This window comes from Sinohyriopsis cumingii, chromosome 1, assembly GCF_028554795.1.
Source record: "Sinohyriopsis cumingii isolate HCF-2022 chromosome 1, ASM2855479v2, whole genome shotgun sequence".
NCBI classification, from domain to species: Eukaryota; Metazoa; Mollusca; class Bivalvia; order Unionida; family Unionidae; genus Sinohyriopsis; species Sinohyriopsis cumingii.
This window is the reverse complement of record NC_142961.1, coordinates 123,776,888-123,893,631: the sequence shown is the minus strand read 5'-3', so window position 1 is coordinate 123,893,631 and position 116,744 is coordinate 123,776,888. Positions and strand designations below refer to the sequence as shown.

Genomic DNA, 116,744 nt, shown 5'->3' with positions numbered 1-116,744 from the left:
TAAAGCATTTTTTTACACCTCTCACAGTCCGAGTTTTAAGTGTTAAAATGTAACACATCTAGTTACTGATGAACCAAACTAAACGAAAATCTCTGAAGACATCCAACAAGCTTTTTGCTCAAATTCGCTTAGTTCTCTTTTCATTATGAAATTTAAATAACATTAACGAAAGAATACTAAGATTAGTAATAATTATTAATAATTACAAAAATGATAATAGTAATTACGAGAATGTAGCGCCCAAGCACTGCTCAGCTTGATCATGGACTATGTTCTCTTCAGGGTATTGACCCTCGTCTCTTTCAGGCTGAAACTGATACGGCCTCACTTCATAGCAAGCAGAATCTTCTTCAGATTCATTAAGTTGACCATCTTCAAGGGATTGACCTTCCTCAAACGACGAAGGTGAGCGTGATACATTTGCCATAAATTCTCTGGTGTCGTCACTATCAGCCATTATCATCACATACACTAAACTTGAGGGACTTCCCGACTGTGCGTCACTTCCGGAAATCCGATTTTTCCCCTGAAATGTTAAACTATTTCCGGAGAGTTTTTAGTAAAACATCGGTATATGCTCAGATAATATTAATTTCTCCTCTGTGAGCTAAACCCTATACAAAAAATGCACATTTCTGAGTTATTTAGCAACAAAATGAATATTATGATATATAATGTGTATTTGACTCTATCCCCCCAAAAAAGGCAGCCAAACTTTAACAAGTGTGCACTTAGCTTAGCCGAGGTGGCAGTTACGCATATTAATTATAATGGGTGTTTGTTTTAGTGCAACACGTGTTATGAACACTTTACTCATCTTTCCTTGATGATTTTGTTTCCTTCTCGTTTGAAACATCTGAAATATAACGGATTACATATTTTATTTTCTGCAATTAAATATATTCCTGTGGAATATTCAAAGGGAAGGACGTCAAAATCTCTCAGATAGAATATCATTCCATCTAAATACATTATGTGTATAATAGATTAATTTTCATTTATTTATTTTGTAAAGTATATTTGATTTAATTATACCTGATCTAATATATATTTATTTCAATGTAATTGTTTGTTTGTCAGTTTTAAATTTGTCGTATTTTTCATTACTTGATATTGTAATGTAAATGTATTCACTAGAGATAATACTTTTTCCAGAAAACAGGTTGAATGTGACTGCGTGATTTCGTAAACACCAGGTCTTGACCTAAATCCTGATCTTGATTCAAAATTAGCAGCAGCATCGTAAATAAGTTCTATTTTTATTTTTAAATGATAGGTTGTTGTCGAGGTCATGACGGGACTACGTGTTTAAGATGTAAGCATTTTTTAAAAAGAATTTATTTCTTAGAGTAAACAAGTAAATAATTTCGACGAGGTTCTGGAAAATGATCACGAGACCCCCTTTTTGCGTTTTAGAATACGACATAACCTTTGGTTTGGAGAGATTTTCTCAGTAGTAGTTGGCTTTTTCTTTGTTGTGCTGTTTGGAGTCATTTGATATTACTTGGATTCAAAAGGATCAATTCTTTTCTTCTTTTCCTGTGAAATACGTGTGCTCATGTGAAATTGTTGAACAGGGACAGCTTTTATTAAAATGTATTCAGGTTTCCAAAATCGGAGTGATATTTCTTGTTTCTACAAGGAACTGTAGACTTCAACACTACATGTTACAGCATACGGCATCGTCTCCCATTTTGGATTCTTCGTCAGGAATCGAACTTGAAATCATTAGAACATTTTGTTATTAGGACTTCTAAAATTTTATTTTTCGATTATTCTTGGATTATTTTTGGATTTGATTTTATAAAATTGTAACCTCTGTCTGTGCCGGTTCGAATCTCGGATTCAGCCAATGTGGGTATGTGAGAAAGCTTGCCAGTAGCTTCTCGTGGGTCGGTGGTTCTTTCGGGTTTTTTTCAGAGTTATTCCTCCAACATTATTACTGGCCGCCATGTATAGCCTATCGTGTGCTGAAAAATGGCGTTAAACCCCACAACAACAACAACAACAACTATAAACCGTAAGTTCATATAGTTTTATTTACATAATTTTTCCAGTGAAATAAAAAAAATCTTCAAAGATTTTTGTTTTCACTCTTTCTTGTGTTACTGATTATTCCAGCCTAAACACGTAACATAATAATTTGTTTATTTGTTTAGCTCTAAAATAAATCCATAAATAAAAAAAATAACGCTTTCTGTGTATGTAATTATTTTCTTATATATGTATTTACGTATTCCGGTATGATTAGGTGCATGTAGTAAGAAAGTTGTTATTAATTAATTGATACGGTACCACACCTACCGTGATCGCATTAATTGTATAAGCGGCATCACCATTATTGCACACCTACAGGAAAATAGTTTCATACTTTTGCATGATTAGGATAAACTTGGAACCATTCGTCTTCGTTAAGGTATGCAAGGCTTTGTCTTTAACATGTAGCAGATATTACACATTTCAGAACATCAATAAGACATGATCTAAAACTGGAAAAGTAATACGTTTTTGAGGCGTGTAAACTCTATTGTTAAATATCCGGCAAAACAAATGGAGGCTCTAGTTCGATGACACCTCTTTTATGAAATCTTATAAACCAGACTGTTGGACTTTTCGTTTAATTTTAGCAGACTTTTAAAATACAATTAGTCTCGGTTTCTTGAAATTTGCCAGAAATTGCTTGGTTTAAAGTCTTGACACTAATACTAGTACTACTACTACTAGTACTGCTACTAATAATAATAATGATGATAATAATAATAATAATCATAATCATACTAGGAAGAAGAAAAAGAAAAAGTAGACGAATCGAAAGAAGAAGACGAATGACATTAAGATAATTACATCACTCTGTTGATCATACAGAGAATTAAATTGTAAGTGGAAGTTTTCGCAGCTTCACGTGGTATATATATATATATATATATATATATATATATATATATATATATATATATATATATATATATATATATATATATATATATATATATTAAGGGTAAAACTGATATAAGCAGAGTTGCATTATCATATAATTGTATGGACAATTTACTCCGCACGCCTTTACATTTAACATCTCGTGTGTTGATGTGCTATTTAATACAAATAAAAGATGAATCATTTCCAATAAAATAATTATACACAATTGCTGATATTTTCCACCGAGTACTTTCGTAATGTCTGCGCAATCTCGAGAAAGATCCATTCAAGAGACATCCAGTTGTCACATATTTATTTATATGTTAATGCATAACAAATGAACTGAATGACAGCCTTATCCGTAATAAAAATAGCAATTGTCTTTAAGGTGATGAATTTATTCTCAGTTAATCACAAGACATGAACATGTATGTGGCAAAATATGTGCTCGTGCCTCTCCTCACCCATAACAAGATGATTTGTCAATCGATTGGTGTCTAATGCCATGGGTGGACGTGAAATATTATTTTAAGATATCATCTACATTTTAGAGATATTGTTTTGATTTATATCTTTACGTATGCGCGTTATTATACATTGTCTTAATACATTGGAACACGTTTCATTAACATAAAAAAAAAACATTTACACCACTGAGTATAAGCTATCTCAAATATGTGAAACTAATGGATGGTTTCTGCTAATAATTCCCACTGAATAAATTATACGTGGATAATAATCCCTTATTGTCGTTTGAATCGTTGTGTTTACAACCTAATTTTGCCTTTCTTATAAACATAGGAAGGTTTGTTACTCGTTATATATTTGTTTTCTCTAACCCATTTTACTTTAACCCTAAGGATTCTTCCCGTTAGGTATAATATTCTATCCTTGTCTAAATAACTTAGACATATTATAATCTCCTTTCGCTATAGCGGTTTTCAAAGTAAGCCAGTTTTACCGTTTTAATGATTAAATTTACGTTGAATATAGTATACTTTTACCACGTATTTCCATCAGTATTTTATTGCCCCCACAAATGAAATATATTTGCCAATAATAGTAGGATGTAATTCCAAATTGGAGATATCATTTTAATTTCTCGGATCTATAATATCGGGCGTGTGCTATATTGAAGATGATCCTCATTGTTATTTACATAAGCTGCATAACACAAATAGTAATGATCTTTCAGAACCTCTTGTCTCTATTAAAGGTGTGTGAACTGAAATCCAGAATCTACTGAAAGATTAGAACTATATGTTGGTGCACTCAAAACGTTCCTGCTGCAGTTTTATTTCTACCTCTGTAAGTTCTAACTTTCAAATATTGACCATTGAGTTAGTAAAGCAAGCATAGTAAGCACTCTACAGCAAAATCTAATTCAACTGTTACCAACCCAGTGCTCAATATTTCAAAGTTAGAACTTAAAGAGACAGAAATAAAACTTTTATGAAAGGGTTTGAATTTATGTGCCCGTCCAAGGAAATGTGACAGAGGGAAGCTGAAAAAGGACACCAAAGAGTTTAACACTCAAGGTCCGGTTCGCCTTGAAGCCAACAAATAAATCAGAGGGAAATATAAGCTGCGACCAACTCATATTCAGAAAAAGAACTAAGTAGACCCCACCAAAACATTCAATTCCAAATCTGGAAGCCTTTATCAACTCAGCTGAATACGATACTTCCAGACACACCCATCATACTAACATATACTCCAATTTGACAAACGAAGAAACAGGTGTCCTACACTCACTGAAAAGCAGAACAGAGTTCATAAGTAAGTCTGCAGATGAGGGTTCCGCTGTGGTCGTTATGAATAAGGATGACTACATCAGTGAAGAAAGTAGACAACTAAGTGACGGTTGGTTCTACCAAAAACTAGACCATGATCCAAAACTGGAATAACCATCACCAATAATTTTGAGGAGGCGTGCTAAATCGGGCATATACAGCAGCAAGCACGGGCAGACCAATAATATCGGGTATACCACGGAAAGGATATCAGAATATTTAGATCATTTTATGAAACCACATGTCCAAATATTACCATCATATCTTCAGGACACGACAGATTTCCTCATAAAAAGCAAGGCAAGCACACCATTACTGCCAGATACGTTGCTTGTTTCCTTAGACGTCACATCTTTGTATATAAACATACCACACAACGAAGGAATAAAGACGCGTAAGGAAGCATGGGAAACTAGAACTGTACAAAATCCATCCACACACTTCCATGTGCAACTCCTGGAGCTTGTCCTACAACTCAGTAACTTCTAATGTAATGAATAAAACTACATCCAAGTCAATGGAACCATAATGAGATCAAAAATGACCCCTTCGTACGCTAATCTTTTAATGGGAAAACTGGAGGGTTAACGTTTAGCATCGGTTGAACTTACACTATACCAGTGGGTACGCTTTATAGATGATAAAGAAATGTAGTGGCAACATGGAAGAGCTAGTATGGATAATTTCATATCAAAGGCAAACAACTTCCATACTTCAATAAATTTCGCGGCAGAAGTCTCCAACTCAATCCACGCTTTCCTGGACAGAACAACCAGCCGGTAGAAAACATACTCCATACAGACTTCTACTCGAAACCGACCGAAAAACACCAGTATCTCTTCCCAAGCAGGTGTCATCCAAAACACTGCATTAGGAATATCCCCATATAGCCAGGCACTGAATATACCGAGGCTACGCCAAAAAACTTAATTACGGAGGAAGCCCAAACCGATAAACAAACAAATCACGATGACCTACTAAAATATGGAAAGTAGGAAGTAGGTAAAATCATTGGGAAACACTATCCATCGTAGAATCGTCGGACGGACTAAAGTTAATCCTCTGAGACAAACATGTAGTAGCCTACCGGAGACCAAAATAAACCCAAGGACTTCCTAGTCAGGTCGAAGTTAACGCCAAACACTAGTTAGTCTGGTTCCTGTGGCGATAAACGGTGCAAAACCTGTCAACATATGATATAGACCAGGACATTTTCTAGCACAGCGACTAGAGAAAAACTAAACATACATGGTCCAATGTTCTGTATATCTGATTTAATTTATATCTGATTCAATTGTTTGTAAGTTTTAAAATCATTTTAAGTTTTTCATTTCATTATATGTCAAAATAATGTAGTTCTGTTTACTAGGAACTCATACTTTTTCCAGAAAATAGTTTGACCTTGACTGTTTATTTCTGTAAACATAAGACTGACCTGGTTCCAGACCTTAATTCAAATTTAGTAACAGTCACGTCAACAAGTTCGTTTTTTTAAAAAATGTATCATTATTGTGGGAGTAATAACGATGAGATCGACGCTGTATACGTGATCCTTGGCTTGCAAATAATTTTAGTGAAGTAAACAACTTTTTTTATACATTTTATTCTTAGTGTAACATGATTGATTTTTATCAAGGTCATACTGGGGCTACGTGATTTTATATATGTAAACATGATCTCGTGATCCTCTATTTCGTAATGCAGGCATTTCCGAAATTGCACATTAGTTAGTGTTAACAAGCGATGCTTAGAAAGAATTTAGTCAGTCTGGGCTTAAAAACGCTTGATGTCTGTTAAAGCCAGTTTTCCAGTTATATGTTGATTTTTCTTCAGATTAATTGGATTCAAAATATTTAATTCTTTTTTCCTGGAAATAAACTTGTGCTCATATAAAATTCTTGAACAAAGACATTTCTTAAAAATTTTCTTTGGATTTACAAAACCGGAGGATTTTTTATTGTGTTTTACGAGGAACTGTAGACAACCACACTGTACAGGATACAGCATATACGGCATCGCCTTCCATCTTGGATTCCTCGTCGGGACTAAAACTTGAATTCATCAGAACATTTCAGTATTAGAGCTTCTACAATATTCATTCGTAGATTATACTTGGATTTTTTTTTATTTGACTCTTACAACCGTAAGTTCTAATTTTTTCGTTTTTACTGTATTTCTCCAGGGGAAATTAATTAGTTGTTAAATTGTTGAACGCTTGTTGTTTTACCTCTTTCTTATGTCACTGTTTATTTGCGCCTAAACACGTAACATAAGACTAAACAAAACGTGCGAAACAGAGAATATAATTTATCCCATCAGATGTGAGATCTGTAGCCTTCAGTATGTCGGAAAAACTGAAAAGCTACACAAAAGGATCAACCTTCATAGATCTGACTGGATGACAAAGAAGCTGTACAGAAACCCAGACACAGAACACTTTTCCTCCCCTGGCCACACTTTCAGTGATATAACACTTTTTGCAATTGCTCACAACCCCAAATGGAGTTCCCAAACCAGGAAAGAAAAGGAATCTTTCTGGATACCAGCCTTAGAATATTGACGCCAACCGGCTTAAACCAAGATGATCAGAAAAAGACAGCCTTGCACAAATATAATTATTGTTTGCAGCCGACACATTTTCTTTTAAATAATTCTCTTAATTTGCTTAATAGTCTACAATGACTACTATAACAATGAAATATCCGGTGATAGTATTTGCGCTTACAGAAATTTACATACAATAACAGCTGTCGTCATGGATCATCGATTTCGAGGTAAAGAAAAATATTTTCCAGTATCAATAACAAGCTGAAATAAACTAGTTGAAACACAATGAAGTTAAAGGATTAATTCCTGTAGAAACAGCCATCTAAAGTCATCTAAAGTATTGCAAACATAACCATGTTTCTGTTTTACTTGTTTGTTTTGTCTATATTTTGAATTTGCCTTTGAAAAAAATCATTAAAGTTATATACTAATTTCGCCATGTTCGTTGTCAGCTTATCATTCATATATGTATACCTGCCTGGCTGAAGACTTTTGCAGATATTTCTTCGGGGAAGCAAAACACATGGAAAAGAAAATGTACAGCAGTATATATCAGCTTATCATTCATTAGACAACCCATACATACTTACATACATATATACATACATACATACATACATACATACATACCTACATGCATGCATGCATACATACATACATACATACATACATGTAAAAAATCTACATACAAACATACATACGTGTGTGTGTGTGTGTGTGTGTGTGTAAGTTCATTGGCATGATATTAATCATTTTCCTGGCTGATTTTTATTCTTCCTGAATGGTGAAATGTCTGTACTTAGATTTTCAAAGGCGTCAGTTGTGCAGATTAATACTAGTTAGATTTTTGTCTCTCAATTAATCCCAATTATAACCTCCCCATACTGATGCTTGCAATATTGTTTTTACATATTCTTGCCTTTCAAAGAATCATGGGAACGTAGTTTTCTGTTGTTTTTTTTTTGTCTGCTCCAACCGACTTTTCTTTAGCCCTAGAATACGTCTAATTAGATAATATTTTCTGCCATTGTCTAAACAACCTAGAAATAGCATAGTCTCCTTTTGATAAATATTTTCCCATTAATAATTTGTTAATTTTGTACTGAATCGTTTTATGTGGCATGAGGTATATATAATCTAAATTGGGGTTTGGAACCAGACAAGGAAATTCCAGTCAATGAGTTACATTACTTGTTTCCCCAAGAGGCTTGCCGAGGGGGTGGGTGGGACATATAATGTAACCCCGCGACTGGTATTTCCTTGTCTCGATCCAAACCCCAACGTAGATTCTTTTTCTCACCCAATCATTTTCTTTGAAGGAAAATAGAACTTCTCTCTTCTGCAATATAGTTCAAGCGCTAATGTTTACATGCGGTGCATTAATACAAATAAATTAATTAAGACTGTGGCGTGACCGTACCACCTGAAGTACACATTTGTATACGTGAGCCAAACGAAATAGCAACATTAAACGTTACATATTTTTTTAGGTATTATCACATTTAATATATGGATATTATATTAAATTAGCAATAAATAGTCAATATTTATTATAAGAAAATGTTTCATTTTCAACAGTTTCAATTTAGAAAATTAAATTGTAAATAATGAAACGATACTGGGCCAACACCTATTTTGTAGTGTATAGGCTATTATTATAACGAAACTTTACATGTAGCATGAGTGTCCGTGCTTGTGTTATTCACGGGTAATTAGTCATTTGTGTCACTATCGTATATAACTCCTTTTGTTTTTAGGGGGTGAAACTGTTTGTGACATACCTTTGTTGTCCTTATTATTGATTGTAAAATTACCCTCGTGTATAAAAGACCCTCCAAATACGAACCCTGGCGGATAGCCATATGCTAAACTTTCAAGTTCACAGATTCTGTGAAGAAAAAAAATCTGTCTTTGAAATATGGCAAGCGCTACCATGAAATTTGTTTATGGATTAATGTATTGAAGGATAAATAATTCTTTCTGTCTGGTAAGTGCATTATTTGTCATTAAGTATTATAGGTATATACATATTTTATTCAACTGGTCAAAATGGAGATACTTAACAATATTAGATTAAAACATGTTTGACATAACACATTTTCTGGCTGTTACTAAGTTTGAGTTTGAGCGAGTTGTTAAGAGAGTTGAGAGGCTATGAAATGTATAGGTATTTAACTTATTTACTTGGATCAGTGTTTTCTGCCATATAGTATTGAGAATATCTGTAGCATGTTTGAGGCCAGCGTCATTAAATATAGCTAACAGTAAATCATTTTTTCACACGAAGTATTTAAAACTAGTTATGTAGTTTTAGCTACATTTAATGACGCTGACCTGAAAATGTATTGAGTTAGGCCTGCATATTGGATAAAATTGACCATGCTGTGTGCAACGAACTAGCATACTACCAAAAAGCTCGACATTGTATGCGTGTGTGTCTTTGCCTCTCTCGAAATGTTTTGTATGGTGTGTTCTAAAGGATAGATTTACCTTAAGTTGCTTTGTTTTCGTTATATATTTGTCGTTGTTTTTGTTTGATTTTAGAACAACTACGTCAGGCACAGCAGAAAACAACAAGGACTTCTTTTTTTAAAAGTAGTTTTGAGCGCGTGGAAACCTTGACTGAGACGACTAGTCAAAAATTATTAGACTGAGATAAGAAAAATAAGAATAGCAAAACAGTTATATTTCTCTGTCGCATGGGTGAGAAAAAAGGAATATACAAGGCAAAGTAATATAGTAAAAACAATGCATTATTTATGTACAGTTAGTATATAGATGATCCATTCTATTGGTGTGTACTAATTACTTAGCAAAGGAGACATTTACTCAGATTAATTTAAACGCTTATTTGTTTCAAGGAAGCACGAAAAAAGTTTGCAGATTTTACTGCACTGTTCTAAAGGAAAGTTATTGCCCTTGTCATAGAGATCATTGATAACATTTTGAAGTGCTCTCAAGAAATAAGATCCTTAGGAAACGTTTTGCTAACACTGTTCTTGCGGAAGCACGTAAGACTTGATATTTCTGCTTTTAATCGAAAATCATTTAATTTATTAATAAATCATAGAGCACGCAAGAATATGAGGATGTTGTGCACTTAAATCATAGTACATACATAAATACTATTCAACACTTTTTAAGGGCAATTTCTTAACTTTTTCCTGTAATCGATGACGTATCTCTGCACATAATGACATATTTATAAACTCATAATTTGCTTAACATCAATTCAACATACCTGTCATGTTCTTTAGACAACTCCGGTTCTAATATATGATATACAGGTGAAATTTTGATAATTGTTAAAACTTGTGCAATGTAATTGGATATAGTTTGATTTCATACGAAATATATGCTTATTAACGCTAACTGGAAATATCTCGATACAGTTTTGAAATTTACAGATACGGAATCATGTATAGCTGCTATTACACTGTAGTGATATACAAAATAATCTTGGAATAAGTCGCACAAAACCGGCTTTCCAAAAACTGATACTATATGAATATAGTTTAATATCAGTGTTCTGTGAGTTTCTTAACTTTTCAAAAATAAACAGAATATAGGTATGTGATTTGTGTGTATGCGTGTGTGTGATAATTATTTTACGTAGCTTTAACAATTTTCTAGTCATATCGCTACGATGTCTGCAATATGGCAATTTATAGATCTGTCTAGCTGTGCTACATTTGGATGTATCCATCGATCGTCACTGTTGGCAGAGTACCCTAGAAACTCGTAGGTACGAAACTAATTTAGATTTATTGTATCTCTCCATACTGCCGCTGACCAGCCTTATCGATTTATTGGTAAATAATACCTCTTTCCTACTACCAGCAAGAGTATGTCACAGTGATCAAGTTTTCAACATTATCCTCGCATTTCTACATAGTCACGGAATTTCAGAGATTCAAATATGCAATCACAACAACAACAACAAAAAAATGTAGGTAGAGATAATGTACATACACCTTCTTGTATTCCATTGACTATAATCACTCTTTTTGTTTTCACGTAGCCCATTTTGCGAAACAGTATTATATGTGAATCCAAATTTGTGACATATTAAGACACATAACAAGTTAGCTGTGGATTTATAATTGTTTGATTTATTGCATTAAAGGAATACATCAAAATCTATTAACCAATGTTCCATGCTGAATGCAATATTTTGCACGCATCCTATATGAATAATGTTTTTAAGTTCTTCTTGTCTTCGAAAAAATGTTCCTCAAAGTCTTGATACAGTAAAACCATATAGGGAAATCACTAAATTTTCTCAGCCATTCAGGAACTCAGCCACATAATTTGTATCCAGATCATAATCTAGTTTAGGCTCATTCTTTAATGTCGGCTATAGGGTGGATTTAAAACTACTAGCATTAATCCTACTAAATTTGCTACTACTACTACCACTATCTCTACTACTACTATCAATACTAAGCATTAGCTCTTCCGATTCTTATCATGATAAAAAAACATCTAATTAATTCTTTCAGCAGTTTAAATCATGCGCGGATGTTACTTTTTACATTATTAGTTGAATCTTGTTTTATTGTTTTCTGACATTTATAATAAAGAATATTTCTGCAGCAATTATGATCTTCGCTAATGTCTAACATTCAAACAATACCTTACAGTATATGTACGCATTTTCAGAAAATTAAAGCAGGTTTCAAATATTGCATCACTTTTATTATTTGTCTGTTTCTGTCTAGCCAAAGAAAGGTTTATTTGTCACAGGTTATACAATACAGGAACAAGTCACATCGACATAAGTTTAATCCGATCTCTCATTCAAAGTTCATCCATTTCATCCCTTGATATGATCTAAGTATTGACATGCATCGTTTGGTGAATCACCACTGAATGCATTAGATGTTGAAGACTGCATATTTCATTAGCGAAATAGTAAGTTTTAATTATACAGCACTGCCAAGTGCCAGTGTACATTTTAAATTCTGCGCTCACTATATCCTCGTGAATGAACTATAATATGTTGCAATTTCATGACCATTGCTTTCAACAATCCACTGTCTTAGAACGAAAAAAGAATGGGAATTGATACGTTCATTGACTTATAATTCAGGTTCATATTAAGGTCACCTCTGTCAGTCTGTCTGTCTGTGTGACTGTCTCTGTCTGTCTATCTCTCTCTGCATAAACCCTCTACACAGAAAAAATTTCTCCAGGATATAGCATAGCTCCCCTTTCTGATGGGAAAAATGTGGAACTTTGCTTTTGACCGGGCAAGGAACATAAGTATTGAGAGGGTGTCATTTCTTAAATGAAAAAAAAAGAGATACTGGAAAATCAAACCTTGTCGGGATTCCACTATTGTCTATATTACATTGTGCTAAGTACCGTATATTTACCATTAGTGCATAATGGAGACGACTAAAAATCATACGGCAACACGAACTGGTCCTTATAAATCCATTATTTAAGGACCGCATCTAGGAAACATTGCCCTAATTACCTTTATAATAAAAAAACAACAGATTCGTTGCTAAACTAAATTGCGAGACCGCCTCTTTGTAACACATTTGTTGTTTTTATTTAGCATAGATGAAGATTAAATATAAATGATCGATGAATGCACAATCAAATTCTCTTGGTCTTCATCTCTCCATTAAAGTGTGCCCCTGTTACCTTATATGTTATGCATATTTGATTTAATTTATATCTGATTTAATTGTTTGTAAATTTTAAAATCTTTTTATTTTTTAAATTTCCTTATATGTCAAAATAATGTAGTTAATTTACTAGGAACTCAATGCTTTTTCCATAAAATAGTTTGACCTATACTGTTCATTGTTGTAAACACATAATGCTGACCTGGTTCCCGACCTTAATTCAAAATTAGTAACAGTCACGCGAACAAGTTTTTTAAATGTATTATTATTGTGGAAATAATAAGAGCGAGGTCGAGGCTGTATTGAATACGTGACCCTATGCTTGCAAATAGCTTTACTGAAGTAAACAACTTTTAATTATTTGAGTAAAATGATTGGTTCTCGTCAGGCTCATGCTGAGAGTACCTATGTAAACATGACCACGTGACCTTTATCCGGGCATCTGTATTGCGCGATATTCAATTTTCAAACCATTGTTTAGAGAAATAATCTCAGTCGGGCTTCTAAATACTGAGACGTAAAGGTGTTTCCTTTGTTGTGTCATCTTGGGAATTACATTTTAATGTTTATTCGAATGATTTTGATTCTAAAGGATTCGTTCTTTTTTTCTCTGGAAATATTTTGAGTGCTCATACATAATTCTTGAACAAAGGCATTTCTTTAAACTTTTATTCGGATTTCCGAAAGCGTAGTGATATTTCTTGTGTTTTTACAAGAAACTGTAGACAACCACTCTACACAGGATACAACATACGGGATTGCCTTCCATCTTGGATTCAATGTATGACTTGAACATAAAGAACTTAGAATATTTAAATATTAGGACTTCCAAAGTTTGATTCAAGGAATAGTCTTCGATTATTTTTGGATTTGATTCTTAAAATTGTAAGTTCTTAGTTTCACATTTACAGTATTTTTCCAGGGAAATAAATAATTTGTTAAGTTTCCAAAGTTTGTTGTTTTCACTCTTTCTAGGGTTACTGTGTTTTCGAGCCTAAACACCTAACATAAGATATAGAACAATGAGATATAATTATAATCTGACATGAAAGTACAGCTGTTCGTAATCCATTCATCGCGACAGTCTGAAGTCCCCAGTTTGGATTGAGTTTAGCAGCTCAGCAGAATTGACACTTTCCAAAGTCATCGACACGATTCAACACGTTTCAACGATGGAAAAGCGACACAGTTCATGACCGGATAACGCAGAAAAGTGTTAATGGTGCACGACATTCGTAGCACCAAGCGTAACCTCGTCCAGATTGACAAGCCTCAAGACCAGATGTGTTTAGCCCGTGCCATCGTGGTGTGACAAACGTTTGCCGACAAGAACGACACGGCAAAATGGAAAAGAGCCTGAGAGAACATTCAAATGTCGAACCAAACCAAACAAGAATGAGAAGGAGAACTGTTACAGAAAGCAGGGCTATCCTAAGACACACCCTGTTGCATTCCTAATATGAAAAATGTACAAGAAGTCCCACCTCCACGCTACACCTTGAAAGTACACCCTCAAGAAGTGCGCAAACCTTTATTGTTTCCAGGCGAAGATTTCAAAGACGCAAAATACATTCACGTCTATTACCACGATGAACATTTCGATGCCATCACCAGTATCTCTGAATTCCTGGGATACAGCTATTACTGTGAGAAATGTGACTATGGCTATAATAATCGAGAGCAACAAAAGTTTTGTGGATCGAAATGTTAAAGATGTTTGGTCTCTCAACCCTGTCAGGACAACAGGCAAGAATGTGTGCATTGCCATGCTTGTCAGCACACTTTTGTCAGACCTGCTTTTTGCCAGCAACATTTGAAGACGCAAAAAAATGTTTATAAACTCCTGAGTTTGTACCCTACTTGTGGATAAGGCATACATACCAAAAGTGCCATTTACACGTATGTCGAAGAAAGAAACGATGTAAAATTGGTCACCAAATCGTAGACTTGGAACATGAATCCTACATTACGAATACCATTCCAAACACGAGGAGAAGGAAGATGATCAGATGTAAGGCAATTTCATCTTTTTCGATTTCAAATGCATGCAAAAGATTGGCATTCACATTCCTAATTTCTGATCGAGCGTGCAAGAAGTGCATCCAAGAGCATTAGTCATTGCCCTCACTGCAGCAACATTCCTGGAGGACGTGAAGAAATCTTTCAGGGACCGAACGCGCTAACCGATTTCGCCCAATGAATATTACACCCCATCGACGAGACATGGAATCAAGAGGACATCAAAAGTTACGGAGAGATTGTCATCGCCATGCCACGGTGATGGCTCACAGTTTCTCGGGATACGATTGACAGTTTCTTTTGAGATACTATACGGAAAAATGTTCCGAACTTCCCAACATGACTTTGAACGGAGCCAGAACCATTTCCATGCAAGTTGGACAAGTGCAGTTAAAATATTCGATGAGTTACTTGACCATGCCTGTGGGTCAAACAACTAATTGCTAAAGGTTATTTTCCGCACTTTTTCAATACCGAAGCCAATTAAAACGCCGTTCTACCCCATTTGCCTGAGGATCACGACAACGACCCCGATAACATGCGCAGCGAACAATGAGAAGCTTTCTGCGCTTGGTACCAGGCTCACGAGTCGACCCCTTCTACTTTCAGGAAGAAATGTTAAAGTACTGTCGTTCCGACGTGGACATTGTATGGTGTTGCTGTGGACCATTTCGAGAACTGTTCATGTAACACGGTGATCCTTTCAAAGAATCCTGCGCTATTGCCAAAGTGTGTTCCTTAGTGTACCGCCAACGATTTATGATTGAAAACGCCATAGCTGTCACCAGCCCTCAAACGACGAACTTTGTCAAACGTCAATACTCAGTCAAAGCCCTACGCTAGGTACATTACTTGTGCAAAAAGGAAGAAAAATGGATCCAACAGGCGCACAACGAAGGAGGCAAAAACACAATCGGAACGTATCCACTGGATGGTTGGGACTTAGAAAATCCCAAGATCGTGTACAAGTTTAACCGTTGCTTATTTGACCGATGTCCCCTTTGCTACCCTGAACGTGACACTAAAAATCAGGTTTTGCAACGGACCATGGAAGACTTGTCCACTTATCAGCGGTGCTTGAAGTTAGAACAGCAAGGATACCAAGTGGTGGAAATATGTTACCACGAGTACAATCACTGTTTGAAAACCGATCCCGAATTTAAACGCATCGTGGAAAATTACAAGTTGGTGGACCTACTAAAATCGTGAGACAGTTTGTAAGGAGGACGGACGAATGCCAGATGTTTGTTGGACCAAAAATAGAGGAGAAATGAGAAAAAATCAAATACTTAGACCTGTGTTCGCTGTATCCTACGTGTGCAAATATTGCCGCATTCCTGCAGGACATTTGCAATTGATGACGGAACACATCGACCTGGACAGCATTTGACAATACAAAGGAATCAAATGCAAAGTCTTGCCTCCCACCGACTTGTACCATCCCGTTTTACATCACCATTGCAAAGGAAAACAGATGTTTCCCTTGTGCCGTATTTGTGCCGAAACGTGCAAACAAGTCCTACCTTGACGCCACACCCAGGAAAAACGCGCCTTGACTGGAACGTGGGTCAGCGTGGAATTGTTTAAAGCTCTGACCCTGTGATACCAACTGTTAGAAGTATACGAAATTTACCACTTTCCCAAGACAGAACTGTACCACAAGGGCGACGAGACTAAAAAGGAATTTTCGCAGACTACGTGGAAGCCATTTTGAAACTGAAACAAGAAGCCAGTGGCTATCATTCCTGGTGACAGACTCACAAAGACCGAAAGCAATTCAGTGAGAAATAATGGGATCAGGACGGCATCACTTTAGACCACATCGAAAACAAAGAAAACATTCGATCGTTTGCCAAAGTGATGTTAAATTGCTTGTGGCGAAATGGCATAACGAAAATGTTTACCTAAGACGCAGTATTTGACAGAACTTTCTGGTTACTTCTAGATGATTCACGACAAAACCAAATACATGAAATATGTGGACGTCGTTCGTGAGGATTCGATCTTAGTTAATTATGAAGAAGAACTGGACTTTGTAGAAGCCGACGAATTTGGAAAATTCATCGTTGTGGCTTACCTGACATCCCATGCTCGTTTAAAATTGTACGACGCTTTAGAACTGTTAGGTGATCGCATCCTGTATTTTGACACCGACAGTTGCATTTACATCGTCACCCTGACATTGAAGGATACCGTTGAGCAGCCTGGACAGACGAGCACCCGACGACAAGATTCTATGTTTTGCTAGTGGCGGTCCTAGACTTACGGCTACGAATATTGGGACCTACAAGGAGAAGTGGACATCGAGTGTAAAGTGAAACGATTGACTCTCAATTATATCAGTAGTCGAGTGGTGAACTTTGTGATATTGAAAGAAGCCTTACAGTCTGAACAAGACGGAAATTTTTTAGTTGCAACCTACCAACCGCACAAGAATTTACGTTTACTCACACACCAATTTGTCAGTCGGCCTTTTGAATGTCTATCAAATCGTGTACCGGAAGCGAGTGCGGCTTTCAAATCACTTTACCGTTCGGTCACGTCGATATTGGTCAGCATATAAAACGGTACTCTGTCCAAGACCGATAATTCATTGTAATTACCAAGACCTAGCGAGAAAGATGAATCCTTTTAAACAGATATCATTCAAGTTTGGGAATTCTCAAGTGGAGTGCGATTCTGTGCAATGCGATAAGAGCGATGCCGTACGCTGTGACCTCAGTGATGCAGTAAAGCATCAAGAGAACTTTGCTATAACTACTATTACCACGACACCTGCCATGGAAATGGATGCTGTGCGTGTGAAACCTGACAGAGGCGAAAGCGATGCCACTCGTTATCGTAGACTCTTAGTGGGACCGAGTTAATGAAGTGGCATACCATGTCGTTTAAGAAACCAGCTTGGCTAGGAGTCAAACCTTGGACAACACCTAGACTAGTATACCTTGGACAACACCTAGACTAGTATTTAAGCCCAATTTATAAAATAATATTTGAACGTTTGGCATGGACTTGCAAGAGCAACTCTCAATTGGTGAAATTCACAAGAGGAAAGTGATAAAGCTCAACAAGTTCATCGGATTGCTCTGGATGCAGTGTGCGTTCTTCTGATTATTCCGGTTAGACCGTTTACATCAGAAGATTTTATTGACATTCTTGACCGTTACCCTGAATGGCAGTGGTCAGAACCTACTAATTATGTCCATTACTTTAGCTCTAGGAGACGATTTGAATAAAATAATACTGACTGACGTGATCATGGATACTTTACAAGAGAGCATTCGTCGATTTCCTGTGGAGTTGAGAGAACGCATTTACCGACAACTGGTCAAAATAAAAGTGAAACGAAAAGAACAATTGCATCTGTTACATCATCGGTGTTTAAACCACTGGTATCTGAATGCTATAAGAGGACTGAATCAGTTGAAAGTGTTTCAGCGGTCAGACATTGATCAACTACGCATTGGCACTAAGGATTGCTTTGTAACTGCTGATTATATTTGCTACAAGGTAGACTTACTGCAAGGAATTTCAGAAGAAGAGTTAGAGGGTTACCAAAATCTTTCACACAACATATATTTAGTTCAAGGGAAAACTTCTGAACGAAGTGTGACGTGTAAGTTAGTGACTGAATCATTTATATTCGTCACTGGATCATCTCTGAGCAAACGATCATCTCTATGCAGAAAGTACACGTATTACCTCCGACAAAAGAGGGTATAAAAACGGGCTACCATGCCACAACATTTATCACAAGAGATACAACAGATTCCATGGTAGGAAATCAATGAGAGTATTAAAACAGTGGACGATTACCAACACTTATTACGAGAACTGTCTCCATTGATATAGATTCAACGTGTGGTGTGTGTCGTAGTGACTTGTTTTCTGGGATTTCGTTTATCAGCCGAATCCTTGTGGACTCTTTACGAACAGTACTTGCCACCAAAAAAAGGTGGTCCCTTTAATAGTCTACTAGAAACTTGCGTTTTTATTTTGATACTTCTCGAAATCTACAGGAGAACAAAATTCGTCATCTTTAAGGTACTGAAGATGTGTACGACGATGTGTGTGTAGCTTGTGACATACACCCTCATTGGACAGATGAACTTGACTGGACATATTGGGGTTTTTAGACTTTGACCAAAGAAGTGGACAATTGTGCCCAAGAGTTGTGATCCTGAATTAGAACGTCCAAGGAAAAAGTTACTTTTAAACCTGTGTTAGTGACAGTTCTAGAAGAACCCTTCACAGAGGACAACCAATCCCTTCAGGAAAGGACTGTCATGGACATTCCCCAAAGACCATTTTGGGAGGACAACTGTGTGACTGTAGTCAATGTAGATACTGTAAGACCATTACACACTGTCCCAAGGACACCTTGGTTACCAAAAAACGTATTGTACAGAGACTTGTTTATATTCCACTATGTATTTATATATTCATGGCTTTAAACCTATAGTTAATGTATCAATACAGCACCAATTCTATTCATTTATTTATTTTATTAAGATCCAATCCGATATCGTGTCAGGTATCTAATTTCTTTTTAATTAGGCCTCCTCTATTCCCATCGAAGTAATTATATAAGCCGCATCGCATCCTTTGCATGTTTGGAAAATGAGATGCTGATAAAGTCATGAAAATTTGTCTCCACTAAGGTATGTAAGGCTTTAACTTAACAAAAGTAGCCTCATATATTAGACATTTCAGCACATTATTTGTGTATCATCAAAATATGGAATAAAAATTAACTTTCTGAGGTGCATTAACACACCGTATCCTGCATGTCTGTCAAATAAATGGATGTTCTAGTTAATGACACATTTTCTGTGACCCAGATAAAGCAGATAGATGACCTTTTTGGTAAGTTTTGTCTTTACCTTTAAATTGTTGCAAAATTCAATTCATTTACTTAAATAATAATAATAATAATAATAACAATAATAATAATAATAACAACAACAACAACAATAGTTATTATTATTAGTAAAGTATTGGTACTAGTAGTATTATAAATATTGTCGTATTTATAATGGTCATTTCACAATGAATGTTATTTTATTCCTGATTGTTCGCGATATTGATAATAATAATAATAATAATCATTAATAATAATAATACTAAAAATAATAATTAGCATTAATAATAATAATAATAATAATAATAATAATATTATTATTATTATTATTATTATTATTATTATTACAATCTTTGTCTGTATGATAGTCAGATTTAAAATGAATTCCTAAACTAAGCCCATTATAGCTTCTGCGACATTTAAGGAACTTATTAGGAGTAACACTTGTATATTTGCACCGTATGAATCATGTAGTATTATTTTTATTATTTTGATGATTATGTTATTCTTATTCTTGTAATGACACAATAAAGTATTTTGTTATGATTTCCTGTTCGTGTTCCTTTTCCTCTTCTTTATCTTTCGCACGATTTTGTTCTTTGTCATAGTATTTGTTCAACAATCGAAACATAACATCAATTATTTTGTTAGGATCTAAAAAAATGGATAAATATATCAATATATCAATTGCAGATAGGACTATTTATACCTAAATTTGCGAATGGTTCACTTTAGCTAGTGAATCAGGTATATCAGGTATATATATATATATATATATATATATATATATATATATATATATATATATATATATATATATATATATATATATATATATATATATATATATATATATATATAATATATATATATATATATATATATATATATATATATATATATATATATATATATATATATATATATATATATATATATACAAGAAATACTATAATACGTTGACTCTAATGCGTACACTTCTAACATATATTTCATTCCCTAATTACGCCGCACATGCTGTTTGGTTAGAATTCATTTAACTTAGACTGAGCGCATCCGGTACGCATTCTACAATTCAGGACGTAAATGATGAAAACACGTCTAAACACGTGTTTAAGACTATTTAGTCAGAGATATTAAGATATTTGAACGTATCCACTAGAAGGCGAGATTACACGGATAGAAAGACGACGTTTCTATATGTATTGGGAAGATAATTGACTTGTCAAAGATATATATATATATATATATATATATATATATATATATATATATATATATATATATATATATATATATATATATATATATATATATATATATATATATATATACATACATATATATATATATATATATATATATATATATATATATATATATATATATATATATATATATATATATATATATATATATATATATATATATATATATATATATATATATATATATATATATATATATAATTGATAGGAGACATGAAAAGTGGTACATGCACTGCAGTGCGAAAACCACTTTAATTCAACATTAGTAAGGATACATAATCAGTATGCTTACAGCGGATGACTTGCAAATCAGGGATAAGAGACGAGGATATGACAATATTTGCAATGAAGAAATATTGCCATACATCTAATGGTCATATCAACAATGAATTTTATTTTATTCCTGATTGCTCGCGAGAATAATAATAATAATAATAATAATAATAGGTTTATTATTATTATTATTTCAAAATTTTTAAATTGATTAAAATTACCGATAACTACAACAACAAAAAATCTGTTCATGTAAAGCTGGTCAAAATTCATTCTAAACTACAACTCTTTGTTTTATTGGAATTCTCAGAGAATACGCCATTGCACTAAAACTATCTTTTTTCCGGACACTTACACATCGCACAGTGTTCTTCCTTGAAGAGTTGCAGCAAAGCGAGTTGGATAAAATATAATATCTGAGGTTAATTTGTAAAGGACAATGTCATACGTACAGACGAATAATCTTTCTTTTGTCAAGGTAGCGTTTTCAAATCATGCAAAACGAACTACAAATGTCCGGTAATGGAGAGAAATCTTCATAAAAGGTGCGTCTTCTCAAGTGTGTTAAAATGATGTAGTTAAATGTATTTATGTAGCGTGACTGGTTTTGTTATGCCGTCACTGTGATAGGATGGTAGCTGTGGGGTGGGGTGCTTCCAATATTTTATTTAAATTATTAAAGAAGTTCCACCCAGGCTCGATTTTGGTTGAAAGTTAAATTAGTGAAAAATAGATGTAAAGATCCGAGCCCCCAGTCAGCAATGTCGACGTTTAAATGATTGAATAAACAAAAAAGTGAAATTCAACGAATAACAATTTAATGACAATTCAACAGTCTAATGATTAAAATTTCCCAAGTACTCTCCTTTCACTCAACCCTGTTATAGCCTATTGCATCATTTGATTAGTAGTATGATATATATTTCCGCCTGTCCCTGTATTATACTCATCTGTGTATTCTTCTTTCCTATTCCGCCAATTCCTTATCCTCATCCTCCTGACTGTCTCCAGATTCCTTCTCCTCTTCGACTCTTTTTCATCCTTCTCCTCCTCGACTCTCTTACCCGACTAGACTTTTCAATTAACTGAACCGGAAGTTCTGTCCACCAAAAAACATCCTTTCCGAAGCTTTGTCTCTTCTTAGAATCTCCTCTCTAAGTTTTATCGCCAAATTACTAGTAGCTTCCTCGGAGAAACCCTATATTGCTCAGCAACCTTCCTAGACCAGACTAAATTTTCGCTTGCTGTTAGAAGTTTTAATTCGGGTCGAAATTGTTATCACAATTACGATTGAATGTCGCTTTGATTCAATCGAATCAAACTTAGCAGACAATGTCCTTCTCGTTGTAAGACATAGGTGGGAAGTGGCTGGATGTAACGCCTGTGCCGATCTAAGATGTCAGTTCTTCTCCCTGGTGACGGTAACCTTGCGTAAGAGATTAACTCTAGTCTGCGGCAATGTTCAGACATCAAATCATGGCTTGTAATAATACATTAGTTTAATCACGACTTACGAACTAGGGTTGAGCAAATTTGACACACACACACACACACACACACACACACACACACACACATATATACATATACTAATTTAATAGATCATTTTTTTCATAATCCTTGTCTTTCACGATTTTTCATTGATATGGCAAACTGTTAGCTGAGACAGCGTACCTTATGAAAATTAATTAGGATATAAATTATCTGACTATATGAACGATTTGATCGCTGTTGTCAAGGTGAAGTACCACTCAATAATAAAAGATGAGTTGTTCGTAAGGTACACTGTTAGATCTAAATTAATAAATTCAAAATTAAAAACAATTCACTTGCAGGATATAAAGATTTATGATTGCTTTTAATCAGAAAATAAATAAAGAAAAGCTTCAGACGTATTAATTCATTTTTGTGTCTAAGCAGCACATCTGATTTTCTTGTGGCACTATTCGAAAACCTTTCAGAAAGGCTTTGGCTGACAAGCTCAATTAAACAATGCTTTATAAGAGGACCATTTGATCGGTGCACGGCCTGAAACTAAGGAGACGTCTTCGCAGAATGTAAACCATCAAAATACTCCTCGGCGATGCCTTTTTTCATAGCAACAAAACATTTCGGATGTTCAGCCCCCTCCTCCGAAAGGATAATGATCTTTGCCTGAGAGGCGGATTAGTTTGATTTTCTCCACTTATAAATGAGTAAAAGATGGGTTTAACATTTCAAGATGGGTCAATATGTCAAACGGTTCCTTTATTTCCGAAAAAGGATATCATGCCATAACAGTTAATGTAATATACATAATTACATGGTTCCACATATATCCCATGATCAATATTACAACCGGTACAAATTGGAAACTCTTAGACCTATTAATTGGAAGAAGAATATAAAAATTGGCAACAAGCGCAAGAACAATTACAACAACAAATACTACTATCACAACTACTAACAACCACAGCAATAATAATAATAATAATAATAATAATAATAACAATAATGAACCTATTATTATTATTATTATTATTATAATCACGAGTAATCGGGAATAAAATAAAATTCATTGTTGGTATGCCCTGATCAATATTACAACCTGTACAAATTAGAAACTCTTAGACCAATTAATGGGAAGAAGAATATAAAAATTACAATTATTATTGCAATGAGATTGAGACAAATATCATTGTCTGCAAAAAATGTATTCAAATTTAAATATACAAGATGTTAATATTTATAAATTAGGTTTAAAAGAGTTGATTCGACGCCTTATTGATATTAACTTAAAAGAACAGATACATTTCATTATTTATTCTCCCAAAATATACAATTTTAATATTTATTAAGTAATTTTTGTATATGATAACATAATCTTTAAACCACATGAAGAAATTTATTGTGATAACCACTCTTACTGATATAAATTAAAATAAGTAGGTAAATATAATAATACTAACTTGCACATATGAATACTCATATCACTTAATGTTGTGAGACATATGATAATAATAATATACGTTTACTACAAAGCATGAACATTGCTTGTTCAATATGGAACATACCGTTTTTAAAGAAATATAGACGCAGAAAGGTTGGTGGAGTACGTACATTTTTTTATCGGGGTCAATTAACACATCGTTAAAATATGTGCCGACATGGATTGGCCGCTGTGGGAAACTAAATGGCAGACTCCTAGAATGTAAGGAGTAGGTGTGTGAGGCAATCGCTTTCCTCATTTCTTTTACATATGCATTACTAACACAATAGCAAGAAGACAATTAAACACACTCTGACATGTCATAAGAAGTGTATTATAGATTGTTAAATTCCGTTTTCTAGAACAGAAACGTCGATTGACTGATTTAAAGAGCGTGAATGGACACGATGGATCAACTTTCCGAGAATACTTTACCCAGCTTAGAAAAAGTGCATAAGCAAGTTAATACGTATTAATTTGCAAGAAGGAAATTGTATCATTGTCAGCCGCGCATGTTGTGATCATAGCTATTCCATCACATTTGAAGACTTTGATTCATTGATTTTAACGAATATATTTTACTTATAAAATATGGCTCAAGTGAAAACAGAGACATGGTTGAAGTTGTTTAATGCAAGTATTGAAATAAATTACCATTTGCATTAAATCGGCCGATTTATTGACGCGTATTGTTACCTCTGATATTGTCTTATTTTTCTAAATAAGAGAAGGATGATCTGCGTAACTGTTTAAATATGTTTATTGGATAATCATTAAGGTGTATATCTTTTCTACTGTTATCATCATTAATATTAACCTTCCATAAACGTATGTATAGGTTGTTGATAAATCCGACGGGATAATTTTTCATGTATACAATTTACTTGTCGAAACGACCTTATAAATAATTACATCTGTAGCTTTTAATTTTTAAAAACGTAATGAGATACGGGATAATATTTCATGTATAAAATTTATTTGTCGACACGACCTTACAAACAACGGTTATTCATATGTAGCCTTTACTTTGTAAAAACGCAATGATATATTTTCGTCCATGATTCTTTTCATCATGACCTTTCGTTTGCGTAATATTTCGCTACCTTGTTTATATATAATGTATCATATCATGTTCCATGTACGGTAGGAGCGAAGTAGCTTGGGATACCACATATGCTCTACTAGGCAAACTACACCTGATTTATTCAAATTTTAAAATGTATTTTACTTTCATGATTTAACTATATGTTTCATTTGCATGACACTTGGTACGAGTTATAAGATATTGGACAACACTGTGAACACATGTTTAGCTTTTTATTTAATGTTATTTCGTTTTAACAAGGGTTCTTTGCCGATTTTGAAGTGTATATTTCCAGATTCATAAGAAGTTATGAAACATATACTACATTTTAGGGGCTTAAGTTATGTGACAGGACAAAGCAATCTAAATAAACATACACTATTCATAAATATAAATTTATTCCATAAAATATACATCAAAGGGAAATAATTCAAACTTACAGCAAAATATGAATTACTAGAATTTATGCATGTGCTATCAATTCCTCTACCTCCAAATCGGTATTCTTTCGATAGCAGCCTTATCTGATATATTTTGGGACACATTGACCAAGGTCTATGGCCTTGACCAAGATTACTTTCATAGTTCACCAGGAATGTGTCTGGACACAACTTGAAGAAGAATGGCCTTACGCTCTAACTGTTAAACACGTTGACACATACCTGTTTGGCGAGAAAGGCGTTCGTGTTGGTATTTCAATTGTCAACCAACTTCAGACAATAACGAATAACCCATCGTGTCGAAATTAAAGCACACTCGATTATATTGTAGCGGATGCACCAATTGGCTGCATTACTCATAGAGATCTTGATCAATTTAAGTAGATTAATGACTTTGAGCCCCAGAGATCTAGAAAATTAAACTTCTAAAAGGAGTAGTTTAGTAAGTTCATTGAAAGTACTCTTCTGGTCAAGCCTGTAAACACAGAAGATTCGTGGCCCATTACCAACCCTTCAGTTGCATTACATTGGGATCAGAGTAAAGAAAGTTCACAGGAGCAAATAGTCAGTGGCAACCCTGTTGCTATTTATTTAACAAGGTTCAACTGTAAGCAATACCGCCCGATATATATTGGAATGTCATTCGCAGACCTGCGAATACGCGAGATATATGAATTTTATTACAATCATGATACAGACAGTTCTGGACCTCGGTCTGAAGTTGTGCAGTATCAAAGTGACACATTAAAAGGATATCCGTACTGTCCAATATATTTCAAAAGGATGTTGGACAGAGTAGCCTGCCTCATAGACTATACCTGAATGAATTCACCAACCGGAAGGGAATTCAATGTCAGATGGTTGCCATCTGCATTCACTGCCACGTAATAAAGGCATACCGCATAGCCATGTCTATCCTCCACAAATGGAGAAGAAACAAGAAACAGTGGATCGCACATGACAGACTTCCAATACCATCATACGGTCAATAAAGAGACGAGGCTCAGGAGAAGACCAATGCTTTGGACCAGCAAGCTCAAAGCCGTCGCTTGCCTCAGGGAGAACTTTGGCCTGTGATTAAATTCACTTGACCTTTGCAGATGTACTCCAGAAGGTCAATATAGTTTTAGACAATAACTTACTAATAATGCGGTAATATATGAAACTGATATTTATCAAGGTCGCAACGAACGCAATTATACAATTTCTCAAATGTTTGTGATTTTTCAGTCACCTCTCATGGTACGTAATAGCTATGCAGCCAATTTTTCTCAGCAGTAATTTCACCTTTATGGTAATGACATCAAATGAAATCTCGGTGCGCATTCCACACATTCGAATCCGATTCCCATGGCTTGCTGATCTATCTACATCAGATATGTTTTGCATTTAAATGTTTTGCTATCAATATTTATATGGTGTCACTGATATTGTTGGCATACCAATTTCCGCCACGAATCAGCCCTCAGCAGCTGTCGTGACTTGCCGATTTAAAAAAGGAGTGCCTCAATGGGCTATACCGACTCATCTGGGGTCAAGTATGTCTTAAGTGGTAGCCGAATACATTCAGAAACATGCGGGAAAACACTGTACGAAAGATCTCATATATATATATATATATATATATATATATATATATATATATATATATATATATATATATGACGGCACTGCTTTGTTCACCTTCCCCAGATAAATATATATATCCCGCACCATGGAATATGAGGGCAGGTGTTGCAGTGTCAGGTCAACTTACCGCGTTGAGTACGCTACAGATATATATGACGGCATATAAGTTATACAAATGCAATAAATAAACTTCGTATGTCTTAGTCATATTACTTCGCCAGTCTAAAGTTACATCAATGTCAGTAACTGCCAAAACCACTCAATGTTACATGCTGCAGTCTGATTCTCAATACATACCATATCCTAAGTGTGCCGATGCCCAACAGCCGCTCGGTTAGGTTACAAATAACGTTATCTTGACCTGCATGTTGTGCTTGTGCAATAGGTGAGACACGGCAGCCATAAACTCCCGGCCTGGGTCAGTCTGCTACAGGTTTCGCTGCTATATAGACCCAATTTGTACAAACGCGCCAATGCAACTGCGACGTTGGAAGCATCCGTTGTGGTAAGATGGTGTGCCTCCTGGTAGTTACTGGCAACACGATGCACGGTCGTTGCCTTACTTGTACTTGTATCAGCCAAACATTTTCGTGCGGCAGCGACAAGTGTTCGGCTTGGTAGACTTCCGTAGGGGATGAATAACAAACCGCGGCTACGAGAATAGGCAAAGTTTCTACATGTCATACTTCTGGAACCATTTATTAGCATCTCTTTTTAAACTTTGGCTGCTTGTACCAGCTATTATATCGCTGTGAATCCCGTTTAGTAACCGGCGGGCAGTTGTATATGTCGGCGAGGCTATTATATATCAGTATTCAACCTGGTCACTTTAGCGGAATAGGTCAGAATATCATATCACTATGATCACTTTCTTTTCACTTAGTCCTCACTAACGTTAGTTTGAAGTATATACTACTACTACTAATAATAATCTTAATAATAATGAGGACTTTGTATAGCGCTTAAACTTTAGAAGCTCTAAGCGCGTTACAATATTAAACAAACATCATGAAATTAGAAAACATAAATAACACGCTGAAAATATTTAAGGTAGGAACATTATTAGGTCTTTATGTTTGTTCTTGCAGTCGAAATAGGTGAGTTTTAAGAACACTCTTGAATGCGATCACTGAGTCTTTGTGTCTAAGTTCAGTGGGCAATTCATTGCACGTTGCTGGGCCCTGGTATGCAAGAGAACGTTGCTTATATGACTTCATTTGCATAGTGGGAATAATGAGTATTCGGTTGTCAGAAGAGGAGCGTAAGTATCTTGCTGGTGTGTACACATGGGTGAGTTCGGATAGGTATGTTGGACTGGAGTCCGTCAGTGAAAAGTAGTACAGAGAAGAAATTTTTGTTTGATTCTGAATCGAGTGGATAGCCAGTGTAGGGTACATAGTTGCGGGGAGGTGTGCTCTGATCGTGGTAGTCTAATGATGATCCGAGCAGCTGTGTTTTGAACGTTTTGAAATTTCTGGAGTAGATATCGAGATGAATCAGACATAATTGGACTACAGTAGTCCAGTCTTGAAAGTACTAATGAACACACAAGTGTTTTAGTGGCATCAACTGAAAGATATTTGCGAATGGAGCTTATGTGTCTCAGAACTGACTGGGTGAATTTAATGCTGGTGATGCTGATATTTACTGTTTGAGGTAAAGGATGTGAATGAGAAAGTGTTTTTTTTTATCAGAATAGCTTCAGTTTTTATCAACATTCATATGTAGCTTGTTACATGTCATCCATGATTTTATATCAGAAATGCACCTCTCTACGCATCAACTTCAGTTGGGTGGCTAGATTTGTATATTTGGGTGTCACCAGCGTACAATTGGTGAGACACTGGATGATGATCTACGGCACTTGAGATCGGCTGAGTGTATAGAATGAAAATAACAAGGCCAAGAATATACCCCTGTGGAACACCAAATCATAGATCAACTGGGCTGGAGTGTATTCCATTTGCGGATACAATTTGTGTCCTCTTGACCAAGTAGGACTTGAACCACAGTAAGGCTATATCATGAATGCCAAATACATACTGGAGTCGCTGAAATAATATATCATGGTCTGTTGCGTCAAATGATGCAGACAAATCAAGGAGAGTGAGGACTGTAACCTTTCCACTATCCAAAGCAGAGAGAATGTCCTTAACTACTTTTAGAAGAGTAGTTTCAGTACTGTGGCAGGGTCGACATGCAGATTGTACATTGCTAAAAAGACTGTTTGAATTCAGATGAGATACAAGTTTGGATAGAAAAAGTTTTTCTAAGATTTTGTTTTTATATGAATGGGATATTAGAAAATGGGAGGTAGTTCATTAAATCGTTATGGTCGAGTGCTGGTTTCTTCAGCAGAGGCTTTACAATGTCAGTTTTGAAACATGATGGTAATTCCCCAGACGAGAGAGGTATTAATAACATGAGTTAGTGAAGGCAATACTGAATCTAAGCACTCAAGCAGCAGTGATGTTCGAATTAGATCAAGTTCACATGACTTTGGTGCACTCTTCATCACGATTGTAAGTACTAAATCCATAGAGACAGGTTCAAATGCTGCTAATGGCTGCCGCGGAAATTCTGTATCCGAACTGTATGGTGACGACGAGTCAGTTGAAATTGTGTTGTATATCTTATCAGTAGTTAAGGGGGATACTATACGTACAATGGGAATTAGCATTACAGACCCCCCTTGGGAACACATACGTACAAGGGAAATTTAACATGGCGAAAAATCGTGGGTCAATATACGTACAAGGGAATTTAACATGGGAATAAATCGTGGGTTAATATACGTACAAAGGGAATTTAACATGGGAATAAATCGTGGGTCAATATACGTACAAGGGGAATTTAACATGGGATTTTTTTTTTTTTTAAATTTAAAAAAAAAGGGGTAGGCAATTGAAAGGCTATCTCTTTTCGAGAAATATGGCTGGCCCTGAAAAGGGCCTTTGGGTTTTCTTCTTCTTCTGCTTCTAATTTCTTCTTTTTCTCCACCAAGTTCTTATTTTATCTCCTACACTCTTTCTCTTCTTCTCTTTCTTTTTTTTCTCCTGCTCTTCTTTCTTCTTCTCTTCCTCCTCTTCTTTCTTCCTCTTCTCATTTTCTTCTTCTTTTTCAATTTTTTCGTTCCATTTGCTTATTCTTATTCTTTCCACTTCATCCTCCTTCTCCTCCTTTATCTCTTTCATGACACCACTAATCTTGTCCTTTACCTTTTTTAAGTTATTAATTTCCATCTTTACACGATGGGGACTATAGGAATAATGGTCTTCAACGAGTCTTATTAACATCTGTTCCATCATTCCTAAGTTGTCTAAAACGTCTTGCAATGTTTGTATTTTGTCCATTTGGTTAGAAGCCATCTTCTTTGTAGAATGGTTTGAACGACGAATACTGTGGGTTCTTATAGTGAAAGCGCGGACGTGATGGAAAACATCCCCCTAAAACATAAAATTGATCTTACCTAGATCATGACCAAAGAAACAGTTACGCGCGCACGTGAGTTTCTAAGAATGCGATGTCCTTTGAGGATAGACTTTCTGGCGATAGGTCTGCTTTTTCGGAAAGAGAAGAAGAACTCTTTGGTGTCGATACGACAATCGACAAAGCCTCTGTTAGCTTCAGGTTGCTGCTGCTGTTGTTGTTGTTGCTGCTGTTGCTGCTGTCTCTAAAGTCTGTACTTCTCTGTCCATTCTTCTTTTTCCCTGTTCATTTCTTCTCTGAAGAGCACTTCTATCAGGTCTTCAGTGATTTTTAACATTCTCACATTCTCTATTTCTTCTGGCTTCGGTATTAGACTGTGTCTGACCCTATGCAAATTCACGTAGGCTTCGTTGAGCTTAGCTAGTTTGGAGCACATCTTCGTAGGAGGAAGAGTCGACAATGGATGGTTAGACTGGAAACAAACCCGGTTCTTAAAGTCAAAGCGCGGACGTGAAGGAAAACATCCCCCACTAGGTTTTCGAGCCGCAACGTTCAGTGAGTGTCATGAGTGGGATAGTAAGAAATGAAAGAGCATCAATCCAACATTCTTATAGCTAAACAAACCACAAAGGCATTTTTTTCAAAACACAACATTTTTTATTCAAAAATCACTTAACACTTAACAACAAATCTAACATTTTTAACAATAATCCAACAGTATAACATCAAACAATTTTTTTCAAATCACAAACATTTTTTCTCAATTGACAATCTACTTTAAACAGGGCTGACAACGTTGTGAATGAAATTGTGATTTCCACTGTTGGAAATCATTAGGCCATTGATGGACACTACGTTTCCTAGCTTGAGACAAAAGATAAGCATAATGGTCACAAAACCATCGATCTACTTTCACATCGTTTCTTGAAGAAGAACGAGGATCAAAATGAGTCACTAAATGTTCTAAGGAATAGCCCAGGCTGCGATGATGCAGAAAGTACACACAGTATTGTCCACACACCAAGGAATCTGTGCCTTGTAATTTCACATTATTGAATCGGGTGGTCTGAGCATTTCTTCTCATAAAGTCAATGATATCGTCTTCCAAAGGGGGCAATCCGTATGAATCGAAATATTCCACACATCCTTCCTGAGGAAAGTAGACGGCTACCCAGTGGGTTCCTGGGAGATGACTGTCGTCCGTGTTGATCACGTAAGCTTGATGGTCTTTAGGTTTGCGATGAGGGAGTTCATCTTTAGCACAGACGACAGGATTCCAAGAAGCCTTATACGAACTGTGGTTCAAAAGGTAATAAAGTTCCCAGGTATCCATTGTTTTGCGTGTGTTTTTTTTTCTTCTTCTTCACAGGTAATAGTAAGTCGCCAATTCGATCCTGACTTTCTGCTTGAAAATGTCTGACGAATAAACGGTTATTCGTTCTGTTTCCTCACTCTGATTCAGGAGAGCTTCGATACGATGGATCTCTTGAGTGGTTAATGGTGGACAAGAATGTTCACGCAAGTCTTTATACCACTGATGCAACACGTCTTTGTCCGAGATGAGACTCCAAGCTTCGTCCAGATACTCGTCCAATTTTTCTTCTTGGCTCAACATTAGGCATTTATCGTGTTGAATTTGACTGGGATGATCGTTTTGACATCCATAACAATTTTTCTTTATCAATTCCGTCATTTTTTCCACCAAGTGTTTGGCAAAACATGAGACTAAATGGGCTTCTTGTTCTGGCCATCTCGACTTCATCATGATCACTTCTTCTTCTTCTTTTTCCACGGTCTCCTCACATTCCATGTCCAAAGTTTATCCACTAGGTAAAGAGGGAGAACAGTCTTCCATGGCTTCTAGTAATCTAGAATGACTTCTCTCAAACTGTTGATTTCTATGGTATTATTGAATTCGGCATACAGGATGACGTTCACTGTTGCTGGTAGTTCTTTTGCAAACTGAAGTTCCACACGAATCTGGCCGGATTTTATAGGGTGGAAATGTCCCTCGTCGCTGCCTTGGTCTGGAGTAAAATCGAAAGCACACAAAGCGTAGCCTCCTGCGTAATCGTCGTACGTAATGCCGTGACTGGTGTTGGTTCCTAACTGTCCGGTAGCTTCGTACAGGGACAAGTACGATCTCAAGTAATTCATCTTCTCGTCAGTAAAATCAGGTTCGAAAGGTCGGGTACACAAGGTCTTGCCATCGCGACTGACTTCGATTTTCTTCACGTTGAAGTGTTGAAAGTTGAAAGGATTTTTCTCGATACCTCCGTTGAAGGCTTCATTCGAGACCATACCAAGGATCAAACGTATGGGTAACTGTCCTTGAAACAGATGATCTTCGATCATGGAATGCTGTCCCTTGGGAATGGTGAACGTTTTCACTTCCACACGTCGTATGGGATACTTGGCGGTCGTTCTGCTCAACGTTTGACTGATGTCGTTACTTACTTTAGGTAACACTTCTACGCGTCGTACGTAGAGTTTGGCCTCCTCGATTTTGCTTTTAGGATTGCCAGCAGTTTTATTAGCCATCAAATGGAAAACGGTACTGCTGCGATTCAGTCTCAAGCGGACATTGATTCCGTTCAGCAAATATTTCTCTTGCAACCACATGTCCAAATGCAAACGATCCATCAGTTCTAAACTCTTTTCACCTACGATTTTGCTTTCTCTTTGCTCAAAGCCGCTATTGCTTTCATCTATTTTGTCGAACTTGCCCGCTTCGTCAGGTTTCCACAGCACGCAGGCATTGAGATGAGTATCCTTGGCATCTATTCCGTACGTCAAGAGATTTTCCAGGTAGGCACGGTAAGGGTATGTATCCATGCTGCTGCTGACTAGTTTGTTATTCAAGTACAAGTCCACTGAGCTGAACAAGGAATGCATGAAATTGTTGACGGGAGCTATATTGTCAGCGTCATCTACTGCTTTATTATCATTATCTAGAACTTTGACTTTCAAGTACAAGTAACTGCTATTCAGATCGATGTAATCTTCGGGCTGTCCCTTGATTTCAAACTCGATGGGAGCGGAATCGGTCAGTGAGGAGACGGGATGAAATTCCACCCACTGAGATTCTTGCATCGTCATCATTGTGGGGGGCATGGCAAACAGATCCAGTTCCGTCTTGGAACAAGCGCAAGACTCTCGGTGCATCATTTTTTTTGTTCTTTCTCAATAATCGAAAACGTCTAAGCCTCGAACGGTTCATCTTTTCTTGGCCTTTCTCGCTTGAAGTCTGGTGAAAGAGTGTTTTCTTCGTCGTCTCTTTCTGCCTTGTCCTTGCTGAATGCCTGACTCGGTAGCGTGCAGGGCATTTATAGGTGTGTCTCGTCGGCCCAAAAGGTCTTTGCCCGTTTGCAGCAAGACATTTTTGCCAGCCCTCATGAAGGCTTCTTAAGGGTTTTGTTTGTCGATGATGACATTTTGGAGAAATTCTTTGCCTTGCGTCAGTGCCGCATCTTTCAAGGCGTGCAATCCGCGTGTCACCATCGGTTTCAACACCGGGGCCACCGAACGAAAGGCCGATTTTAACATGTCTCCTAAACCGTGTCCTCGCTGTCGAGCAACCCCTCGGTACACTGGATACATGACTTACTTACGAATCGTGAGAGAACCGTTTTCGAAAATGGAGTTTCACCGTGACTTTTCCTTTGGTGAATGGAATATTTTGTCCCAAATCTCCTTTTATAGTAATGTTGACCGTGTCCAAATACGACTTGCTGACCGGCAAATAGTGAGGATGGACAAATTCGCGGTGGACGTGGTAAGTGTTTCCACCTTCCTCGTCAGCGTTCGTGGCAGAATCCACTTTGAAAGGAATGACACGCAGTAACGGCACGGAGGTGTGTCCCACCACGTTGTACTCCACCACATCGGAGTACACAAACATCAAATTCAGTCTTTGGTTCAGTTCTACCGGGGAACGAAAAAACTTGGCAAAAGAATCGTTGTCAGAAATGACTGATAATTCTGGTTTTGTTTTTTGTTCTAATTTCTTCTTCAGCTCCATGTCACCGCCCAACATGTCAAACAATTCAGGACAAAATAAGAAAGACATGATTTTATTCCCCTCAGGAAATTTCATCAATAAGCGACGAGCTGCTTTGTGGTACTCTATGGTGACTTTTTTTGAGGTAAGCTCCATAACTTTCCCAAACACGCCATTGAACTTGGAGCTAATGGTGCTGACCAAATGATGACCACTAAAATAATAGCCTGGGGGAATGAACAAGTCGTAGGTCCACTTTTTAGTGCTTTCATTATAGGTTTTCTTGTCAGATATGGTTCTCTTATCCAACTCCAGTTGCAATGGCGCGTTATGAACTTCCACATCAAAAAATTTTGATTGGGAAGGACATTGAGGACTTGGGTCGGGTGAATCATTTCTACTAAAGCCACTTCCCAATGGGCTTCGTGATCTAAGGGGATGGCTTGAGATATTTTGGCCGTGTAACAGCACAAGGTGTTGTTGGGAAACACTTCCATGGAACTGTCACTGGGTAAGGTTAAGTAAAATTGGTTTTGGTGACTCATAATTCCAGAGTTCTGTGGCTGTCCGAGGGGTTAGTGGATGTCAGAGGCGTGTCTCCGCCCAAAATGGGGTTGTGATTGTTGTTGGAGTGGTGACTGACACTGGCACTGGACACAAGGTTCCCGTTCGAGGAGAATTTCAGGGAGGGATTAGGAAGCAGGTAACCGATGCAACTGCTCAATAAAATGGTCCACAATTGTTTGTCTCCTTGTTGCATACTCAAATTGGCAATGGCTGCCCCGATGACACAATACACCACGAAGATTTGGCAGAAAAAGACGATTTGTGTTTTAGGCACACGTTCTCCACACCACACCCACAAGGGTTGTTTTTGTAAATCTTGCACAGAAGAACTAGGTGAAGAAGGAGTGGTCGACGTAGCTGCGTCTGATGTGTGAAAGGGCATGATGGTCACTTCTTTTTATAGTCGATGACTTGCGAAGCGTCGATCCAAGAATCGAAACTGGGCGGATATCCTTTCCAACGTACTTTGACTTCTTTGACACGTCGTTTGCCCACTTTACGGGTTCTGCATTCGAGAATGCTTTCGATGTCGTTGACGTCGTCTTCTTTTTTGGTGACACGTTGTAACTCGGGCAAATAAAACGTTCCTTTGAGCACTTCTCCGTTCATGTCTTCCAATTTATAGACGGCAGGATGACGGCCATGCACTCGTCCAGTGACGCGAAACAATTCGGTCGTCCAGTTAGGTAAGTAACCTTTGTCGAAAGTGCGTTTGGTTTTGCCAATGCACACCCAATCTCCTACGGCCAACTCTCCACTTTTCTTGAGGACAGCCCTCGTCGGGGACGTACCAAACAGACGCTCAAACACCAGCACTTCGTTGTCGGGAGTCACGTCTTGCGGGGCACGTCCGATGCTTCGATGGTAAGATTGGTTGTACGCTTGCACCAGGTGCGGTAAGATGTCGATGTACTTTAGAGTGTGGTGATGCGTAAAATATTTCCACATGCGTTCTTTCAAAGTGCGTTGAAAACGTTCCACGATGCTGGCTTTGGTTTCGGGATTCTCGGTGGTAAAAAAATGAACGTCACGTTTCTTTAATTCTTTTTGGAAAGCTTGGTTCAGAAATTCGGTGCCTTTGTCCGTTTGCCATCGAAGAGGGTGACGACCGCTTTGTTTCAACACTCGTTGCAGGGCTCGCACTAACTCGCTGCTGGATTTGGAAGTCAAGGGCACGACCCAGGCAAATTTGGAAAAGACGTCGATGACACAAAACAAATATTTGTAGCCACGATTGTAGCTGGCCAAATGAGAGACATCGCCTAAATCGGCTTGCCATTGATGATCGATGCATTCCACTCGGGTGCGACTTCTGGCAAACTTGCGTCGAATGGGTTTGTGTAAAGTGTAGGTAGCTTGTTCTTGTAACCATCGTTGCACTTGAGGTAAACGGAGACTTTTCAGTCGCCTTTTGGCAGCACGATACAATTTTTGAACTCCTGCGTAACCTGCAGGGTGCGAGGGATCGTAGTAAATGCTGGCTAAGACTTTTTCCATTTTTTATTTTTTTGTGTTTGTTTGTGTGTTAATAAGGCACCCACTCTTGGATGATGCTACTCTTTTTCTCTTGGGGTATTTTCTTGGATTGCAATGCTTTGCGTGTGCGACCGGCAATAGGTGTTGAAGAGGAGGATGTCTGAGCGGGGGATATCGGTTCTTGTTTCACTTCTGTCTTCACTTCTGTCTTCACTTTCTTTTTCTCTTGTGATGAAGAAGGGGTGGCCATCATCTTTTTAATCCATCCAATTCTGGAGGTAGGTGGTGTTGTTAACTTGCGTACTTTTTCTGGTGGAGTTTGAAACCCTTCGTCTTCTTCTCCTTTTTCTGTCTTGGTCACTGGTAGTGGTGGTACTGGTACTGGTGATGGTTTTGGACTTTTCATCAAGGTCTTAAAATCTTTCAGAGTGGGTAGAGCTGTTTCGTCTAAAGCTTTCTGGTGAAAGAGTTGCAATCGTTGCAAGAGTTGACCGTACTTTTGCGATTTTTCTGTTTCGGACAAATCTTGGCGATCCATCAAGGACTGCAGTTCGTGTTGTAACTGGGACATCTCGCTCAAATTGGGATTGGGAGGTAAATGTGGGGTGCGTGGTTCTTGCCACCTATGGTATTCCATCCATCGTTTGTAAGGCACTAAAGCTAGTTTTCGTCCTTCCATGGGGTTGTCAGGGGTTAATTCTGAGATCTTGTGACTTCCGAAGGCCTTTTTATCTTGCTCCCACCAGTCCTCCCAACATGGTTCCCAAGACTCCTTTCAGTATGGGGCCTAACAACAGAGGCAAAATGCCTCCACGTTGGACCAACATCTTCTTTTTTTGACGAATGGGAATTTTCTTTTGAACCATTTTCCGAAGAACGTGACGATGTTTGCCTAAGCATTGTTTCTGGTGTTTGGACAAAGGGATCGTGCCTTTCAAAACGTTCAAACAACATTCGCACACGGTATCGATGACCTCTTTGGAGGCTGATTGAATGAGTTTTTTTCGTGGAGGTGGAGAAGCTTTGGACAGGACAGATAACATGTCCCCATGTTTGGCTAAACGTGGTGGCAGTCCTTTCCTTTTCTTTCCTTGGGGTTTTCTGGAGGGTGACATCTTTGAGTCTTCAGGAACACCAGAAAACACTGATACCCTACTTGGTCACAGGCCTTTTTTATACTGGAACGCGTCGCCACTGATTATCTTTACGTCGTATCAGTTTGAGGACAGGCATGACACGTCGTGCAGGGGTACGTAACGGACTAATTCGAGCCAGTTCTTGCTTGGACAAATCCAGTAAACTTTGTAACATGCCCGATCTTTCATGGACTTTGATTTTGGGAGAAGGTACTTTGTGAGCAGCAGCCACTGCCGCTAAATTGGAGGGTCCTGCTACAGGGGAAGTTCTTTTGGGGGTCATCAACGGAGAAGTTCTTGGTGTGATCAACGTCTCCAAGTACTCTTCAGTTCCTGGTGACATCAACGGAGAAGTGGATAAACGTGAGGCTGCCGGAGACTCAGTCACCGCTGTGGCAGGTCGTGGTTTGCGAGTGTAAGGTTGCGTCCTGGCCGAAGTGCCTCTCTTGCGACTAGTTTTCTTCTGTGGACTTTTCTTTTTCTGGGGACTTTTTTCTGTTTCTTTTTCTGGGGGCTTCTTTTCTTTTTCCGGGGCGTTGTCTGGTAAGAGGAGGGTCCTGCCACTGGAGAAGTTCTCCTTGGGGACCTGGTCTTTTTCTTTTTCTTCTTGGGGCTTCGTTGGACTTTTGTCTTGGGGATAACTTTGGGGGCATTAGGATCCCATCTTAAGAGAGAGCGAATGATGACCCCTCCTAGAGTTCCGCTCCCTCCAGGTTTCAAAATGATTTGTTTTTTGGTTTGAGTGTCCATGCGGGGATCGGCCAGTTGGACGAAAGCGACTTTGTTTCGATCGAAAAAGCGTTTGGTTTGATGAGGAATCTGAATGATTCCTTGGAGTATTTGACGTGCCGTCACCGTGAACCATCGTAAGACTTCTTTGAGACTAGCTTCTAAGACACAAGCTCGTGTTTGTGGATCTTTTTCTCGACTGATGCCATACAAGGCACGAATTAATTTGACGGGAAGATGCGACTGAAGGGACGTCATGTTCACACTGTGTGAGACAGACGAAAAAGGGTCTGAGGTTTTTATAGATTTTTTTTTATGTGGAGTGAAATGAAGTCGAGGACGGAGACGTGTACAGGACAGGCCCTCCGTCTTGGCACCAGTGGTGAAACAAGTGGGTACGAAATCGCAAATCCTCCGGGGTTGTTGATTTCAAATCGACGAGTAAATAGGCGTGTGGAGTCTGAGTGGCATCGTCGTACGCCTGAGTCAGCCAAGGCGTTCCTAACTGTTTGGCTAAGACTTGCACTTGCGATTTATCTCGAGGGCTTTTAAACAAGACCACGTAATGCGCATTGAGACTGATGGTACGATGGGCTTTACTTTGTTGAAACAAATTTTGGGTGATGTAAACGACACTGGCATTACGGTGATGCCCTTTGCGCGTGAACCACAATTTAATTTCTTCTTCGTCTTCTCCTAACATGTCGTCAAAAATGACCAAATGGGTTTGACGGGAACGAGAGACGATGCCGTCGTCTTCTTTAGGAATGCCTTCCACAAACACGATGGAATCGCCTTGACTTTCTCGCAAGAGGTTGTACGCCGATTGCCACTCTTTGTAACACCACACGATCCGTTGAGGTGGCCGATCGATCAAATGATGTTTATGTTCGATCAAACGTTTGACGAATTCGGTTTTGCCTGAACCGCTAGGTCCAGCAATGAGCATGTTAAAGGGATGGCGAAGATACAAAGCCTCCCAACTGGCACGATCTAAGTGTTCGTCGATGACTTTGACAGTAGAGGAAGAGGGAGCAGAGACAGCAGAGGTAGCCATTGTGTGAGAAATGTCACTTGTGACACGAAAAAACAAACAAGACAAGAGTTTATATACTTTTTCAGAACACGTTTATTGAATGTTTTTTATCAAACATGAATACGAAAGACAAAAATACATAAAAGCCAAAGGCTTAAGTACAAGGATAAAAGGCACATGATAACTATGAACGTGGAATAAAAACAAGTGTCTGTACAACATGTTTTGGGTAATGTTCTAACCAGTTCTATAGTAGGGGGTAAGGTCACACAAGTGTCCTCCCGAAAGGGTCTTTCAGGTCTGTCCACGACAGTCCTGTCACTAACACGGGTTGAAAAGTAACTTTTTTCCTTGAACAACTCTCGTGCATACTGGGCCACTTCTTGGGTCCAAGCCTCAAAACCCCATTCTTTCCAGGCACGGACATCTGTCCAATGGGGATGTAAGTCACAAGCTACACACACATCGTCATACACGTCTTGGGTAGCTAAAAGTTGACGAATCTTTTTTTCCTGTTGAGGTCGAGATGTATCCAGATGAAAACGCAAGGCTTTGAGCAAAAGGAGTTTTTCGTGACCATTTAAGGCCATTGGGGTGGTAAGTACTGATCGTAAAGAGTCCACAAAGAATCGGCTGGTAAACGAAATCCCAGAAAACAAGTCACTAAGACACACACCATTTGTCGTCCCAAATTGAATGGATAAAATTCTTGTAATAATTGATGGTAATGATCCACGGTTTGAATATGGTCATTGAGTACCTTCCACGGAATCTGTTGAATGATATGTGACATAATCCGTGGCATGGCAACTTGATTTTATAGTCTCTTTGTTTCGGAAGCAATAAAGGTAATTTCTAACCAAACACGTTCGTTCTCTAGTAGGGAATTTAAATGTTACATACTGTAACTGAAACGTCAGAGTTTGTCTAGATGTTTCGTCTTTTTCTAAGCAGATTCCATATAACAAATGTTGGTAATCCTTTAACTCGTCTTCCTCAATACGTTGCAGTAAGTGAATCTCGAAGTAACCAAAATTACGAACGTCTAGTCCATCATCATCATCATCATTCATACACTGAAAGTGTTCAAGAAGGTCTGACCACTGAAAAAATTTCTGACGAATCAGTCCTCTTATACCATTCAGGTACCAGTGGTTAAAGATCCGGTGACGTAACGGATGCAATTGTTCTTTACGTTTCACTTGTATTTTCACCAGCTCTCGGTAAATCCTTTCTCTCAACTCCTCAGGCAAGCCCAAAATGTTCTCTGTAAAGTATCCATAAGTATATACACTGTTTTTGGAATCGTTGGGTGGTGGCCAATAGCCTCGTTTAACTTTGTGCCTAATGTAATATCCACTCATAATCAGTCTTCTTGTACTTTGTAACATAGCATAATTTAAAAACGGACGAATCACTTTGAGTTTGCGTTTCACTTGTATTTTCATCAGTTCTCGGTAAATGCGTTCTCTCAACTCCACAGGCAAAGCACGAATGTTCTCTAGCAAAGTATCCATGAATAGGTCATACTAAATCCTCTTTGGTCTGACACAAGAAATGTACTGTTTGCACAGACATGGTTTTACTTCAGTGTCGAATTTAAATCGTTCAGTCACTAATTTGCACATTACAATTCGTTCAGAAGTTTCCTCTTTCACCAAGTTGACATTGTGTTCAAGATGTTGGTAATTCGTTAACTCTTCCTCTGGAATTCGATGCAGTACGTTTACAATGATGTAGGTAGAATCGCCCATACCAAACCAATCCTTTTTAAAACTAGAGGATCGTTGATCAATGTCTGTCCGATGGAACACTTTCAATTGAATCAATCCTTGTATAGCCTTCAGGTACCAGTGGTTCAAACACCGGTGACGTAACGGATGCAATTGTTCTTTACGTTTCACTTGTATTTTAACTAGTTCTCGATAAACGCGTTCTCTCAACTCCACAGGCAAAGCACGAATGTTCTCTTGTAAAGTATCCATGAACAGATGATGGTAAGAAGTTACTTCAATGTCTCGGTCCCACTAAGGGTAAGTAATGACAATTCGGTGACCATCGAGCATGTTCTACGTAGGCCGAATCTTGCGGTTCCCAGTGGTGAAGTGACACACCGCAACTGAAGCACTTGACTTTATGTCCTTCGCCCAAGTAGAAAAATCCGGCTCTGGCTAATTCTTCGGGGGTCGGTCCTCCCAGATACTTAGGCCATTTTCCTTTGAACGATTGAAGCCGATTTTCAAAGTCGCAGTATTCCGACAAACGCACAGGGAACGAATATTCGTCTTTCACAGGTTCGTTTCGATGAGGGTTGAGTGACATGGGTAGGAGTTTGCTCAGGGCTGGATGACATCCGTAGGGGGGTAGACGTGAAGGTGAACATTCCCCTTTAAAACGAAACCCAGTAAAATGTCCAAGAGGACGAGCGGCATCACTTTCGCATCCCTCAGGTTTGACACGCACAGCATCACTTTCCATGATAGGGGTAGGGACACTAAAGTTCCCATGATGCTTTACGGCATCGCTAAGGTCACAACGTACAGCATCGTACCCATCGCAAGGCTCACAATCGCATTCCACTTCCGAAGCCTCACACTTGAATTGTGCCTTTCTAAACAACTTGTTCTGTGTTTCTCTGAAAGTATTCATCTTGTTCGCTCGGTCTTGGTAGTCACAATGAACTATCGATCTTGACCATAGCCCCCTTTTTATACTAGTCGCAATGCAGTCTCCAGCTTGTACATCTTTCCTTTTTTACATTTTTTATGTCCTGTTCTGGAAGGTACCGTCTCTAAGGTACCGTCAACATTGTACCGTAGTGTGATGGGTGGAAAGGCCATAGAAAGGTAAGGGCAGTGCGGAGACCATCGAGTATGTTCCAGAATAGCTGAATCTTTATAGATACATAGATCCATTCGTAACTTCGGTCCGCAAGCGAAACACTGTACCTCGTATCCCAATCCTGACTCAGGTCCCAAGTAGACAAATCCTGTTCTAGCTAAAACATGCGAAGAAGATAATCCTTCCCTATCCGTAGGCCATTTCTGAAACGTGTCCAATCGACGGGCACAATCACAATAGTCAGGTAAGAAGACTGGAAAATGGTAGGGTTTGAACTTGGAGTTCTCATCGGGTTTCTCACTCGATTCTTGCTGTGGCGAAGTCATCTTTCTGGTAGGGTAACTATCCTCTTACAACCAGTGTTTTATACCAACGTGTCCATACGGTAAGGTGAAATGATTGGGAAGTCTCACTTGCTTCTGGTACACGATTTGATAGACTTTTTCTAGGGGTCGACTGACGATGTGGTGAGTGGGTAAACGTACAATCTTGTTAGGTTGATAGGTGGTCACTTTAAAGTTTCCATCCTCTCCCGGTTGCAAGGCTTCTTTCAATACCCCAATGTTGACCACTCGACTGGTACGATGATTCAGAGTCAGTCCTTTCACTTTGCACGTCGTGTGCACTTCTCCTTGTTTGTCCCGGTATTCGTAGCCGTAATTTTTGGGACCGCCACTGACGAAACTTAGAATCTTGTCGTCGGGATGCTCGTCTGTCCAGGCTCCTAAACGGTCTCCTTCGATGTCAGGGTGATGTTGAATCGGGTGATGGATGTAAATGCAACTGTCCGTGTCAAAGTACAGGACGCGTTCCCCTAACAGTTCTAAAGCTTCGTACAATTTTAAGCGAGCATGGGCTGTCACGTAAGCCGCAATGATGACATTTCCAAAGGGGTCGTCTTGTACAAAGTCCAGATCTTCTTCGTAATTGACCAAGATCAAATCCTCGCGAACGACGTCCACGTGTTTCATGTATTTGGTTTTGTCGTGAATCATCTGAAAGTAGCGGGAAGGTTCTGTCAAATATTCCGTCTTGGGAAACACGGTCGTTGTGCCATTTTACCCCACAAGCAATTTAACATCACTTTGGCAAACGATCGCCTGCCTTCGTTTTTCTCGATATGGTCTAAAGAGATGCCTTCTTGTTCATAGTATTTCTCTTTGAATTGTATTTGGTCTTCGGGAGTGTGACACCAGGAAGGATAGCCGCTGGCTTCTTGTTTCAGTTTCAAAAAGGCATCCACGTAGTCGGCGAAAATGCCTTTCTGACTGGGATCACCCTTGTGGTTTTGTTGTGTCTTGGGAAAGTGGCAAATTTCGTACACTTCTAACAGTTGGTATCCCATGTCCAAAGCTTTGAACAATTCTACGCTGACCCAGGTTCCCGTCAAGGCACGTTCTTCCTGGGTGTGCTGACAAGGCTGATCTTGGTTGCACGTTTCGGCACAAGTACGGCACAATAGAAACATCAGTTTGCCTTGACAATGGTGAGGTAAGACGGGATGGTATAGGTTCGTGGGAGGCAAAACTTTACACTTAATCAAGCCTTCGTATTGTCGAATGTTTTTCAGGTCGATGTGTTCCGTCAGCAATTGCGGGTGCCCTACAGGAAAGCGACAATATTTGCACACGTAGGGATACAGCGAACACACGTCCAAGTATTTGATTTCTTCTCCTTTCTCTTCGTCGGCTTGGTACAGCAAACAGGTGGCATTGGTCCTTCCTCCGTACAAACTATCCCTCGGGTTCAGCGGGTCCATGAACTGGTAACTTTCCACGAGGCGTTTAAACTCGGGATCGGTTTTCATACGGTGATCGTACTCGTGTTCCCACATTTCCACCACTTGGTATCCTTCCTGTTCTAACTTTAGGCGCCGCTGACAAGTGGCCTGGTACAAGTCTTCCATGGTTCGTTGTAAAAACTGATTTTTAGTGCTACGATCAGGGTAACAGACGGGACATCCGTGAAATAAGCAGCCGTTAAACTCGTACACGATCTTGGGGTTTTCTAAGTCCCAGCCATCGACCGAATGCGTTCCGATGGTCTTTTCGCCCCCTCCGTTGCGGGCATGCTGAATCCACTTGTCTTCCTTGTCGCACAAGTAATGTAACCAGCGTAGGGTTTTGACCGAGTATTGACGGTTGACATAGTGGGTCGTTTGAGGACTGATGACAGCTACGGTGTTTTCAGGCATGAATCATTGCCGGTACACTAAGGAACACGCTTTGGCAATGGTGCAAGCTTCTTTCAAAGGATCGACCCCTCCGTGTTCCATGAACAGTTCTCGAATTTTCCACAGCAACGTCGTAAAATGTCCACGTCGGAACGACAATACTTTAACATTTCTTCCTGAAAGTCGAAAGGGTCCGAGGCGTGAGCCTGGTACCAAGTGTAGAAAGCTTCTCGTTGTTCGGTACGCATGTTGTCGGCGTCGTAATAGTGAGCCTCAGGCAAATGGGGTAGAACGGCATGTTGATTGGCTTCCGTATTGAAAAAGTGTGGAAAGTACCCTTTAGCCATTTCTGTCATTCCAAACGTTTTAGGCATTCGACTCAAAGGCATGGCCAAATAGCTCATCGAATCTTTAAACTGTACTTGTCCCACTTGCATGAAAATGATTTTGGCTCCGTTCAAAGTCACTTTAGGACGTTCGGTGCCTTGTTCCGTATAGTACCTCAAAAGAAACTGTCCATCGTATCCGGAAAAATTGTGAGCCATCACCGTAGCATGACGATGACAATCTCCGTAAAGTTCGATGTCCTCTTGGCTCCACGTCTTGTCGATGGGGTCTAAGACCCATTGGGCAAAATCGGCTAACGTGTTCGGTCCCCGAAAGATTTTTTCACGTCCTCCAGGAATCTTGCTGCAGTGAGGGCAATGACTGAAAATAGGTTCTTGAATGCACTTCTCGCACGCTCGATGAGCCACGCAGAAATTAGGAATGTGAATGCCAGTCTCTTGCATGCATTCGAAATCGAAAAAGATGAAATTGCCTTTCTTCTTGTGACCATCCTCTTTCTCTGGTGGGGGTTGGTATTTTTGCACGTAGCATTGGTGTTCCAAGTCCACGATGTGGTGACAAATGTGACATTTTTTCTTTCCTCGACATACGTGTGCCTTGGCATTGTTGGTACGTATGACTTGTTCACACGTAGAGCACAATCTCAGGAGTTGACAAGCGCATTTCTTCTGTGAACCTTGCGTTTTCAGATGTTGTTGGTAACAGGTAGGGCTGACAAACGTGCGCAGACAAGTTGAACAAGGCACTGGTTCTTCGCTCAGACAGGGTGAAGAGGCCAAAAATCCTGAGCATTTCAATCCACAATGCTTGTGTTGCTCTCGATTATTATAACCATGGTCACATTTCTCACAGTAATAACCGTATCCCAGGAATCCGGTGATACTGGTAATGGTATCGAAATGGTCATCGTGATAATAAACGTGAATGTATTTTCCGTCCTTAAAATCTTGCCCTCGAAACAACAGAGGCCCGCGCATTTCTTGAGGGTGCACTTTCAAGGTGTATCGTGGAGCTAGGGCATCTTGCAATTTTTGCATCTCAGGAATGCCACAGGGTGTGTCCTTGGACAGGCCAGCTTGTTGCAACAGGAGTTCTGCTTCGTTTCGTTGTTTGGCTCGATAGGAACGTTGAATAGTGTTCCAGGTTCTTTTCCATTCTACCGTGTCGTTCTTGTTGGCATAGGTTCGTCCCACCACGATGGCACGGGCTAAACAGATCTGGTCATGAGGATTGTGAATTTGGACAAGGCTACGCTTAATGCTGCGAAGCTCGTTCACCAATAACATCTTTTGCGTCCGGTCCCTTGAGGAGGAGAGACGTGGGTCATGTCCAATGTGGCTTTTCCATCGGTGATGTCAAACTGGTCATTAGATTGTTGGACGTGTTGAATCTTGTCCATGACTTTGGAAGCGGTCAATTCTGCAGGGGTGCTAAACTCGATCCAAACAGGGGATTTCAAACCGTCGTGTTGTATGGAAAGTCTCAAGCGATCGTCTTCTTTGGGTTGATATTGTCGTTTGAGTGCGGTGAGCAAAGAATCCCACACCCCAGTGATAAACACTTCTGCTTTCTCTAACGGCACTTCAGCCTTGAAATCTTTAAACTTCACTGTGTATTTGTAAGCCGTGGTTCTAAGTTTTCTAGAGGAGCGCTTTTCCGTCTCTCGAATGGAATAGTATTTTTCAGGGTTGACTAAGGGTGGTGAACTTAGTTTAGAGGGTTTGGATTCAGGTTCACTCATGTCCTCTTCAAAATCACTGGCATGAATTTGTGCCAAGATTTCAGCCCTGGTACGAGGCGATAGATCACGTTTCTGCCTCTTACTTTCTTCTTCTTTCTTCTCGAATGAATGGGATCGTTTCATCTTGAGTGAAAAAGGTCAAATGACTCAAGTTTAAACACCATAGACTAATTTATAGTCATAGCAGACCAGCGTATATAAAAGGGTGTGTGTCTTGTCGTTTCACTATTCATTTCACTCTCAAGCCGAACACAACGATGGAAGAGACTAACCAAATCGAACGTTTCGTCAGAGCTTTGCGAGGGGTCATTAGAAAATTCTCTTCAGACCAGCCCACGGACTACTCTCCTTCCTTTCGAGATAAAAGTCAAGATACTTGCTATATCTGTCAGAAGAAAGGGCATTGGTCTTCAGAGTGTCCAGACCGTCAAAAAAGAACAAAAACAGGGGCTAAAAAAGACAAAAGTCAAGATACCTGTTATTATTGTAAAGAAAAAGGACATTGGTCTCCAGATTGCCCAAAAAAGAAACAAGAGGAATCAGAAGAAAAGAGGAATTCTTCAGAAGAAGAGAGGGATTCTTCAGAGGAAGAGAGGGATTCTTCTGAGGAAGAAAGAAGACAGGTGAAGAAAAAGAAACAGGAGAAAAAAAGAAGAAGGGAAGAAAGCGAGGAGGAAGAAGAAGAAGAGGAAAAGAGTGTGACGGTGAAGAAATTTAAAAAACAGAGAGACTAAACAAGGAGACAGAAGAAATCAATGAACTTTTTTTAAAGTGTTGTGTTATGAATTGTGAATTGGATTGAAAAAAATGGAAAAAAGAATAAATTAATGATATAAGGTAAGTGTCTTTGAGTTATGATTTTAAAATAAGAAGCTACACTCACGCACTCATATACATACACGTACTATAAGGGTAAAATGGATTGGTTAATTATTTTTTTGAGTTATTGGCAAATTGAAATTGTATTTCTTTTCGAGAAATGTGAGTGGCCCTGAAAAGGGCCTTTTTTATTTAGGTGTAGGGGTGAGTTTAAGCAATCAACTTTAACTGCCTTAAGCCTTTGCCACGGCCAAGGCCTACTTCTGGACTGCGTAATGTTGATGATGATGATGATGATTGGGTTGAAATCACTAAGGGTGGTACGGTAGGCTTAGTCACAGGGCTGACGTGTTTAGCTCGGGAAGGTCGTATTCTCTTCGGTCGTGATAAAGAAGTCTGATACATTTGTTTCAGACTTTTTAACTCCGCTAAAATGTCCAACAGTACCGTGACCGTTTGATTTTCACCCTCTTGTTTCTTTGCTGCTACTTCTTCTTGCTGTTGTTGCTGTTGTTTTTTTCTTACCTCTTCTTCTTGCTGCTGTTGCTGTAGGAGAAAAGCTTGTTCCGCTTCCTTTTGTCGTTGTATAAATTTCTCCAATTCTTCTTTCTGTCTCTGTCTAAAATTCTCCACTTGCGGTAATGAAGAAGGTAACGCAGGTTCCGGAACAAATTCTTGCGAGGAGAGAAATTCGACAAAATCCCAATTCACCTCTTCTGAAAGTAAGTCCGGGTTCCCTTGGGCAGTCTCCCCTGTTGGTGCACCCCAATGGATCGTTTTCTGAATTTCCGTCATGTTGAATCACTGTCGTATAGATTGACTGCACACAAGCGCTAGCGAATCTATATAGACCAACTGACGTCACAGACTGCTCTCTTCGGATTGGATGCGAGCTGACTGAATTTTGTAACGCGTGTTCGGATTGGTGAATGAACTCAATCCGTTTCAATCCTTCCTCTACCTATAAATAAGCGCAGTTCACTGCATTGATTCACCTGTTCTCGGCGCCTCAACATGTGGACCGATGAGCAGTCTTCAACGCTTGTGTCAACGATGATGTTCAGGACGGACATGCTCATGTATGTCCGATCGAAGTGGACCATTGTCCACAGGACAAACACCAGCCTGTGGATACGTAGGATCTACGTTGAAAGACAAGGATGCCTGAAAAGAGTGCTAATTTATGGACCAACAGTGAGACGCAGCCTAAGGACAAGAAGAAGACCAATGCGGTGCCATTTATGTTAATGAATACATTAACATAAACCCAAAGGCCCTTTTCAGGGCCAGCCATATTTCTCGAAAAGAGATAGCCTTTCAATTGCCTACCCCTTTTTTTAAAAATTTTTATAAAAAAAAAAAAACCCATGTTAAATTCCCCTTGTACGTATATTGACCCACGATTTATTCCCATGTTAAATTCCCCTTGTACGTATATTAACCCACGATTTATTCCCATGTTAAATTCCCTTGTACGTATATTGACCCACGATTTTTCGCCATGTTAAATTTCCCTTGTACGTATATGTTCCCAAGGGGGGTCTGTAATGCTAATTCCCATTGTACGTATAGTATCCCCCTTAACTACTCTTATCTCCAATAGTTTGTACTTTGTCACAGACGAAATTTGCAAACAAGTCCGGAAGGTCGACTGGAGAGAAATTAGTTGGAAGTGGTTTATATTTGTTCCTTCACATTAGCTTGTTAGTAATCTCGAAGAGCTCTTTGCAGCTGGAAAATACCTTGATCTTAGTACTGTAGTGGGCTGATTTCGCTGCATGGACTTTGTTTGTGACGTTCTTCTTAATGGTCTTCAAAAATGTTTTTGGTCTGTAGAGCTAACGTTTCTCTGCGGAAAACGTGTTTTCTTTACTTTTCTCCTTGTAGAGAAAAAGTAAAAGAAAAAGAAAATATGCTTCATGTCGTTGCTTACAAGTAGTGCATAATTAATAACTGTGCATTATAATATCTCAAATAAAACAATAAACATCTTGCTATTTTGAATTTTAAATTTGTTCAATTTATCATTAAGTTCGTATTTTGGTGATGTTTGTCAGAGTTGAAGATTATTAATTCAATGAGAGATAAAACATAATCTACATAACAAACTGATCGTTATATGCTGCTTAAAATGATTAAGTTAAGGGTAAGATACAAGTAATAGTTATGCCTATACATTTGTATTCACGTTGTGTTTCTACTTATTTCCGCTTTTTAATTGTCTTGAAAGAGTGTCTTCGGCCAAAAAGCAAAATAGGTGCTAGTGTTGTAGAACTTTGACATTGACCATGCACAGATATTGCAAAATATTCGGTTGTTGACAATCAGAAATACATGAAATGTTTAGTTCACAATGTTTTACTATGTGATATGTATAACTGTTCCAGCAGATATATAGTCATTGCTATATAACAGTACAAGAGTTCCTACATTCACTATCATTTGACATTAATGTGGGGCCGACATCGGCTCTTATACAATATTTTCTTTTATACGTTGATATCATAATCTCATATAATGTAGCTACTGTTCTATAAAGTAATCAATAAACGTATCGTTGCAAATACTCGCCCGTCACTAATTATTGATCTAAATCGCTGCATATTTCAAAGTAATTTACATCTTATTTCAGAATCATATGTGCTCATTGGATCAGAAATATCAAGTTAAATGTAAATCACACCTGATGCTTACATAGTTAAATATTTTCCCTTTTATGAATTGTCCACATGCGACAACCAAAAAGATATTATAGTAATATATTTTATATACGTAACATTTAAAAAATATGAAATTGCATGTTACATGTGGACCATGTCAATTGCTTGAAACATAACTTCAAAGATAATCGATATTGAATAGCCAAATGTCATTTCATCAACGCGTGCGCATTACGCCATGTTAAAATAGTTTAAATTAGCAATTCCAATTTTAAGATTTTAAAATATGATGCATTTGTAACGAAGATTTCCTCAGAAGATAACTATTTGAAAATTGTACAACGCTTGTGACAACAAGAGACCTCATAAGGCAGGGGTGGTCAAACTACGGTCCTTGGGCTGCATGCGGCCCGCCAAGGGTTTTCATGCTTTCTAGGAACAAAGTCATCATTCGTACTGACTCTGTTTATGTTACTCTGTTTATCAAATACATGTGCTTCTTTTGAAGTTTAAGTTTAAGTTTTCAAATATTAGCAACGTATTAACAACTGAAAATAAATCATGATGCTATTTGGAAAAAAACTTTTGTTTTTGCCTTTTCAAATATTAATCATTTTGCTTAATGCACTATGCGGTCCGCGACAAGGTGTAAATTTGTGTATGCGGCACTTGCACTGGAAAGTTTGCCCACCTCTGGTATAAGGCTTACCCTTCTTGTCCGGATATAATTATTTGACCCAGAAATGTGTAGGTGTTTTCTCCTTACCACAGGTGCAAGCCATCAACAATGATTAATAACTGTAGATGATGGAGAGCTTGTGGTCTTTGTAGGTAATCGATATAGGCAACAGACGATTGGTCGGAAGGGTATCATAACATAATAATACTTGATGACGCACATTTAAGAAATATCTTGCTTTATAAATACACTAAATTAAGAGCTGTGTATCAGTTTGATAGAACGTCATGTTGTTCACAAGTAATAATTAGATTTGAAGACTCTATGATACTCAGTGCCATATTGTGTAATAACGGACGCAGCGTTTTAATTGACGGATTTTATTTTATCCTTAGGAGAGCTGGATAAATATGATGTCACATATCAAAGGTAAGGATGATAGAAACTATGATATTACTTTCAGGATATTTTGCAGGATTTAAGGAAGTGCATACTAACAATAATATGACATGATTTATTTATTATTCGTTTTTAAAGAAAGTAGTTTACGCATGGATAACTGAGTAAGTATATCTCTGTGCTCAAATTATCTATGCAAGTCGCCACCCTCTCTTACGAAGTGACAAAAGCCATAATATTATTACAATGTCACTGTATGCTTAATTCTTGGTTATCGTCCGAGCATTTTATTCTATTTAACTAAATAATTTATGTAACACTAATTGTTACTATTTTCAAGACGTTCGTCTCTGCATACGCTAACACTACCACTGCAGCTGTTGCTTTATATTGCACCTAACAAATAAGGGAATAATTGAAGACATTAAAATATAATTATATCTGATCATGTTAGTACCAATGTAAAATCAAATGTTTTGGATCTTCACTTCATGAAATAAGATATAATTTTGTAATGTTTTTCTTCCTCGCTTGCAGTTGTATTTCTTTTTCAATGTTGTTTTATTGTGGTTTCATTGTGACTTCATAATTTGGCATTACAACACTAGATTTGAGAGAGAGATGAGAAATCTTCAAATGTTCTGTCCTATTTAGCAGTAAAGTCGAATGTCTCTCCGGCTGCATAAGAAAAGACATGAAGTTCAGTATATTTTCCAGCCTCTGCTACTTTACTTTTTATTTTGAAACAGCCTTGGCTACATTAAACATATATCATGAAAAAGGTACCTCCTACATATGTGCTGCTTTTGCTTCTTTCCTTAGGATTTCATTTCCTTCAATACGGATAAGATGATCTACTGCCTAAGATGTGATGTAACCTTTTATGCAAAGTTTGGTAAACTTTCAATGATTTAGCAAGAGAGAGAGAGAGGTGTTTGTATGTAGAACCTCCTTAATAACAATATTGCAGTAGGGCTAATATACAGCTTTAAGTATCCTGATCATAGATATGTTGTTGTTAAACTTCATGTACGAGCCAATCCCTTCTCCAAAATGTGTCGCACTATATACACACTATAAATATTATGCAATTATTAGTAAAACTAAACAATCTTTGGTGTAATTTTTATTTCAGACAATAAAACACTCTTCTAAGACTGGTTGTGAAAACAATAACAGTATTCCTTCATTCGTAGTGCTACAGTTTCTAAACATATCACCCTGCATAAGAAAAATCAAATTAAATTACACCTCAGACTGCACTGGAAATAATTTTCAAGACATAGGTTGTTCCTGCCTTGATCGTATCAGCATCATAATGGAAAACAACACCTCATCCGCAGGTCTTATACAGGTAACACTTATCAAACAGCCGCTTGATGAACTGGGCTTTTATTTACGCAGCGACAAGAGCAGCTCGAGTCTCGTAATTTCTGGTCTTGTTAGGGGTGGCAGTGCGGATCAAAGTGGTTTGGTGCAGACTGGGGATGTACTGGTCAAGGTTAATGATATCAACCTTCAGGGCAAGTCATTTAAAGAAGCAGTTAAAATTCTCAGATCAATCCCAGTCTTGTCCCAGGTCGTTTTGCTGCTTCGATGTCAAGATGGTTACACTTTTCATCTGGAAACTCATGTTGGTGAAGATGGCAAACAGAAAACTGTGCGAATTACAAAGCCGATCAATCCGCCTGAAACGTTAATGCCAAGAATTAAGAGAACATTTTGTTCGTCAAATAATGTATCAGGCGCAGGGGATGATAATGACGATACGATGGAAGCTAAATATGTCATTGGTCATAGTTCGAGGATCGAGGCACAGAAGAGAAATTTGCATCGCCATAGCAATGATAATCACGGGTACGTTGACGACAATGATGATGGCAAAACCAAACTATTAGAATTATATGGTGGCCATTTCCCAGATTTGCCAAAGGACAGAAGAGGATTATACACCTCTGCGAATGCTCCCCAGAAGGCGGTGAAGTTGATAAATATGGCAAATGAAAGACCTGTGTATATGGATACCCTGCATATGAAGGCATTAGAGGTATCATTTCTCTCTTATTCTCCCTTTTTGTTCTCCTCCATCTCTTTAACTCTTTTTTGTTTCAATGTCACACACTTCGCTTGTGAATTATAATCAAACTAAATAATGGCATACGAAGTTCTACTCGGTGCAGATGCAGAATATGATGGAACGTGATGTGAGCATATAGCAATTTTACGCTTCCGAGCAGACTAACACCATGGTTTCAACATTGGTGTTCTCAATAAATATTTAGACAAATATATACCCGTATCTACATTATATTATAATTATTTTGCAAATTAATCATCTATTGGTTTATCCAAGAACAGGATATTCCAGATGAAGTTCTTATTGTTTATGACATAGAGCGGATGAAGTATTTTAAACAACAGTTTATACTAAACGACAACCGTTAATTTGTAACAGCTCTTTCCAAAGACTGGTAAAATCTTTGAGATGCTTTGTACGAGCATGAATTGTAGCTAAAATCAGGCGTTCAATGATACAACTTGAGCTAAAATCTAAGGCAGCAATGTGAGTTTTATACTATTAAAATATGAACAGATTAAATATCTTTTATCGTAAAAGAATATGTTATGTTTCAACCTTTAGATACAGATTTTGGTGAAGTAGAGTAATGTTTATTTGATGGTGGTTTGATATTCATAAGCTTGAGTCACCCATTTGTGTAACAGAGCCCAACTGAGATGAATTTGGAGCTGTAATATAAACGAGTGGAACTATGACCGAATCACAAATATAACAGTTTGTAACGAGTTAACTCCCATTCAGGAGTCATAAATATTGCGTGTGTTTGATTGACAAATGACGAATGTTGTGAACAGCTTAAGATACACCACCCCTGGCTGGGTATTCCACTATGCGGAATAACAATCGTTAGTTGGCAAAGGGAGTAATCTAATTATAATTATTGTATGTCGTTAGAGAAAACTACAGATTAAGGATTGATTCACTATAAATATTTCGTCTGGTTATTGTAGTGTTCGCTGCGGAGCGTGGAAAAATACGCCAGCAGAAGAAGCTGGCTAACACTGGTTAATACTGATAGTAATGTTCAGATTGTCATGACTTCTATTCCATGTGCGATATTTTTGACACAAAATGACATCCATTCGATGCCAGGTCTAAAGATTCGAGATTTGAGATGTAGAGATTTGTAACAGTGATGATCGGACCACTTCTGAAATTCTCGCTTTTTAAGAGCAAATTCACTCGAGAGTTCCTTCAAAGTCAAGGATAAGAACGAAATACAATTCTTACGATCGATTCCTGAAGGTGGGAGTATGAACATTTAGTTATGTCTTCTCAAGTTCGAATTAAGGAGATTATCGACGCAAATACTTATGTTGCTTTATAACCGTTTCTTGACTAAATGACATATTTTAAATATTCTGCAATGTTCAGCCACTGAAATTAAAAATTGATAGTTGATCCGAATCAATCATACGTAGAATAGATACAAGGAAATAAAAACACGAGCAAAATAAAACAGGTTGGATACTGGAACTCCGTTCAGTAGAAACTCTTTAAGTATAGGATACACAATGTTTTCGCCAATTCTAAAGGGTAAACTTTGAGGCATCAATTAGCCACTTTCAGAACCAATACATAGAAATTTGTATTAAAATCGATATATGGATATGAGTTCGCTGATGCGCCGTTAAGCCCTGTCCATATACATATATATACATATTAATCTGGCTTTCAGGATATATGCTGCACGGCAGAACGGTGTATAGGGTCCATGATGATGGCTCCTTTAAACAGACCCCCAGGAACATCTCGACCCAAAAAGGAACTCATCTACCACGCAAAAGATTTTATAGATCAGTACTATGCCAGCTTTAAAAGGTAAGATGAAGTCCGACATTCCAAGCATATATTTTATAGATCAGTACTATGCCAACTTTAAAAGGTAAAATGACGTCCGACATTCCAAACATAGATCAGTACTATACCAAATTTAAAAGGTAAGATGAAGTCCGACATTCCAAGCATACATCAGTACTATGTCAACTTTAAAGGGTAAGATGAAGTCCGACATTCCAAGCATAGATTTTATAGATCAGTACTATGCCAACTTTAAAAGGTAAAATGACGTCCGACATTCCAAACATAGATCAGTACTATACCAAATTTAAAAGGTAAGATGAAGTCCGACATTCCAAGCATACATCAGTACTATGCCAACTTTAAAAGGTAAGATGAAGTCCGACATTCCAAGCAAAGAAAACTGATTAGTTTTAGTCAGAATCTGGCAGTTTCTCCAGTACGTTTTCTTTTCTACTGATCGCTACTCATCAATTATGAAAAAAGTTATATCAGCGTTGACTATCGAGGATGTGGTAGATATAGAGAAGTCATTAATTTATATAACTAACTGACGTTTTATTTCTAAGTCTGATAAAGACTTTTCCATTAGTTCTTGAGCATATAAATTTGTTAATAATAACAATACAATTAAATTGGTATCATTACATCCATGCAAAGATATGTATGTATGTATGTATGTATGTATGTATGTGTGTGTGTGTGTGTGTGTGCGTGCGTGCGTGCGTGAGTGCGTGCGAGCGTGCGTGCGTGAATGCATGCATGTATGTATGTATACGTGCGTGCGTGCGTGCGTGCGTATGTATGTATGTATGTATGTATGTATGTATGTGTGATTTAGATTTTTAACGTAGCTTTAAACAAAATTCAGGCATATCGCTACGATGCCTGCAGTGTGGCAGTTTATAATCATGTCTAGCACTGGGGGCATCATGCCACAGACATGTAGCTTGATGTCCCTCCCAGTGAATGTATGTATGTATGTACGTACGTGTGTATGTATTTATGGATTGATGGATCGATTTTAATATGTTTATATGTATAATTGTCCTTGTCTATTTTGATGAATTTATATAATTAACTGCTTGTATGTGCATAAGTTTGCTTATTCAAGCTACTTGTTATTTAAATGTAAGCAGCCGGTTTTACAGCTGTAATGAGCTTTGTTTCTCATTATGAAATTGCAAACCCTCTTTAAATAAGTAATTGTGCATAGTTTGCGCATGTCGAAAACGAATAAAATACTTCGTTACAATTTTCTAAATCCGGAACTTCGTTTTGAACCAGAGGAGGGTCAAGACACTATTCAGAAAAAGCTTTCAGACTAAGGCTAAGAGTTGATGTAGTGGTTGGTTTAAAAACAAGTTTAACATATTTAGTGGGTATTGTATGCCTAGGAAATTGCAGCTATAATGCTTTTCGCAGGTATACAACGAAAAGTCCATCCAGACTGCATACGCCTAGTGTCAAGTCCGCGACCATCGGTTAAGAGTCTTTCGTCACAAAATCAACTATTAACAACCATAAAGTTTTAATTACTTACATTTTAGACAGACGACCAACTGGATCGAAAACAAAACAAAACAAAACAGACAAACAAGAACACAAGTAAAGGAAATAAAAATCAGAATAATCTAATCCATTCATGCACGGTTTGACGTTTGTTGCAGTGACTATAAAATCCTAACCATGTAAGTTTCTGTGGAATAGTAGTTAGCCCGTGATAGTGGAAAGTTCCAAGGTTTGAACAATGTTTCATTTCTCATTATTTCATAAACTCAAATTAAACATTTATAAATATCAATAGTGCGACAAATTTGTGAAGCGGTCTTGTTTAAATATTCTCCGCTTATTCATTCGACTGGTCGCTCATATGTTTAGTCTTCGAGTCATGCTGATATGGGCATGACAAGTAACTTTAAGAACATATTTTACTCTTTCTTTGTTTCTATTGATTATATTTTTAAAACCTCATGGTTGACTATCTTAATACTTTGGAAGTATAGTTTTGAAGCTAAATGAATTAATTCTGCAACATGCTGGTTCAACATTTTGACCTACAATTTAGAGAAATATTTTAGTATCCAGATTGTATATTGAACAATTCTGGGATTTACTTGTCGAAGTTTTCTCTGCTGAGGATAGACTTTAGTATAGGCATTTGTTTTTAAAAGGGAGATAACAATTTTCCTAACAGGCAAGATAAAATTGCCCACGAAAAGCGCTGGGCCGATGTCCTCAATTCCATTGAAAACACGGGCACATACGATCTGACAGTAGATGAGCTAACTTTTGGAGCGAAGACTGCGTGGAGAAACGCACCCAGGTGTATCGGCCGGATTCAGTGGTCGAAACTTCAGGTATGTTGAAATTACATATGCCTAGCTACCATACATACCTGCATACATACACAGATGCATGCAGACTTTCGCTATTACTGACAGAAAGACAATAGAGAAGAGACTTATAACTATACTTTTTCAGCTAAGTGTTTCTGAAGCTGTGACCTCCTAATATTCCGGTAGCATGCCCAACAAGTAGACAAATGCATGTATATTACACTATTTCTAATCAACTTTCATACTCAAGGGACAAAGTACACATTAATACGTCAGCTGTATATCCATGTTTGTTTGTTCGCATATGCTGACGCTTGCATAAGCCATTTATGTCTAAGGAAGGGCTTAATTCTTAACATGTCATAACGCTACAATTTTATTATCAAATGACGAAGAAATTATGCTACTCTGATTCAGCTGTCCTTTTGTATATGTTTAAAACTAATAAAATTCAATGTACATGGAAAGAAGAAGATTTCCTCTATATAGAATGGATAACCTACTGTGCTTGGATGTTGAAGGTTAACACGGCAACGAGAGGCAAACAAAATATGTTAAACGTGATTGGAACAAAAGACGTTCGGAATTCGCATGTGCGATCATTTTTGTTACTCAGTATAAAGCCGTTCTAACAAAGCAGATCACTGTTACATAATTTTCTGAACTCATGTTCTTGGTTAAGTTCCAAGTCATATACTTCCGCACCATTTCTGAAATCGCTAAAATCTGCCGACAGTGTTAAAGCCAGTTAATTAGTTAAATATACAACTCAGATTATTTTATTGTTTTACTTTTATTTGCTTGTTTGCTGGAACAAACATCTGCTGAAATGGCAATGTTTAAATGATGTGTATAATGGAGCACAGTTTATAGATAAGAGTAAAACGATAGCAAATATTGCACGAATAATCCATATAAAGGCTACTGCTTTTGTAGATTCCCATTTTATATATCTATTCTGCATTCACTTTTATGTTTCGCTTTTATGTGTATGACGCATGTCCATTAGGATTAAAACTGTTGTGGTGCTTGTAGCGTCCTCGGTAACATCTTTTCCTTGTCCTTCGAGTGTCTTCCATAGATACATTTCAGCATGTAAACATATCTCATCAAGAAACATATTTTCGACTTTTTTAGTTGTTCGATGCTCGTCATGTAACCACTGCGAGAGGAATGTTCGAGGCTATATGCAATCACATCAAATATGGAACAAACGATGGAAATATTAGGTATGATAATATACACTCCTGTTATTGACCAGCTGTCCTTCATCTGACAGTGTGACTTCAATGCACAGTGCTACGATAAACGATACACAATTGTGTTAATATTACACGATATTGATATGGCATGCATCATGATATGCAAGGTAACTGTATTCAGAGATTTACGTCATCATAACGCTTTCAAATTACACACATGATTGTACACACCATATCACAATTAGCTGACAACATTATGAAAACTGATACATAGAGTTTGCATTTTAAATTCATATGGATCCTGCTATTGAATTTACAGTAAGAGATTTCGAAACTAGTAACAGCAATACTCCCCGGTGTATCTGCATTGTTCGGCGTATGTACTAATGTCGTTTCCTCTGTATCTTTTCACTGACACAGTCATGATTAGACAGCTCCTGACACAAATATGTCACATTCAAAAGCTATGCCCTTATGGTCTGCTGGGTTTCAAGGGTTGTTATCGCCGGGGGCGGATGGGGGAGATAAGCACCCACTTCCCTTGGAAATCTCCCAATGGCTTGTGTCCGATAGAGGCTCTGACAACCAAATCCAGCTCCAGGCCTTCACGAGTGGCGGAACCTGTTTAAACTGACTGGAGAAGGGGTGACAGGCGAGCTTATGGCGCCTCAAAACCAGATGCTTCGGGCAGATGGGGCTCGTTAACTGTGACGGTTGCACACATTGGGGTGGGATTCTTCCAATATATATCAATTAAATTATGATCAAAGTTCCAACCAGGCTCGTGGGGTTAGAAAGTTAAATTAGTGACGAGGTAGATTTACAGCTCGAAGCCCCCAGTCAGCAATGCCGACGGCTAAATTACAGAGAACACGAAGATGAAATTCAATTGATAACAACTTAATAAATTCGATAATTTTAAAACGATAAACTCTCAATCACCCGTCTTTCCCTCGACCAAGTGACAGCCTAATTCATCCCGTGATTTACAGTGTGAGTTCGATTTTCCCCCTGTCCTTGCGTCTACTCATCTCTTTCTTTCCGCTAATTCCTTCCTTCCTTCCGTTCCTCCAACACCTCCTTCGACCCCGTTTCCCTCTCGACTATCTCCTCCTCCGATTTCGCTCCCAATTTCCTCTTCCTCCCTTCTCTCCCCTTTTCCTCCTAGACTTCAACTTCTCTTGACTTCTCTCCTTTCTTCTCCTTTCCTCCGTCTCTCTATCTGAGACTACGGGACCAAACTGTAGCTGGTCTGCCCTCAAAGCTTCCTGTGAAAAACCATAAGGCGTTAACATATGCTTTATCGAGTCTCACCTCACACTAGATCAACAATTAATCATCAGATAAGGCTATTACGGTTTCTGTCACGCATGCGTACACATCGAAATTCTCACACACTTCTTGCAGGGTAAACAATGGCGCAATAACACGGTATCAGCGAATTGTCATACAGACATCAATACATTGCGTCACATCAGTATATACACATATATATTTAATCTCATTGTACTACAATCTGACAACAATCAGACCCATGTCTGTACATTACACTCCCACAAGCGTCCACAAATATTCAACAATTGCAAAATCTATAATCACATGAACAGATGTGCTAGTCTACTATGAAATACGCACATAGCGAATTACAAAATTAACTTTTATGACGGCTAGCAAGCTATATAATTCTTTACAAATATCAACTCATTTCTTCAAAATATGCAAACATATTAACACCACACAGTAATTCTTCGTACTTCGATTCTAGTAATAATAAAGTATACATACGACCTACAATTAAAAATGCAGTCGCATTCCGCAAAGACCAAACAACTAGCTCACTAACCTGATTTGAAGCTGTCTGTACTTAGAATTTCCTGTTCTAAGATATTCTCGCCAATAACGAATGGCTGTTCGGAGTTACTCTATCCTCCTCTGGGTAATCTCTCTAGCGAACTAATTCTTGCCGGAAGACACGTAGATATCATTCTAGCCAAATCAGGGTCTCTCCCCTATCTCGATTTTGACTGGGTGGCGCTGTGACCCTGTTCAATCATCTTAGCGGCCAGTTCAACCTGGCTGTCTGTCTGCAGGAAAAATAAGTCTTCGGGCAACTTCTTTTGATCTGGACAAACGTTTCAATATCTAGGTGATAACTAACTCTCTGGCGGCCTCGCAGCTCCTAGGTCTGGCTCTCCACTTCTAGCCACGGCAATCTTACTTAAGGGATTAGTGCTAGCCTGCGGCAATGTTTAACATAAAAAAATGGCTGTCAGAAATACCTTGATTATACATGTTTCAAACTGGGGCTACTCTGGGTCGGAGTAAACGTGACATTAACCTTAGGTGGTCGCTCATCTAGGAGAAGGTAAACTCCAATTTCAAACCTTCGCTGCCTTGTAACAATACCCTCTCATTGGAAAGGATAAGGGAGTAAACCCAGCAGAAAATCCGAAGACGGATTCCCTAAGGCGACTTGGCATTGATTTCAGTGTCATCTTAGCAACTCCTGCGACGCAGCTGGTGCCATGATGCATCGGTTTGTCCTTTCCCTTGGATCCATCAGCTGCGTGGAGAGAGGGGATCAGCTGCATGGGCAACAGTTGATTCTTTATATCACCCTGCCCAGGCTTGCGCCCTGGAGAGGACACTCCAGCTTCGCTCCATAGCGTCGACACAACACGGGAAGCAGCAGTTTACCAGTTATAAGTCACCGCTCGATTGGCGTAGAGCCAGACGCCAGGGGCTGCTTCTGACGGTGAGAGAGACCAACATGTTTCAATGGTCAGCTACCGCCATCCTCAAACTGGGCAGCCCCTAGTCAATAAGGTACCGTCCAGCCACAATTCGCCTGCCTTGCTGGGTGCGTAAGGTTTAAGGTACGTGAGTACCTGATAAGCGGACTGCAACTACTGCACCAAGAAATAACAAAATAAAAATAAAAAAGAAGACTTCAATCATCAAGCTAGGCACCTGGAATGTCCGGACCATGCTGACTGGGCTTTCAGATGATCTCCAGACAATCAGTGATGTTCGTAAGACTTCAGTCATCAACGACGAACTTGCAAGGCTCCAGGTCGACATCGCCTCACTACAGGAGACACGACTACCAGATTATGGGTCCCTCAGAGAAAGGAACTACACATTCTTCTGGTAAGGAAAGAGCACAGATGAAGCCAGAGAGTTTGGTGTTGGATTCGCTGTCAGGAACACTGCTGGGGATGATAGAACCCTGCCAACGAGGAAATGGAAGACTGATATCCATCCTCCTCCACACCACAAACGGGCCTGTCAACCTGATCAGCGTTTACGCTTCCACACTAAGATCTTCCACAGATACCAAGGATGAGTTTTATGATGAGTTAAACTCGCTCATCGACAAAATTTTCAAGGAAGAGAACTTGATTTTGCTGGGCGACTTCAATGCTAGGGTGGGTGCCGATCATGACTCTTGGCCCTCCTGTCTTGGAAAGTTTGGCGTCGGGAAGATGAATGAGAATGGGCAGCGCCGTCTAGAGATATGCTCGTACCACGAACTCAGCATCATTCTTTCACACAAAGCCACAGCACAAAGTGTCTTGGAGGCATCCCCGGTCTAAACACTATCAACACCTGGACTTGATCATTACAAGACGGTCAGCCATGAACGGTGTGCTTCTTACCCGTACCTTCCACAGCGCTAACTGTGACACCGACCACTCGCTGGAGTGCTGCAAAATGAAGCTTCAGCCAACGAAGATCCACCTCTCTAGGCAAGAGGGTAAACCACGCATTGATGTGAGTAAGATATCATATCCAGACAAGGCTGAGGAATCCACCTATGCTTTTTCCAAGACGTTTGACTCAGAACCCCCCCCCCCAACGGCAGTGCCAAATAAAGATGGGATCACATCAGAGAGACTGCATACAGCACAGCCACATGGATCTTTGGTAAGAAGCAATAAAAGAACAATGACTGGTTTTGAGGCTAACTCTGCCACACTCATGCCAGCCATAGAAGAGCGTCGCAGTGCTCACCTGCAATACAAGCGGTCCCCCTGCCAGAAGACACTACAGGCATACAGGTCTACTAGAAGCAAAGTACAGAGATTAGCACGGCAGTGTGCCAATGAATACTGGCTTCAGCTCTGTCAGAGTATCCAGTCAGCAGCAGATATTGGAAACATCAGAGACATGTACGATGGCATAAAGAAAGCAACGGGTGCCACGAAGAAACGGAAAGCACCACTGAAGTCTGCCACAGGCGATACCATCCACAACAATGGCAAGCAGATGGAGCGTTGGGTGGAATACTACTCCGAACTGTACTCCAAAGAGAACTACGTGATCAATGATGCCCTCAACGCCATTGAAAACCTCCCTCTCATGGCCGAACTGGACGAGAAACCTACTGTAGATGAACTAAAGAAGGCCTTAGAGAAACTGTCCTTAGGTAAAGCCCCAGGGAAGGATGGCATAACAGCAGAACTCATCAAGTGCGGATGTTGCGTGCTGCTCACACACCTGCACGACCTCCTCTGCCAGTGCTGGGGCGAAGGTGCAGTGCCTCAGGACATGAGAGACGCTAACATCATAATCCTGTACAAGAACAAGGGCGACAGAAGCGACTGCGACAACTACAGGGGCATATCACTTCTCAGCATCGTGGGTAAAGTTTTCGCACGCGTCATCCTGAACAGACTGCAGACGCTTGCTGACCGCGTTCACCCAGAGTCGCAGTGCGGGTTTCGCGCAGAGAGGTCCACAATCGACATGATCTTCTGTCAGGCAACTGCAGGGAAAATGCAGTGAATAACACAGACCCCTCTTCCTGACCTTTATAGACCTCACCAAGGCATTCGATCTGGTCAGCAGAGACGGACTCTTTAGTATCCTCATCATAACCATTTTATGTTCCCCAGGCTTTACGAAAATCGTTGCAAAACGAATCACATATCTGATCAGACCCTATAAAGGCATGATAAACTGGTGATGTCATGCATTTTTCATAGACATGAATAAATCTCGTCTACATGCTAATTGCAATATGCTTACAGTGTGCTTTTCGAAGATGCCTTTGGCTGCAATACTGAAATCTTATAAATCCATTTTTTGAACACACCATACTACTGCACATATGTTACGAAATGCCCGATATGGCTCATTTAGTCTTCCATACTTTTCATTTAATCAGGTTGTCTTGTTTCACGCGCCGTAATATTTCTGTAAATGTAATTTTTCGTCGTATCGCGTGACGCTTTTATTGCTCGCGCGGCACGTGCGAAATAATGTATTATTGCGCACTACTCTATATATCGGGTAGAGATATTGAAGGGCACAGCCAATATAGAGGGAAGCTCTTAAACATATTCAGCTGTCGGGCAGGTGCCATTGTAATTTCGTTAGCGCCAAACAGTTGGCTCGCCGGTTATGAGCAGCCGGATGGGCTTGTGAATACCATGACGTCTGGTGTACCATTTCTAGTATAACCCACCAATTCAGTGCCAGCGTACGGGTACAAGTGCGGAGGGAAAAGTGACCGTGCCAGAGAGAAGGCCGTGTCAACGTGTATTTTCCAATCAAGTAGTGTTTTGACTACAAGTAAAGCACAATAACAAGTAGTGTTTTGACTACAAGTAAAGGACAATAACAAGTAGTGTATTGACTACAAGTAAAGTACAATAACAAGTAGTGTATTGACTACAAGTAAAAGAACAATAACAAGTAGTGGTTTGACTACATGTGAATTATGATAGTAGTGTCTGACTACATAAATGTTTGCAACCAGTAGTTGATTATATGGGTTTGCAACAAGCATTTGTGTATATGAAAGTTTGCTAGAGATATTTGTATACATGAAGTTTACATGGAGTTTCTAGAACTTTTTGACTACTTGAATGTGACATAGTAGTCAAAGTATATTTTATATGTGTTTTATATTCATTTTATATGCTTTTCTGTGTTATTTTCATATCATTAGTACCAGTGTTTAATATATTGTCATTTGTCATCCACGAACGTGTTTATTGTTTCTTTAAAACCCTGCCCGGTCTCAAAGGGTCAGCTCGACTACGTTACAATTTTGGTGGCAGCGATGGGATTCAACTTTTTAAACGAGAAAACTTTTGGATTGTTAATTTGAGTTTGCACATCCAACAGTGTCAGGGAAAGCCTTTGAGACAGGAGTGTTTTGAGAAATAATATTGTATATTTGATTGTAAATGAAACTGAACTTTATCTTTAATAGAGAAGCATTTAATTTATTGACGCTCGTTTTAGAACGTACTAGTATTTAAAATCATGTCGTCCACTAGCCAGTTAGCAGAACTTGGTAAGCAATTGGGATATGAAGGGGAAACCTTACGACAGTTTATTAAGGATGAACAAAACAGAGAACGAGAGCGACGCGTCGAAGAAAGCTGTCCTTAATCTATTTTTCCGTGTACATGAAGGAACATACCAAGGATGTGAATGTTAGCCAAGCAACCGACTAGCCTGTTTTGTTTTCGAATTCTCTGAGGAATGCATCACATATGCACTGTATATTAATATTGCGGTGGACGTCATTCTCTCGCTGGCTTTGGTATGTAACGGGTAAGATATCTGGAAAACAACCATCGCCAGTAATGTCAATTATATTTATAGTTTTTGGCTGTGATTTGCAATATTACAAAAACTGCATCTCTCTGTTTCAACTAGAGATGAAAATTTCAATGATAGATCCAATAATGTTTATGTTTCAAGGCAATGGGGTAGTTGACTTTTAGGATTTAACAAACACCGCCTGACTTAATATCATATGATCTAACGATTATAATCTTTACTTTGTGCACATCTTTTTTAAAACTGTCTTTTCTTACTAAGTTAGATGATTTAGCAACTCGTTCAACAAGAGTTTAAACTGTGGTTGAAAAACCAGATATATTCCAGGAAAAATTGTTCAATGTACAATAAAACACAAATGACCCTTCGTGTATCATGCGCGGATACATATATTAATCAATCTGAGATTCTGATTATCATTATTTTAAACAAAAAGAACACTAGAAATGACCGCAACATCAATCCATGAACCATTCTAAGAATATTTACCAAACGTATTAGTAATGGTCTTTAAACCGTATGCCATTAATACTGTCATAATACATTATATTTGTGTATGCGTAATCTATTTATATATCTTATAAACAACAATACGAATACACTTCGAAAATATCTGATTATTAAATAGTTTATCAGGAATGGATTTTCAGTCGCTTACTTTCTCCAGGCTTTTTTATTTTCTTTAAGCAACCCATGCTGAACATCGTATGAGAGTACATTTGTAAAATATCAGGACCTATCTGCGCAATGTACCAACACGTTAAAACCTTAGTGTTCAGAGTTACAGTGTAGCATCATGAACTATTCTAAGAATATTTACCAGACATATCAGTAATGGTAAGGACAGATTATGACATTTTACAAAATTTATTCTCATTCGATGTTCAGCATGGGTTGTTTAAAGAAAAGAAATAAAAAAGAATGGAGAAAGTAAGCGACTCTACTTTTCTAAGATATATGAATCTCACCTCAAACGAGGTGAAATGACGAAAAGGTTTAGTAGGATTCTGATAAATCAGAATTAGTGTCGTAAAATAAATTTGTTTAGGAGTAAATTCAGCTTAAATTTGATTGCACGTAGAATTGCATTTGTACAGATCCGCCATAACCATATTTCCACATCGGGTCAGTGGAAGGATCAACTTTCGAGTATGGAACTCACAGCTCTTCTCGTATGCCGGCTACAAACAATCGAATGGAACGGTGATCGGAGACCCATTCCACGTGGAATTTACTGAGGTAAAATGACGTCATGTTGTGTCAAAGACTTTATGCATCTTTTTATGTGCCACGTCTACACAAACGCTCATATTTTATTGGCTTATATTAAATAGCTGCATTTTGCTCAGGATTACGAAGATAGTTTTTCATGGCAGGGATATATTACACAATCAATAACTATGTATCTTGGCGAGAAACTATGTCTTGATGGGATGTCACCTTAAACTATTGACCACGTGAGTTTTAGACTAAATTAATGCATATTATTCCTCATATAATCATAGAAACTGGCGTGGAGGGTGGTTGGGGTTCAGTCGTATATCGTGAGCAGTAAAACATCTATTAAAGAAAGGTATATGTGATCTTGCTTCATTTGTGACTTTGTTGAAATATTGAGCTTAAAAATCAAATTTCGACCGATGTTCATCCTTTAATAACGACACTTTATTGAATGCACTTTCGTTAGTAGAAGATCATAGTGACCTACATTTGATGATTCACTATGTTCTGTCAAGTAATTTTAGTAGGCTCCTAACCAAATAGTTTTGTCCATCCTATATAAATTCTAGCCAACACAGTGATCCCGTTATGGGCAGTGCGGTTTCATATAGAAATAACTGTGTTTGGTTATTAAAAGATTCCATAGAAATGATTACTCATCAACATGGTAACTTTGTATTGTGCAAGTGGCTCAGTAGGTATAAGAAGAGTTGATTGAGTGTATTTCGTGTTAGGTCTCATGCTTGCAATTGTGGTCATATTGGTTGTCACTCCAAGGTTACCTCAAGCATTTTATTTCCAGCCAATACAAATCATTATAAAATACCTCTTGAAATAGAGTTTATGACCAGCCGTTTTGGAAACGAAATATCTGAGGCTTTTTTCATCTCATCATAGTTCCTTTTCATTGGCATTATAGAACCGAATGCTCTTCGTTGTTGTTTTCAGTCCTTTTTACCTTGTTACACGGGGAACGATTTTTCAGGTCAAAACCACATTTTCATGATTTTGCTTTGCAATGTTTCTACATTTACTTCTTAAAGAATAATTAATGTTTGCTGTGACTGATGAAGTATACTAAAAGCTTCGTAATGCGAGCTCGGCAGTCATTAAATAAACACTGCACGTTGACTCTAAATAACATAATCGAACCTAATTGATGTAAACGAATATACGTAAATTTCTTTTAATTTTGCTATCTACTAATTGAGAAATTTGATTAAAGGAAAGTAATCGTTTTAAGTGTAATTTTTTATTATATCAAAACTATTTTATCAATATACTTGATTAGTTTTAACAGATAATCACAGGTTTTCTCACTATGCCATATGTTGTTTTGCACAGGTCTGCCAGAAACTGGGCTGGAAAGGAAATAATGGACGATTTGATATCCTCCCACTGGTCCTACAAGCCACTGAGCATGATCCAGAAATCTTTGACATCCCGCCTGAATTGGTTCTGGAAGTTGAAATGAAGCATCCCAAGTAACTCTCTCGTAAATCGTATTAATATAGTACACATTTAACCATCGTTTATTATAAAATACGGCACAGAGAGGCTCCTGACCGTGATTGTCCCACTTCTCATCTGTATCTATGGTTAATTTTGAACAGGATTGGCATCTTCATCATTCATCTTCTTCAAACAATTGTTGTTGGGTGTGCAATGAGTTTGAACTCAATGACAACACTGATGAATTACAGTGTTTCATAGGTGCTTGGATACTCTTATATATGTATCAAATTCAGTCCATTTGGATTGTGCAGCATTACTTTATCTGAAAATTGTTTTGTTTTTACTGAAATATTGTGAACTAATGCATTCTATTATTATTGGTCTCCATACAAGCAAACATTCTATTTTCGACCTCATCAAGTCACATTTGGATGCGACATTCGCTAATATAATGCAAAATGAAACGTTGTCAGCCAAGCAGACCGTCAGACGAAAAGTATTTGCTCGCACTAATTAAACTTTTGTTTAACAAAGAACTCAATATTGGAAGGTTTGATTAGAATCAGACAAGGGATATCGCGGGTTGTAAGTTGGAATGCGACCGGTCGTTAGACAATTTAAATAGTGGATGGAGTTATATAAAATTTCAGCATAGATTTTTCATCTTCTAATTTTCTTGTCATTGTTTATGCTCAAATACAATCCGATTTCTTAGCTTGCACCAAAATCAATGGAAACAAAAGGACGTGTTTTGTGTCACAGATTTCCATGGTTTGCCGACCTGGGCCTAAAATGGTATGCGCTGCCAGCAGTATCTAATATGATGTTGGACTGCGGTGGTCTGGAGTTCACAGCCGCCCCCTTTAATGGCTGGTACATGTCCACAGAAGTAGGTACCCGGGACCTATGTGACCCTAATCGCTACAACATCCTGGAGGTAAGTCTAATCTTTGGGCCAGTACAAAATATTGAGCCATTATAAGAATTGTCAGAAACACTACCATGTTATATATAGCTCATACAATATAATTCGTAGTTTTGTCGAAAGTGCTTTCACTAATAATCTGAACTGTAAAGCTCTTGATATTTGGACGACTATTAATAACACCAATCATCCACACAACATATCATGATGAATAGGAAACTGTGATAAAGCTAATAAACATACATTTTATTCCAGACAGTTGCTCAGAAGATGCAGCTAGACACAAGGAAGAATTCCAGCTTGTGGAAAGACATAGCCTTGGTGGAAATAAATGTTGCTGTGCTGTATAGTTATCAGGTCTATATACCTTTTATCTTTTTAAGATGCACGGTGATCACTCTGGTGGATTTATTCCCCAACCTGCAAATTTGAGGCGGAAATTAAATGTATCTGGATATGTCAGAAAATGTGGACACCATTAATAACGTTTTATGTTTCACTGAAATCTTATAGTTTTGCCGCCGTAGTTGTGATTATTTTAATTTTAAGCAAAGCATATGTATCTAGACAAATGTATATACAGGATATTATAAAGGTCCACCACTGCGGAAAATCAATATGCATGGTGTTTTATTCGATAGGAATATATTTGAATAGTCGAATCCTTTTTCTTATATTTACCATACTTAGTATTTTCACTGTGTAAATGATAGTCTTAATCATGATTTGTTTTCAATAGTACCATATATTCTCAGTGATCGCAGATAGATTCCATTAGAAATAATATCATAATTGCACTGGGATAGCCGACGAATTGTACAGGTAGGTCATTGTTGGCACTGTTATAGGTTCGTTCCGTTTCAAACACTACATCTCACCATGTATTAGCAAGAAAGACTGTCATCTTATTAGGATAATCATCTTTAACCTATTAGCATCAAATACAGTACACATACTGTAGTGAATCAATGACAATTTTACTTGATCCGGTTTTAATAAAGACTGCACATTATTTCAAGAAAAATAGACTAAGACCGCTTCAATAACCTTGCAAACATATTTTTCCCCGGCAAAAATGACATATTGTCATTACTTTGTTAAATACAGCAACGTTGATTATTTTTGGTTTGTTTTCCAAGCTTAGAACTCCATTATATGCATTACTCGTATCAGAGGAAAGTCTATTTATTCTGCAGGCGAAAGGTGTAACCATTATGGATCACCATACCGCCGCTGAGTCTTTCATGAGCCACTTAGAGAACGAACAGCGCCTGCGCGGCGGATGTCCATCAGACTGGGTCTGGATAGTTCCTCCCATGAGTGGCAGCCTAACGCCTGTCTTCCGTCAGGAGATGCTAAATTACAAGCTCAAACCATCATATGAGTATCAGGTACAATGATACGATGAATATAGAATGCAAAAAAGAAAGAAAGATTAAGAGTGCATTTCCTCACATTACATTTTATATCGTTGCAACGATAGATTACATACACCTTATGTTTTATTTTTCCAACAGATTTGTCCATTTCACACGTGAACACCATTAGCGTACACTACTTTCTGCATCTTGGTGTAAATATAATCTCAAAAATGTATTTATCAACCAGAAATTTACATTTCTTGCATTAAAACAAATATGAGACGGGCTGTGGACTTTATTAAAACAGTAATATTTATTTAATTAGTTAAATAAAATGTGTTTTTGTATTCTTATTTTTACTTTACCTAGAGACCACAAAATTCTCAAAGTTGAGACTCAGCTTGTGGTTTGCATTCAGCAAATCGTAAGAAGCTTTACTACTGAATCATCCTGTTTAAATAGCATATAAAGAATATCAAACACGAAATTGGACTCAAATTGTTTGATATCCGGTCACGAGTCTTTTACCTACATAGCACATTTTTATATAATGATTTGCGTATAAACATGAAGTGTCTAAGCTTTGCGTTTGCTGTTAACCCTAAGAATACAGGCATATCAAAGATTTTTTGTAGGTATTCACATCGTTTTAGAATATTGCTTTTTACGCTTTAAAGCATTTACCTTGACAGTTTGTCTTACAGTCTAAAACGTACTCTTCACAGTGTTTAGCTGAGCAAGCACGCACAGAGAGAGAGAGAGAGAGAGAGAGAGAGAGAGAGAGAGAGAAGAAATGTCGGTGTTGAAACTTTATATCATCATCCTCGATTGTCCTGTTGAGCTTTACATAATATTGAATACAGAACGAATAATTGACCTCAAGGTTACAATATGATCTTTGCATTCAGCTTTAAGGCGGCTTTCGGTAGTTTTAATAAACATACCTTTCCCATACACCTTTGATTTAAAACGTTTTCTCAAATGATCTGAAATCTGTATTCAAATACTAACATTAAAACATCTAAATGAAATCATGCGATCCTTAGGACAACCACATTTATTATTCTTGTAATTGATTGGTAAAGGCATAAGAGTATATTCATAATGAAAAACCATATGCTTAATATAAATATAAAATGCTAGTTTCTCTTTCCTGATTCTCAGGTAATTTGTCCGACTGTAACCTCCCTCTCTCTCTCTCTCTCTCATCATGACATGACACTGATAATTGCTACATTGATAAAAACTGGAGTGGTATTTACATAGAGCATAGCTAATATAACTTGACTTCAGTTATAAACAACAACATTATATTGCCGACAGGATGAATTGAACAAAAATAAACCACTTAATACTGTGACGCACAATTGTTGCATACATCAGTTAGATGTTATAAATGATTGAAACACGAATCACAATTGCACTTTGCCCATATATGATATCATTATAGAATGTGAGCGACTCGCAAGATGTCATAAGATTCTTTATTCCGTCTAGTCACTGGTTACATGAGCTATTTGAAAATCACTGTGCAATTTGAGATGACTATAATTATAGGATGAGAGCAGTCAAGTTTGCATTTAAAAAATACTATAAACATTGACACACATCCACTAGGGTAAGATAGATATTTAAATTCACCTGCAATAAGTTTACATTATTATTCTTCAGAAGTTCACATAGCAAGTGTTTGCTAGGTGAATGTATATGGGTTTTTCCATACAAATTCAAGCATTTGGAACTGCCCATATACCCACGAATACTTTCTTTGCAGAAAGTACCGTGGAAAACACACATCTGGAAGAAGGACAAGGATGCAACAAATAGTGATGACGAGCCGAGACGTAAGATTGGATTCCGACAATTAGGCCAGTAAGTAAATCCAGAATCAAACACATCTGTTCATTATGCTGCATTTCGTTGACTTGATCCTGTCCAATTAACCTATCTGACATAGTCCATGTGTACATGTCATACCTGACACCTCTATTTTCATTGTTCACACTGTCAGAAAAAAGAAAGTCATATGAACAATGTTCTTCTGCGTACCATGGCCCATCTACTTGGAACGAATCGATTATAGATCGCAAATACAATGAATTTGTGAGTTCATTCATAACTGCTCTTAAATTAACATATTTAGACTACATGAATAAATTTAAAGACTTAATAAACTTTACTTCATTATTTTCAGCATTTTTATATTTTGTAATTTTATAGTGTTTGCTTTTGTAACCTTGTCATATTATAGCTTTTGTGTTATCCGATATTGTAAAGCACTTAGTGCTCTAAAGATTGGGTCCTGATAGTAAGTTCGGATTAATTGGATTACAAAGGAGGTAGATACAAACATCGACAGAGTATCCATTTAATATCTAAAGAACATTTGAAAATATTCATATACATAACTAATATATATTTAATTGCACTTCAAATAAACTGCATGAATTTGAGGTTAGTAGTGACTCTATATGTATCCTGTTATTCTACACTTTACGTTTCTTCTTTAAATACGTAACCGAAGCATAATACCTTAGAAGCACTATAACTACCTCACCATTTCAGCCCTCCAGACACTACCTTTAGCTCAGGAGAGCTAAAGTTTTCTGCTGACTTACCTGGCGGTTGGGAAGAGTGATCTCTTGTTAGGTATACTACTTGGAGGCATAGGCTAAAATCCTTTGAGTTACTACTTCCGCATGTGCAAAGAAGCACGCTTTCGTTACGAGAGACCAAGTCGAAGTAGTTTTCACTTCTAAGGAAAATTTTCCCCATCTATATTTCCGATTGTTTCTTTTCCTATCCAGACAAAATTCAGTAGCTGAGTGGCCGAGTCATCTAAAGCACTCTCCGTTACGGATCACTGCCATCTCACCTCTGCCTGCGTCGGTTCGAGTCTCGGATTCAGCCAGTGTGGGTATGTGAGAAAGATTACCAGGAGCTTCTGGCGGGTCGGTGGTTCTTTCATATATTGTCGCACCTACGTTGTACGTATCTATAATGGTGCATTTGGTCCCTTTCATGCGAATGTTTTGTGTGTGTGTGTGTGTAATTTAGACAATTGTGTAACATCTGTATTACGTCCGTCCTGGTAGGACAAGAACAGATCGACTCTCAATACACGGTTGACTCAGTCGCGTAATGCTCATGCATGTTTCTATAGGCGACACTTGAGTAATGTTTATCGACATAAGCATACCATAATATTTAAAGAGCACTTAGTCACTCGCACGGATAGCCTACAAGATTCCACAAAAAATGTTAGGGCTACAATATTTTTATGAGCGCAATCCTTTATGCCCTTAAGAATTTCGATATATGTATAATTCCGTCATTTCTGGTAAATACAGGTGAGTTTGCTTTACCAAGGTATCCTTAACCTTAGAAGGACATACGTCATTGGCTTTACCTGTACGTACCGTCAGTGACCTTCCCTACAGCTAGCAATGTAGTTGAGATAGTTTTCAAACACTTGTTTCCGCCTGGCAACCATCATTTGGTAACGCTCTGCGTCCACACTTTATTAAAAGAAAACATGTGACGCTCACATATTATACTTCTCCTCCTTACACTTGGTATTGCTATTATGTCTTAAATGCATCGTTGATCGCTTTATTAGACTTTCTTTTCTGGTGTAGCTTTTCAAGATTTAGCTCCGAACCCACGTTGTGTTTTAACACACAGGTGCATAACTACTGTTTTATACGTTTTATTTTATTTGTCTTACCTATTAAAGCTATGCGCAAAGCGCAGAAACACAGGTGAGGACGACGACGTCACCAGACGGCATGTCGAGCGTTCCTTGTTGTGAGACGTTTTGGCAGACAAAGCATATAAATCAATTTATCATTCAGCCACTAAGCGCCAGCCATTGACACGCTATGAACAACAGCTCCGGTACCCAAGGCACTACCACGGGACTCTGCATTTTGGCAAATCCCTCTACCTTTCCTCCTCGGAATTTGACTTTTCCGTGTTGCGCAACTGCGAGGGACAGCTAACAAGGCTTTCAAGACGTTCCTGTTAATCACCTCGAGCATCTTATACCAATTCAGAGAGCTCCCATTGGAGCTTTACATCAGCGCCTGGATCCTCAGGTGTTACCAATCTGGAATTATAATCATAAAGGCTACACAATTCCGACCTGGTACCATCAAAACAATTTATCCACGTATATATTGAGTTCAATATACAGGCAACATATTCCGTCTCTCTCAGGGCCTGGCATTGAATTTCAAGCCATGGTAGCATCTTTAATTTTGAGGAATTCTTTCCTTTGCTTACAAGGCTTGCTAAAAGCGACACGGAACTCGTTGTCGTAGGTCGCCTTCCTTTGCACCCATTATAAATGGATTATTCTGCTGGAATAGAGGCCTAACTTTTGTCTACTGGACCATCCTATATTCATCTCCACATGTCTGAGGCACCGTCTGTGGAATTGGGGAAACCTAGTCCAATCTGGAAGACAGCGATGCGTACTCTCCCCGTGGAGAGTCTAAGGAGATGGCTACCATTGTGAAAACCTTTCACTAGTGGTAAGAATATTTGCTTGGCAAGAGAGTTCTTATTCTGTCCAACATATCTAGAGAGTTGAATTTACTTAAGCAACAAGAAGGAACCATCTCAAACAGTGCTGATTTATCTCAAACGAAAAGGAGGAACTAAGTCCGAAGACCTTGATGTCCTTGTGTGGGACTTTCTAAAGTAATGTTATGAAAAACAAAGCCATGTACAAGTCTGTCATATCCAAGTACTCCTCACGTAGTAACCGGATCTTTGTCCTCGAACAGTAAAAAAAACCCAAATGGAATGGTCTAATCGTTCTTCGACTTTCAGTCATATATGTACCCGATGGGCCCTTTTGGTGGACATGTTTGAGACAAGGTGGAATAACAAATTCCAAACCTTGTACCTTGTATCTCCAGTCCCAGACTTTTAATATGGATAGTCGACAGGTTATCAATATTTTGGAATCGGCCTGGACGCATACACCTACCTGCAACATCTCTGATTCCAAATGTGATACAGAAGGCAAGAAAATCAGAGTGTGTCATAATCCCAATTGCAAAAATGGAAGGGCAGAAGTGGTTAATCAATGACAACTTTATCAATTTCTCAACGGGAACTCCTCGGGAAATTCGGACTTTCTCTCATTTACTTAAACAATTAAGAAGGCAGTTGTTTCATTTCTATTCAGAGCTACGGAACCTGCACGTCTGGAATACATTAAACAGGCCCTCAGAAAAATTAATTTTTCTCAAAGCCAGTCGTGGAGACAATCATTCTAGTACAAAGGCCATCGACTCTGAAAGCATACAAAAGCACATGATACGTTTTCACCCACTGATGCAGAAACTAGCACAGGCATCTATACCGCAAATAGCTAACATACTCTGGCTTTTCTATGAAAATTAACACTAACAATAATAAAATGTTACCTCTCTGAAATCGCTGACAATACTTTCTTTATCACGGAAGAGTCGATCTCAAACTAAACAAAGACGTATCACACCTACTCCCCAACTTTGAGTATACACGGCCGAAAACATTAAACCTGTGCCCAAGTAGAACAAATCTTGGTTCTTAACCTTACTGAACAGGACACATTTTAAACCAGTTTCAATGGAATCTCTGGCACACCTGTCCTGCAAGTCTTGCTTCTGAAAGCATGTGAAGCCACGAGGCACGTTTTCACTCATTGATGCAGAAATGAACAGAAACTCCACCGCAAATAGCTAACGTACTCTGTCTCTTCGAAGGTTATCACAGAGTACGATGAAAGGTTACAGCTATAATATTGCTGACTCCTTTGCTCATCACCAAATAATAGGATAATAAACAAAACAAAGACTTATCCGACCTACTCGCCAACTTTAAGTATAAATTGCCGAAAACATTTATCTTGTGCACAAGTGGAGATTAACCTTTGTATTGACATGGCTTAAAAAGACACCTTTTGAACCAATTTCAGTGGCATCTCAGACACACCTTTTCTACAAGACGTGCTTCCTCATAGTGGTAGCGACATACTTACCCTATCAGCAGATCCGTATTACACGCAGTTCTGACAAGAAGATTAAGTCTTACTCATGAAGGTATCCTCTTATATCGCCATGATCTACCTCATTCCACAGATAACATGACTTTCGTCATGAGACCTCTGTCTCGTCTAGAAACATTAGTTTTCGCGTTGAAGTGGCATCGTAATAGAACAGAGCCGTTGCGTTGAAGGAGATCATTCCTTTTACTACCTCTTGAGGCATTACAATAGGATATATCAAGACAGACTACCTCGTCCTGGATTAAGTGGGTGACTAACTCAGAATATAGAAAAATAACCGGGTTCAAATGAACTTATTTCGGCTCCCAATGTTAGAGCAGTTGACACAAGCCGTACATTAGAGTGGAACCGTTCGTTAGGGACGTCATTCAAGATGTGGGGTGGAGATCGGGGTCCACATTCTCTAGCTTTCGTCTCCGATATATCTCATCCAAGAGGGCTCAATTCAATCTAGCAGGCCCTATATCCGGAGCTCAACAGGTCACCCTTTCAGGTCCATAAACAGCTTCTTAAGACGCGAATTTTCGATTTCCGCTGGATATACCGATGGGAGGATTGTTTCCCTATTTGAAGCTGCTCCCATACAGATGGTATACCTTCCAGCCGAATTCCCTAGAAACTATGTCACATATCTTAGGGAGATGGTATTCTCCTAAGGTATTATGATTGGGTAATGTATTTAAAGAAGAAACCAATTTTTCCTAGCAAAATATGTATCTTCGAGAATATTTACCGAATCATAATACATATACACCTTCCCAATCTACGCGCAGTTACATCCACATAAAGCTTTGTCATCCTTTCCAGTATAAACCGAATAGTTCTTTGAATATGCAGCCATGTCGTATACCAAATGGGAGATCCCTCGTCCCGGTCGCGACATAGATTGACATACAACTTTTAGCTCCCTTTTAGCTATTATTAGTGTCTGGGAGAGCTGGACGTGTAAGATAGGAGTAGTTCTCCTAAGGTATTATGACTGGGTAAGTAGTCTCAACGAAACATATTTTACAAGACAAATTGGTTTTCGTTCACAGTGCGGTGAAACTATCTGTTTATTTTATGGGAAATGCTCTTGCGAGAAGGGTCAAATGTACCATTCTGTATGCCACGGAGACCGGAAAGTCGGAAGGATTTGCTAGGACACTCTGCCAGATCTTCAAGCATGCATTCAATGCAAAGGTTTGAATATTTTCTGAAATCGTACATAGTTTTTTTCGCTCGAATTTTATGCCACACAATGTCACATACACCAATGTAACCTAATACAAACCAACATTAGATAGCTCCATATTTTTGCTTCATATTCTTCTTTATCAGGCATAAAGTAAATAAAGATGTCTGAGTATATATTTTTATTTACTGAAAGTAGCCGATGGCATATTATATATCAGTGAACTTCCTCATTTAGTCTTTATAATGAATACGCATGTAAGGTCCTATGTGAGCATTTATTGTCCATATGGCTGCATTTCATCTCACATAACAAACAGGAAAAGAAAAATAATTAAGTTCCCATTACCTGTTAGAAAGGATCAACAATCCCCGTCAGCCCATAATACACTTGCTTAAAAAACTTAGAAACCATGTAGCCTCATATGCGTGTTCGAAAGCTTGAGATTTGATCACCAATATCAAACATATACAATTTATGTCGAGGGCTGCTTTAGCTTCTTCGAAACAGTCTGCAGAAAAGCACAAGTCGAAACATAATAGGCATTAATCACAAGAAAAAATTTGTTTTCAAATATTTTACTTCGGAGAAAGAAAAACAAAATCATCGTTTGCTACGTATAGCATAACGTCTTTCTGAATTATCCATATATATCGAAGCAACGAAAATGAAGATTTAATCAGGGCTTCAATAAAAAAACCCATCAATTTCATTAAGTTCATTAGATGGTTATGTCGTCAGGTCTTCCCGAATTTAAAGCATAGGGCCTATGAAAACATCTATAATTATTACTCAGAAATAACCAGTCAATGAAACATTTTTTCTTTACAATTAAGTTACAATTTATAACCCAATAACAAACCACCTTGAAAATCTTTTTAAAATTTGAAGTGATCTTGTTAGTCATTAGAATAAGGTGAATATGTATATGTGAGACAGTTCGATTCTCGTTGCTCCTAATCTTCCCTCACTTTTAAATATTCAAAGTAAATTATACACGTCTTTTGAATAAAAATCATTTCGCCTTACTGTCTCGCCATTGTTATATAATACACATAAAACCTATATGAATGTAAGTTTTACCACTATCGTTTTGTTCAAGTGTCTTCAATGTGATATGTGCGCAGTTTCATAGATATGTGTGATATACTTCCGAAGAGCTTCGTACAGTACACATATTGAATGAATCCAGCCTTATGCTTAGCTTCGTTGGACCCATATTCTCAACGTTTAAATTATGTTTTGCTAACGATATGCTGATGTTGAACGTAGAACCAACCTAGTTATTCCCAGATTAAAACGAATACAGGCATTAGTCACAAGAAAAAAATGATTATTGTTTCAAAATATTTTCCTACTCAGAGAAAAACAAAACCATCGTTTGGTACGTATGACGTAGCGTCTTTCCGAATTATTCATAAATATCGAAGTGATGGAAATGACGATTAAATCTGGGCTCCAATAAAAGAAACCATCAATTTAAATAAGTCCAATCGACGGTCATTTCGTCAGGTCTTCCCGAATTTAAAGCATCGGGCTAATGAGTACATTCATAATTATTGCTCTGAAAGATCAGACTATGAAACATATTTATTTTAAAATTAAGCTACCTTTGATAACATATAAAATATCAGGTTTCAAAAACTTCTACGAATTTGAATTATTCATGTTAGTACTTTGAATAAAGTGAATTTATGATATGTGAGACAGTTTGCTTCTCGTTGTTACTGATCTTCCCTCAGTATTAAATATTCATAGTAAATTATTCGCGTCTTTTGAAATAAATATCATTGCGTCTTACTTTCTCGCTATTGTTATATAAACCACCTTAAACATATAAGACTGTAATTTATACCATTGTCGTGTTGTGCCAGTGTCTTCAATGTGATATGTGTGTAGTTTCATCGATATGTGTGATATACTTCCGAAGAGCTTCATTCGGTACACATGTTCAATGAACCCAGCTTTATGCTTCGCTTCGTTTAACCCATATTCTCAACGTTTTTATTCTGTCTTGCTAAAGTTACACTGATGCTGAAAGTAGGATCAAGCTAGTTATCTTCAAATAAAAAAGAATACATCAGTATTTTGCTGACATTCCACTACATAAACAACCTCTCCTTTTTGAAAATCATTGTCATTCATGTAGTTATTAGCAGGCCTCAAGATATAGTTACACTGATAGATAAGGAGCTGTTAGTTAAATGAATGCGTGAAGGATCTTATAAAATTTGATTCACCCATCAAGACTGTCTTTCGTAAGAATACACCCGGGTAACATAGGCTCTTGACTGTCTCTCTGATACAGAAATTTTCGTACCTTATCAAAGGTTTGAAACAGAGTGCGAAACAAAATTCCGTTCATAATAATATTATTGCATAAAAGGGCAGTGTTTGACTCGTTGGTGTTAATATCTGACGGAAAAAAGCGATTTTTAAAATATTGTTTATGTGCCTTACGTGATGATGATATCCCTGCAGGTGCTATCGATGGATGAATATGACTACGTTGATCTTGAACGCGAATCACTTTTACTGATCGTGACCAGCACATTTGGAAATGGAGATCCACCTGAAAATGGACAGGTAAGCATAGATAAACACTCATGGTTTGTGAGCGTGAGTCAAATACGTACATAGTTTGGAGAAATGTAAAAAGGTAGTTTCTAAGCTATGTAAGAAATCAATCAAACTTACCTTTCAACGTTGCGCAATGTAAAAATAGGTAACACGGTATTTTCTGAAATGATCCGGGTCGACTAAAAAGAAACGTCTTTTCTTTTAAACTAAAATGCGCATCTCTATTAGTTTTATTGTTTCTTATATTTCATTGTTATATAGCATTATCGTTTTCAATTATATAGCATTATCGTTTTCAATCATATCTAGATTTACACTTATTGTATTAGCGACAGGTTTGTTCATGGCCATGAGTCAACGTATTAACCGACCACAAAATACCACTCAAATGACATTATTATTTTTGTTTAAGATATGTATTACTTTGTTTAAACAGGTATTTGCAAAGATTTTACTTGAAATGAAACATCCAGACCACCAGCACAAGTACGTATTGAAGAGAAACAAAAATACATGTTCACAATTTATAACCAAAGAAGCAATGGTTTGGTGGAATATACTGGCGCATATTTGTTTGTCGACTGTCACGCTTTCATTTCGTCTCATGAATTTGTAAAGTATTGATTGGAAACATGGTATGCTTTTAAACAAGGAGAAGCAAAATATCCTGAAAAAAACGGAGTCTGACAGAGAGGAACTGGAATTTTCCAATTTCTCTTGCTCACGTATCTCTGAATAACTATGCAGAACAATTTTGATATATTGTTATACAATTTGGTACATAATATCAAACAAGACAATCACTTTTGCCTCACTGAAAATGTGACTGTGTCCGATTACTCCTTTTGAAATTTTGTGTCAGTCTGTTATACTTGTCTCGAGTTAATATCTCCAGGAGTAGTATGGATATATTCAGAAAACCAGGCAAGCTTTTGCAACATTGCAAGAGGTTGTGTGCTATATGAGATTTTGTATTGTAGTATTACTTCCTTTAGAGCAATCACATCAGTTTTGAACGTTGATGTGATAATTACTATTCACGTAACTGTTTGGGGTGTGATGATGAAATTTAGTACATTCCTGTATTAAGAATCGATCGCGTGTCTTATAAAACAGGAAAAAGGTATTACTTGCATTTGAAGAGTGTATGTATGTATGTATGTATGTATGTATGCATGTCTGTATGTGTGTCTGTGTGTATGTGTGTGTGTGCGTGCGTGCGTATGTGATATGTATGTATGTATGTATGAGTGTGTGTGTGCGTGCGTCCGTGCGTGCGTATGTATGTATGTATGTATGTATGTATGTGCGTGCGTCCGTGCGTCCGTGCGTATGTATGTATGTATGTATGTATATATGTATGCAAGCATGCATGCAAACAGGTTTGTATGTATGTGTTTGGGTTAAAGGCACGTTAACACAATACTGTGAAAAGCAATATTTATCATGGTTGCTAGAGATTTCTAATACTTAATCGCACACAATCGATCATTATAATCGTTAGTTACATTCTTGTTAGTAATGGCGAACCTACTAAATATTAAGAACTGTGGTTGAAACGTTTTAATTAGAGTTTCGGATCCCTATGTCTTTCAGAAACATTGCAGTTCAATACCACCACAGCTTGTCTGAACATGGACTCTCTCATTACCATAATTGCTAGCTAACTATTTACTTTCAGGTGTCGTAAATGTATTTGTGTCGAATATTCATTAATATTACCATAATCGTTTGCTGTGTTATAAGTAGTCATATACAAGTTTGTATTATGGCTGGTCCAGCGTGTCCTGTATCTCTTGCATATATATATATATATATATATATATATATATATATATATATATATATATATATATATATATATATATATATATATATATATATATCCATTTCAGTTGGACTCTACGAAACGTATTGAATTAATTCTTCTGTAAACACATATCTAGATCGTCGTATTACGACCTGATGGTCATAACATAAGTAATAGAAGACAGCGGAAACCAAGAATGTTTGTAACATTCAACAAATAATTTATTTACATATAATGGAAAATGCAAGTTTATAAAGAACTTACAGTATGGCGAAGTAAAGAATTAAATCTCAAAATAGTCTAAAATGTTTTATAACCAGTCCTAATGAAAAAAGTTATAATGAAATTTAAGTAGTGTTCGAAATAAGATTCACCACTGAACGTGTCGATATGCTTATAGTCTTAAACTTACTAATGTACCGGTAACCTGAAGTGGGATGATTTAATAACAGTTTTCCAATTAAGCATAATTATATAATTCACAGTGTCCCTGTCTGAATTCACTATAATTCCAAATTGATCTCTCGGTCCGAACATAGTATTTAGGAACACGTTTTATTACAGTGAATGCATAATTTGAACAAATAAATTCCGTCATATTGAAACTCAGAACGCAGCAGTAAAACTGATTTATGCTTCAGATGCAATTGCAGAAAAAAGTAATTTCTCAGCTTAACACGCTTATAAGCCCCTTGAACTAGGTCACAATTTGCATGGTCTGGAAATGTGGTGTCTATTTAAAGAACACTCTAGTACACTATGAGTTCTTTACAAAGTAAAATTTGTTACTAAATTTAGTTTCCATACAAAAACATGGTAAATATAATGACCTTGACACAGACCAAGATAATAATCATGTGAGAATATTAACTATGTATTATTTGGTTATTAAATAAAACGTTATTGGTCAGGTGGAAAATAAATTTGTTTTTGGACAAGATCTAACCCTAACTACATAATTATCATAGAGAAAAAAATACCCAACAAAATATACATATTAAATATACATAAAACTAAGGTAACAATTTTGAAGTCGGTTTCATAAAAACAATGTCCTAGAGGGTGCATAAGGGGTATACATCTGTGCATTATTTGTACTTCTTATTTAAATAATAGCGATTATCTCAGTAATTTGGCATACTGTATACATACTTTTAATAGTTACACTTGGAATGAAGCAAATTGGTTGGTTGTTGTTTCTGGAAGAATATGATACCATCAGACTAGTATGACATATGTCCGACACTTCGCTACATTGGGTTTTCAATCGTATGTTTTAAGGTTATTTTCTGAAGTTATGTCCAATCTGAATCCATCAAACTACATGAGTGTGCCTACCTCTGTTAGTACTACACACTTACAATCCACTAGATTTATTATGAACTGCGTATCACATTTGGCTGATTTAGTCTCAAGTATTGCGTTAGCTCGTTCTCACTTTTGCATTTTTTTCACCATGCAAGCATTCATGTAAACCTGAAATCTTGACGCTTGGTGAACAGATACATTTTATAGAATATTTCAACATCATCGCAAAGGTGGAGTACAGTGAATTGCATTTCATGCTTCCTTGACTTGGGATCAGTTGTATACTATTTATGTCTACAGCTTGTGGTTTATTTATTCGTTACATCTAATTAGTAATGTACCCCTTCTACCGAAAACGATCAACGTGTGTATTGTTTTAAATGCATGACCACGTATCATAGATATGTTATTTATGTCTTGGCCGACACAGAACGCTTTTTCTAAAATGTATAGATAAAAGTTTGAATAGCTACTCTTAGTAAGTAGTAAATGTTACATATAAATGACCAACATTGCATGCATTGATAGGTGACAGTTAATACTGGAGTATTATATATGCAAAAGAATACACTTATTAAGTGAATGAAGTGCGTGCTTTTCGTGCGAAACAACATCTGTAATGTTTATTCACGATAACTTTAGATACATGAACTATTCTTCTAATACTGACCGTCACTGCTCCTAAATAGGAAAACTGCGAAATATACCCAGTAAAGTCTGACTTACAGGAATAATAAGTAATAAAACCGTTTGATTCAGATTTTAAAAGTTAATTTGAACAACAAATATTACTTCGTTTTCCAGAACACATCATACACCATCTGTTTTAATACAGTAACAAATAATGTTCCAATTTTGCTATCATATAAACACGTGCTCTTTCTTACTGTTTTGAGTCATTCATGCACTGTCGCACTATATATATAGTGCTCAGTTTTAAGCAGTTCTTAGATTTGTGTGATTACTTGTTTGATTATTGGAATTCGGCGCCATGGAAATATTACTGACCCGATCTAATGAGCTAATTAATAGGAGCAAACGTCACGGAGTGAAGTGTTAGTGTGTTTCCATAATGTCCTGGTTCACTAGTAGTGAATTCCGACCAAAACCGAATGAATGTCCCTGAGTAAAATAGTACATATTAAAATCTAATGGTATACATTGGTAGCGTGACTGCAAGGACAGTACTTACGGTATTAAACCGGTAAATTACACAAGGGAATAAATAAAAAGGGACTTGATAGACACCGTTTAGTCGCCATGTGGGCGAATATGGTGCAGTTATATCGGCGAAATGTGCCTGGAAAGCATACATTGACTGGCCTAAGGTGGCGGAGTTAAAATAGTTCCCATTGTTAGGGAGTACTCATATATGTTCTAAGGCGTGAACGGTTGGTGGTACGGAAACATAATGAAGCCAAAACACGCAGATGTACGGTTGATAGATAGTTGGCAGTTTGGTTTATCTGTGGTCTTGCATTAATTAGAGGAAAATTTAGGTATAGAATGGACAAGTCGGGCTTTCTGATTTACAACTGAGGTTGTATGGAAGTCTTTGGAAAGTCGGGGAAACTTATGACTTCTAGCGAGAATATATATCATTTATTACTAAATAGAGATAAACAGTTTTATCAATATTTGTGTTTTGTATAATGCACACTTATTTGAGATACAGAAAATAAATAGAAAGAATATATATATATATATATATATATATATATATATATATATATATATATATATATATATATATATATATATATATATATATATAAACTTATCTTGATATAATCTTGGCAAATGTTAAATAGGTTATCAGAACTCAATGTATATAATTTAAAAATATGGTGTGCATAACGCTTACTATCAAGTATTTTGTTAATAATTAATCATATTATATTGAGAATCAATTTATATATTCACTTGCATTTTTTAAGATTTAATATATATATATATATATATATATATATATATATATATATATATATATATATATATATATTTCAGATATAAATATATATATATTTCAGATATAAATATGTGTTTCATTATATCTAGTTACTCAGGAATGAGGTACAATCCAGAACAGTGTACAGGTAACATCTATTACATTCGCTTTAGAATCCACTGAATGATCTATAAGTAATTGATTTGTGATGATCTAGTGCATGCTTATTGATCTCTAAAATAAAATTCCAGCTGCTTACTCTGACATAATGTATTATTTTTTTGTTGTAGTGATAAAGGCGAACGAACGCCATCTAAACAGTCTGCCTTGAAAGATAAGGAATCTTCCTTGGACCGCAACAACGAAGAGTTAAAGAAGAGGAAGAACAGCATGACAATTGGCACAGGGTCTCTACAGAATCTCAGGTATCTAATCATGTGTTCTTTGCTTTCCGTATTTTTGTATTTATTTTATCAATAGGCCAGTGACTTCATAAGTCAGGAAACCCTATATCGTATTTACACGCAAATGACATCATGGTCCCACCATGGTGTCTAGAGAAAGTAATGTACAGTGAATACATTATCATAAGGAATTTTTAGTGGTCTTTTATAACTGGTATACATTAAAATCAACATCAGTTGTTTCTATTGGAGTTTAAATAGTATTTCCATCAATTACAGCACCGATACTATTGTTTGAATTTATGAAATGAGTATTTCATCCATGACTATTATATTTGATGAATCGATCATTCTTTTTCAAACTGTTCATATTTAGGAATTCAATAGTAAATACGTCTTACGAATCTTTCTCGTTTTATACGTAGATCAAGAGAACACGTTTCTGCATGGAAGTATCCATAATTGTATGACCACAGCAATGCATCCAAATTGACCCTTATATGCGGATATAAAAGTGTTTGTAATCCCTATGTGTGCCGTTCACGTATAAAGAGTTTGAGGGATACATAATTTGTTCTCAATTTACTCTTATAAAAGACAGTTAAATTAAACTGGGCATACGAGTCTTTCCTTGTTTCCGTCCTTCACACGTTTTTTTTTTTTTTTAATTTAAATGGTGATCTATGCCGCTTATAGCCGGATTCGCCCATATCCTTTTCTGCGCGGTAACCGTTTTGGTATACACCTTTTAGTTGATGAGCTCGTAGGTTAGTGTACCTTTTCAGTGTTATTTCTATACTATATTTGCATCATCATTTGTAGTTTGTGTGTCCTTTCTGTGGGTGCTAGCAATGATTGTGCAATATTTCCTGAATTAGTTTTGGGATTCAACCCAGTTTCACAATTGGTGTACTGACTTCAGCAGAACCTGGTTTTCAGCTTCCGGTGTGTCGCCACTAAGTTCATTATATATATATATATATATATATATATATATATATATATATATATATATATATATATATATATATATATATATATATATATATTATAATACGCACACAGCATCTGGTGATTTTCAGATGTTAATACATAGTGCAGATGTCTTAAACATTCGCATGGAATATATAATTCTACCTCCATGTTTCTATGCAAAAGTAATCAAATAAAAAATAAGAAATACCTTGACACAGCAGACGAATGCGAATAATACAGCCTTCTATTGGTTAGATTGGGGTTAACAGTGCGAAATCAATCCATATGGCATGCTAACAAATCGTGTATGGCGTTATCCTATCATTTTGAATGAGCTCTCCTGAAACTACATATGAGTATCATTTGTGCATTAAATGACGTCATTAAGGTGCGTCTTAAATTCTAGATATTCGGTGTTCGGCCTAGGCTCGAGTACTTACCCTAAACTGTGTGCTTTCGGCCACTACTTAGACAACATACTACATGATTTGGGTGCAAAGAGGGTACTACAGATGGGTGAGGGGGACGAGGAACACGGACAGAAGGAATCTTTCAAAACCTGGGCGCAGGATATTTTTAAGGTAACACAAATTATGATCTTAAGTAGCAATTTAGTTATTTACATTTTCAAGAATTTAATGACACATCCCCCTGGTAATTTTGTCACATGACATACTGACAAAGTTGTAGACTTATTGACTTGAAATATTAGTGAACTAATTTTAGGCGCAACATGTGATAAAAAAAATAGTTTACAAACATATATATTACAGCAACTATGGCTAAATTAGAAAGTAAGCCAGAGGGCTTAGAGCCATACATATAACGGATTTCTCTGTGCGAACTTGTAAGTGACCGATGGCCTATCATATCGAGCTATCTCTAAATGGTATATTTTCCTTGGATGGTTCTACTAACTATTGGCAAAAGTAGTTTATTGCTAAAAGAGGTACAAGTGAATATAAAGACATCGATTTGGTGTGGTGTGGTTACATTTGAAATCACCTCACTGTCAGGTTGTTTTTGTCGATTGATTTGAACTAATGAATTTGCTTTCGATATATATATATATATATATATATATATATATATATATATATATATATATATATATATATATATATATATATGCATATGCAACACCGTGTCGTATATATTATTGCATTTATATTAAGAAAATTTCAAGTATTCATTCACCTTTATCAATTTTGACATAACCACTAGGACATAAATATGTCGGTCATGGCATACTTGTCTTGAACAGGTGATTATGCTAACGTTTCGATGATATACAGGAGCGACGGGTGAGATGGGTTGAAAAGAAATCATCTTGGTTCGTTTGTATCAGAGCCATTCAGATATATAGCACTAATAATCGTAGACAAATTAGATCATATTATTGAATGTAAATTAATTTCGTTGATTAAAACAGAGTAATAATTATATTTCCTACTACTTTAACCTCATCCTGTCTTGACATTTATCTAAATATGAATGTTATTCTTGTGGCCTTTAGTATTTGACAGCCTTATATGCTATTGAGCATTATGTACAATTCTCCCAACTTCCTATATACGTCTATATTTATCGTCAGGATACTAGAAATCAGCAAAACGCTAAATCCTGGCTAGCTATAAATACATCTGACAATGTGGCAGGCCTTACCCTCATTGCAATATTTTTTTTTGTCCTTTCCAAAACGTACGTGATGTTTGGTAAATTAGTACATGATGAAATATAAATTTTCTATTTAACTGGTAAACAGCTGCTTTAGTTACTGTTTTAACATTTAAATCAAACGGTGCTAAAGTCATCATTAAAATATACCTGATATTTTTGGTGAAGATTTACGTCTGATTTCCAGACGAAATACGGGCTTTGGTCGGTTTGAAAGAACAGTCTATAAGAAATGACGTGAATGTTCAAAGCGTCCCATGAAACTAATATTTGCACGTTGGATGTAAACGACATCAGCGCTTAAATACTTTGATATTTCATAACGAGTGCATGCTATTATGCTTAAGCACGAAAGCAGGTCTTAGTAATGATTTGGTATATCTCTGTAAACCCACGCAATTGTAAATACGCAAATAGTATACAACATGTACTCCTGTTAATTCCGACATTTCAAAATACACTTATAAAGGTATGATTTATAAATGTATTTAATGCTAAATTAGTTGATCATGTATTTCCCCAGGCTGCGTGTGAGGCATTCAGTGTTGGAGACGAGAAAACAATCCGTGACGCCTTGGGCTCCTTTTCTCAAACCGATCTCATATGGTCTCCTGAGAAGTTTAGGCTCACACCATCAGAAGAAATTTCAGATGATATTTGTGAAAGTAAGTACTCTAAAAGAATGGTACAATGGTGCCGTTGTATAGTGTACGGGTTTTAAATATCTTCACTACGTAGCAGCACAAACATATATCCGCATCAGTGTTTCCTTGAATTTTGATTGACATGAGGAACTATTGTAAGCATACATCAGATTAATCGTAAGAATGCTTATGAACAAAACTTCTTACAACTGGCTTGCAATAAAAATGAATCAGATTAAAAAGCAAAACATGGCATGACCAGTTGCAGGTCATATTACGTAGAAGGACCATCTCGGCACTGAACGACATACGTGTATGCAATCATAATCTTCAGTTGCACGTTCTATTTTTACCTAGGTCTCTCGAAGCTACACGGGAAGACTGTTGTTCCATGTGAATTTATCGAGAGTAAACAACTGCAGTCTTTGGATTCGAGTTATTAATTTGCACATGTGCTGAATGCAGATTTCTACGTCACTTTTCTATTACTTTGCTTTGTTTTATTTTGATCTCGAAGAAAGGGTAACGCTCTGTTTTATCTTTTACTGCAAGGCGTCTGCGTATATTGAACTGTAAAAGGATCTGAGTTTCCTCGAATGAGAGATACAAAGTATTTTATGTTTGTAATTACATAAGTTTAATAAATTTCGTATTTAGCGCATATACTGTTCTGACAATTATATAATAATGACTGTGCTTATATTCCACTACCTCTACAAGTAGCATAAATAATAAATATGCAAGAATATGCTCTAACGTCATCAAAACAATTGAACTGAAAAGGCAGACAGAGTCCTTGTGGTCTTGTATCTGATAATTACTTCATATTAAACGCGACTTAAAGATGTACCTGTCGTAATTGGACATAAGTAATTGGACATAAGGTGAGAGTCTTACGCGACTTAAATGGCAGCTTATCATAGTGTTTGCATTTCGCGAACTTCTGCTACCCAACAAAAAATGTTATATTTCTTTCTTTTGTTTTGTGTGCAGTCGGCAGACGTTGCTGGTGCGATTAGACAGAGAGGGTGCGTCAGAGCTAGTATATTGCCCCGGAGACCATCTGGCGGTATATGCAGAGAATTCACCTGCCTTTGTAGACGGGATCCTTACCCGTTTGCATAATGCTCCCCCTGTGGATCAGAATGTTAAGATTGAGATGCAGTTAGAACATCAAACTCCACTAGGTAAAATGAATTTGCTTGTATGTCTATACACTATATTTCCTCTAATTGAAAGATACAGAGAGAAAGACGGAATATCGGAGGAAAGGTTTCAGAGAATTCGTGGTTTATTTTCAAAGTTTTCAAACATGGAATAAGATGTAGAAGTTACCTGGAAGACAACTTAACAGTAATATGCTTGGCCCTAGAGGTCATCAATGAACACATTTAGTTTTTTGAGTAATTTTAGGCAAATGTTGCCAAGCTAATATGTGTCTGCAGGCCTGTTATTATTATGTTTCTGAATAATAGTTAGATGTTTCATTGTACTTATGCTTTCAGGCAATATGAAAACATGGGGGAGGGTTCCGAAGTTTCCAACCTGCACGGTAAGGACAGCTTTGTCGAGATATTTGGACATTACAACACCACCTACACGAAGCTTCTTGAAGATCTTAGCGACACATGCATCTGATCACAGCCACAGAGAAGGATTGGAAACTCTCGCAAATGTACGGTTGTAGTCACTTCGAATTCTGGGACAAAAACGTTCCGTATAAAGTACTCCTGAAACAGAATACATCAGACAATAAGTACACTTAATATGCGTAGACGTACATGTTGTTGTTGTTCTTGTGGTGGTGGGGATTAACGCCAATTTTCAGCACACGATAGGTTATGCATGGCGGCCAGTATAAAGGTGGAGGAAGAACCCGGGAAAACACCGGGAAGAACCATCGATCCACGAAAAGCTACTGACAAGCTTTCTCACATATCCACATTGGCCGAATCCTAGACTCGAACCCACGCAGACAGAGATGAGATGGCAGTGATCCGTAACGGAGAACGCTTTAGACCACTCGGCCACTCGAGGCCCCAGACATACCTGTAAAAGGGTATATTTATGTTGCTTTATATCATCATGACAATTTCACATACACTTTTGCAACGCATTATCTTCACTATCACGGGTCACAGTAATGGATATAGTCCCAAACACATTATTTTATACACTTAGCCAACGGTGACGCACCCCAACACAAATGAGCTACAACAATAATGGTCAATGACGAGTGGGAACAAAGATTTTCATTACGTCCTTTTCCAAGCAATATCCCTAAGTTTCCAGTTTGTGAAAGATGAACTCTTTTACCGCTACCGTAGTTAGGTTCTGATATTGATGTTGTGGGTTTATTTTGTGTGAAATCGCATTCTCTTGCATTGATGTTCTTTGTCAAGACGGTATACTGAATTACTTTTTCAAAACATTTAACCATGGACCTAATTAAACATATGTCATAATGAAACATTTAAAACATCGGTCGCCGTTGAACAATGATACAGCTTGAAAACAAGTTTTACGACGATGACGTGAGTATTACCATAATATGTTGATAATGAAAGTGTACATATTTTCAAAATTGTGTGATTTAGGACCTGCAAATGTATGAGAATTGGAAGCATAAAAAACGCCCCAATCTTCTCGAAGTATTGGAGGAGTTTCCATCCCTACAGATTCCGGCGGCTCTCGTTCTGACACAGCTTCCTTTACTGCAGCAGCGGTACTACAGCATCAGCTCCTCCCATGCTGTGTACCCGGGAGAAATACACGCTACAATTGCTGTCGTCAGGTACAGAAGTCAAGGTATGCAATTAAAATATCTCATTAGTATAATAGTATACATTGGTTCATGGGAACCATCAATGTTGCTTTGTTATAGATGACGCGGCACAGTACTGATATTTGTGAAAAAAAGGACCGTGTTTTAATGTGTTTTGTTATACGTACAGCTGCATATAAATGTCATGCTGCATCTGAAGCAACATTGCAGTTGATTCTTATTATCCTCAGAACATAATGCAGTGAAAAAAATTAAAAATGCATTTATTGTGTGAGACATTTGTTAGAGGTAATTATAATTGACTATTATTTAGGTTGCGCATAAAGCTCCTTTATCCAAACTTATATAGATAGTTGATTGTCGCGTTCTTTGATTAAATTCCAGGTGGCAAGGGACCCTTGCACGAGGGCGTCTGTTCATCATGGCTGAACCGAATTACGTCAGGAACGATTGTGCCTTGTTTTGTCCGAATGTAAGCGTAACATTTCGCTCGAACATTTCGATCAGATATTTATCTAATGCACACAATTCGTTATTTTAAGGTAGGATGGATAACTACAGCTATGACAGGAGTATCCGCATTTGCAATATGCTTTGTTTCGGATGAAGCGTCCTTGCTAGGATGCATATTTGGTGTTGAATCAGATTAGTATGTGTCTGCCCTCAACATTCTGACAGAAATGTTTCTCATTTTCAAACCATATTTTTAATCTGATTTATTGATTTAATAATAAAATCTCCCTCCCCGAATGAATCATTGCTCACGGAATTCGATTGCACATATTCGTATTCAGGGAACGAAATTGCACATATGATAAGTGTGTTAAAATAACTTGTTCAAAGAAGAGGGAATATATATATATATATATATATATATATATATATATATATATATATATATATATATATATATGTGTGTGTGTGTGTGTGTGTGTGTGTGTGTGTGAACAATATGTTAGACATTTAGTATAACAAAATGGACATTTTCTAAACATATATGGTACTGATGTCACATATGTGTGTGCGTGTGAACATTAAATTCGACAATTAATATAGCAAAATAGAAATGTCCCTATCATATATGGTGCTGATGATACATGTTTGTGTGTGTGGATATATGTAGGGGTTGGGGTGGGAGGATCTTGAATGCCAGCAAATGTTTGACTAAAAGCAATGGCTTCTACGATAGGGAACTATTCTTGGAAATAATATTAAAGTCGCATCACTTATCAGAATATAAGAGCTATATATAATTTTCATGGAAACACTAACGTGATCGGCAGCAATTTCAGTAAGAATTTGGACAGAACTGCACTTGTTGCCTTGACAATGTGGAGATATAGACTGTGATTCTGATGTGGATTATCTTTCAGTGCACCATCATTTCACCTGCCCAAAGACAACACCCTTCCAATCATCATGGTCGGCCCAGGCACGGGTATTGCTCCACTACGCAGTTTCTGGCAGCAGAGGAAATTCGACAGAAAAATGTTACCAGTACCTCATAAACAAGGTACAATAAATACATGTCTAAACATTGTTTGCTCATCCGTCTTGACCTTATAAGAAAGACAAGCGTGAATAAGCTCTGCCCTATGCATAGCGTCCCTAAATAAAAAGAACCCAAACCAAATTAATGACATAATTTCCAAATTGTTGGAGTTAAGCTACCTGATCCTTATAAATAATCACTTAAGTTCTTGGTTATAACTTGTTTAATCGTTTTGCAGGTACCAATCTGCACACTTAGGAAACTTTGTATCCGATTGTACCAGTTATATGGAAAATAACTTCTGTAAAAGCCAGTTTCATTTTTATGAGATAGATTTTGGTACTTTTATTAAAACTTGTTAGGCGTACACACATTATCAGGATTCACTATTTAAAATCTGCAAAGGTATTCCAACGAGGACACCTAAGAACATGTTAGAAATTCCTGAAGAGATTAGATCATCACACAGTTAAATATCGCATAGCTAACTATATGGGTTATTTCAAATATTTCACGTTTTGGATCAATGGTTATTATGTAATGTATTGTTAGTTGCTTGTCCCCCTGCTTATATCTACTAATAATACTGCAACTACTGCAACTACAACAACTACTAGTGCTACTACTACTCTACTACTACTTCTACTGCTACTACTAATAATAAATATAATAAAAAGAAGAAGTAGAAGAAAAGAAGGATATATAGAAAACTAAACAAAAAGAAGAATGCAGGAGAAGAAGTATGCTACTAAGAGATGTTTTTCCATTATAGATACAAATCAGTCGGCCTGGGGAAGGATGTACCTGTATTTCGGATGTCGAAGCTCCCTGGTGGACGATATCTACAGGAAGGAGCTGCAGACAGCTAAAGAGGAGGGTGTGTTGACGAACGTCTACACAGCTTATTCTAGGGAATCGGATAAACCTAAGGTAAGACTGTAGTTAACCCTCTCCTTAATAGTATTAGTAAGCATATATATAAACCAGATTTAGTCAACAACATCATATCACTAAAAACGTAGCAACATATTTATGAACCTAGAGATATATTTTGTCATTTTTCATTTTTTTTATAACACTCAATAACATACAAGGTGGATTAAAATCCGAGTTTTCAACATAGGACTTTGGACAAAGCACATGTGCATAATATTCACCTTGATTAGTTCATGCGACCGTCCTTATATCCATCAATACAACATGTAATATGTATTTATCTCGGAAATATCTTCTTAGTTGAAAGGAGGGAGTGTAATGTGAACCTAGCAACGTTGAGTGTACCACATAAGTTCTTCTTTTATAATTATATCGCCATCAAATTGTATGAGTATCACTTTACATAGATTCCATGCTGGCTGTGCCAAATGTTATTGTCATACTTTGCTTTAGATGTTAACTATAAACACAAGGGATACCTGTTACGTGTATCTGATTTAATTTATATGTATATTAGTTTTATTGTTTGTTTGTTAGCTCACAATTTCTTTTATATTACATGCTATTATAATATGATCTTGTTTACGTGATTTAGAAATGTTTTCCAGAAAATAATTTGACCTTGACTGTTCATTTGTAAACACTTAAAGCTGATCTAGTCCATGACCTTACTTCAAACTTAGGAACAGCCAAGTGAACATTGGAAAGAAAGGACACGTTAATTTGTGTTGCTACAAATTGTGAAAAGAGCATCGGAATCAAGACAGACCTATTCCAAATGCTCTTATTTCTAAGAGGTCACGGTCATGGTCACGGTCATGTATTGAAAGCAATACATGTGTTGAGTCTAATAAACCCCAGACTGATTTTATAATGGAGACTTAATAGTCATTCCTGTCGAAGGGTTCTATATCATTCTTTTGTGATTTGACCAATCCTATCCCTAATAACATTTAAGGGACACAGGAGCTTCTCAGAGTCTTTTATTGTCAGGTACTTTACCTTCAATAAAAGTGTTCATTTGCAGTGAGTATGGTGTGGCTTTGATACTGTTAATCTCCTTTGTGTACGTCTGTCATCAGCCTTAGTCTCAGGACCCGTGACAGGCGGCACAGTATAATTTACCCGTTGAGGGCATTCATTTATTACTGGGCAACGATCAGCCTGGTGATACGGATGTGGTTAATTCACTTGTAACTGACAACATTACTTGGATCAGAAAATCGATCCAATTGAAAAAGAATTCCCTGATTTATTCCCACGTTGTGCATTTACCAGAACTATGGAAAAGAAAGCTCTTGGGAATGATGTTGTTAAGGAAAATATTCCTTTAGCTGATACATGTATTGGTCAGACTTTTGGTAAGGTCACTTTCACTCTTTGTTTGGATCAGTCAGAAGGTATTGATCACAGAAATCCTCTTTTAACTACTCATAATCTTTAATCTAATCAGGGTGACAAATGGCAATCACATGTCGTCGAACTGGAAAAAGTAACTGATATCTCATGTTTCTGTCAAAGGGCCATGAGTGAAACTGAAGCTATTGAAATTCCTGTCTAATATTTCATTAAAAATGGAATTCCTATTAGAAAATGGAGAGCTCACTAGGTACTGCCGGTGGTGATGTGTGCTCAGTGAACTATCAAATTGTAGTTCCAAAATCTTAAAGACAGGAAATACTTAGTCTGGCCCCTGAAACTCCTTTGGCTGGTCATTTAGGGATTAATAAAACTTATCACAAGATCTTGACTCACTTTCATTGGCCAAAAATAAAAAATGATGTTGGTAAATACTGTAAATCATGTCATACCTGTCAAATGGTAGGAAAACCCAATCAGAAAATACCTAAGGCTCATCTACAACCTATTCCTGCCATTGACGAACCATTTAGTAGAATTATGGTAGATTGTACTCGTCCCTTACCTAAGACCAAGGCAGATAACCAATACCTGTTGGCCATTATATATGCGTCAACAAGGTTTGAGGAATATTAAGACTTTAAAGTTTTTTTAAAAACTCAATTTGGTCTTCCTGAATCTGAGCCAGGGTGAAATGTTAGGTCTGGAAGTCTCCAGCCTATTATGCTTGAATTCTGCGTTCAGCAGTTCAAGTTAAAAGTGAAATAACGGTTTGACAGAACTGCAACGGAGAGACTTTTTGAGTCTGGTAATATAATTATGTCTCTTTGGCTCATTCTTCAAAATTGTCTACAACGTATATATTAAGGCCCTTACAAAGTTAAGAAGAAAAGGAGTGAGTGAAATTATAGCATTAGTGCTCCCGGGATCTAAATAAATTTTTAAAGTACCAGTATATTTAAAGAGATAGCCTGATTAAACATGTTATTAATTTAGTTGTACCTGTCCCACTCAGTGAATATTTAAGTAAAGGAATATCACCGGAATCTACTGATAATGGAGTGTTAAATCTTCGGAATTCATGATAGATCTCGACCAGACACTTTCACCCTTGCAAGTTGTTGAACAAAGAAATGAACTGAAACAGTTATTATTTGAATATGAGCCCTTATTTCAAGATGTTCCTACATGAACAAACAAATGTTTCCATGACGCTGAAATTGTTAATTCTAACCCTGTGAAACAACGCTCGTACAGGACGAACTTTCTCAAACAGGAATATTTGAAAACGAAATTAAGTATTTGCAGGCAAGTAATTGTATAGAGCTCATTAAAAGTGAATGGAATTGACCATGCATAAATTTTCCAAAACCAGATAAAACTTTCCGTATGTGTACTGATTATAGGAAGGTGAGCAGCGTAACAAACAGATATTCATTTCCATTACCTTTAATCGATGACTGTATTGATAGGATCGGAAATGCCAAGTATGTCACCAAATGTGACCTTCTGAAAGGATTTTGGCAAATTCCACGAACGTAAAGAGCAAATGAAATTTTGGCATTCATTCTTTTGTCGTGATATATGTATTAGAATGTTATTGTTCATAGTTGTATAAATTGATTTACACCTCTTTGTACCTTCTATCAGTAACCGTTTATGGGTGTGTAGACACAAGTGAAGTTTACGAGCTGGACAGAAAAACAATATTTTTCTGTGTTTGATTATATTTTTAATTATATTACAAAACACAGATTAATTGACTCCTTTAAAATGTTAATTTTTTAAATATTTTTTGTTGTATGTGCTAAAGCTAAAACAATGAACAACATAGTTGACCAACGTTAATTATTTATTCTACCAACGTGCATAAAATACCACTAAATCAGGAGTCTTAATAGTTAGATATCCCCGGGCCGCGGACGCGTGGTCAAAAGTTTTCGCCTTTACAGATCTCTGGCATCTCACATATGTCCGCGTGGCTTTGAGTAATTAGCTCGGCCATGCATTTAGGTGACAAAGTTGCCAGTAGCTTCCCGTGGATCGGTATTTCTTGGATTTTCTATTCATTCACTAATTTTTGTTTGAATTCGTAACACTCGTTTAAATATTCCAATCCAATATTTCCCCCAAAAGTTTCATAAAGCTATTATTCCGATAATTCTTTTATTTTTATTTTTTTCCATCTAATTCTGGACGATTTTGGTGCTTGAATGGATTTAGTTTATAATTCGTTCGCCATAATGTGTCCACTGTTCCTTTCCTTACATATATTCCTTTTCATTCTGTCATTTTTGCAATGACGAATTTCAAAACACTTTTCATAATGTTCTATAATAGTATTATGTGAATTGGGTGAAACCTCCACCACAAGTTACGTTTGCGAATATATAGTTATTATACTTGTGGGAGTTAATATAAACTTAAGATTATGTTGCTATGAAGTTTACTATGTTACAGATGATCAGATATTTAAAAGATGTCTTGTACTATCTAAAAAATGCTAATGGAGAATGAGCAGCATTCATTAATGTGGAAATAAACGAGACAGAATAAAACGTTGTAAGAAAATTTTAGGAATGCTTTTAACTTGGATAGTCATTCCAGAAATGTTTAGCATCATAATAAACATAGTACCGATGATTTTATACCATGATAAATGTTATTTATTAAATGCCATAAAATGACTAAACCGTTCCATCTACGTTCACCCACAATATAACACCGGTAAGATTAATCTGAGTTTCCCCAGTAATATTCAACGAGCGTGATGGTATACATTTGTACCTAATGTTTACCTTTCAATCCATATTAGATTGGTTTTCATTCCTTTGGATTTGCTTTCACGTCAGGTGCAGAAGTAGAAAAGATTCAATTGATTTATTGTGGAATAATACGTTGCTGCAAACTGTCACATATAAGTACTGTATCACCTCCATGACGTGAAACTTTATATTCTTTATTATTAACTAACATACATGTTAATATGTATTGTACCCGACATCATATCAAAAATGACATTATTTATGCAAGGGTATAATTAGGTATGATGAGATTTACTCTCCTTGTCTGCACTACCTTTTCACTGGATATAAATCTGATGTACAACCGTTCTGTATGATTGCTTAAGATATATTTTGTAAAATATCTTAATCGAAGTTTGTACAGAAATCCCTAAACAAGACTACTTTTTAACTATGATTACAAAAGTCAATCTAATATTATACTCGATATTAACCTAACGTTATACCTGATGTACCTACATGTAATGGGTTATGCTTGACATTCTGATAAATTAATTATTGTATCATTTTAAGTACTCTAAGTAGTTCAACTAATTACAATCTTTCTTCCACAGAATTATATTGCCATTTTATTAGTTTCGGGAAATTAGAATCTCTCAGTAAAGGATAAAGATCTAAAACATATCTTACTTCTGAGTGGAAATTACTGTAAAAAGTCTAACTTCAATAATAATAATTTGATTTTGATATAATAATTATTGTCTTCTGAATGTTATATGCTATTAATATTCTAGTTTATATATTCAATCCTCTATGGTGAAACATTTATCTGGACGCTTTCTTCGCCTTCGTACACCCCTCGCGTCCTTTTCCTAATCGCATAACGTGTACTTTATGGTTTCTAACATTTTTGAGATTTTTCTTTTCTTCATTCATTTTCGTTACTATGTCACTGAAAATATATTTTAACTTACATGTCTCATTACCTAGATTTCTCCCATTTTCCATTCCTGTCTCAAATCTAGCACATGAATGCGCTGTTCCCTTTATTTCCTTTCATACAACCTTACCAAACAGACGATTATCAGTTGTAAATGCCACAATTAATTCATTTAAGCATCAATAGTATACACAGGTTCTATATAGCACCCAAACCATTATCCATTCCTGTAATTTAAAATCAATACTGAACCTTATTAATGAACTTACTCCTCTTGAAACAGGTTCGTTTGATTTTACATAAATATATATCCACATTGTGCTTCAATAAATGTATATACCATATAGATTAAGAGAGTGTCTTGATAGCACAAGGTACAATAGTCTTTCACTTTAAGCAATTCAAGACTTCTTTTACATTAATGGGTATTGCGAGTCCTTGAAAATATATAGATGTTATTCGAGATATAATTTCCATCGTTTGTTTTTGAAAATGTACCTTTGTGTATTAAATGGTAAAAATTAAAATGGTTAATGAAGCAAGTATCAAATACTGTACAATTTGCATAAAGTATTAAAAAAAAACAGTACATTAACACTGATGCAAGTAAGAAGAGACAATATTCTTCCAAACGCAAACCCCACAGGTTCGTAACACACCTCAAAGGAGGAAATATCTGAGACGTTTGCAAAGACTTCGTTGATAAAAATAAGGACAAACATTTCTTATCAATCTGTCAGACCCTTTCGTTTATACATTTATTTATTTATATTCGAACAGCATACATTAATCCCAGGTGGAACTTACTCAATAACTGTCCATACATGATTATATAATACCGATATTAGAAAACATCCTTTAGAGAATCATATGCCATTTTGTTCAAGATTTTAATATAAAACTATCTTGGAGGTCTGACCACGCGCATCTCATAAATTTACACGATCTCTTATGATTTTATATTTTTTGTGCTACAGCAGTGTAACTATCTGCCTAAATGTAATTAACTGCCCATCTAGATATCAATATTATTTGTAGATTTCTGCCTAACTTTATTTACCTCACCATCTGGATATCATTATTATTATTATTATTATTATTATTATTATTATTTGTAGATGTACGTTCAGGACTACTTAATTCAGAATAGTTCCGACATCTACAACATCATGGTTCGAGAGGGAGGGCATTTTTATGTATGTGGTGACGCCAAGATGGCAACAGACGTCATGTTGACATTGGAGAAAATTCTTCAGAAAGAAGGAAACATGCGGGCTGAAGATGCTACAAATTTCATACTGAAATTACGGGTAAGTGTATGTGTGTGTGATTTCGATTTTTAAAGTAGCTTTTTACATTCGTTCAGTGCTGCCATGTCTGAAGTGTGGCAGTTTATAATTATATCTAGCACTGCGTCATCATCTGTGAGATATATACCATGATGTCCCACCTGGTCACATTATCCTGATACCAGACCGACCAGTCATAACACTAACGTATTAATGCCGGGCTGCTAACGAGGCAACTCTACGTACCATTTTTATCAGTCTTTGGTATGACTTGGCCGTGGTTTTAAACTAGTGATCTGCCGCATCCGAGGCAGACATGGCCACCGGAGCTGTCAACTTACGGATAAGAAGGAATTGGTTAATTCGGTTGCATGTATACACTTCTACTGGTGTCATAATGCAAGTTAGCTTATTTTGTACCAAGACATGCAGCTTTTACGAAATATAGAAAGATTATGAGCTCAGAATACGACCAATCTTGATTTCACAAATAATGACGTAACATTTTCAAAATCAAGATTCACTGGCAAAAAGCGGTCAGATACAGTGTATTTGTGCCTAGATATGTCTAGATATATATGATAATTGATAATTTGTAAATCATGAAGACAAAAATATTAAGTGTTATATTTTATTGATATTACATAACATGAATGTAATAAGTGAATGTTAATGTGAATCATTTTTTACGTCATCAACGTCTTCAGCCTGTATTATGTACAATTACAGTAACATGTTTCTTTATAGGATTCAAACCAATTCCATGAAGACATTTTTTGGAACGACTTTAAGGAGCTCCGAGGTAACAGACAGGACCAAGTGGCAAGTGAGGAGATTATAAAAGTACATAAAAGCCAACGAGGAAGCGAATAGGTTACTGCAATTAGGGAGGTTATTGTCTCCACACAAGCCACGGTAGTATTAATATTAATATATCACTTTTGATTTGGTTCATATTTTATCACAACCTTGAACGGCATAGTCAAATGTTTATTTTCGCCTATGAACACTTTCAAATGCGGCGTTAACTCCTGGTGATAAGGGCAAATGTTCTCGTTTATCTATAAATTCTTCAGTTTAGATGCAACTATTACTATTTATTATGATATTAATACTTGGGTGAAAAATATTGTTTTTTACAGCTTACACTCCAAATAAACGGTACTTATATAATTTAATAACGCTTATCTTTCGTTGGACCATCCAGAGACAACATATTTAGTTATTACTTATTAATGAAGAGATCATGTTCAGTACAGAAACATACAATTTCGAATAGACAGTTGTCTAGCATAAAGAACAATTTTCTGTTCTCACTTGCATAGATCTGAGGATTGTTTTTGGTGTTATGAACATTACATTTCGTAATTAGGTACCAACAATATTCGTCATCCATTTAACATGATTCTTAAGGCTGCGTTTGAGGCGGCACAAAGACAATTCGGATACAGTACTTAATACTTTGAAATGGGATCATTAGCTTTAATAACATAATATATATATATATATATATATATATATATATATATATATATATATATATATATATATATATATATATATTGCCTCTGAACATACGCCACTACGATATCTTTGATGTGGTCCCCGACTGCATTCTTCCTCACTCCTGCCACAGTGTTAGCTACTGCAGCTTTTGATTGCTTTCAGTGTTCGAACTAATATAAATCAAGTAGAGCGTGTACTGGACCGTCTACTACACATAACGGTATTGTTTCAAAACGTGAACATGGATGTTAACGGACGTTGCAATAATAAGCGAATTGTTAGCCAACAGTTTGATGTTTGCTTTTATTGATAGTAACTGGATCTCTCATCTTGGATATAGAGTTAAGATACACCCCACCCTCTCTTAGCAACCAGTTTATGGCTGACAGATCTACAGATAAAGCTACGTTTCGAATCATATAGGTTCAACATACGGCGTGCGGGAGAAAATATAACTGATTATGCTTCGCTGGTCTAATAGTAGACATAATCTTCTGAACTAATCATAATATGTTTATCATCTGAAAATCTGATTCACACGTCTCTGATCGTGCAATTTTTAATAGAGCAACTATCCAAGTTCACTTGCTGTCTGATACATCGTGTAACTGGTTCTTGTAAAGCATCAATCATCGCGGGGAGTTATTAAGTACTGTCAGACTTGGCTACACATCATATCATATACTCATAAGCTAATAATGCACATATTATAATATATATATATATATATATATATATATATATATATATATATATATATATATATATATATATATATATATATATATATATATAATGGGATATATGTGAGTATTTATGCCCTTTCGGACTTGACGTCCACAGCTGGATCCAATAAATGACATATTATTGTAAATGTTGACTGGGATACATGATGCCTGGTACATCTTGTGGTTATTTTATAGGTGTGCATTTGACAGATTCCATATACCCGTGTAACAGTTAAACCCTTTGGAAGAAATATTAGTATACTTGAATGACTCTAGTCTCGCATTTTGACTGATACGAAAAATAGTATACCAAAATGCGAAATGTCTAATCAATGTGATCCTCAGATATTGTGAGAGATATGGTTCCAATTTTTGTTATATCCATTTTTACTTCCATCTTGTGATGCCAGAGAGTATATATATATATATATATATATATATATATATATATATATATATATATATATATATATATATATATATATTGTAATTTATTTGGTATTTATCCTAACTATCACGACCGTACTACAGATAAATACCAAATAAATTATAAATTTGTTTTGGGTGCCATAAACTTACGTTATTATATAAATTAATATTGAAAACTTCATTTGATTGACAAATTCTGCTCATTTCCCTTTTACAGGATTTAAAAATATGCCACAAAAAGGAGAAGAACATGTCCCCATTCTCTAAGAGAAGGATGATAATAACATGCCCTGGATATAGTGAGGAAGATCATCTAAACCATGAGCTTTGAATTTGAAGATACTTATAGAAACACGGCTTTTACCAAGTGAAATATGTAATCCGAATCGTAATGATCAGATAAAGCTACATTACATTTATTTTTATTGGGAAATTTGTACATAAAAGATGCATAATCACTGCTTATATTTAGTAATTTCTAATGCAAAACATTCAGTTAGTTTGATAACATGCACAATCATGTGTTACTTGCAACAAAAACGATAAAGGTGAAGTTTATCGCTGAAGAATTTGGTTTGTTGCCCTATTTTACTACAATGTTTTTAATACAAATTAGTTTGAAATATACATGTAATGTAATAAAAGAAACTTCCAGAAACATTTCAGTTCAAAATTACGCTTATTTTATTCCATTTTTTCCACATCAGGTTTTTATTAAGGCTATGGGCATCCATTGCACACTTTATAAATATACGATATGACTAAGAATTAAAATTATTTACATAGGTATGGACGTCTGATAGAGTGTATTTGATTATATATTCTTTGACACATGGATTTCTTATAGGTACCAGAGCGCCATATATTTATCAATAGACCCCAATGTTAACGTGAAATAAATACATATATTTTCATCTATAAAGAACGCATGTCAGGCTTTGTCAGATATGTTAGTGATCAATCTCATCTGATAGATGATTCTAAACAGCACCATTGCGGTCGAGAGACCGGCTCGCTCACCACTAAGCCTTTGAAGCCTGTTTTCCATCATTTGTGAACCCAAGTGATGTTGATCACAGGAAGACCATCACCCGCCTCCCCACCCCCTTTTGTTCTTGTTCGGCTTGCTCATTTGGTATTATTATGCATATTGCCAATCTTTTTTCTTTGAATATGTTTACAAGCTCACTAGAAAGTATGATTACTAAGTTTAAATAGTGTCACTGATCAAACAACTATTTTATGAAATATACTGTTTTATTCTGTATTATGTACACTGAACTCTCAAACTGCTCTTCTAACACTTGTAGCTTACTGGAAAATCATTCTTTCCAAACAAATGATTTGTTTTAAATAAGAGTTGTGTTCATATGAGCACTTCTTGAGCTTCACATTATGTTATAGTATAAAATAACCATGTCATGGTCAGCATACTAATCAGTATGTATCTCTACTAATATCAAAACGGAGAATTCATCTCAAATAAAGAAACGGTCTTAATTTAGTAGATACATAACGTAACTTTATGTGCAGATAAATAAAGTCTGATCGTATCATACAGCAGACTTTCATCGATTTTTCTCTGTCCACAAACAGGGGCCCCGAGTGGCCGAGTGGTCTAAAGCGCTCTTCGTTATGGATCACTGCCATCTCACCTCTGTCTGCGGCGGTTCGAGTCTAGGATTCAGCCAATGTGGGTATGTGAGAAAGCTTGCCAGTAGCTTCTCGTGGGTCGGTGGTTCTTTCCGGGGTTTTCCCGGGTTCTTCCTCCACCATTAATACTGGCCGCCATGTATAGCCTATCGTGTGCTGAAAAATGGCGTTAAACCCTACAACAACAACAACTGTCCACAAACATATAAGGTCACTATTCCCGGTTGTTGACCACAGGATATCTCAGTTATATGAATATAAATCTTCCCTGCTTTGTGCATTCAAGCGATTTCAGGCAATAAGCCACACTGTTGAGATATATATATTAAGTAACAGAATCTGACTGACTTAAAAATAGAAATATGTCAAGAATAAATAAGAACTTTTGCGAACAAATGGAGGTATTACTGCTTAAAATAAAGACCATCAACTCTCTAAGAGAGTTTCTGAGAGGTACATATTTCATTTAGTCGTTGATGCTCATTTCCCATTTGGTATGGACAAATGATACAACTTAACATCATCATAAACTGTAATATGTTCCTAAATTATTGATTGAAACTGATTGGAAGATTGCTTACACAAAATCAAGCTGGAGATAATAATCAAAATTTGGTGGTTTTGTCATGTGCTGCAAATTAATTCAAGTTTTATTTACTTTTATCATCGAATATTCATATACATAGTCAAACCTAAATTTGTTAGATATGTATTCTTCTTTTGCAATTTAAACAGTAGGTATCATTGGAAAAAGCAATTAACTATTTATATTGAACAGTCTTTAGGTTTTATAGGTTTTAAATGGAATAGGAGACAAAAACAAATACGACAGAAATGAGAAGGGAGAGTGTGTCACCGGTACATGCAAAAAATAATTACTGTCGGTAGCCAGTCGGTCTAAGGACAATCCAAAAGCACATGTGCGATTACATCATGCATTAAAATCGAAATTCAACAGTGTGCATTTCCATATGAAATAAATAATCTAAATCATAATGATGCATGTAGTTCGGCCGTGCACGTGAAATTAAGATTATTAATGTAAGTTAGGGACGAGACAAACTATATAAAAATAACGCAAACTTGACAAATTAATCGTATAGTTAATCAAATTAATTATATAGTTTCTACTTAAATTGAGATCCTTGTGTACGGATTGTATTGCAAGTGATACTAAATCTTCCTGGGAACCCTTGGTGACTCATGTGGTCTAAGGTACAAGCCGTCATAGATCATTCACATCTCACCTCTGTCTGAGAGTATCGGCTAGGTCAACGTACGTATGTGAGTTCGCTTTCCGTGGGTCAATGGTTCTTCCCGGATTCTTCTTCCAACAAATATTCTGGCCTCACCATATAATCTACCATATAATCTATATGGTGTTAAATCCATACAGACAAACCAAACCAATCTCTTCATTTTCACAAACAAGACACGAAAAAAAGAATGACTTTCTCTTAAATATCTTATGTAAGGCAGAAAACACAAGATTGAAATACCTATAGGTTCAGTAGTTGTTTTTCCTTTACTTCGTTTTTATATAATAAAAATAAGTTCATGAACATGCGGAATAACATGTATGCAATTAAACTATCTTAAAATAATTGGCAAAACCAGATGCAACTACTTCATATATAGCATAAACATAAAGGGTGGCTGTGATTTAATTTGCCACTTGTAAGATAGCTCATGCTCACCATAGGTCCTTATGTGGACTCTGGACTTCTGTGAACATGCTGACACGAGCTAGGCTCCTACGATGTTCGTTAGTGTCGGCTTGTACGGAGTGTTTTTCTTTCTTATTTTCCCAAAGACCTCGTTGCTAATGTTTGGTCAAATAAATAACAGTTTCTATCCTACGTTAGTGTGGTACGCTGTCTTAGGGAGCAAGCTTAGATCATTTATTGAACAAGGTCATATCCAGGTACCCCACATCACTTACGGGAGATATATCTGCCAGAGATAGACAGGTGAAAAATGTATTACGTCTAAAAAGAAGTGTGTCACATTGAAAACAAAACATCATACAAAATACGAAACATGATTTATATATGAACGAACGACATCCTCGTAAGTAGTGAGGACACACAATTATTTTTTCCAGCCAGATGAAAACTACAAACTCTGATAGAACACAACCCACAACTATCTGTATTGACTCTTGGATTGCTCAGCTGGAAGCATGCAACCTTTCTTATGTTTTTAAATAATTTTAAAATAGTCTGGAATGTATCAATGACAAGTATATTTAGTCTAGCTTAAGAAAACAAATTGTATGCGGTTTCTTGCTATTCCTTGTATCAATGTGGATAAAACTGTGATTCGCAACATCTCGTTTTTGTACTTGTGCTTTTGCGGCAAGCTTGTCAGCTTAAATAAAATATCTTTTAACTAGGGTTTGTGTTTTTCTTCATGTTAGCACAGAAAAACATTCACTTTGGTGATATGAGGGAAATCAAATTAAGTTATAACATTAATAGCCAGGTGTAAGATCAAAATAATAATTTGCATTTACCCCATACTTCAAAATGCGATTTCGTGTAAAACAAAGGACGTGACAGATATATTACAGGCACATAACATAGTACCTTACTACCAGGAACTGGTTCACATCACCCAATCGTGTTGCAATATGTAAACGGTTAACACGTTCGACTGACTGGTGATACATAAGGCCAGTAACCCAAATCCTTGCACACAAGTAAGCTAGCCTTTTCCGCTGTGTAAAGTGAATAGAAAACTCTTACATCGGATAATAAATGAAGTTCGGGCAGTAAGGCACCCTGTCCCCATCTTCTAAACATTTGCCCATTTGATTTTCGGTGAATCTTTAGGGCTAAAACAAAACAATGCCACCTAAAACTGAAATTAATAGCAAGTCAAAGGGGAACTACAAACAGCATGAACGCTTATTGCCCAAGTGACATGCAGCTTATAAATAAGTAATCAAAGATGACAAGAACAAACAGCTTATATAGTATTTGATACAAATGTTTATAATTATTTTTCCTTACACAGGAATACTAAAAATTTCGATTTTGTATAGTGAAATACTGTGCATGCTGTACGGAACATAACTGTGTGCGTGTGTGATTTGGATTTTTAGCGTAGCTTTAAAAAAATCTTACAATCATGTCGCTAAGATGTCTGCAGTGTGGCAGTGATGTCTAGCACTGGCCCATCATGCCGCACATGTGGCATTATGTCCAACCCAGTCACATTATCATGCCACCAGGTCGACCAGTCCTATGACTATCTTCTTAATGATTAGTTCTATGCAAAGCCAACTGTTAGTACCATTTTTTAAACGTCTTTCGTATGACTCGGCCGAGGTTCGAGCCCGCGATTTGCAGCATTCAAGGCGGATGTTCTAATCACCCGGCCATCGGTGTGGTCGCGACATAACTGAAAGAAAGGAATACCCAGAAGTGTATAGTTTCCTTTCACTAAATGCTTTTCTCTTGCGATGTACGGAGAAAAGTGGGATTTCTTGTGGGTAAATAAATTGTCTACAAATAAGTAACTTATAAACATACAGTCTAACATTTGGACTTTTGCAGAGAACATGGAGCATACGGGTAGTTATGGTTTAATTTTGTGCTCAGCTATGAAGCGGATTGAACATATCAGATAGTTTACGTCCAACAGTAGCCTTTCGTATGGAAGTTCATGTTCAAAAAGAGCCTTTAATATGGAAGTTCGTGTTCAAAAGTAGCCTTTGTTCGTCTTTTATGGGAATATTCCAAAATAATCAGAGAAAATGTTAACAGTACGTTATAAATATGCAACACAATTGCCCATGGGAAATCAAAGCTTAAAGAAATTATTATTGTTTCACGGTATCACTGCTTATTCAATACAAAAATGGAAAATAAGCTAAATTTTTTAAACTGTATAAAGAATTCATACAGAAAAAGAACTACTGAAAAAGGTTATTATAGCAAAACACAATTAATCAATGTAAAAAAAGCTCAAATATGTATAACTAATTTACCAAGATTGCTTAAACAACAGTATACAGCAGGACAATATAAATTAGTCTCCAACAACAGGAGGATCTTCCTTTCGCCGTAAACTGTCATTGATTCTGGTTAATCGCGGTCGTTTCTTGAAAAGCGTTTTACTTTGTTATATGACTTATGAAAATAATAATAATAATAATAATAATAATAATAATAATAATAATGTTAATAATACAAATAATGATAATAATAATAATAATAATAATAATTATTATTATTATTATTATTATTATTATTATTATTATTATTATTAAATTTTCATAAGTGATATTATTACATACAGGAACTATCGAGTAAGTGACCAAAATCAGCCAGACGTGGTACATTGAATTTAAATAATTTGTTAAATTATTTCATTGAATCAATTACAATTCATGTGCTGAATCCATTGCTTCGTATCCCTCATGGAGAACAAATCAGTCAGCCGAAACTCATCATTCTGTTGGACCTCTAATCAAAGCCAGCATGGTGTAGTTTCCGACGTTTATGATAGGTCTTTCTCATAACTAGTTAGTCAATGCTGGACTATAAATGATCAGTGCCATTTTTGTACTTTATACTATTTAGGATCGTAATTTACGAGCACTTGTCTATGCTGTTATCGCTTAACATGCATAAAATGTTGTTCCCTGTATACATCACATTTTGAATCATATCGACGCTTAATGAACTCCAATTTGGTGATTTGAGAGTGAAGAATCACTTTAAGCTAAATAACATAGCGAGATTACGGTACAAATACTAACTAGTATAATTCTCTTATACGCCAAAAGGAGAATGCGCGTAAAATAAAGCAATTGATATTAACAGACACAAAAGTTAATACCAGGAACAGGTGGATTTCACCCAATCGTATCGAACGTGTGAACTTTCAACACCTTTCTCTTACTACATATACATGAAGCCACTATCCAAGGTATTTGACTACAAATGTTCCGTTGACATACATTAGAACTGGTGGAAATGCAATGGTAGGCGAGGTATGCCGAATATAATCTCACGAAGGTTCATGTGCGGGATATCAGCCTGCAAAATATTCTCTACAACATGAAATTAAAACAAGCGTTCCTTGTGTATTTAATACTATACAGGCTATAAGCCATATGAGTCCTACATAAAGCAGACCAATCTTTATCAACATATTTTTATTATTTTTGGCGAAAGTTTGGGAATAAAAATAGAACAATGCCAAGTAAAGTAAAATGTATAGTAAGACAAAGGGGAATACAAACAAGAGGTATAGTAGTCGTACAGCTAAGACATATCACATGTATTTATGTTTTAGTGCTACGTATTACTACCCAAATTATAGGCCTTGTATAGTGTGTTCCTATCTCAGTTGACATTGGAATGAGTAGTCAACAATTTCAGGAATATCCCACACACTTGGCAGCCCATATGAACACACTCCCACAAATCGATATGTAATTAATATGCTTACTGTACTGCTTTTATCCTGGTTGAATCAAAATCTGACACTAGGAAATAAACGCATTTTTATGTTCCGTTGAAGAATATAATTTCAAGAAGGTTCATGTGCTGGATATATTTTTTGAACGAAACGATACGTAGCTTACACTTCCTATAGTCATAATATATTTTTATTCGTTTCGTTAAAGCAAGTATTTCAACTTAACTCGATTTTGTCACTCCCGGCTTTCTGAGCTTTCTAGCTGAAATGTAGGCAAAAGAAACTTTAAAACAGGTCCATTTCTTTTGATGAGAATTTGAATTTATTAGAAAAAAGGCAACAGAGTAAGTAAAGTCTGACTAAAACATTATTACTTTACTTTGTATAAAAGCGTCGTTATTGGTTGCCATTTGTATGAGTTATTCCTGAAAATTGACTTAAGATACAATGTAGTTGACATCAAAACAAGTTACAATGCCCCGATAGTTAGGCTGTAAAACCCTGACTCACAAAACATAAATATCAGCGTCGAGGGTTGACACGAAGGACAAGGAATACGGATGCATGCAAAGGAGACACGTAGCGCACAATAAAGGAGTCAAAACTGATTTTTTTTTTTAAAATTTAAAAAAGAAAATAGAGAAATGAACGGTTTAGTCGCCTCGCATTAGAATAATACGTCCAGGCAGAGCACCATCGATTCAAGGATACTCCAAGGCACCTACACAACTACATCACTTACAACACCAATACTTCAAGAGATCTGTTGTGTATTTCCAGCTGAAGTAAAATATTAATTAATTTCAATCACATCTGTACGTGTAATTCATATTAATCGAAAACAAGCACCTAAGAAATGATTAGTTGAAGTGCACGATTAGTAAGCGATTTTATATTATGAAATGTCAACCATAGTATAAGGGAGGTAACTGACAAACACTGAGACTTGTAGTAGTTGTCTTTCCTTAATTGCCCGTTTCAAACACTATACAGTTCGTGGAAAAGTGAAATCTATTGTACGAAGTTAAATTATCTAAAACCAAGTAATTTATAAAGTGAGAGACTAAAGTGTTGGCTTGTATAAATATGAGACTGCATGTATTTATGAATTAATTTTAATATCAGAGATGAGGAGGCTGCCATACATCAGCCAGCTCATGCGCATCAGATGGTTGTTGTGTGGAATGTGGTCTTCCGTGAACATGTCAATTAAAGGCTGGGTTACTACGATGATGTTCTGGATTTCTGATATGGCTCCAAAAGTTCGAGGAACTGTGTAGTTTTATATGGAGTAGAAAGGAAATAACTGACTGGCGTGGTTATCGTTATGAATGTCGGATCTTAATATTATATTGGACAAAACAATACAATTGGACAAAGTGATGTACAACTCAAAAGAAGGTAACAAAAGAACTTATATTGATGGTCACGCGAAAGTATGGATTTTTTCTTCTGACTTCTTGCAAAAAGATATGCAAAAATATTTTATTTTTTAAACCTGTGAGAATATGAAAAGAAGAGCAACTATAAATGTTGGCTATTATTGCATGAAATGTAGGACATCAGCTCATATATATAGTAATTCACTCTAATGTACTTAAATAAACATATACTTTATGATGATAGTTATGCAATCATATCACAAACAGTGTAAATCCAGAAACAGAGAGAGGACAGGTCGTATTAGCGGTCAATGTAGACGTTTTTAGTAAGGTATGTTGCAGAATTAACTTATTTAGCATTTAATAGACGATAATAATAGATTATCCATTGATAACTAACGGTAGTCAGCTAACAACTGGTATCAAATTATGACTAGGACAGGCTATACCGTACTCTTTATGAACTCGACTAGTTAGCTTTCAGTATATACAAGGTGAATGGTCATACAGGTCTACGTCTGGGGCGAAGTGAGATGGGGCATTATACTTCCATATTCTGTCATATTTATGCCCGTATATTCGTACAAAGCTGAACGATATATGACTGTTCTAAAATTTTACTTAACCTGCCAAAATGTGGCCTGAAGGCGCCCGTTAATGCGGCAGACTCCTGTATCTAGATAATTATGCCTGTTGGCTTCCGAGCATTGGAAATATTTGATTGTGTCAGGCGACCCTTATCTGATCACTGCACGTAACCAGATACTTTGTTATCGCGTGTATCCGCCTTATACAAGGAACGGTATAGGACACAGACTGGTATACTTCTGCGATCACATTACAAATAGCATAAATCGATCGATTGATCGATCGATTGATCGATCGAGAGAAGAACATAGTTGCGATCAATGCCGACTTTTTCATACAAGGAAGTGCACAGCGCACAGACTGGTATAATTCTAGAAAAACATTATAAACAGAGAGAGGGAGAGAGAGAGTAGAACACAGTTGAGATCAATGACGACCTTTTCATACAAGAAACTGCACAGCGCACAGACTGATAAACAGAGAGAGAGAGAGAGAGAGAGAGAGAGTAGAGCATAGTTGCGATCAATGACGACGTTTTTATGTAAGGTATGTTGCTGATGTAGCTTATTTTAAATTTCGTCCAGGAGGATATGCTAGTACTACAAGCAGTGATAACCAATAGGAGCCATTAAACATTTGAGATAACTATATGAATAGGCTAGGCCTTCCGGTAATCTTTATGAACTCGATGTGTTTGTTTTCAATATAAAGAAGTAAAATGACCATTAAGGTCTCTGTCTGGACGTGCGTTACACTCCCAATATATAACCTTGCACTTACTATGCATTCTGTCATGTTTTACATTTTAGTTCAACCAATTCCATCTTTTAAAGGATGAAGAATCCAGGCTCTAACATGTGGCTTCATTGTTTTTCTAATATATTTAAAACTAGTTTACTTTGTTTACCTGTCAGCATTTCCCGCAGACATGATTTAAATAGTGGTAATTTTGTCATGTCTATGTTTAGCAGTTCTTATAACATCAGAAAAAGTATAGTAACAGCTTGAGTAGTCAATTTCTTATTAGAAGAATCCAGAGCATTATAGTAGTAATCTGGCCTTTAATTTACATGTTCACAGAAGACTGCATTCCACACAACAACCTTCTGACAAGCATAAGCTAGCTGATAATCAAATTAATTAATAACTACCTGCAGTCTCATATGTATACAGACCTGCACTTTATTTACTCGTTTTATCAATTATTTGGTTTTAGATAATTTGACAGCGTATTATACATTTCACTTTTACCCCGAACTGTTATATTGTTTGAAAAATGCAATCAAGGAAAGACAACTACTACACATCTCAGTATTTGTCAGCTATCTCCCTTACACCATGGTTGACATTTCATAATAATAAATCTCACATTTTAAGTGCTTGTTCATGCGCACTGCAGCTAATTATTTCTTAGGTGATTGTTTTCGATCAATATGAATTATATACACAGATGTGATTGAAATTAGTTACTATTTTACTTCAGCTGGCAATACACAACAGGTCTCTTGAAGTATTGGTGTTGTAAGTGTTGCAGTTGTGTAGGTGCATTTGGAGTATCTTTGAATAGATGGTGCGCTGCCTGGACGTATTATCCTAAGGAAAGGCGACTAAACCGTTCTCTTCTCTATTTTCTTTTATTTTGACTGTAACGTCTTTGACTTCTTTATTGTACGGTATGTGTCTCCTTTGCAAGCAATCGTACGTCTAGTCCTTCGTGTAAGCCCTCGACGCTGATATTTATGTTTTTGACGTCTCGACGCTGATATTAATGTTTTTTCCGTCAGGGCTAACGGCCTAACTAACGGTGCTGTGTAGGGTGATTTGATGTCGACTAACATTGTAAAGAGAGTAAAATTTTCAGGAATATCTCACACAACTGGCAACCAATAACGAGGCTTCTCAGACTTTGATTGAACCAGGATAAAAACAGCACAGTAAGTATATTAATTACACATCAGTTTGTGGAAGCGTGTCCATATGAACTGAGAGGTGTGTAGATATTGCTGAAACTTTGAGTATTCGTTCCGATGTCAACCGACATCGGAACACGCTATACAAGGCCTTCATTTGGGTAGTAGGAAGTAGCACTAAAAGGTAATTAACATGTGATACGTCTTACATGTAGGACTACAGTACCTCTTGTTAGTATTCCCCACCCCCTTGTCTTACTACACAGTTTACTGTTCTCGGCATTGTTCTGTTTTTTTAATTGTCAAACTTCCGTCGAAAATAACAAAAATATGTTTATAAGCGTTGGCCTGCTTTATGTAGGAATTATTTGGCTTATAGCCTGCATTTTATTAAATAAACAAGGAACACGTTTTTATGTTCACTTTACAGAGATGATTTTGTTCTCTGTAAAAGTCCTAATTTTAGACTGAAACTTTATGAATTGCTTCTTTGCCGACAGAAAAACACCTCCCCTGTGGCCTAGTGGTTAGAGTGTCCGCCTCGAAAGCGGGAGGTCGTGGGTTCGAACCCCGGCCGAGTCATACCGAAGACTTACAAAAATGGTACTAACAGCTGCCTCACTAGACACTCAGCATTAAGAGGTTAGTGACAGGACTGGTCGGCCTGGTGTCAGGATAATGTGACTGGGTGGGACATCATGTTACATGTCTGCAGCATGATGCCCCAGTGCTAGGCATCACTATAAACTGCAACACTGCAGACATCGTAGCATGATTGTTAACTGTTAAAGCTACGTTAAAAATCCTAATCACACACACACACACACACACACACTCTTTGAAGACAATTTTTGTTTTGCCCACAAGAAATCCCACTTTTCTGTGTACATCGCAAGAGAAAAGCATTTAAGGAAACGAAACTACTACACCTCTGGGTATTCGTTTCATTCAGTTATTTCCCGACTGCTCCGCTGGCCTAGTGGTTAGAACGTTCGCTTCGAATTTGGGAAATTTTGGGTTCGAACCTCGGCTGAGTCATACAAAAGACGTTTAAAAATGGTACAGCTGGCTTGATAGTAAATTAGCATTAAGAGGTTAGTGTTAGGACTGGTCGACCTGGTGTCAGGACAATGTGACTGGGTGGGACATAATGCCACATGTCTGCGGCATGATGCCCCAGTGCTAGACATCACTTTAAACTGCCACACTGCAGACATCTTATCGACATGATTGTAAAACTGTTAATGTTACGTTAAAAATCCAAATCACACACACACACAGTTATGTTCCGTACAGCATGCACATTATTTCACTATACAAAAACGAAAGTTTTAGTATTGTTGTGTAAGGAAAAATAATTATTAACATTTGTATCAAATACTATATAAACTGTTTGTTTTTGTCTTCTTTGATAATATTTGTATAAGCTGCATGTGCCTTGGGCAATAAACTTTCCTGCTGTTTGTTGTTCCCCTTTTGACTTGCTATTCATTTCAATTTTCGATGGCATTGTTTTGTTTTAGTCCAAAAGATTCACCGAAAATCAAATGGGCAAATGTTTAGAAGATGTGATCTTCTGTATGTGGGGACAGAAGGCTTTACTGTCCGAACTTTATTTATTACCCGATGGAAGATAGTTTTCTATTCACTTTACACAGCGGATTAGGCTAGCTTACTTGTGTGCAAGGATTTGTGTTGATGGTCTAATGCATCACCAATCAGTGAAACGTGTTGAACGTTTACATTTTGCAACACGATTGGGTGACGTCCACCTTTTCCTGGTAGTATACTAAGTTATATGCCTATTAAACATATGTCACGTCCTTTGTTTCACATGAAATCTCATTTTGAAGTTTGGGGAAAATGCTAATTAGCATTGTGACCTTTGACCTGGTTATTAATGTTATAACTCAATATGATTTCCCCCATATTCCCAAAGTGAATGTTAATCGGTGCTAACATGAAGAAAAACACATATCCTAGTTAAATATTTTTTTTATTTTTAAGCTGATAAGCTTGCCGAAAGAGTACAAGTAGAAAATGAAGATGTGGCGAATCACAGTTTAAAATAAAAAAACATTGATCAAACTAATACCATCGAATCGCATACAGTTTGTTTTCGTAAGCTAGACTAAATATACTTGTTATTTATACATTCCAGAACTCTGTTAAAATTATTGAAAAACATAAGCAAGGTTGAATGCAACCAGCTAAGCAATCCCATAGTCAATGCAAATAGTTGTGTGTTGTGTTCTCTCAGAGTTTGTAGTTTTCATGTGCCTGAAAAAATAATTGTATCTCCTCACTGCTTACGAGGATGACGTTCGCTCATGTATAAATAATATTTCGTATTTTGTATGATGTTTTGTTTTCAATGTGACACACGTCTTTTTAGACGTAATACGTTTTTCACCTGTCTATCTCGGGCAAAGATATATCCCGTAAGTAATGTGGGGTACCTGGCTATGCCCTTGTTCAATAAATAATCTAAGCTTGCTCTCTAGGACAGAGTACCACACTAAGGTAGGATAGAAACTGGTATTTATTTGACCAA

General features: G+C 37.0%; 1 protein-coding gene across 1 annotated transcript; it reads left to right on the top strand.

Moving 5' to 3' along the window:
- Positions 1 to 51,389: 51,389 nt before the first annotated feature.
- On the top strand, positions 51,390 to 103,884 carry LOC149807800 (nitric oxide synthase, salivary gland-like). The gene is made up of 27 exons (XM_089970663.1): positions 51,390 to 51,503; positions 52,609 to 53,520; positions 55,232 to 55,374; positions 57,551 to 57,713; positions 58,830 to 58,921; positions 66,571 to 66,712; positions 68,039 to 68,178; positions 68,912 to 69,086; positions 69,330 to 69,431; positions 70,271 to 70,465; positions 72,210 to 72,307; positions 77,534 to 77,678; positions 80,152 to 80,256; positions 80,687 to 80,736; positions 85,607 to 85,741; positions 87,102 to 87,276; positions 88,896 to 89,037; positions 89,374 to 89,449; positions 90,007 to 90,203; positions 90,522 to 90,691; positions 91,614 to 91,824; positions 92,186 to 92,273; positions 93,175 to 93,314; positions 94,066 to 94,223; positions 100,391 to 100,582; positions 101,309 to 101,476; positions 103,442 to 103,884. Exons 2-26 carry the CDS (start codon positions 52,792 to 52,794, stop codon positions 101,432 to 101,434), a joined length of 4,089 nt encoding a protein of 1,362 aa, XP_089826789.1. The 5' UTR covers positions 51,390 to 51,503; positions 52,609 to 52,791; the 3' UTR covers positions 101,435 to 101,476; positions 103,442 to 103,884.
- Positions 103,885 to 116,744: the final 12,860 nt, after the last annotated feature.

Coding starts and splice junctions, on each gene's coding strand:
- LOC149807800 (XM_089970663.1), top strand. CDS start 52,792: ATGGAAAACAACACCTCATCCGCAGGTCTTATACAGGTAACACTTATC. Junction 80,737..85,606: donor CATCCAGACCACCAGCACAA/GTACGTATTGAA, acceptor TTTTTGTTGTAG/TGATAAAGGCGAACGAACGC. Junction 90,204..90,521: donor AGAACATCAAACTCCACTAG/GTAAAATGAATT, acceptor TTATGCTTTCAG/GCAATATGAAAACATGGGGG.